A 144,179-nucleotide genomic window follows, 5' to 3' on the forward strand; every position below is an offset into this window, starting at 1 on the left:
TAAAGCCGTGAGATTATGTTCGATTATTGTTTACAAGAGTTACAGCCTATCCAACGGATTGGGTGATGCGATCCTGACACTTGACCCTCACCAGATACTCGCCAAATACTCACCGGATGCTCATCGCTCACCTGGCATCGCTCACTAATCACCACTGATCACCTACATGACACTCACAAATCACGAGACACGTGCCACTCATCACTCACCTCACACCTGAGACATTCACCTGAGTGGTATGTCGGGTGTGGTGGGCATCAATCGCATTCGGGTTGAAGACGACTTCTTCATCTACGCCTTGGCAGAGTCATCATCAACATCAACACCAATTGCCGAGGATTGTCATGCAGCAGTTTGTTCCAGAGATGATTTCTTCCAAGGGCAGCTCATCAGAGCAGTAACATTGCCGTGCTTTCAGAAAAATTGCAATTTCACGCTTCCCAAGATGAACCAAATCAACGCCGCTTTATCCCTATTAAAGTCAAATTAGCAATTGCTGTACATTCACAAATATGTGAGAGCTCGTAAGCAATAACATAAAACAATATCACGATTTTTACAACCTAATATTAGGCTAATTTGGTGCAACAATTGTGTTTTAAAGGTCCTACAATGTAGGCTATTAGGTTATGGACATTTAAGGCTTGTAATGATTCGTCATTTGAAACACAAGCAGATTCTTACAGTCGCAAGACATGCCGCAAATTGTGTCACACCTCGGTGATTTTAAATTCGTATATAAATGTTGCACATTCACCAGAATGGCAAAGGATGAATAAAAACCGCGAATTGCGACAATTCGCCGAATCGCGAGCGAGGTGAATCGATGCATGCCTCGTACAATGTGTGACATTCCCCTCTCAAATGTGCTCAGGAGAACGGTTCAGACATCGCTCGCCACCCGTGTTGGCCATAGCTTGGCACGGAACTCGATGTCACCCTGCGCCAAGCACTTGCGCCACCGTTCTGCGATGATCACTCGCACATTAACAAGCTCCTTATTATTCTCACGCTGACAAATACCTGCACGGCGTAGGCGGTGAAGATGGGACGTGTGTTTTCGTTATATATATAAAACACACACACGCGCGTATACACATTCCGTCTCGTGTATCGTAAGTCAGTCGCTCCTCTAAGGAACAGTAAAAATGTAAATTGCGTTTTTTTCCCTTTACGATGCCGGGGAATCTCAGGCGCGTCTCGCGGTAGCCTTACTGCGACACAAACGTCAAGCGAATCCCCCCCAGCCGCATCTACAGCACCGAGTAACAAAAATAGTTATTTTGTTCCTGTGTAGTAAGTGTTATTTTCTAATTGCTTATGCCTCAAAAGTACTGAAAATTGATATTATTCCCCACAAACTTTGCTTTTGTGACCAGGACACAAAAGCAACGTTTTCTTGGTTCTTTCGGTAAAGTCACGTAGAATGGAAATAATAAAATAAAACATTTTTATTCTTTTTCATTAAAAAATAATATTTTTTTATTATTTTTTATTATAAAATATTATTTTTTTATTATTGTTTTATTTCCATTCTACGTGACTTTACCGAAAGAACCAAGAAAATGAATCCCTGCAGTCACGAAAGCTTTAAATCGAAATTTAAAAGCAACGTTCATAATCCACTCCATTAATAAGAATGTGTAACAAATGTATTTATGTTTTGTTCCTGGGTAGTAAGTGTTATTTTATTAATTGCTCATGCCTCAAAAGTACAGAAAATGGCTATTACTCCCCACAAATGCGTATGCTACGTGCCCCGCACTTTCAAGGGCCCCGCGCTAAATGCTTTCAAGCTATCAATTCCGGTTCAGTGATTCTGCACTTGCTCTATTACTATAGTACTAAACCGCCTTCAACTTTTATGAACGACTGGTTGTTTAAGGTTAGCGATTTATCGTATTATCTGGGCTGTATAGCGAATGAAAAAATACAATTAATTTACTATGCAAGTAAAAAAATTGTCTTTAAATTGTTTTTATTTAGGGCCCCTTTATAACATATGCTACAGGTCCCCGTACTAACTTAATCCGGCACTGATAATAATATAAAAACATGCAAGAATCAAAACAAATTTGTTTTCATGTTATTGAGCCAATGGATTTTTCTTTAAAATTAGAAGGTAAAACCTCTAAACTAATGTAACAGAATTAACACTTTCAAACGTAGGGTCTATTTTCTCTGTGCGCTATTAATATTGATTGAAACATTCCCAGTGTCCTTGCAGAGGAATTTGTCCTATTTTAAGGTCAGTTATGCTGCTAACATTCATTGAATTGCCTAATGTTTCCAGACATCCACCGTGCACAGGGCGGTTGCTAAATGTCATAGAATCATTCAGGTAAGTGGATTTCGATGTGACCGAAGGTGATATTGACTTTTGATGGTATTTTAGCTGGCATTAACATCACAGCTTCTTACGGAACAAAGTTCCTGGATATTCATTTACCATAACCCAGAGCGGAAGGGCTCATGGATTAAACACATTCCTGCGGAGGGAGCTGGTAGGAACGTTGGGTTGCTCGGCCAATGGCCAGGGTCAACGGCGGCGTGGTCTATTCCGCAAATATGGCCGACTGTGAGGGCGGGCACAAGCCGGCGTGAGTAGGTTAAACGTTGAGTTTTATAAGGGCACCACGGGGTGACCAGCCCCTCCCCAACCAGCCCCGTCCCTCCCACCCCCCACCCAGCCCCACCCTCCCCACCCAGCCCCTCCCCACCCTCCCCTCCCCACCCAGCCCCTCCCCACCCTCCCCACCCAGCCCCTCCCCACCCTCCCCCACCCAGCCCCACCCTCCCCACCCAGCCCCTCCCCACTCTCCCCTCCCCACCCAGCCCACCCCTCCCATTTTTGGATTCACGACGGACGGACGGACACAATAATCCCCTGTGGGCTGGTGTAACCAGGAGGTTCCTACCAGTAACATCTCATAATCGTGGTGATGCCTCTCAAGGTTCGGACATCGGATACTGCTGTGGCTCAGGGACGAGAGGCTGACCTCTAAATGAGCCAACAACAGCACTTTATGATCGCCCATCCAAAAACTGACCAAGCCTGACTGATCAGCTACATAGATGAAGCTGCAGGGTTGTTACTCGAGGCCAAAACACGTCCGTTGGTTTTTCCCACGCCATTTTAAAAGGTGTCGGTTACCTTTATTTCCGGTTGAAAATCACTCTCGATAAATATTACAACTGATCCGGTCCGGTGCGCGGCTTGGAAGCGAGCGTTTGCGGATTGCGCAGATTCTATGAAATTCCCAAAGTTGTACGCTTGGCTGTGAGGTGGCCATGAGATCGGAGTAATGCAGGTGAGTTCATACACCTTTAAAAAAATAATAATTTCAGCTTTTAATGCCCACAGTATTCGCTCACTCTCACAGAGAGAGAGAGAAAATTTCAGACGCACGAAAAGCCACAGACAAGCAGGAAGGCAGCCGCGCGGTGAACTGGCACAAACAATTGGCCAAGCTCTGCGGTCCTCTCTATGTTAAGGTGTTATTGGCCAAATAATAAGCACCCAGACAAAACCAACAGGTGCAAGGGGGCGACACCAGACGGATGGAACAGGTGGTTGTCCACATTTTTGTTGTACGACCTTCTCCTGGCGAGCCACAGCTATGGCTCATCCACAGCGCCCGCGGGAAGGGAGTTTCACAACATCGGCGCGGTGATCCACCAACCCTTGCTGCTGCCTCCACAGTGCTGAGTTACAGGCCACGTGATTGGGTTTTACTGGTAGGAACCTCCTGGTTACACCAGCCCACAGGGGATTATTGTGTCCGTCGTGCAGGGAGGGGCTGGGTGGGGAGGCAGGGGCTGGGTGGGGAGGGGAGGGCAGGGTGGGGAGGGGAGGGTGGGGAGGGGCTGGGTGGGGAGGGGCTGGGTGGTGAGGGGCTGGGTGGGGTGGGAGGGGTGGGGCGGGTGGGGAGAGGCTGGTCACCCCGTGGTGCCCTTATAAGACTCAACGTTTAACCTACTCACGCCGGCTTGTGCCCGCACTCACAGTCGGCCATATTTGCGGAATACACCACGCCGCCGTTGACCCTGGCCATTGACCGAGCAACCCAACGTTCCTACCAGCTCCCTCCGCAGGACAATGTGTTCTCTGGGCACTTTGAAATTCCTCCCACACACGCGCAACACTTTTACAAAGGAACTGGCCAAGCCACATAACCCGATGCACGGTCCACATCTGAGGGGATTAAAACGCTCTCTTGTAGGGCTTTGCTGGAGAAATAAATTGCATTTCATTTTCCTCAAATAAATCACCGTACGTGTTGGTAACACACGGATGATGCGGGGTGTTTGAAATGTCTTTTGATGTGCTCGTGGGGCAGTAAAGATGCTAAATGACTTAAGTGGTTGTGGGATGCCTCTGGCACGAAAAGTCTCCCAAGAGACATCAACAAATGGTCGTTGCAGCAAGCCCCCGTCTAATATTCCAGTGTGCGTACACTAAATATAGACGAGAATTTCGCAATGCCAAAGCGTCGGCAGTGTTTTTTACGTGGTGCAGAAACGGCACAGCCAAAATTGCATAACTGGTCAAGATGAGAGGAGAGAGAAGAGGAGAGAGAACACTGGAACAGCCATTTTATGAAGAATATGTTTTTAATGTTTGTGCCTAAGTGCAAACATAAGTACTCTTAGATTTTTTTCGGTGAAGTCACGTAAGGAAAACTAAATAATGAAAATAAATAATAAAATGATAGAAATAATAATAGAACTAAAATAATTATTATTTATTTTAATTGTAATTTTTTACCTACGTGACTTTACCGAAAAAACCCAAGAGTATGAATCCTTGCAGTCACGAAAGCTTCAAATCTAGAACAAACAAAAATAGTTTAATGTACTTGCAGTATTTGTAATAAGAAATGTATTATTGCGTAAATAATGCAGAGAAAGTGGAGGGGAACTGGCTTGACATGAAACTGTTAAAGCGAACATCGGCACAGATAATCGTACAGTATATTTACTGCATTGTGAAATGTGCTACATACGTGTGTACACTTGTATAAACCGACTAAGTGTTGACGACGATTTAAAATATTTTCGCAAGGGAAACATGGATATTTTGGGCGAATATTGTTCCTGAGGAGTAGTTACGTTCACGTGTTAAGATGTTGATTCTCTCTGAAAGAGATTACCGTCAGATATGGAGGGCAGAATTGGAGAAAGTAGTATGCGCAACCTCTTCTTGGTTCTTTCGGTAAAGTCACGTAGAAGGGAAGTAATAAAATAATAAAAATAAAACATAATAAAATAATTCTCACGACGTTTCGGCCACAACGCAAGCAGCCGTCCTCAGGTGAAATCCAGGTCCGTCGAGGCGACAGCGTCTGAATGAAACAGCACACGAGCTTGGAGCATATATATATAAGCTGGGCGCCTTGACAAAGGAATTTGCATATCAAGAGGAATTTAGCATATTTATGGGAAATGTAGGAATGTGATTAGTACTACATATGCATGTGCATTATGCAGGATTAACAGCATCAAAGGGAGAGGATATGGGAAATACAGGTATGTGAATAGTACTAATTCAGCATCAAAGGGAGGGGATAGGGGTAGCATTAATAAAGGGAAGGAGTGTTAATAGTATGTATCAGCACCCCCGATTATACACGGTTGGCAACTTACGGTGCGAAAGAAGTTCAACATACATGCAATACAGCATCGTTGCGGGAGACGAATGTTGGTGGGCGTAATGGGTCTCTGTACAAGGATCCATACTCTGTATTCTTAGGTTTTTTCGGTAAAGTCACGTAGGTAAAACGTGACTTTACCGAAAAAACCTAAGAATATGAATCATTGCAGTCACGAAAGCTTCAAATCTAGGATACATACTCTGTTTTTTTTCCGGAAAAGTCACGTAGGTAAAAAATTTAAATAAATTAAATCACGACGTTTCGAGCGCAACACAAGCGTCCTTCTTCACGTGGGAACAACTAAGCTTTCGCTAAGTTAAATTAAATCGCTACGTTGTCCCCACCTGAAGAAGGACGCTTGGGTTGCGCCCGAAACGTCGTGATTTAATTTATTTACATTTTTTACCTACGTGACTTTACCGGAAAAAAACAAAGAGTATGAATCCTTGCAGTCACGAAAACTTCAAGTCTAGAATCTGTACAAGGACCTTAGTTACGGTTAACTGTGAGTGAGTGACACAGTGGTGTGCTCATTGTCACAGCCACGCCATGTGACGCAGTAGCCAATGCGAGGTCGATGAGGTGGTGACGATGAGGTGGTGACCACGATGTGGTGACTGCTGAGAGTGTCATCAGGGGCCTTGTGGTAACGCAAGAGGATTTCAAGAGTGCTTGCCCTACCAACAGGGACTTCACGATCTTCTACGGGATGCCCAAAACACCCATTACCACTTCTGTCAATGCGGCTGTGATGAAGCAGCTGCGTCCCGCGACGCCTCAAGGGAGTTGGTTCGCCATGGTGGCGAGATGTTAACTACCTCGCCAGGAATACAACAGGGTCGGGGGTTCGATCCCAACACTGGCAGCTTGCTGTATATTTGGAGTTTGCGTGTCTCTCTCCTGTTTGCGCCGGGTTCTCCGGTTTTTCCCTCCACATTTAGAAACGTGCATTCAAATGTATTAGGCTGCCATACATTTCCACGTGATAAGCCACTTCGTTGGGCTATCATTTGTGGCCTGGTCGCTTATGAATAAGATCTACACAGCTCAGTGGGCATTACCTGGCTAAATAAATAAATAAACATGGTTTGTTCATCTTTTAAATCGTGTGGACTCGCAGCCGAACAACGGAGTGCCCGAAACGAGAGTGTTGATCGTACCGTCTCGTGCAGACGGGCTTTTATCTTACATTGTTGTCTCATGGTCAATTGCTGTTGTTTATGTTTTTTTATTATATCATATCAAAGGTTATTGGTGTTGCGTCCACCCTCCTCACCCACCAGACCCTCGCACTGAGCTGAAAATTAAACATCCCTTTTTCCACAGTGCATGAATTTAGAAGCCGGGAATAGTTCAACTCAGATTAACTCTCTCTCTCATCTCTATTCACGTGCTATGAAGAATGGCCATTGCTCAACCCATTGCCTTTTCATATATTTTTCCTTTTAAGGCTACGGTGGCCATGACCAATGTGTTGAATCTTCCGTAGTTAACGAAAGAATAAATCCTGGGACATGACGCCACAGAACTACTTGTAGACACAAGACGATTCCACCTTCGCGACAAGGCTCTGTTAAGCAAATATTGTACGAAACCTTGTGCGTGCTGTTGTGGAACATCCTGGATGATACACTTAATACAGGTAGGAACAACAGGTTCCACACTGATAATTGTTTTTTTACCCTTCTATCTGGCAACAAAACTGACACCTTTTTTTTACAAGGAGTCATGTTTGCATAGACCACAATACCTGCAGTCATAATGCAAACAAAAAACATAACTCTGATAATGTATGCACTGTCCTTGAAGTTGAAGTCAGGTATTGTGGTCTATGCAAACATGACTCCTTGTAAAAAAGGTGTAAGTTTTGTTGCCAGATAGAAGGGTAAAAAACCAATTATCATATTTTTTACTGGCAAGTGAGGTTCCAATGGTGTAAAGGTTCCACACGGCCCACCAGGGATTATTTGTCTGTCTGTCGGTCGTGCATACACGGAATTGCGCCCCCCCATGCCCCTCCCCACCGAACACCGAGCTACGCCGCGATTGGTTGACGATGTCGGGGAGGGTGGGGGGGAAGGGTAGACACGCCCACTCATCCAACTGCCCCCCCCCCACCCCGAACGCCGCGCTGTCCAACCAAGTCCCTACCTGCCCACTCCGAAGGAACGTGTTACAGCTATCAATTTGTTGTTGTAATGCCACGTATAAAAGAAGAGACATTTGTTTCAGTTTTGCCACTTATTGGCCCTCTGGACGTGTCAACCAGTTTATGGAAGCAAATTCTGGATCACATTTTGACCTGAGGACGTAATTAGCACAGCCAGGCTCGTTACAAACGCCGATTCGTTTCATTTGTTCACCAAACGATTAATCGATTTTGGATCGAATTACGATGCTGGTTTCCGACAATCGATCACATTTCCGTGGTCGGGGAATGTGGTGGAGGTGGGGGGGTGGTGGTCATTCCACTTCTCCTGCGCAGACCCCACCACGTGTACATTCCCAGTGTACGTCACTGATGGCCGCATGCACGAGACGACGGGTGATGAAGACGCTTTGGCAAAGTGGGGAAGTGACCCTCCGTATATATCGCGAACACTAACACCCAGAGTTAATTGAACGCGAAGCGGACCTTTTATAAATATGTTTTTTTTTACGTTTATTCCGTTGAAATAACAACGGCCTGACGACCGGCGGGAGCTGAATGTATTGCACATTGGAAGATACGCGATTAATTAACAAAGTGCCAAGTTCAATGAATGCAATTAACTTTTATCGGCTATTACCATAGCCCCGCTCTGTTTCAAATTTCCGCAGTAGCTGCGATTTTTTTTGCTGTTGTTTGGTGATGGACGACTCCCAATGGGAAAGGGTAATTTTGCGTTGCCAGTATTCATTTTTAACTGTTACGCTCGGCAAACAAAATAAAACAAGCAGAAATGAGTTAGCATTATACAGAACGTGTGAACAAAACATGTCTTTATCTGAGGATGTGGGGATGACGGATGGGAGGGCTGACACAGGAATTGACGCGGTGCCTTTGGATGTCACCTGTCATAGTTTTCCCAGGATAGTTCTCTCCTTTGACGTAGCCGTTCCGTGAAATATGCCTTAAGTCTTCCCTCCCGGATCATTAAAAGTCCCACGTTTTTTATCAGTTTCATAATAATAATGATGATACACCACTTACGACAACGTAGTTCTCCCCTCCTATGGCATTGCGAGATATTCTGCCCAGCGCGATACGCCGCAGTTGTTATTTGTCTTCACCACACAGAGCTGGCCACCCCAGGCGAAGTTACGAACTCTCAGACTTGGGTGTTAATTCATGGCCAAGGCTAAGATGAGTGAGTGCTATCTGAATTGCATTCTTGCGTGTGGCAACCTGTTTAGGAGCTAAATGCCAATATCGAGAAGGTTTCAGGAAAGGGTTCATATAGTGTTACTATTATGCCAATGAAAGAGTGCAGACAATAGGAGCTTCCTATATCGTCCGTAGTCTATCGATATCTCAGTAGATCTTTTATCTTGTTTGAATCTACAAAGCGCTGAATGAAGAATGAACTCTTTGTGGCAGCAGAGTAGTGTGGTGAGATGAGATGATATTCTTAGGTTTTTTTCGGTAAAGTCACGTAGGTGAAAAATTTAAATTAATAAAAGTCAAAAAAAATAAAAATAAAAATCACGACGTTTCGGAGGCAACACAAGCTTCCGTCTTCAGGTGGAACCGTCACAGCACGCTTGCTTTACTTGATACAGCGAGCGTGCTGTGACGGTTCCACCTGAAGACGGAAGCTTGTGTTGCCTCCGAAACGTCGTGATTTTTATTTTTATTTTACTTTTATTAATTTAAATTTTTTTACCTACGTGACTTTACCGAAAAACCCTAAGAATATGAATCCTTGCAGTCACGAAAGCTTCAAATCTAGAAAGAGATTAGATGAGTTGATGAGGATGGTAGTCCACGATGAATGTGACGATGCGTGAAATAAACGATGATGAGAATGACAGTGAGTGGTTTATGACAATAATGAGTGTGATGCATGGGTCGGAAAGTTGGGAAGAGGGATGGAATTCATGATGAAGGGAAGGGGAAAGTGGGTTTGAGTAAACGAGGGATATTAAGTGAGTTGTAAGCGTAGAACGAAAAAAATACAGTATGTTGAACTTCGTTTGCACCCCACGTAGCCAACCACTCACCTTCACCAATCCACACTGACCAGCATTGTGAAGTACGGTCAGACAAACCCCCATGACCAACACTGCGTGGTGGAGACCTTCATACACGAGTGGAATCACAAAGGGCTGCGAGAAAATGCGTAAGGTATAGAAATTGTGTAATGATGCTGATCACGACTACATTCTATATGTCAGCTGAATGCTATAGTTTGTTTTTATACTGGTAGGAACCACCTGGTACCACCAGCCCACAGGGGATTATTGTGTCCGTCCGTCCGTCGTGGATCCAAAAATGGGAGGGGTGGGGCTAGGTGGAGAGGGGAGGGTGGGGAGGGGTTGGGTGGGGAGGGGCTGGGTGGGGAGGGTGGGGAGGGGCTGGGTGGGGAGGGGCTGGGTGGGGAGGGTGGGGCTGGGTGGGGCTGGTGGGGAGGGGCTGGTCACCCCGTGGTGCCCTTATAAAACGCAACGTTTAACCTACTCACGCCGGCTTGTTCCCGCCCTCACAGTCGGCCATATTTGCGGAATACACCACGCGGCCGTTGACCGAGCAACCCAACGTTCCTACCAGCTCTTTCCGCAGGAATGTGTTATATATACTGTCATTATATTTTAAAACAACGTAGATGGTTTTTGTTGTGTGTCTTACTACAGTAGCTAGAAATACTTTTTTTAAAATACAGTCTACCTCCTGGCTTAATTGTATAAGTTAAAAGTGTTAATTATCTTAGATCAATTAATGCATCTGACAGTTTGATTTGCTTTAAAAATATACCATCTTCGAGTCGTTACAATGGCATTAATTGGCATACAAATGCATGCTGTTTGTGTAATTGGAAAATGTACCAATATGTGACATTTAAAATGTATTTGTTTTGTTGTTTTTATTTACAGCGAATAATAATGGGGAGAATATCGCCACGCACGCTGCCTCTGATGCTCAAGTCTCCGTCATCAGGTGGGACCGTCACAGCCAGATTTGCTGCTGATGCAGCAAATCTGGCTGCTAATGCAGCAAATCTGGCTGTGACGGTCCCACCTGATGACGGAGACTTGTGTTCCCTCCGAAACGTCGTGATTTTATTGTTTTATTTTAATTAATTTTTATCTAATTTTTTACCTACGTTACTTTACCGAAAGAACTAAGAGTATGAATCCTTGCAGTCACGAAAGCTTCAAATCTAGAATCTGATGCTCAAGTCAAATGTTACTAGAGGCTCTCCGCGCAGTCGTTGAAAAATCACGTGGGTGCGAGAGAACAAACAAAACGCGTCGTCTTAATCGAATCACGTCACATCCGTTAGCCCTACAGCATCAACAAGCATGATTAATAATGCTGCAAATAACTTGATTGTGAAAGAAAAAAAAGATTTTTTTTACAGCTGAATCGGAAAGAAATGAAAGCGTCGCTGCAGGTGTTTTCTCGGGTTGTACAACCGGTTGTGAAACCTGTTGCACGACCTGAGAAAACTGAGAAGACACAGGAGAGCGATACAGAACTACAAAACCGGACGCAGTTGTAAAAACCTTTTTTTTCCCATAAATACAGACACATTTATTTTTGGCTGCGTAATGCTTAGGGATTCTACTGGGTCACGGGGTCAAAACGAGGGATGGGAGTCCATTCAACCGATCGTCATCCCTACAAGAGCTGAACGGTGAGTATTTACTTTCTCGGCAGTCGTGGGTGTCCGTCACGTGGAGAAACGTGAACATTTAATTTTTAACAATACAGTACAGTCTGATCTCTCGTAACGCTGCGCGTTTTCATAATTGTATAAAACGCGACGAATCTATTCGTGACCACGTTTTAAAAAAAATATATATAACGCGTGTGCGTATTAGATACAACGCGATTGAGTGAACAGAACTGCGTCGCGCCAGTAGGAATAAGCAGCTGCGCGTCTGCCTCGGCGTAGCATCGCACAAGGCGGCGGGGATGCTGCTGGATGCTTTCCAGATGCTTATCCACGCGCCTCGGTCTTTGTTTTGAGCCTCCGTACGCATCTCCCTCGTTATCGCGCCCCGTGCTCACTATAACTCGATTTTTTATCCCCATAACGCGGCTTTCTTCAGGAACGCAACTACCACCGCGTTATCGGAGAACGGGCCTGTGTCCGTGTATTTGTTGAGTGCGTTGGAGAGGCGGCACGGCGGATAACGAGCCGTGAGCCCGGCTATGACTCGGATGAGCGGCAAGCGATATCTGAACCCAGTCCTGGGTCTCCTCCCTCCCTGCCAACCTGCACCGACCGTCAAGGTGAAGTATGGTCAAACATCCCCCCCATGACTGACGACGTGTAAGGAGCCCTTCGTCGTCTAGTATTGAACATCCGTGAAAAAGAGCTTCATAGCCAGTCGGATTCCTCCTCCAGTATAAATACATATTCTGAGTAGCAGCTTGTTAAATGATGATAGTCATTATTATTATGCATTTCTACAATCTCTCTTGCATCACTTTTATATCTATTTGTTCTGTTTACGCCTCAATGGATGCACGGCAGTGTGTGCATTCACACATCCCACTCCCCTCCCACGCGCACGTCGATGAATCATTATCCAGAACCTCCCCACCAAAATCCTGAGACAATCTCCCCTCTGGAAACCAAAACCGTCTCCAAGCAACAATATCACGCGGTGGCAAGACGTTAACTCCACAACTTGACACGGGTCTAATTGTCGCATCAGCAGGGCAACGGGGAGAGATGCCATACAAGCATGGTGAGGTGTCTCAAGTTGAGCAAATTTTCGCCACGGTGGCGAGATGATGAGACTCCCCGAGTTGGGCAATTTCTGCAAGATGCGTACGGAAACAGATGTCAAATACCTCGCCTGATGCACAGGAGGTCGTGAGTTCGATACCGACCCTGACGCCTGTACATTTGGAGTTTGCATGTTCTCCCCGCGGTCGTGTGGATTCTTCTCTGGGTTCTTCGGTTTTTCCCTCAACACTCAGTTACGTGCGTTTAGAATATTTAGCTGCTCTACATTTTCACTTGAAAAGCCACTTCGTTGGCCAGGTCGCTTCTGAAAAAAGAGCTATATCGTTCGGTGGACCTTACCTGGTAAAATACTAATTGTTTAGTTTTATATTCTTGGTTCTTTCGGTAAAGTCACGTAGAAGGGAAATAATAAAATAATAATAATAAAATATTAATAAAACAACAAAAATTATCACGACGTTTCAACTGCAACACAAGCAATCATCATCAGGTGTGAAATCCACAGCAGTCGAAACGTCGTGAGAAATTTTATTGTTTTATATATTTTATTATTATTATTTTATTATTTCCCTTCTACGTGACTTTACCGAAAGAACCAAGAATTTGAATCCCTGCAGTCACGAAAGCTTTAAATCAAATTGTTTAGTTTTAGTTTAACAGGGAGGCTCACGGAGGCTGACGGCCGGCTCATGCTTAACCCACAGCGAGCATCTCACAGCAAATAGACTCCTCATTGACTTTGAAATATCTCTCACGGCATCGTTGCCTGAAATCCATTCTCATGGCCCGAGTATAAACTCTTAATAGTCGCACAGCTGTGGTTGCAGAGAACTGCCAGCCCTCATCATGGCCCACAGGGAGCTCAAGTTTCATTGGGTTTTGTTTTCCCTGTGGGCAGATGCCTCACGATTTGAAGCTTTCGTGACTGCAAGGATTCAGACTGTGTTCATTCAGACGCTGTCTTTCCGACAGACCTGTTCTTCACCTGAGGACGGCTGCTTGCGTTGTGGCCGAAACGTCGTGAGAATTATTTTATTATGTTTCATTTTTATTATTTTATTATTTCCCTTCTACGTGACTTTACCGAAAGAACCAAGAAGATGAATCCCCGCAGTCACGAAAGCTTTAAACCGAAATTTAGGATTCATACTCTTAGGTTTTTTCGGTAAAGTCACGTAGGTAAAAAAAAAGTAAAAATAATAGAAATAAAATTATAAATTATTATAAATCAATAATTTAATTTCTATTATTTATATTATTTAATTTATTATAATACATTTTTTACCTACGTGACTTTACCAAAAAAAAATAAGAGTATAGATGCCTCACCATCGACCATTGCCGAATGTGTATTCGAGATGAAGACGATCGGAAACGTACAATGCTGGTCACAGGCGCTTTTGAGGAATTTGACGGTGGCACGCAGCTGTGATGCTGTGCTCTGGACGCGAGGGTTGGTGGCATGCCACACTGATCTGTTAAGTTCCCCCAGACTCGATGAGCCCCAATGTGATCATGATGTAGCCAATTGGTTGGTTCGTTAACCCATCTGGGTGGCCCTGTGAATGTTGGCTCGTTGCGTGTGTGCTGTAGGAGTTTGGTTTTCTCCCACGTGCAACGCTCATTAACTAGGATGCTGGATCCTCCTGAAAGAGAGTCTTGAGGCTTGGCTAGACCTTTATGGGGTAAATGGTGGCGGCGGTAGCAATGGCGCTGTGAACCCGGCAAACCTGAGTTTGATTTCTGGCCTCAAGCAACATCACTGGCGAGAGTTTATTTATCGACACCTCATGCACAATGTGCTGCTCGCTTGCATGCTTCGAGTGGCATTGCAAACACGAGACCGTCGCTGCTCTGCCGCTGATGGGATTGGACTCACGACGGTGCACCGCAGGAAAAGCAGAACCCGTAGAACAATGCCCCGTGAACAATGTCCCGTGAACATTGTTCTGTGAACAATGCCCCATGGACAATGTCCCGTGAAAAATGTCCTGTGAACAATGCCCCATGAGCAATGCCCCATGAACAATGCCCCATGAACAATGCCACATGAACAATGCCCCATGGACAATGTCCCGTGAACAATGTCCTGTGAACAATGTCCTGTGAACAATGTCCCATGGACAATGTCCCATGAACAATGACACATGAACAATGTCCCGTGAACAATGTCCCATGGACAATGTCCCATGAACAATGACACATGAACAATGTCCTGTGAACAATGCCCCATGGACAATGCCCCGTGAACAATGACACATGAACAATGTCCTGTGAACAATGCCCCATGGACAATTTCCCGTGAACAATGTCCCATGAACAATGCCCCATGAACAATGTCCCATGGACAATGTCCCGTGAACAATGACACATGAACAATGTCCTGTGAACAATGCCCTGTGAACAATGTCCTGTGACCAATGTCCCATGAAAAATGTCCCATGGACAATGTCCCGTGAACAATGCCCCATGAACAATGTCCCGTGAACAATGTCCCGTGAACAATATCCCATGAACAATGCCCCATGAACAATGCCCCATGAACAATGCCCCATGAATAATGTCCCGTGAACAATGATCCGTGAACAATATCCCATGAACAATGCCCCGTGAACAATGTCCTGTGAACAATGCCCCGTGAACAATGTCCTGTGAACAATGCCCCATGAACAATGTCCTGTGAACAATGTCCCATGAACAATATCCCGAAGCGACGCTCTGTAAGCGTGGAAATCACATCGACTTAAACCCTTTAAGAAAACATGTTTTCCGTCGGTTATGAAAAATATGCGTGCTCCAGCCTGAGAATCGACCTGGTCAGAACCGAACCCATCTCGTTCCTGTTACATAAACACATGGCCTGTTCGGTTAGGCTGTTGTAAAATCATCTCTGCCCACCATGTCTTGTCTGTGACAAGATCGCCTGGAGTGTGACTGACCTCGTCAGATCTATGCAGGGTAGAGGCACTACAATGCTTGGATGGACGATCACCGCACGAAAAGAAGGGTTTGCAGGACTATGCGGTGGGCAGTGCACCGACATCCATTGTTGTACTGTGCTTCTATGCTTCCACGGCTACGCGCCCCGCCGTCACCAGCCCACACTGTTGAACGTGGTGAAGTATGGTCAAATAACCCTCGCGACCCCGGACACGTGTGGACAAGCCCTCAACCAGCAGTAGATTTACAAAAGGGCTTGTAATATGCATGCGCATTGTCGCTTACTACGAACATTGAAAATCGGGCGGAAAAAGCGAAAAAAAACCTCCTCACTATCATTAACACAGCCTCAAAGCAGGCCTACGGTATTGTGAAAACTGACGTGGTAAGCTGACATTTAAGGCAATGACCCTTTTGTCAGAGCAGGGAGTAGCAAGTGTGACTGACAGCGCGGTGGATTGACAACAGTGGTAAATCTGCAGAAAGCTGGCGTGCGAACAGGCGTGAACTGACATATCCGTGACGAGATAATGAGCAGTGTAAATAAAAGGCTTGAATGAGCAATGCCGCTGCACCTGTACGGTGGCAGCCCAGGCTACATCAGCGGCTCTGAAGAAACTTCCTCGAATGGACGTGTAGCTCATTACGCAACTTTGAGCGATGAGGCCAGGTGTGATCGCAGGACTGCAGCGACTCCACCTCCCCCATCCGCCTCCCGTTCCCCTTGTGATTTGATGTATCGTGGTTATTAAGGGGGTCACGATTCAATTCCAGAATCGATTTGTGTTTCTTTTACTTTACAGCGAGGTATATGCAGCGACCTCTGGCGCCCACCGGGGTCACGGTCACCGCCGTTATACAGAGCGTACATGATCGGAGAATCATCGTTTTTTTTTACGAGGATGCACACGAGCAATTCAATACATGTGACGTGAGCTTAAATAGTCAATTGATACATCAGCGCATTGTAAGGCCATAGAGATTGTGATGATACATTTTAGTTGTGCGTGTGTAGTGTAATAGCGCCGGCTGGTGGACAGAAGCAGCAACTGTGGTGGACAGACAGCGCACGCGCCGGTGAGGGTGTGCACGGGGTGTGGGCAGAGCGGAGGAACTGGGTCAAGGGTCACGGAGGACCCCATCTGGAGGCTCCTGGAACCTGCTGGCAGGTTCGAGAAGGGAGGCGCGGTCAGGGTGGAGCCAGGCCACGCTGGTAGCATAAAAGAAGCCAAGAGTGGGAGCTCGAGGCTGCCGGTTCTGGGAGTGGACTCGTCTCGTCGTTGCTGTCGTCTCGTCGCCGTCGTCGCTAAACGTCTCCGCTAGATATTGCACTGCGGAGGATAGTAGTTGGCTATCTCAGCACAGCGCCGTCAGTGTTAGACGGCCGGTGTTGTGTACAGGCGAGGCTGAGCTACTGTGGAGAGTGTGCGGACGAGACCGTGAAAGTTGATGATAAAGAAAGTGCCTCCTAGAATTTCTGTCTCTGAATCGTTGACACTGCACGTGTATGCCACTGCCAGAACAATAGAGTACAGGATAACTCCTCTGTTCCACGGTGATGTGGGGGGCCAATATCACAGATCCTATTTGTGATTTTGCAAATATAAAGAATAGGGCCACGGATAATAGGAGTTTTTTTTAGGCCCTACAGCTCCCATGCAATAAATACGAATCGTGGGCAATGAGAGCGCAGATAATATTAATTATCCTCTGTTTCAACCGTCATTGTTTTATTATTTTATTCTGATGCTGCAGTCTTTGAATGTTCATAAAATGCTTCGATTGACAAAGTGTGCAAAGCGCACACGGCTGCCCGGGCCACACGCGAGATATTGCTGCTTTCACTTGCCACGCTGGATGTGTCTCGCTCACACAACAAGACAACACTTTATGCGTGGCTCGTGCCCGGCATGCTAAAGTGGTGGCCTGATTTGATTTGACAAGTGTGGGTGACGCCGCGCGAACAAAATTGATTCGTGCCTCCTGACGCCGTGGATATGAAAAAGCGGGCGGTCATTAGTACTCCGCTCACAATCATGTGCCATCGCCGCCCACCCAAGGACAAGTAGGTGACCTTCCCGAAACGACGGATCATCGCAAGGCATCTTCAACCCCACCCTCCACCCCCCCGTGAAAAGCGGCGCCCTGCCAGAGAGCCACACTGTTCCAGTAATGATCTTGTAATTGTTTTGCCTGAAGGCCGCGGGACAGAGACTCGTCTCAAAGTGGAACGGGGTATTTATAGGCCCGTGCGTTACGTCCGTCCAAGAATGCTGTGGCTGTGCGCCACATAGTTGTGCTTACTATTTTCACAAACGTTTCCGAGTAAGCAACTCATCTGTTTCAGGGATTTGTAAAAAAAAATGTAAGATCACATGTAAAGGTCGTACCAGGATAGTGTTAAATAATTGACAGTTCAACGAGAGGATTGAAACGTGAAGTCACTGGCTTCCTGCTCAACTGGTGGGGCAGTCCTCTTCACCTGTTGAGCCAATGGTGTAAATTCCAAATTCCTATGCCAGTGCCACGAGTATCCATAGCACCACCACTGGTGACCTTCCACAAAGTGGTTATGATTTTATTAACCTTGAGCTGAGTCATTCCCTGAGCAGGATTTGATTTCAAGACCTGATTGTTAATTGACAGCTCGGTGAAACACGGCTCAGCGGTAGTGTGTTCGCCGCTTCTCTTAGAGGTTCACAGTTCGTATCACCGGCCGCCCTGGTTATTGCTTCAGGTTTATCACCAACAACGTTAAAATATGTTTCACAGTCCATAATGTAAGCCACTGTGTGCCGGCACCAGGGTCAAACTTAGACAATATAAATAATAATAATAATAAATTGTCAAATAACGAATGTCAGTTCAAATTTTCCAATGTTTATTTCTAAGCTGTTTTATGATGACCGGTGTCCATCAAAGAGGTGTTTTGGGTTAGATAAATATATCAATGTGTCATTAAAACCCGCCACCACCCGACACAGCCAACAAATGCTGTGGATTCACTCTTCAACACACCCGTGGGCTAAAGTAGTGAACTATTTGTCTTTTGTCAACGTGACACTTTCTTACTGATTGGCCGTGTCGGGTGGTGGAGGGTTACGACACATTTATAAATAACGCGATCTAACCCAAAAACGTTTATTATTAATAATATTGATCGCGAAAGCCTACGTGTTAAACAGCCAACTAGTAATTCTAGATTTGAAGCTTTCGTGACTGCAAGGATTCATACTCTTTGGTTTTTTTGGTAAAGTCACGCAGGTAAAACATAAAATAAAAGCCAACCAGTAAGGATTGTCACGTAAACAGAACATGCCAATTCGTCACTAGTACAGCACATCGGTGTGTTGGAGAGCCAAGCCACAACATTTACAACCCTTACTAATTGGCTGTGTCGGGTGGTGGCGGGTTTTAGCGACACATACATTTACGCGATCTAAGCCAAAAACCCCTATTATGAATGATATTGGTCGCGAAAGGCTGCTACGTGTTCAACTGAGGACCGGTGTGTTATGCTGCACTGGTATACCGGTGTATTGTGCCGCCAATACCTCCATCTGTACCCTTGTCACATTGTGTTCACGGAGGGCAGTTTGTTGTGGTGCCTTCACCTCCGCACATCTCTTTAAGCTCCTGTGCGTTTCATTTAAACAATTCCAGTTCGAACTGCCCTTTGTTGCAGCTGCATGCCGTGTCACGTAAGTGTGTAAAAAAAAGGTTCTCTTTTACGAACGGAATGCAGAAAATCCAGTTATGCCATTTTGATTATTACCCAAAACAAGAAAGATCACGTTTACATGTTGTTTTCCTTCTGCCTCATAAACACACTGTTTTCTTGAGGTGTCGTTGAATGCGCGCGAAATGCAATGATTGCAATTCTGTAGCAGAAGCGCATCTGATAGCGAGTGCTGTAATGTCTACAATTCTTGGACATGGACACACCCCTCTGAATGCACCCCTCTCGTCACGTCGTGGAAGCTAAGCAGAAATTGAGCCTGGTTAATACGTGGGGACGTGAGACTGCCGGGAAACGCTGGGTGTCAAAACCTTGAGCTGTGAGGTGTGGCCAGGAGTTTGCAGCACAGCAATGCATTCTCGAATATATCGGCGCAGAAGCTTTAAATGTGGATCTCCCCATACGTGTGTGTTATCTCGGGGCATTTCAGCTTTCTTACACATGAAGGCAAACACTCATTAATGGAAATGACCAACCATCCCAATGTAGCACCCCCGTAAAAAATAGTGTTCCGACTCAGGTAGACTCCTTGAATCATCAAAACGACAATTATTAAGCGGATGAGGCAGCCTCTGCTTAAAAAAGGTTGGATGGTGAATTTAAAGGCCTTTGTCTTACTTAGAACGTCAATTCTGCAACGATGTAACGCACGAACATAGGGCTCACAATTCTGTGCCACATAAACACTCATTAATTGGAAGAAAACATCTTAATATGTAGAGGACCGCAGAGCTTAGACACTTGTTGGTACATGTTCATTGTCTGGCTGCTGCCCTCCAGCTTGTCTGTGGTTCCTCACGGCTCTCAGTCGTTCTCTGTATTCGAGAGTGGGGCGAATATTGTGCGCATTACAAGGTGTAACATTATTATTATGATTAGCTATCAACCCACCAATTTTGTTCAAATCGGTTCTGCATTTCTTATAACTCGCATACCACGAAAGCTTAATATGTGGCTTGTATTGGGTGTGGTTGGGCGTTTAGATTTTCAAATCGCATCGCTAACAAACAGAAGCACTTTCGGGCGCTTTTCAAACAATTCCCCTATACGTAGAGTATGATGCCTTCTGGTGCCATTTTCATGGGCGGAGATTTCACGAATGCGTACTAAAAAAAAACCCCACTTCGCATTACAAGCACTGTCACAGCCGAATGCAACGGTCTATTGCTCAGGCCGGTTGCGAGGGCAGACCCAAGGGGGAAGCTGTTGGCTTCACAATGGCAACGGCTTGCGCCAGGAGCGATACACGTTTCGCTGTCAAATTGTAGCGTTTGGACAACGGCGGGCAGGAAGCAAACAGGTGCAGCAGTGGGCAGAATTGTTTTGGTCGCGAAAGCCTTCGTGTTAAACTGTAACAACCGACTTGTACGTGACAACCGAGACGTGCTCGAACCCTCCACGAAAGCCGTCTGAGATCCCGAAAAAAACGGGTGCGGTATCGCGCGAAACAATGTGGACGAAGCGGGGGGTGGGGGGGGACGGGGTCAACTGAAGACCGCAATGTGGACGAAGCGGGGGGTGGGGGGGACGGGGTCAACTGAAGACCGCAATGTGGACGAAGCGGGGGGTGGGGGGGGGTCAACTGAAGACCGCAATGTGGACGAAGCGGGGGGTGGGGGGGGGGACGGGGTCAACTGAAGACCGCAATGTGGACGAAGCGGGGGGTGGGGGGGACGGGGTCAACTGAAGACCGCAATGTGGACGAAGCGGGGGGTGGGGGGGTTCAACTGAAGACCGCAATGTGGACGAAGCTGGGGGTGGGGGGAACGGGGTCAACTGAAGACCGCAATGTGGACGAAGCGGGGGGTGGGGGGGACGGGGTCAACTGAAGACCGCAATGTGGACGAAGCGGGGGGTGGGGGGGACGGGGTCAACTGAAGACCGCAATGTGGACGAAGCGGGGGGTGGGGGGGGGACGGGTCAACTGAAGACCGCAATGTGGACGAAGCTGGGGGTGGGGGGGGACGGGGTCAACTGAAGACCGCAATGTGGACGAAGCGGGGGGTGGGGGGGGGGACGGGTCAACTGAAGACCGCAATGTGGACGAAGCGGGGGGTGGGGGGGGACGGGGTCAACTGAAGACCGCAATGTGGACGAAGCTGGGGGTGGGGGGGACGGGGTCAACTGAAGACCGCAATGTGGACGAAGCGGGGGGTGGGGGGGACGGGGTCAACTGAAGACCGCAATGTGGACGAAGCGGGGGGTGGGGGGGGGTCAACTGAAGACCGCAATGTGGACGAAGCGGGGGGTGGGGGGGGGACGGGTCAACTGAAGACCGCAATGTGGACGAAGCTGGGGGTGGGGGGGGACGGGGTCAACTGAAGACCGCAATGTGGACGAAGCGGGGGGTGGGGGGGGGGACGGGTCAACTGAAGACCGCAATGTGGACGAAGCGGGGGGTGGGGGGGGACGGGGTCAACTGAAGACCGCAATGTGGACGAAGCTGGGGGTGGGGGGGACGGGGTCAACTGAAGACCGCAATGTGGACGAAGCGGGGGGTGGGGGGGACGGGGTCAACTGAAGACCGCAATGTGGACGAAGCGGGGGGTGGGGGGGGTCAACTGAAGACCGCAATGTGGACGAAGCTGGGGGTGGGGGGGACGGGGTCAACTGAAGACCGCAATGTGGACGAAGCGGGGGGTGGGGGGGACGGGGTCAACTGAAGACCGCAATGTGGACGAAGCGGGGGGTGGGGGGGACGGGGTCAACTGAAGACCGCAATGTGGACGAAGCGGGGGGTGGGGGGGGGACGGGTCAACTGAAGACCGCAATGTGGACGAAGCTGGGGGTGGGGGGGACGGGGTCAACTGAAGACCGCAATGTGGACGAAGCTGGGGGTGGGGGGGACGGGGTCAACTGAAGACCGCAATGTGGACGAAGCTAGGGGTGGGGGGGGGACGGGGTCAACTGAAGACCGCAATGTGGACAAAGCGGGGGGGGGGGGTCAACTGAAGACCGCAATGTGGACGAAGCGGGGGGTGGGGGGGGAGACGGGTCAACTGAAGACCGCAATGTGGACGAAGCGGGGGGGGGGGGGTCAACTGAAGACCGCAAGGTGAAGGCTGTGGAGTTCTGCTGAGGTCCCTCGTAAAAAGCCCCATCGAGTGTCCGACCACTGCTCAGCGCGGTTTCGTTCTGCCAAGAAAACGGCGGTGGCTCCATCATCGACCGCTTCGGACAAGCGACCCCCGCCGCTGCGCTCGCCTCTCCCACAAATTGGAAATGTAAAGATGACTACCCACAGTGCTGTGACTTCGGCCACCCAGAACCAAAATCAAACAATGGGGCATACCGCAAACAATTGCACCTGATGACGATCGCTTGTGTTGCGATCAAAACGTAGTTTTTTTTAATAATAAAATGTTTTACCTATTTACGTGATCCTATGGTTCTTTCGGTAAAGTTACGTAGATAGAAAAATATAAATAAAGTGATTAAAAATATCACGATGTTTCGATCGCAACACTAGCGGTCGTCATCAGAATGTATCAGGATGACGACCGCTTGTGTTGCTATCTACGTAACTTTACCAAAAGACCCAAAGAAAGTTTTATTTTTGTTTTGTTTTATTTCACCAGGTAAGGCCCACTGAGCCGTGCAGCTCTTTTTCAGACATGTGCGAAAAATGAGAGCTCAACGGAAGTGGCTTATCACGTGGACATTTATAGCAGCCAAATATTCTAAACGCACCTTTCTAAATGTGGGAAAAACCGGAGGATTCGAATAAAAATCCACAGACCACGATGAGAGAGACATTTTGACTCCTAAAATACAGGTGTCAGTGTCGGGATCAAACCCGCGCCCTCCTGTATACCAGGTGAGGTAGTTAACATCTCCTGGCCACTGCCACACCAACGGTGGCATTCCACGCCCACTTACCGGCGGACTGAACGGTATCGTCGCGCTCCTCCCCAAGCTATATCATGCCTCACAATCTTAAAGCTGGACGCATAATGCACACATCTGTATCATACGCGGCGAGAAGAAAAATAATTGTACAGGAGTTATATCGTCATAGTTTCACATTGTTATATAACGACTGCTCTCTGTTGTTTTGTTGAAATCGATTCAATTAGAATTTGGACAATACCGAGATGCATTACTTTCAGAAGGCTTAATTCAGGAATTTAAATGTAGTTAACTCAATGTAACTTTTACTATGGAATGCATGCTTTATTATGCACGTAGAAGCTGAGCTGAGATATCCGATTATTTAAGTAATTGATTACATGACAAATTATCGGTTTGATAACTCGACTGATTTGATCAACTTAAAAGAATTGGGAGTAGAGTAAAAGACTCAACTATTACCACTTGTGCCGCTGGACTGGAGGTGACATGAGACTTGATTACATCTTCAGCAGCATCATCAGCTGCGTCACACTTGAAATGGTTTGTAGGGGGTTTCCAGCCTTCAAGAGGCAGGATGTCGGGAAGGTCGTCATTTTTAAAGGGGCTCGAGTAATCCATCACAATAAATTAGTCAGTTACAACATTTAGCAAATCAACTAATCAACCCAGCTCGATAACTGGACATGGGCCCGACTGATTGTTCAAAAGTAGTCAAATCTCTCAGGCCATCTGCAATGATGGAAATGACCATTTTTCATCAAGAATGGAACATATGAAGTACAGTCCAGATTCTGCTTCAATACTTTTCCAGACGGTCACAGAATCCGAGAGAGTCTCCTCCAAAATCTACCAAATCCTAAGAGTGGGAGCAGCCCTGACATGTGATAACACAGCGCGAGCAGCACCACAAGTGCCGACACGGTGGGATGAGTATTGAGCTCGAGGCTCCGCTCATTGACATGTGGAGCAGCGGTGCACGATGAGCAGTGCATCTTGAACATGTGGCACATTTAACCGCAGCTGTGTTGACTGACAATTTAAATTATGAACATGTTGTTGAACCACAGTTGCAAATTCAAGATGATAGCAACACACCCCGTGCTAATGCGGGTCAAAACTCGTATGCAGATGTAAACGCTGACTCGCGGTATTATATGTTTAAATTAGTAGCTATTTTAATAATTAGTTAAACTTAGAAAAAAAAGTATTTCAAGCATGCAACCCTCGCCCACAAACTAGTGTGGTGGAAAATCCCTTGAGCATATCTGGGCTTTGAGTTAAATTGGAATGTTTAATCAAATTGCCCGGACGTGTTCAAATGTGAAATCCACCTTTTGAAGTGTAATGTGGGGCTCCCTTCTGATTAGGAAAATGTTGAAGTCTCTGAACCCTGGTAGGGCGCTTATCACCAACTCTATTTCTTCAAATGGAAAACCATTGGGCAAATTTGGTGCTCCAAATAACTTGTGTTCGCAAATCCAGTATCAAAACTTAACCCGCCAGAGATCAATGAGCAAGGCTCACACACACACAGACTCATAATTTACTCATTGCGCTGGGGTATTGTTCAAGGTTGAGTCAACCGCTGCAACAGGTTACGGTGAGAGTTTGGTGACGTGACTGGCATCATCGTCACTCTGAGCATGGCTTCTAGAGGTTTTCCGGCCTTTTGGGCAGACGATATATTGTTTTCTTTCAAAAAGGGGCCTGAGTAATCACCACAAAAACAGTACATAGTCGATTTCAATTAATTGAACCGTGCTGAAGGAGCGATCAACATCAAATTGGTGTTGTTCTTTAACTGGGTGATGTCCTGTTTATGAATATGTACTTAAAGTGACACTACCACGAGGGCCCAATGGTGTATAGTGCCGTCTTCAACTTTGTGTACAATCAGTCTCCCTGGCTTCTGTCTGCTGAGAAGAAGAGCCATTGTCAAAAAATATCACCCTTTATATTTATCCTATGTAAGGCAATGTGTTGTGTTTATTTGCGGTTGTGCACCACTGCCAATGCGGTTAAGAACGTGACGAAGAACATATTTTGGGATTGGCTTTTGCGGTTTGTGCTTCATTAATTCATAAAGACGCCTTGAATCACATATGGCGTGTTTCCAATATCGGACCGTAAACATATGGAACCCGAGTCCATAGCGAAAACTTCCCTGCGGTGGACACCGCAAGGGGAAAAGACCACGGGGCAGGCCGTAGGCCACCTGGCGACGCACCGTTCAAGAACAAACGAAAGGCCACGGGGCCTGTCTTGGGGTGAAGTGGAGAAAGCTGCTAAGGACCGTATGGCACGGCCGTGGGGCTCGTTACGGCCTAAGGAAGTATAATGTGCAGTAACACTTCCTCGGACGTGTGCCTTCCCAAGAAAACATCGCCGAATCACACGTACATGTTCAGGAGGGTTGTCCAAGGTATGTTTAACTATTTCCTAACCGAGTGCTGTATTTCTAGTTCATGTAGGACGTTATAAGACTTTCCAGAGAACAACACACCAAGGACAACACGCTAAATTGAATAAAAAATATGTTTTACCAGGTAAGGTCCATTGAGCTAGAAAGCTCTTTTTTCAGAAGCGGCCTGGTCACAAATGATAGCTCAACGAAGTGGCTTATCACGTGGACATTTATAGCAGCCAAATACTCTAAACGCGTGTTTCTAAATGTGGAGGGAAAAGCCGGAGATTCCCAGAGGAAAATTCACACGACCACTGTGAGAACATGCCAACTCCACATATACAACAGGCGTCAGGGCCGGGATGAAACCCACGACCTCCTGCATACCAGGCGAGGTAGTTAACATCTCCTGCCGTAGCCTATTAGATACCTGCATGCTGTACTGACTGCAGGCAGATGGTGTTTCTAAAGGCAGCTAGGCATGGAACTAGCCACACCACGCCCTCGTGTGTAAATGCAGTTCTTAATAGCTACTCGCATCACTCGCCACCAGCAGCCTATAAGGGAAAGTGGGACACATTTGCCTACGTATGCTTGTTTTCATGTTTTTTTTTTTATGAAAAGAGAGCAACAGATTTATGTATGGTGCCATTATTTAAATGTGAGGCAAACACGCGGACGATTTGTAGAGACAGAAGGACAATGACCAGATGTCCTTAAAAAAACTCCGGAATTCATAGAGGTGTGTCTTGACATATAATGACAAGGACACATTATCAATGAGCTCTGTGATGAATCAAAGCAGACGCCACTTAGTGTGATAATTTGAAGGGAATGGCTCTGCTGGGAGAGGTGTTCTCGTGTTTTCGGGATGCCAAGAGGAGGCCTCTCCAAGGTCAAACGTGACAGCAAAGCGCAGCGATGGAATTTTTTATTTACGCATTTATTGAACACGGTGGAGCTCTATTAAGCTGCCCACCACTCAATTATGATGATGATGTACCACTTCAGCATCTCGGGGATAGCTTTCACACTGCTGAGTGTTTTCTTCATGTGGTGCACAATGACGTAATCATGGCAAGATGGCCCCAAGGGGGCCACGGAGGTTGGTTGGTAGCACCTTGGCTGGCAAATACTATGGATCTGTATCATTGGCAGCATCCATCATGGGCAGACAGTTTCGCGTACAAACTGTCTGTTTTATACTCTTAGGTTTTGTCGGTAAAGTCACGTAGGTAAAAAGAAAAATAAATAATCAAAATAATAGAAATAATAATAGAAATAAAATAATAAATCACGACGTTTCGGAGGCAACACAAGTCTCCGTCATCAGGTGGGACCGTCACAGCTAAATTTACTGTATAAAGTGAGGAAAAATCCAAGAGACAAGCCCTTAAATACAAGTTAAGGGGAGGGGGGAGGGGCTTATCTGAATGCAGTTGCCGGGGAGTGGCGGGGAGTGGCGGGATGTTTCAAGTCACAGTCGAATTTTTGTTCCCAAAACGCATTTGTATATCATTCTACAGTACGCATATTTGTTAGTTTTTATCATACAAAGCTACCGCGATGAACAAGCTATCATACATATTTATACATATCGAGATGTAATTCTTATAGAAAATTATTGTTTGCATTTGCTACCATAAGTGGTACCAATAGGCCATTCTTGGGCAAACGGCTCAAGGACTCAGAGGTTCCCAGTAATGTTAGGAATAAAAGATATTTCTCATAACCGATAATCATTAAAAAAAAACACAGTAAATAAGCAGTGACGACGTTGCCACACACATTAAAACATCTAGTATATTAATATTTTGAAGTAAGAAAGGAAGGGAGCTGCCATGGCGTAATGTTACTGCACTGGAATTGCAAGTCAAAAAACATCGCCGATTTGATTCCATCTCCCAGGTTTGCAGTTAAAACAATTGTGCAAATTTTAATTAGTGTATGAATTGCTTAAATTCCACTGGAATCGGCCACCAGTAACTGACCTTCCGAACCGGTTATCGATTCTGAAATCAATTACCAGATTCTGAAATCATTGAATGTGGCACATTGGAAATGGACCACTCTATTAATAAGTCCTTATGTGCCGTGCAGTCCATCAATGCACGTGTGTACACCAGCATGTGATGACTGAGTTGGGCCTGTGGGGGGGGGGGGGGGGCTGGCAGGGTTATTGAGTAACCTGACGTGTACACCAGTCACGTGGTTAATGGTGACTCGGTGAAGATTGCTGTGTGTGACACACGTGCTGTTGCATTCTACAGATTAACCACAATAAATGTGTTAATGGTGACTCGGTGAAGATTGCTGTGTGTGACACACGTGCTGTTGCATTCTACAGATTAACCACAATAAATGTGTTAATGGTGACTCGGTGAAGATTGCTGTGTGTGACACACGTGCTGTTGCATGCTACAGATTAACCACAATAAATGTGTTAATGGTGACTCGGTGAAGATTGCTGTGTGTGACACACGTGCTGTTGCATTCTACAGATTAACCACAATAAATGTGTTAATGGTGACTCGGTGAAGATTGCTGTGTGTGACACACGTGCTGTTGCATTCTACAGATTAACCACAATAAATGTGTTAATGGTGACTCGGTGAAGATTGCTGTGTGTGACACACGTGCTGTTGCATTCTACAGATGAACCACAATAAATGTGTTTGCCCTCGATTTGGAGCACGTGCCCACGTCCTTCATTTCGAGTGTGCAACATTAACAACACAAGTTAGGGTTGGGGGGGAAGGAGTCGGATCAGTAGAGAGAGGGAGGGAAGTGTAAACAATCATTCGTAAAACAAACAGAGGTTTGACCACTTTTTACTCATACAATTACCCAGCATGCCTGGCAAAATATAAACCCTCTCTGAGTTAAATGATGACGTCACCCTGCTGCTGCTCTATTTAAGACCGGGAGCCTCACCATTCTGGCGAATTGCCGATGATGCTGGATGCAATTACCAGCAAAACGTCATACTCAAAAATTTTAAATGTTGTGGATTCACTCTTCAATACACCGGTGGGCTACTCAAAATTGTAAATGTTGCGGATTCACTCTTCAACACACCGGTGGGCTAAAGTAGTGAACTATTTGTCTTTTTGTCAACGTGACACTTTTTTGCTGACTGGCCGTGTCGGGTGGTGGAGGGTTACGACACATTTATGAATAACGCGATCTAATCCAAAAACTTTATTATGAATAAACCCTCTCTACAAAAATAAATAACAATACCTCTTTTAATAATGGTAAGGTGCTCAACAGTAGCGTGAGTAGGTCGCAATCGGATGCTCGTGAATTCAAGTCTTCTTCTTGGTTCTTTCGGTAAAGTCACGTAGAAGGGAAATAATAAAATAATAAAAATTTAACATAATAAAATTCAATTCTCACGACGTCCTCAGGTGAAGAACAGGTCTGTCGGAAAGACAGCGTCTGAATGAACACCACCAAGCTTGGCAGCGTATATTTAAGCTGGGTTAGAGGATAATTTGCATATCAACAGATATGCAAATTCCTTTGTCAAGCCGGTCACGAAAGCTTTAAATCGAAATAAAATTCAAGTCTTGGTTTGGGGGTTGATTCAGACTATTATCCCTCTCGGGGTCAATAAAATAAGTATCACTTCGTGGGGGAAGTCAACAGTGGTTGTCATATGGATGGACGTATCCCCGTCATAGGAACGTGGAATATCCGCCGCTGCTTTCTCTGCCACTATAGACTTGTATGACTTTACATGGCAGCTACAACATCCGGCGTCGCAAGTTATTCGGATGAAACATTTTTAAATTGCGTCCCTTAAGCACAGCATAATTGGTTCTCGTTGAACTGGTTTGAGATGAAATTGAATGACGTGCGATGAGGCGCTTGCTTCTGGCAGGCTGCCACCCATTATTACGCGTTGTCTACAGGAAACCAAAGCTTCAGTGAAATGATGACAATAACACTTGAGGCAATTTGCTTAAGCCAATAATTTCAAACTCTAAATCGAATTCCATTCTGCTTTCACCTTTAAACGCAGCTTTCATCTCAGATAAAATAATAATGATAATTATTATTCAATCTTGATTTGAAGCTTTCGTGACTGCAGGAATCCATACTCTTTGGTTCTGTCGGTAAAGTCACCTGATGACGGACGCTTGTGTTTCACCCCTGAAAGGTCGTGATTTATTTTATTTTATACCTACATGACTTTACCGAAAGAACCAAAGAGTAATTAGAATTATTCTTTAATTAATAATTATAATAATTAATCATGATTAACTTTACAAAGAAACATTGCCCTCCAGACAGGAAAATAATTATTTCATTTAACAAATTACCGTTTTTTTATCTTCCATCATCACAGCCAATATGATTTCACTCCTCAGTGATTATATATCCACTGAGGCTTCTGCATTATATCTCTTCTCTTTTTAGCCTCCAATGCAAATACTAATAAAAAAAAGTGCCTTTCAAATATGCACATGAAAGCAATTATCCCATTCTAGTGTAAGGAGACTCAATGTAACATCTTGACATCAGTCACGTGTTTTAACCGATGGTGCAAGATCATATCACAGAATCTGAATAACAATTTCTGCTCTCTCAATAATATCACACAGCTGCTAACAAAAATAGCACGTGTAGGATATCAACTAATTCGCATAATCATCATCGTTGTAAAATTGTATTCGTGAACACCCAACGCATCGTGGATTTTGTTCCCAGTAAAATACACCAGGCTTATATGATCGCGTGCAAATGTGTTTGCGAGCATTGTGCAATATTTATTGACAGCACAACCTTAAAACTTCCCACCAGAACAACACCCGGCTTTACCTATACCCAACACTGCAATGTATGAACTTAAATTAATCTAGATTTGAAGTTTTCATGACTTTAAGGGTCCATAGTCTTTGGTTTTTTCGGTAAAGTCACGTAGGTAAAAAAGAGAAAATAAATTAAATCACGACGTTTCGGAACCGTCATCAGGTGTTGACTGCTCCGGCAAAATTACTGAGGCGTGTGAAGAGAGTTATTATTTTTTACCTACGTGACTTTACCGATAAAACCAAAGAGTATTAAATTTATCTATTTTTTTTCATTACGTTCAGCCAGGATCATTCTACTGCTGAATGATGGCCTCCTTCAAACTGTCACCCTGAAATGCAACACTCCACCTGGCACCAATTGCTAATGAGCTGTGCGGGTCTTGTATGTTGAACTTCTTTCACAGCGTACGTGGCCAACCGTGCTCATCGGAAGTGCGGGGGAATGGACAACGAACTAAACACACACTCACACACATGCAATTATTAAGAAATACATTGTCAATCGAAGAGTTTTCAGTCGAAGCTGATTTCATTCGCTCCATTTCCTTGTAGACGTCCTCTCGGATACCTTCCGTTTCCGTGGCTGCCACTCCCATCATCATAATTATTCAACAATGTCCACCCCCGTGGGTCGTTCCCCGACACGGGAGGTGTTGCGTTGCTCTGAAAGGGATCCCAATTCGTGACACGATGCCTCGAGTGCAATTGGGATACAATTTGGGGGTTATGCAGGAAGGAACAACAAGTTCCACACTTCCTACCAGGGATGATTTGTCTGTCGTGCATAGCCCCTCCCAAACATGTACGCTCCCGGATTGGTTGAAGTGCGTCACGTGACCGCGAGCTTTCTGTCGTGCACGAATGCGCTGTCCAACCAAGTTCCTACCTGCCCACTCCGAAGGAACGTGTTTTTTGTTTGCAACAGAAATGCGTCACGAATACGAGATGTCTGCACTACCAATTAAAATGTGAACAGTGGCCCTAATCACCGTGCAACTCTTTATGAAATCTTCGTGCATGCACAAGTAGTTTGCTTCGTAAATATCACCGTGTTCCAGTGTCAATAACAAAGATTTTCCCTATATAGTCTGTAACAGACTGTTTGGGGAAAGTACTGTTATAGCAAGCACCTATGAAGGGCGGTTTCGAAACACGAGGGGATGGGTGGCCAGCACCACACCCAGCCACCTTTGTCTCCCTATTGGCGATGTTTACACATCGCACTTGGTATTAATTTGAGGCTGAGTCGACCTAGGGAAGGCCCAGGACCGGTTCAGATAATCGTCGCTGGTGTTGGCCGTGAGCGGGAATCGAACTAGGGACAAAGGGTTCGGAGCGCAGCGCGCTAACCGCTACACTACCGCCCCCCCTCATGTCAAACACATTCCTGCGGAGGGAGCTGGTAGGAACGTTGGGTTGCTCGGTCAACGGCCAGGGTCAACGGCGGCGTGGTGTATTCCGCAAATATGCCCGACTGTGAGGGCGGGCACAAGCCGGCGTGAGTAGGTTAAACGTTGAGTTTTATAAGGGCACCACGGGGTGACCAGCCCCTCCCCACCCAGCCCCACCCCTCCCACCCCCCACCCAGTCCCACCCTCCCCACCCAGCCCCTTCCCACCCTCCCCTCTCCACCCAGCCCCACCTCTCACATTTTTGGATGCACGACGGACGGACACAATAATCCCCTGTGGGATGGTGTAACCAGGAGGTTCCTACCAGTATAACCGACACAGACCCAGGTGCCCTACAGTGTAATGCATATTGACTAACGGTTCATAATCATCCGTTCCGCTGCTTAGTTCATTATTGTCAGTGCTTGCTCTGCTCCGCAATTCAGTACGAAAAAAGTAAGCCGGCTGGAATTTAAGTAAAATTTTTTTGCGAGACATTGAAATTGATTATGCAATTATGTCTTTATTTCCTTTGGCTGCAGCCAGACACTGCATTCCCATAAACGAATAGGACATAAAAACTAATTATCTTGGGAGGAGGAGGAGGATCAAAACAACTTTGTTATCAACGTATTTTATTCTCATCGCAAGTAGCGTGCCGAGCACGACGACACCGGCCGTTAAAACCTGCACATGCCTGCACGTGTACTGATTATCGCAGTAATTTATGCCACCGTGTGATTTACGGTGGCGCCGTGCCGTGTAATTTACTATGCAAAGTGCCGCAAATCGAGCTGTCCCTGCTGTCTCTACGATGACTGGGTGTTTCACAGTTCATGTTTTCACGTTTGCCATAATCGCCAGATTTATGAGATATTCTCTGCTTAATTCATACTTTGACGACGATGAAAGTACAGATTAGCAAGAGAATGGCTCATTCGGCTCGTGTGCACGCTATAGTTTGAAAACCAACCATATATTTTCTTAAAACAATAAGAAATATTATTAAGTCATGTTATTTCATAAAAGCAAGTTCATGATCCCAGGCAGGTTAAGCCAACATACAAAACATTCGTATAAATCATAGTTTTCTTAATTAAATTGACGAAACGTTTCAATTTTGTTCACTAAGGATAGCCTTACGAGTTCCGATTTGCTCATTGTATTAGAATACTTATTTATTTTTGAATAATAATGTTTTATACTGGAGGAATCTGATGAGCTATAAAACTATTTTTCCACAGATATCCGGTAGGGGCGGGTAAGAACGTTGCAACAACAAACAATTAAAAAAAACATTGCAATAGTGCAAAGTGCAAGAAATGTAAACAAATCACCCAAACACATACAAAAAAACTAAACCATCCCCATCCTCATCCTGCCAGGCAAAGCACACTGAGGTATTGACTTATTTTTCAGAAGCGACCTGGCCACAAATGTGGCCCATGACTTGGACATTTATAGCAGCAAAATTCTCTAAATAATCTGAATTGCGTGTTTCTAAATGTGGAGGGGAAAACCGGACCCCAAGAAAAAAAATCCACGCGACCACGGGGTAAACATGCAAACTCCACATATACAGCAGGCATCAGTGTCGGGATCGAACCCATTACCTCCTGCAGCAAACGGTTATTTAGGATCACAGGAGATCATCGCCTGGTGTTGGGTGATCATCATCATCACCATAATCTCGATCCATGAGTAGATAGTCCCGTAGGTGTCCACTGCACATTTCGTCATTTGTTTCCACTTTCCTCTCTGTCTTGTGCCACTATGCTCAAGTCGTGGCCACATCTTTCTGCTACCAATCTCTTATGTCGTTGTCAAGCCGTTCTCTGTGAGTTCATCCTCGATCTCCGGTTCCTTCCATTTCATCCGAACAACAACACTTTTAATGTTCCTGTTGCTGTCCATCCTACAGATGTGTCCAAATAGTGCCAGTTTCCCAGTGCTGGATGAAGGTAGTGCGGGGCCTATAGCATGTGTTATAAAGGGGCCCTAAATAAAATAAAAAAACTTAAATATTAAAACACATACATTTTTAACTTTCATAGTAAAGTAATTGTACTCTTTAATTTGCTATACAGCCAGATAATATGACAAATCTTTAACCTTAAACATCCAGGCGTTCATAAAATTTGAAGGCAGTATAGTACTATAGGAATAGAGCAAGTGCAAAATCACTGAACCGGAATTGATAGCTTGAAACCATTTAGCGCGGGGCCCTTGAAAGTGTGGGGCCCGTAGCATTATGTGGCTACTTTTGCTGCTAGGATAATACGGCACTGCAGTTTCCTTCTCATCACTGCCTGCATCATCAGGTCTGCTTCTAAGTGCAATCTTTTTGTTTTCTATGTGCAACCGTGTCGGTTGATACAGGCTTATTGAAGTCAATTCAGATGTAGGAATTCTTGAGGGATTCTTCTTCTCCACCTCAGGGCATGCAGCTAATGAGAAAAACATAAGGACTATGTGTATTTTTTTTTAAATAAATAAAACCTTACACATGCAGTCAACACTCATAAGTGTGCATGCAATTCAAAGGTAAAGACAAATCAAATGCAATTTGCACAAGCATATGGACATATGTACAGGGTGGTCCAGATGTGTTGTGACCCGCAACCAATTTACCCTGAACATTTTTTGTTCCTTTGCGTATTTATTTCTCTGTTAAATACACCTTACTTTAAAAATATATATTTTTAGAGGATTAAATGGGGGTCACGTGACATCTGGACCACCGTGTACATTTGAAATGTTTGCTGTAAAATTCCTTTGGTCGTGACGTTCAAATTCCACGCTGCATTAGACCCTGTAAGTCGACATGGCTTAACATAAAACAAAAATCAGTGTTCATGCTAAAGCAACATAAAAATACTCGCGTGTGTGATGCCTTCGCTATCGGCGTGTGATGTCGTGTTTACTCTGCTGTGCCATGTTTTACAAGACGCGCACACTGAACATGGCAGGTGTTTGTTGCCTGTCATAGAATTTAACCTGCAGGTGTTTAAACATGCTGAAAATAAATATACCAAATTTAGAAACGTTGGAAAACGCTGATATTTTCAATATTAGTGGCGCTGGCAAACTTATAATACGCAATATTCAACATGTATTCTATTGGTCCGTATGCATGTTGAACTTCTTTCGCAACGTACATAGCCAACCGTGCTGATCGTTGGTGCAGGGGGAGAATAAAAAACTAAACTAAACTGTGATTAGAGGCTGCATCTCTTGTATTTTTGTACGGGTGATTATTATTAACCAGTGGCATGAGTTTATTTCATGGATTGATGTTTAAGTTTGCTGATTAAAAACACATGCACACATTATATATATAAAAAAAGCATGTTGCAGAAGATAAAGGGTAACATTTTGACGTTTGCGCTGCTACGAATCATGAAAATGCATTGACTCTGCAAGACTACGAATCGTTACAGCCTCTAAAATATACACAGTTGTTCAGCGCATTGAATAGATGACATTACTAAGACTTTCCGAAAGAATTGGTTGATTATTTTCAGTATACTAAACTTCACTTGAGTGGAGTATATTAATGCAAAAATATTGTATTCATAAATACTGTATTGTATGTGTTGTATGCGTGTGCCAATGAACGATATTCCTGTGAACTTAATTTACAATTTACAATCATCCTTGGTTGTCGCAGGTGAAATGGAAAATCTAAATAATGTGAAAGAATATTTGATCTGTATTATCACATTATCACTATTTTGACGAGGGCTGTGTAAATTACATTCCTGTATATCTGCCACTATGAGTCTTTTAAAAGAAATAATATACGCGGTGCACTTATTCATATTGCTATTTGAACACCATTTTTTTAATCCAGAAATAGCCATTTCAGAAAACTAGCAATTTGCAAGAAAATGAGGCACATTAGTGTAAAGTGGGACACTATTTTCATCTGTTCACTGAATTAATTCATCCTCAGCTGCACAAGTCATGAAATGTGGTAATAAAATATGGAAAATATCGATATGAAGTTATAAAGCAATATTGGTAGTCAGAAGTGGCGAAATCAATAGCATGGTGATTTCTAATAATAAAGGGTGCAGAATCATTTCGCGTAGAAGACCGCTCAAAGACAAGACAGCCATTTAATGAATATGGATCTAAATAGATTAGCATAGAGAGAGTTATGCTGGAAGGAGTTGGCTTAGATTGCTGACTGGGGCTTGAATGCTCCCGTGGGAGATTGCTAGAACTGGCTTTCGAGAAGCCTATATTCAAAAAAGACGCTGTATGAGAAATTATAAAGAAACTGACATGTAGGCAAGTCTCATTTTATGCATCTATTAGCTATTCACAAATCTGACTCTTCACCATATTTTTCACTGAACGGTGATATATCTGCGTATAAATATAAAATATGGAAATGTACGTCCGTATTTCAATCAACTGCTGGATGAAGGCCTCTCCACCATCGTGCCGGTCATGGGGGTTATTTGACCAAACTTCACCACGCTGATCAGCATGTGCCGATGAAGGTGCAGAGCAAAACCAATTCAGATATTACTCCTCTATTGCTCCTCGCTGACGTTAGCCTCGGCCGGGAATCAAACTCAGGTCACTATGTTCATATCACAAACTACCATATATATATAAAATAAAATCTCCCTCCCATTGACCCACTGCTCCTGTTCAAGCCCAAGCTTTATATTCTCTGAATATGGATCACCACCTCTGGTCTTGATAAAAAAAAAATAGCACTGTATACACCTTTTCCCCCATGAAGCACTGTCCCAATGTGTTTGCACATCTCCCTTGAGACGTGTTGCATTCAGACTCTCCCATAAATCCACATTGTTATTGTGTTGTATTGAGATGCAAGCATCATCTCATATTTTTAAATTACATCATGTTTTTCTTTTGCTGTCAAATGTAATCTACACAATTCGTTATATCAAGCTTCCATCATTTACGGCATTGACACGCATGTGTGCCCGCGTGCATGCAAATTAATTTACTAACGTTTACACGGTCGTCTTTCAACTATTTCTAAGTAGATGTCATCTTCCTCCTGTTCGCGAAGCACCCCCCCCCCCCCCCGGGATATGTGGGACTGAGGTTTCTTTTTCCTGTTGTTTTTGTCGGCCGGTAAATTCCCACTGTTGGGCAAAAGGTCTCTGTCATGTTATCTCTCATCCCCCTTCTTGTTGACACTTGTTCCATGTCCAGGAGCAGCGGGTTCCAAACTCTTGTAAATGTCACGTGGTCTTGTGGAGCCCTTTCTCTTTTTTCGAGAAAAATAACTCAGAGTGCAATTAAGAGTACGGTAAATTCATTCTGCTCAAAGGCCAATAATAATTAATTGAATGCTAACTCGTGAACTTTGCTGTAGCCGTGTAATTGATGGGGTTTTTTTGTGTCCAATTGCTTTACGTCATCGTTGTACTTTTGTCTATTTTGCTTTTGTAATTTTGGTAACCCGTGTCACTCTTGCAAATGAGACTTGTCCTGGCATCTGACGTTCTCACCTTGTTAGATAAAATAAACTTGAACTTGTTATATCATTGTAGGTTTTCCCCCAATTATCACAGTACACAAATTTGTTTCCGAACGTTTTAATTATTTTACTGCACGGTGTATGAACGTACACATGCATTGGTGCTTCTACAGTTTCAGTCCAAATTTCAGTCAGGGGTTCACTCCATCCATCATCCCTCCACGTTCAACAAAACGAAGACCACTTTGATACAAAATCAAACGAGGTTACCTTACATTATGACTTCCGTCCACAAGTAGTGACTAATCCCATATCTGCATTTCCCATAAATATGCTAAATTCCTCTTGATATGAAAATTATTTTATCAAGTCGCTCTTCCCCCTCCAACCCAGCTTAAATATACGCTGCCAAGCCTGGTGGTGTTCATTCAGACGCTGTCTTTCCGACAGACCTGTTCTTCACCTAAGGACGGCTGCTTGCGTTGTGGCCGAAACGTCGTGAGAATTATTTTATTATGTTTCATTTTTATTATTTTATTATTTCCCTTCTACGTGACTTTACCGAAAGAACCAAGAAGAAGTTTGCGTCTTCAATCCCTTCCCATTACACTTCTACTACCACCCAGGTGCCAAACACACCGTTGCCATTTACCTGTTATTTCAGTTCCAATTTCAATGAAAACGGAATTATATACTGTACGTTCATTTGCGTGCATACCCGGTTATAACACACGTGGTCAAGCTGTGGCTTTAATGACCCAACTACGGTGCCTAAAGGACCTCTGAAAGTGCTACTATGCAGTATTGTGTTTCAACTATTAAACTGTATATCTATAAGTATTTTGGCGAGGGGGGGGGTCAAAATACGAGGCCCTGTGATGTAGCTCCTAAAACCTCTGCAGTATTCAGACTCTGCCTGCCATAGTAACGTAGAACTATACCACCGCCAAAGGTCCACCAACAAAAAAATCCGCCCTAAATGCTTGAGCTTTGGGACATTTTGACTTGAATACAATAATTATTGATACATCACTTTTTCCCTCTTTGCCTGTTGCCTTCAAACAAAGGACTCAGACCATCCAAATAATGTTTTTTTCTTTCACCTTTGGCCTGCGGCTTTCGTGGAGTTCATTGGCAATGCGAGTACTGTTCAGCAAATGAAACTAGGGCGCGTACGCCAGAGACAGCGATGAGAAAGCATTGAGGAACCATATTCTTAGGTTTTTTCGGTAAAGTCACGTAGGTAAAAAACAGCTGTCGTGGCTGTGACGGTACCACCTGAAGACGGAAGCTTGTGTTGCCTCCGAAACGTCGTGATTTTTATTTTTATTTTATTTTACTTTTTAATGTTTTTTACCTACGTGACTTTACCGGAAAAACCTAAGAATATGAATCATTGCAGTCACGAAAGTTTCAAATCTAGAATCATTGAGGAACCCCCCCCCATCCACATGGATTTCGCGCTCAACTCGCACGGTGGTTCAGCTCGTCCAACGCTTAAGGGTGGGTGTGTTTCGTTGATTCCTTAAGAAGATCTCCCAACACTTTAATTTCCATTTACAGCGATAATTGACCCTCTCGTGAACAGCCTCCGCACTGTGTGTGGATGAATCCTTTTTCGCGTTATGCCACTGTAATTTCCTCCACCGGGCATCTGCAATTTATAAACAAGGCTGGGCGGTGTATAGGGAGAGAGGGGGTGATACAAGAGGTCTCGTTCGCATTACTCTTGTTGACAGGGTTCAAGGTGCATAGTTCACACGTGCCATAGTGGCAGTAAATGAAACGTGTTAATTACATGGCATTTATTCCGTCACCTTTCTACTCGTGCAGTGCACTGAGAAGGCTCTTCATTCACAAACATGTCTTAATAACGTAGAGAATATATGCTTTTCTTAAACAACACGCAATCGGGTGCACGTGGCTTCGTCATGTCAGTGCATGGGAGAAATGTAATTGATTTTTTTCTTGGTTCTTTCGGTAAAGTCACGTAGAATGGAAATAATAAAATAATTAAAATAAAACATAATAAAATAATTCTCACGACGTTTCGGCCACAACGCAAGCAGCCGTCCTCAGGTGAATCACTGCAGTCACGAAAGCTTTAAATCGAAATGTAATTGATTGTTATTACGAATGCTGCCAAGAATAATAATTTAGAGCCCTTGGTTAATCAACTGCTGGACGGTCTTTCTATTGCCATTCGATCGTTCCGTTTGACCATACTTTAACCACGCTGGTCAGTGGAGGTTAGGGGAGTTGGGGAGGCACGTCTGGTTCAGATATCATCTTCCACCGATGTCAGACGGGTTCACAGTGCAGTGCGCCAAATGCTCCGGCACCCCTGCCACTCCCGGTATTGCTTTCATTTCCAATGAAATTTGAGTGTAACTGGGCTGTTGTTGTATGTGCACTGTCAAATGTCACTTTGTTGACGTCGTTCAGGAGGAGGCTGATACCATGTCAAAGCAACTGAGACGGGCATGCCTGAAATCTTAGATTAATATCCTGGCCAGCTTCCCATTATTTACTGGGTTCTCAAGTTTCGCCTGTTGATGGTCTCAGCCCAGTCACGAAGGATTACACCGCATTTTTGTTACATTAAATGTGGTTTGTCATCTGTCATACTCCAGCTCTGAGGGCTAAACATTTGTATTAATAGATTTGCACGTGATGAACAGCAGGGCATGTGTGAGGATGAACCCAGGGCTGCCCTGTGCGGTGGCATGGTTTGGGGGAAGTGGGGGCAAAGGGGGAATATTCTCAGGGCCACACACAAGAGGGCCTCGCAACGGGCCTAGTTTTTTTTTCTGTTGTCGCTAATTAATAAGGGGGCTCCACGTGACATTCTCGAAATCTGAATATGTATTTATACTGCAGGAGGAATCCGATGAGCCATTAAGCTCTTTTTTTACAGATGTCTGGTAGGGGCAGGCCAGAACGTTGCAACAACAAACCATATATTTTAAAAAACACGATTGGAGTGCAAAGTATAAGAAAGGTACTATGAGACCTCCTTTACCAGTGGCAAAATATAGTGATAGGTTTTTACCCTTTCAACTGGTACAAAAACTGACACCTTTATACAAGGCATCATGTTGATTGGTCCACACTCGAGACATCTTTTCTAAGAAAAGCTGTCTCGGGTGTGGACCAATCAACTTCAAGGACAGTGCATATCATCATCATCATCAGAGTTGTTTCTTTTTGTTTGCATTTTGACTGCTTGTGTTGTGGTTATTGCAAACATGATGCCTTGTATAAAGGTGTCAGTTTTTGTTCCAGTTGAAAGGGTAAAAATCTATCACTATATAGGAAAGGTAAACAAATCACTGAAAAAAATACGAATACAATTTTACAATTTTAATAGAGACCTTCAGTCCTTGGCAACCAGGAAACCTCTGGTGGCCCTGAGTACACAATCTAGTGAGGCTTTCTGAATACATGACATTATATATTTAAAAAAAACATTACTCTGATATATATTCTTGTTAGGGTATAAAAATGCATCTATTCATCAATTAATATTGATTATTCAGAGTCGCAATGTGAACCAAATCACATGTTGAAGAATTTATGTTTTTCGGCCATGCAAATGAGATGCGAATGTCACATTTAGGCTAATCGGGTGAATGCAGCTGTACAAATAAGATGGACCCAGAATGGGAAACAAAACAAATGAGACAGTAAAAACAGGACCAACACTGCCTGTATTCACAACAATTAATTTTAATCAGCACGACGTCTTTCGTTTCAGTTCATATAGAAGCGCCCAGCTCATTCGAGCGAAACGTCGGACATCATGGCGAGTAACGCGCAATCACAACCCGAAAACACATCAGAGAGCAATTACAGTAATTGAATTGCTAAATTGAGGGGCGAGAACTGGGGATTTGCGAATCGTTGCCATCGAGTTTATACCCACTACCGTCACCAACACCGATAGTATAGGGCCTGCATTTTGAACGCACGCTTGACTTGTGGTAGAACAATTTTGATTTGAAGCTTTCGTAACTGCAGGAATCCATACTCTTTTGTTCTTTCGGTAAAGTCAAGTGCTATCAACATCAGTTTTCTAGTTCTCTGATTTACGGTCGTGAATGCGTCGTCGTTCGTCCGGAGTGTCCGGCATTTCTCTCCACGTGGCGGAGGGACTGGAACGAGCGGTCCACTTTCTCCCTCGATAGTATATCGCCTCGCTGGCAAGCTTTGCGTGCCTCTGGTCCTGTCCCTGAAGCGGCTCCGCCACACACGTGGAGCCACAACGTTGGGACGTGACGCCAAACAAAACACGCGACAGTTAGGCGTCGGGAAGGCTCCAGGCTCCTCGAGTTTGCACGTGAAAGCCTTGTGAGCAAATGGGTAGTCGGCATTCACAAGCGCACAACATTGGGACCTTTTTAGATTTGAAGTTTTCGTGACTGCAAGGATGCATAATCTGAATAACAATTTCTGCTCTCTCAATAATATCACACAGCTGCTAACAAAAACAGCACGTGTAGGATATCAACTAATTCGCATCATCATCGTTGTAAAATTGTATTCGTGAACACCCAACGCATCGTGGATTTTGTTCCCAGTAAAATACACCAGGCTTATATAATCGCGTGCAAATGCGTTTGCGAGCATTGTGCAATATTTATTGACAGCACAACCTTAAAACTTCCCACCAGAACAACACCCGGCTTTACCTATACCCAACACTGCAATGTAGGAACTTAAATTAATCTAGATTTGAAATTTTCGTGACTGCAATGATTCATACTCTTTGTTTTTTTTCGGTAAAGTCACGTAGGTAAAAAATTCTAATCAATTAAATCACGACGTTTCGGAGGCAACACAAGCTTCCGTCTTCTTGTGTTGCCTCCGAAACGTCGTGATTTAATGTATTTTATTTTTTACCTACGTGACTTTACCGAAAAAACCCAAGAGTATTGGGACCTTTCTTGACAGTATTAAAATAGAAGCGCGCGCGCACGCTCCTAAATTGACAGCCGTGATGAGCGTGCAGTGAGCGGCGCCCCATCCGATCATCCGTGAGTGCATCACCTGCAGCAGGGGAGTGGTTGCAAACGAGCCAGACGAGCATCGGCGGGGAGGGGTCGGGGGGGGGGCATCGCCGCAGCACGATTTGTGGACTCGTGTCGCAAATAACGCAAGCAAGCCACCGCCCCATCCCATGCGAATACTGATTTATTTATAGACGAGCTCGTAATGCTCGTGGTGGGAGGCGACTGTTATTTACAACGTGCAAGCAAGCAGGCAGCATGTTTAAGGCCCAGACTTTTGGCCTCATTAATGCAGGTTAGCCGCCAAAATTCGTTGCGTACGGTAATGTAATTGCACCGCAAGCTGGTTATGTTTTAGTGAGATATAAAAAAAAACAGCGACAATTTTAAAGGTATACTGTACTTAACTGCGGCGCGTTGCGGACAGATTGTACTCGAAAGAGATTCAGGTTGAGATGATGCAATTGAATCAGGAATTAAGAGCAATGCAGATTGCAGGGATCAGGAATTGTGTCTCCAATGCGGTACAATTCACTTCAAGAACACCAGAATTCATTACTTCTTCTTACCTCGTTAGACTTATTTTGAAAGATGTTTTGGCATCCATGTTCAAATGTAAATTCAATTTCATGTTTGAAAACAATAAAAAAAACGACATACTGTAATTGTCCCAATACATAACGGTTGTGAACATTACTTAATTTTCATTGTAAAAGCATTCAATGTCAGTGTCAATAAAAAAAATCGACGTCACATGATCTCGAGCGCCCATAATGCGGTGCAGCAAGCGAGATGTGTTCGTGAGAAAACGGACGCAGTGGTGCATTTATTTCTTTTTCAACAACACCCATGAGCCAGATTTTGCCCTGGAGGGATATTGAAGAGTTTCTGAAAGCTCAACCATGCAGTGTACAGTTCTCAAAAGCATTCAGGCAGGTGAAATATAATAAGTGTGTAATACGAAAATGGACAATTCACCAAATTGTTCACGTAACAGCCGGTGAGGTCATACTATAGTTTAGTGAAAAGTTTTGGTTTCCATGCATCCGCACGGTGCAATATCACGGGGAGAGGTTGGATTATAAACGCTGAAACTGAATTCAGCTTCAGTGTTTAAAGGAATACGAAACACAAGGTGGTTCAATTAATTACATGCGTGTTTAATAATTTTGAATGCATATCCCTGACACGTTTATATATATGCATACTCATTGCATTGTCAAATTTAATGGAGAAAATTATCATAACCAATCTGCATGACCACAGGAGCACGATATAGTTTCATATGTTGGTGATCCATTGCGAAGATGGGCACCTCAAAGAAAGATTTATAATGAAATACGTACATAAAATATAAATACAGTACACTCGACTTAGCTTTTCCACATGGGTGGAGTGGTGGTGCAGTGGTCAACACACTGTTATGAACTTGGTGAGCTAAGTCTATTTCCCAATCATCGGCCCTTGTTTCACCAAGCCACATTCACCAGCGAGGAAAAATATAGTCAAACTTAACCAAAGTAGTGGACGGACAAAGGGTCATTAAGGGAATATAATATCTTTTTTACATATGAAATACAGATGTGGAAATTGAAATGTACCCAATGATTTTGCACCAACAAACATAATACATGAAACATTGTGATAATGCACCGAACCCATTTTCATAATCATAATCTTTATTTATCCTGGATTCTTCCAGGATGAAGTCAGAGGCAATAATGATGAAGACATAGGAATAATGTTTCAGTCACCTTAACCGAAAAATAAAAAATACGCAGCGTAACATGCTTTAAAATAGTGTTGATTCATAAACTATAGAAGTGTGACCAAACTTCAACATTTTGCACAGAGTGGGAAGGGTTGGGAACATATGCATTCCGAGTTTGACGAAAAGGTAGGGGGATGTTGAACAAGTAATGAGGGATAGAATGCTGCAGGCCAGACAGGAAGTTGAAACATTGATAGAAGTACAAATGAAGACATTTTATATTCAGCTGAAGACAGAAGAAAAGTTTTGAGTCTGGACTTCAGAAATAGAAGGGTCTCAGGAGTGCAGACGGCCAGAGGAAGGGAATTCCAGACAACTGGGACAACAGCAGAGCCTCCCAATTTTTTTAAAACAGTTCTTGGTTGCTGGAGTGAAGGGAATAATGAATGGGGGCTAAGATGGTCGGGGTGAGGTGGGTGAGGCGAGTTCATGGAGGATTTTGAAGACAATGATATTGAAGTTGACAGGACTGGAGGATTCGGAGGGGGCTGGGGTGGTCATGTTTACAGGTTGAAGGTGAGTAATTCCAGGTCATAGAAAAGTTATAATATAGCAGTTGAGTATACGGTAGATGTAATGAAGGCATGAATAACGATCTCAGTAGCAGAGTAGGCAAATACGGTAAATATGCGTACACGTCGAGGATACGAGAGCAGATGGAAAATTATCGACACATGCGGTACACAGGGGGTGAAGTTTTGAAAATTTAAAAAGAATATGATTATGGCGGTGATGTTGCGGTTCATTGGCCAGGGATATTATTAAGCAGAGATTGGAGGTGGACAAAGGGCTTAACACGAGAGGGATGGTCAGACTGAGATGCTGTTGCAGATTTTTAGAAAAATAGCAGGCAAGATATTCACACCATTGATGAACTAATGGACGTTTGTTGGGTTAGGTGGTTGGAGGAAATCTTAACTCCAAGGGTTCCAAACTAAGGGACCTCAACACCTCCTGTCCGCCTTGCATTATTACCTGGTGCATGCAAGTTTCAATTAAACCAATTTTCAGTCGATTAATACTGGTAAATGTGGATAGCAGTATGGCGAGACTTTGACGATTGTATATAAAGCGGTACTCTACTTTGCATAAAACCATATGTGTAACGTGTCCATAATTAATTTATATCCTCCAGGCTTAGTACGTAGAGCTCAAGCACTCTCCACCAACACCACGAGCTAAGGCGGTCAAACATTAATCAGCTCCAAAGCAGCCAGCCACATCCTTCACGACTGAAGCAAAGCCCTTGTTAACCTTTATGTATTTTTTCAATGCATGCTATTACTATATATTCTATTACCATGCCATTAAATGGCAAACTCTTGAAATATTGTGACTATATTTTATTCTGGCCAAGATATATATGGAAGTCTACACGTATAAAAACATATTGTCCATAATGCTTAGTGCATACTGAATACAGTATTGACAGCTGGACTGTATATAGTTATTGCAACGTACTGTGCAATATAATTTCGTAACATTGAGGACAAAGTGCATTGCGAAGTACCGTCTTTATCAATGTCTGAAAATTTTGCATGCCGTTTTTGTTGTTGTTTCTATTGTAGATATACCTTGTTAAGATTTGTCTCCAAGGTCTCTCGCTTCTAGTTTATGCGTGAAAGTACTGCACCCGTGCAGTGGTCGGTAAGAGAGCATGGTTTGTTGTATGTCGTACGCAGTTCATAGCCGCTTGCAGTATTCATTGACGCATCCAATTGGATTGAAGCCAAGTTAAATCAATCGGAGCCTGCTAGTTGCATCATTCAAAATGCAATACAGGACCAAACATTTCCAACCCTATTGTGAATCTACTGCTGGACCAGACCTCGCCACCGTGGTGGCGGGTTACTTAACTATACTTCACCACACTTTACAGCCCTGAGCCAGTGGTGGAAATTATACATTTCTGTGGCGGGGACAGGAATATCCGTATGATAATCAATTTAGTTAGAGTAAACAGCACGCGCTGGCGTTATCGAAAGTGACGCTTGAATTTAATGTTGGCAGCCAATTCAGGTTTCGCTAAGCGTTGCGTGTACATTAAAAAAGAAGACACGTCACTCATTCATTGCATTAGCAATTAATTGTGTACGTTGCATGAGGATATCTGAAAGACGACTGAGAGTTTATATTCTTGGTTCTTTCGGTAAAGTCACGTAGACAGAAAAATAATAAAATAACATTGAAAGAAATTGAAAAAAGCAAAAAACCCGCAATAAAAATAGCAACATAAAACATGTATTTAAAATAAATTGAAAATAATAAAAGCCAAATAACCCACGTTTCGATCGCAACACAAGCGATGAAGACCGTTTGTGTTGCAATCGAAACGTCGTGGGTTTTTTGCGTTTATTCTTTTCAATTTATACTTATTTTAAATTTCAATTAAATTTTACTATTTTTATCGTGGGTTTTTTGCTTTTATTTTTTTCAATTTATTATTTTAATTGTAAATTTAAATGTTATTTTATAATTTTTGTTTTCTATCTACGTGACTTTACCAAAAGACCCAAAGAATATGAATTCCTGCAGTCACGAAAGCTTTAAGTCAAGATTCAACACTAAGAGTTTATTTTAAAGTTCACAGTGATAGATTTGAATCTTTCGTGACTGCAGGAATCCATACTCTTTGGTTCTTTCGGTAAAGTCAGGTGACTTTACCGAAATAACCAAAAAGTATTCAGTGATTAGAAAACTTTTTTTTATTCGGACAGATCTCTTCCAGCACAGCCCACATCATTATTGCCTCGTGGCTCGCCTGCCTGGTCTTACATCGCGTCTTATCTGGTCAGATAAGAAAAAAATAGTTTAGTTTTAGTTGTATATATAAGTGATTTGTTTAGTTTTCCTATACTTCGCACTCCTATCATGTTGTTGAGCTCATCGGATTCGTCAATCGTAAAACACATTCCTGCGGAGGGAGCTGGTAGGAACGTTGGGTTGCTCGGTCAATGGCCAGGGTCAACGGCGGCGTGGTGTATTCCGCAAATATGGCCGACTGTGAGGGCGGGCACAAGCCGGCGTGAGTAGGTTAAACGTTGAGTTTTATAAGGGCACCACGGGGTGACCAGCCCCTCCCCACCCAGCCCACCCTCCCCACCCAGCCCCTTTCCACCTAGCCCCACCCTCCCCACCCAGCCCCTTTCCACCTAGCCCCACCCTCCCCATCCAGCCCCTTTCCACCTAGCCCCTTTCCACCTAGCCCCACCCCCCCACCCAGCCCCTCCCCTCTCCACCTAGCCCCACCCCTTCCATTTTTTGATGCACGACGGACGGACACAATAATCCCCTGTGGGCTGGTGGTACCAGGTGGTTCCTACCAGTATAAACAAAATGTATCATTATGACGTTTTAACCGCGGCGCCTTCTGATTCGTCGACCTGTGCCCCCCCCCGCACGCGGCCTGTGATTGGCCAACTTGGGTAACGTTGCCCAGTGGCGACGCAGCGAATACTCATCCGCGTTATGAAATACAACGGTGAGGCGGTTTACGGGCCATCTGGAGAACTCCCCTCTCACAACTTGATGAATGAATGCCTCAACAAGTTCGTCAACAACAACAACATCATCGCCACCGTGACCGTCAAAGGAAAATATAATACTGTGAAAAAGGCGACGTTTCGGGTAGCGATACCTCTTGAATTGCACGTAAATACGCCGGAGACATGGTTGATAAGAGTTGGAGACTGCACTTTTACACTCCATTTTTTTTGTATCCAAATGAATTTTTTTTATTTTTGGGGGGGATTGACGCAAATATTATAATCCGCGCTTCCGTACGTAAATGACCGGAAAACTGATTTTTTTTTCCACTGAACATTCGTACTCTAGAAAAGAAGTGCGCTCTGAGGTCTGCGATCGCCATCTTGGGAAGGGGGTGTGGTGCATTGTGGCCAAGGTTGGCCAGTGCGGTGACATCCCCAACGGTCGACGCGCACCAACCCCTACCCACCCCACCCACCCCACCCACCCAACGGCCGCGACAATTGCCCTTACTCAAGATGGTTGCCGTGGATTCTAGTGTCCGTTGAACGATGACGCGGTAGGGTTGGAGGAGGTGTGAGGGGGTGGGCTGTGATCGTTAATAAAGTGGAGCTCGGCAGCCTTCGCCGCTCAGTCCGCGCCCGGGAGAGCGCGGAGCAAGGGAGCGGAGCTGACGTTACCTTCGCCTGTCATCGTCATCAATCAATCATCATCGTCGCGCACCGAGGTCAGTTCCCTCGAACGATCGCAACAACTTTGCTAATTTCACTTTAAGCAACTGTTAGAGCGGTTTTCGTGGCGGTGGTTCGTTTGGGCTCGTAACGCCGCCGTGTGTCTGATCGTCTCCTGTGTGTGCGTCTGTGTTTTAGTCACTGAGGGGCTGGCGTGACGCGAGATGTAGCTGTGAATGTGTTGTTGACGATTTAAAAACGTCTTTTCCTTGAATAACAACGACGACGACTTTATAAACAACAACAACACGAATATGGGATAGAGCTTAGATGCTTTAATGTTGAATGGAAACCACAAAAAAACAAAGTAGCTGTTGGTTTGATTATAATGAAAGTGTTTGGCTGAATTTACCTTGTAACTGTCACGAACATTAACACTTTGTTTTTTAAAACTTTTGCTTGATCTGTATAATGTATACAAGTGACTAGTGCCTCGTCATGCTGCTGTTGGCGATTTGTAGCGTGTTCAGTGTAAGACAGCTGGCTTTGTGCCACTCTGTGGATGTATGGCTCGGCTTGTCAACGACACGGATAACCTCACTTCAGCTTATTTTGTGATTAGTTTTCTTCTACAGACTGTTTTCATAAATTGTTACATTTACCAGGCGTTCTACATGTAATACTTAAACGTTTTCAAAGCATTGATTAACTGCAAATTCTAATCTGTTTCGATATAAGTCTTGACTTAAAGGAATTCATATTCTTTGTTATTTTCTTTGAACCCATCTACGTGACCTTTATCGAAAGACCCAAGAATACGTTTCGATATACATGTCAATGATCATTGTTGATGTCATAATTTGACTAACTTGCGTTATTGTTCGGAGAGTTATTGTAGCTCAATTCTTAAGAGCAGCCACAGCATCGCGAGCCAATGGTTTGGGGGAGGGAGCCCTTCAATCCAGCAGTGGGTTGATCATGGCTGATGACAAAGATGGTTAGAGCAGCAGGCGTTGAGACCCAAAGTGCAAATTCCTTTGCAGGCTTTACTCACCTCCATCATCCTCGTCATCATACTCAGTCTAAGGGGCAATAAAATTGGCACCATATACTATATTGGGCATCAGTCATCGTTTGTCGTGTGGGTGATAATAATAACGATGGTACTATTAAACTCGGGTTGCTATAGCGCAATTTGCAAATGAGCTTTGCATAAAGTTTAGTTTTAAGACGTGATTTCAAAAATCGGCTGGTGGACCGAGGAAGGGAATTTCACAATCACAGAGCCTGACTGCAAAAAGCTCTCTCGTTCATAGAACAAAGTCTGGTCTTAGGAAATAATGAGTAGACCAGGATCGGCAGGTGTAAGTTTTCACGGTGGAATATAAAACGTAAGCAGATCGGTGAGATATTTTAGGAGCCAGCTCATTCAAGGCCTTAAACGTGAGAAGAAGAATCTTGAAGTCTATTGTACACTACAGGGGGAAGCCAGTGCAGGGAGGAAACTAATTGGAGTAATAGATCTGGTTTAAAACCCGGGCAGCCCAATTTTTAATATATTCTAGTCTATTTAAATTTTTTTAGATATTCCAGCAAGCAAGGCATTGTAATAATTCAACCTTTATGAAATAAAGGCACACACCAGCCTCTCAGAATCAGGAGGGGACAGCATATGTTTAAGTCGAGCAGCTATGTTGCTTAAGTGGAAAAACGAGATTTTGGTAATCTCATGCATGTGGGCCTCAAAGGAATGAGACCAGGACCTGCCACAAGAATGTGCAATTTCCACGATTGTGAATGACCATTTTTGAAGATTCGCTTCGTGGAGCACGGTAACACATTTACAACACTTTGTTGTTATTGTACTACCCTTGTAATTGCTGAAAATGGAATAAACCGTGAGCAACGCATCTGCGCCACCCACCTCGCTGACCAGCGTGGTTACGGTGCGGTCAAATTAACACCACGACGTTGACGACTCGCTTATCCAGAATTTTTACTACGATTAAACTGTAAGGCTGTACAACAATGTTTATTTCTGTGTAAACCGATGTATGCGAATAAGCTCCACTGAGTTTTAATTCCACATCAGCAAGTACAGCCCCATGGAGACCTATTAGACATTAACAAGCGTGGCCTTATGAAGTCAGTCGTATTGAATATTAAAAGCCCAGCCTTTACTGTCACCGTCACGTGTATGTACATTGAATGAAGACAAATAAGGGCAGGTCACCTCGGCGTGCAATTGGCGCCTGCACATATTAGAGTGCAATCGGATTCAAATAAACCCAGCGTTTCCAAGAGGCAAGTCAATCGCTGTGGGGTATTCATTGCAGTCGTAAATTTGTGCTTCACAGCGCCACCCACAGCCTGGCTTGTTGCCTGGCTCCTATGTGTGGCCTTGTGTGTGCGGGAATTTGATGTGTTTATGGTAAATGTCCGGAGAGTCATTGTTTTCACGTCTGACCACGCGTGTCCCTACCCTCGTGTGTGTTGCTCTCAACATCGCTATGTCAGTGTAGTAATACTCCTCAAATTTGGAGGTGACTTTTGTTTTTGGAGTGGGGGCGGCGGCGCATGTATCCACGCACTACGCTGTGAACGTGTTAAGCACTGAGTTTAAAGTCGTTACCATGGCTAAATAACATCAGTGGCGAGTGATATCTGAATTGGTTCTGAGCCCCCCTTCCACTTTACAAACTGGGAAGTGACCACTGTGGTGAAGTATGGTCATACAACCCCACTCGGAATCTAGAGGGCCCCACCCACCAGTGGATTGACGTAGAACTGAAAATTGTATTTTCCTGGGATGTCTGCACGTCTGTTCTCCGTTCATTGTTTTCCAACAAAGATGTGTAGAGCAAATGTAACGTACTGTGCGTGACTGTATGCAGCCTTTTGGGTGTTCTCCACAGAGCATAGATGTATTGATTAGGTGAAATATAATGTTTCAAGAATACCTTGCATTTGTGGTTTTGGGTGGGATGATTTGTCAATACATTTGTTATGCTTACTTAAAGGTCTATTTAAAATATTTTTAGATATTCAGACAAAGGTTACCCTTTAAATCTTTCACCTAAATTGGCAGATTTTTTAAAAAGATAAAATCGTATTTAAAATGCCTTAGTATAATTACAAATAGACCCCGTCCATCCTAATGCTTTTTACGTGCGTTGACCTTTAAAGAATAAATTATTATTTTGGATCATTTATCACAGATGCTCATCTGTGATATGCCTTTCATAACCTTCAGTTGGTTATTGCATTTTTTTAAGAAAATCCTTTCACCAGGTGGCTTCACATAACACTTGTTACATTATGGCATGTTGCATTTTTGAAGTATAATTCTTCAATCAAATATGTCTAATCGTTTCCATACAGAAACAAGGATGGGGAAGTGCTCATCAATCTTATGACAGGGGCCAGACGTGTTAATTTAATTCCACATTTTTATTGAATTCATATGACCGGGACCAGATCTTTTTTAAGGGCCCAAACACTGTCAACTCCCAGTGCAGTCGTCAATGTCAAACTCTCGCCTGTAAAAGTGGGCATTTGTTTTTTTGATAAATGTATGAGGACTCGTAAACGTGATATCGTATGTGAGTCAGAGCAAATGTGTTGTGGGCTTAGATTGTTAGCCTCGATGGACATGGCCTTGAGGCTCTTGTCGACAAGGGAAGGGATTTCATCGGCACCGCCGCCCTCTGCAACCAACCCCGATGCAGAAAATAACTTTCTACCACACTGCACCAGTGCATGTTTATTGCCCGCTTGCTTAATTGGTTGATTCCCAGGGGTGAATGAGTGGAAATTGGTCCCTACTTAGTGTTTCTGCCAGTTGTATGTCTTCCCACTCATGGTGTCGTCTTGTGCTTTATGGTTTTTTGTGCCATTATATTTTTAAGTCGGCATAATGAGGGTGTGTGCCTGTTTGTGTGTGTGTGTGAGAGGAGTGGTGTAGTAGCTATTGCACTGTGCTACGAATCTGATCTCCTGTGTTCAATTCCCAGCCAAGGCTAATATTAATGAAGAGTGGTAACTACGACTGGGCCTCCTCTAGGTTTACTTGGCTTTTAATAAGTAGGGTGAGGATACATTGGCACTGGGGAAATGAAGGTGGTCATGAGTGATGCTGACCACAGTGAACGAATGATTATGCCGATTAGATGCACTCATGTCTGATATGGCTATTGTTCACAATTGCATCCAATAAAAAAAACCACTCTCCCTTGTGCGCTTTGTCTGACTTGATAGATACTTGCAAACAGGACTTGCTTTAACAGCCTGTGTGGCTCTATGGAGAGTCGTTGTCTTTCCTCGTACATGTCAAAGGGTTGGAATAGTAGGGAGCGCACTGCATTATAAACCTGACAACTTGGGTTCAATTCAAAACCACACTAATTATAATGGCTTTGAACCTGACCAGGGCCTCCCCTAAATTAGCTGCACCTACATCAGAATCTGACATGGTGCTTTTATCATCAGCACTAGAGAGACAGTCATGCGTAGCGCTGGTTCCACCAGACCGTCATATTCTGTGCCCTCCTTTGAGGTGCTTGCGCACGGCACTTATCTCCATATTTAATATGGATGAATGTGCGCTGTTTTGAGAAGACTCATTTCATGTCAGAAGTGCCACTATGTAAAAATTGGCAGTGCAATTTGGTTATTTCGCAAAATGCCTTTGGTGTGAGCTTATGTAAAAAGGATGTTCATAATTGATAATTAGTATTATTACCGAAATACTATTCGGCTAACATTGTTTTCTACCCAACAGTCAATTTCCTTCCCGTCTCATTTAGCCTCAGCTTCACACCACACTTTGGTTAGGCACAGTGCATGAGTCTTATGCCTGTGTGTTTCCACACTTATAAAATCGATTTGCCTGGGAGGGAGGAGGATGTGCTGTGTCTGTGTATATGTGCACGCATGCGTGTACGTTGCTGGCACGTGAGTGTCTTCATCACGTGCTTTACCGTGTGTCAAACTATAAACACCCATCAATCCACTGGTGTTTCAGGCTTTGGAAAACTGAGACGGGACTCACTAATACCTCAGAAAATTACATTTCATTTGTGCCAATTTCATATTGTGGATAATGCATACGAAAAAATGGTGCTGCTTTATTGTTTAAACATGAATTCGCATAGAAGTAAACTTGGGAAATATTGGATATTAAAGGCATGTCGACTTATTGCTCGTTCGTTTCTCAATCCGCTTGTCCTGGTGAGGGTCGCGGCTGATGTTTTCTATTAGGCTTTAGCGTACAGTAAAACAAATTTCATCCCGTGTAAAAAAAAAATGCCACCAACTTAAAGAGCACTCCACTAATGACTAAGGGTGCTTGAGGTTCAATGTCAGGGGCAGCAATTGAGCACTGCATTGCTGAACAAAAACACGGCACAGTACAGGAGCAGCTCTTGGCCTTGTATAACATCGCACGGTTCAGCACCACAATTATTCGCACAGCAAGGTGCAGAGTCAAGACGCCCTGGCGCAAACACCCACTCGAGGCACATGGGTCTGGTTTTGTGTATCTAATATAATCTTCGGCCTTAATCGGTCCATCTCTCGCTGTTCTACAATGTCACAATCACCCAAGTACCTGCACACGAGCCGATTTCATCGCTTCACTTTGTCAGTGGACGACCTTTGAGTCGTGTTATATTCTTTGGTAACACTCTGTCACTTGTTCTTGCCCATTGGCGGTCATCCCTTTTAGCTGCTTGTAGTGCCCTATATTAAAGTGGAGATAAGAGAAGTCCAAATGGCGAATTTAGTTACGAGATTTAAATGACGTTATTCGAGCAGACAACCCCCAGCTCGACATACATCTGTCCTAAACAAATTCAAAACAGGAAGTTCTCATTTACTATGAAGCCTCACTGAGTGTGGTGAAGGTTCTGCATTGGGATGTTTGGCAATTTACATGTATGAGTGTTTGGCCCATGTGGAAGAAACCAGAGTATACCTGGAAAAAACCCATGCATGCTATGGGAAAGAGAAAAAAACACTTTAATCGCGCTCCAGAAAATATATTTGAGAATCCGTTGCAGTCTCCTGACTACCTTGCAGCTCAAGCCTACCGCAGGTGCTATTCTTAGGCACTCTCTCATCCGAATACTAACCAGTGCCCCAATTCAGATACCAATGGTAAACCTGCTTGGCTTCCAAGATATGATTAGATTGAGCACATCACGGGTAATTTGTTTGATTTGGCCATCTCATTTTAAGGATTCTTGGGGCTAGTGCTGATACGTTCAATTAATTCCGGACATTCTATTTGGCTTGCTTTCAAACATCTTGTGAAAGCTGCTAAAGTGTCTTGTGTGATCTCTATAGCTTTGACAAACAACACAGCTGGGTTCTCATTGCTGGGCGATTCATAATGTCAACATGCATCACATGAATTATGTTGGGCTGGTCACTCCTGTAATCCAGCGGATTTTGAGGAGAGGTTGTTTAACCATGAAAAGATAATCACTTGCATGAGACTACTGCTTGTAGGGCTCTAAGGCCTGTAGGACAAGAGCAAATAGGATGCTGACCTGCCTTTGCCCATTTATGTTATGTAATTGTCCAAAACATTTCTAAACAGGATCCTCCTGAAAAAACACAATGATGTCAAGTCTAGGCATTGTTGGCTAAAAGATCCATTGCAACAAAAAGTAACCACTTTTCATTAGCTTTGCCTTACGACGGACCACGAGAGAATGATAAAGCTTTTGGCAATGGCCCTCCTTGCGAGCTAAAATATGGAGTAACGATTGACTGAGTTATTATAGTTGTTACATGAAAACACTGGGCTGTGCAGTTCCCATTGCCGTTTTTCACACCACCATCACCAGGGAAGTCATTTGTTTATTTGTTTAAGTGACTGGTATTATTCTAAATTCATCTTGTGGATTTCTTGTTTTTCAAAAGCTTGCATCGCATTATTCTCCGCCGTGTCACTCACGTCCTACACTGGGGACAAGCTGCGTAATGTCCTCGTATCATAATCACGCATCTATCGCGATGTGGAAGACGGGGGAGTCGCGGCGGTGTAATCACATTGTTATCGCACCTGACCTATACACGCTACGCTTCACGAGCGAATTTGTAGGCACATATATATAACGTCCGCTCGGTAAGCACCATAAGAGTAATTTGTTTTCCAGGAAAGCCTCAATGAGTCTCGGTACTCTCTTTTTCTGGAGAATCCTGAATTTGAGATAGTTGACCAATACTGTTGACGAATGTTTTTCTTGAGAAAATCTGAAAATCCAGAGAAAAACCAATGCATACAAAGGGGTGACATTCAAAACTGCCATCTCCTGGGTTACACTTCGCAGCCCGACCCTGGCGACGCCTTAGCAAGCCCTTTGGTCACCCGTTCAAGTATCAACCAGGCTCAGCCATACTTAGCGAGTGATGTCTGATGATAATGAGCACATTTTTGGGAATTTATCTTTTTTAATGCCTAACTCATAGCGTCGTCATATTAATAATTCGTGCATTCATAATGCTTTTTTTATCATTGGGTTGTGCATGTTGAGCAAAGATGATGGAATCGGGTAGAGCTCATGTTCCTCATTAGTTAAGCCAAGCAAGGCTGAAATTAAGTTTTGCCTGCTACTGTCTGGCTGTTTTTAGTTTGTGTATTTTAAGTTTTGCACAAAAATCTAGAATAAGGCATTTATGCAAAGCCATTGAGTAAAGCTTTAGAAAAAAATGCACGCAGCCATTTGCTATTAAATAAACGTATGAGTTATCCTCACAACCATTGCATTACTGTAGAGCCTTTCATATTTTAGTTGTGATGAATTAATGTGTTAAGCAGCTGAGTTATGGAAGCGAGCTAGAAAAAAGCACTTCATGCTTTTGTCCCAGTAGAATGAAAACATCACAAGATGTACTGTATGGATTATTAATGCTTTGTGATCATATCGTATACAATGTTTGGTATTGTCAATAATACAACTGTGCATTGTGGAAAGCTTAAACCTCAGCGTGGAAGGTGGATCCCTGCTGAATGTTGTGAAAGTTGTGGGAGTCTGAATTATACATGCTAGTGTGGCTTCCAGTTTCATCCCAGTGGTGTTCGTAAAATTTCATTTATGCAGACTTTATTCTCTGCGAGTGGCATTGCCCACGCAGCCAATCTGTTCCACATTGAGGAAACGTTTCCATGAAACTTGTCCATGTGCACGTGTTCTCCACTATAGCGCCCTAGGAAAATTCCCTTCCTGCGTGAGCTAAATGTAGCCAACAATTTTCCCATTGGCAGATGACAAAGTAAGTAAAATAGGTCACGTGTACACCATTGAATCAAGAAATGTCTGAAATATCAGGACAACATTACTTTGAAAAAAGCGATGATTGTATGCTATGAGCAACTATAATAATGGTGGACAAGCTGATTGGCAGCCCTAAACTGCATCTGCACAAACCATGGTAGATGTGTATACGAGATGCATAAATGGAAAATTAAAAACTCTACGGTGTGCGACCGTGGTGACCCAGAACACACCATGGAATGTATAACAACTCAATGCCCTATTCACAAATATGATGGAGGCATCAAAGTGATGGACTCCAGGACTCTTGATGCTATTATCTGGCTCATTTACTTTAGTGTAACATTATAGTTGTTGCTTCACATTGACGTCAGAAGAAGAAGATGATGGTAGTGATTTGTGTCTGATATAGCATCTTATGCGCCGAGGCATCTGGATGAATTCCTGCAGTAACGAAAGCTTTAAGTCAAGATCAAATCTCATCTTTATAATGTTGAAAGGGCACCTGCAATGGCAGCTGTCCCCTTTGGGCAGAAGGTACCTTAGCACCTGGCCTGCAAACATTAGTCTCCTAGTTGGGGGGCATTGATTGGTACGTATAATACCAATTGAGGACTGTTTAAAAAATATTGTTATATATCTGATGTCAACAGCTATTCTTGCTGCAGACAATTGGTCATCTTACATTTGGAAACGGTAAGCAAAAATATAATTATCTGTTAGCATGTTAATCATGATCTTCAACACCATCCTGTGTCTGGCTTGGCCCCTGAAGTCTAAAACAATGCTCACAATTCATACAGGAGTGCCCAATTGTAGCCTCAAATTTACAAGTTGTGGGGTCCTGGTAGCACATCCTGGCATGTCACTCTCATGCGGGACTCCCCATTTCTCTTAACTTTTAGGACCCGATGGGTGGCAGCATCTTCAACTACTGCCAACAATTTCAAACAAACATATATAATTCTAAGAGCAGTGTATATAATTGATTGTTCATTGATCTATTAAAATCGATCATTATGCTCGTGCTATAATTGTTTTTTTGTGAATCAAATATTTACGATTGATGCCAATTCTCTATGGAGTCGTTCTGCACATTTGCGGTGTAAACAAATGCTACGCACTGGATGAGACTGAACAAATGCGATTTAATTATTTAATTGATTTTCCTGGAGAAACGTCTCAATTTGGCTTGAGCGAGTCCCTTTATTTTGCCCCATGCCCTAGCTGCTCCCGTTTAGTCTGAATGAGAATCTGCGGTGTCGCTGTCACTACGATGCTTTCAGAAACCTATACCGCTTCTCCTTGCCTCCTATCCGGGGACACCCATGTGTAAGCAAGATCAATTGCATCTGGTTACAGCTTTCCTTGGTGGAGCTTTCACAAATACTGTACCTGGGTTGACTCTGAAGCCCTTTCGAGCTGGATTTTCCCTAATAGTTGGTGATTACAGCAATGCTGTACGGTAGCTTTCAAAATCTGTTTTTCTGTTTTGGATGGGGGCGACACTTTAATGGCAAATAAGAGGGAACAGATTTGAGTGAGTGTAGTGGAGTGTCTCTTAAGTGCTTTGTTCACAGCATCACACTTGTGCAACTTGTGAAACGAGGAGCACATTCTGTGAGCCTGCTTGCCTTTGGATGCTAAATAAAATATAGGAACGTCCCTTCCCGGTCTAAGTGCTTTCTGACAAATAATAATGATGTTAATAATTCTTTATTCACCTGGGAATGCTTCGCTATGAATTTAAAAACCTCTTTTCACGAGGGGCTTACGTCAGATGTTGGGTCCGTGAATTAAAAATAATGTGGAGGAAAGCAGTCGCCCCGAGAAAACTGCCACTTACGAGGAAATAACTCAATCTCCTATTATATTGGTTATAACAACTACTTGCCATGCTGCCTCCTACACAACCCCAATCGATGTTTAAACGTCCCGTGAGGTAGCATTAAATGCTGTTTACGTCGATTCTCATAGCATCCCTGTTCCGCATACCGTACCGTTATGCCAGCGCCATGCTGTGAGATAGAATCGACCCAGTAGGTATTGCACCGTATTGCCCTAAATGAGGTTGACCCAACATTCAGACACTGCACCGTCATGGCCATTAAGCGCCCTGCCGACCCTTTGCATGCACGCATGCGTAACCGTTCCCCTGTGCAAAATTAAGCAGTCATGCTGCTAATCAATGAACCATCACGAATCTTGAGGCCGACAGGAAAAATGGCGCAGTCAACCGCTTGCACTCCATGACGGTTATGTAACCTATCGTGCTGCTGTTAGACCCATCCCGGCAGATGGTACTAGAGCATGCTGCTCTCTCCTATCTGCCGCCACTCTGCATTTTTGGAGACATCCCTTGAGTCCCTTTTCACCTTCGTCTGTGGCAATGTCTTATCAGTGAGCAGATTCGCATTGTGATACGTTTACACGCATTGCGATGCTTGTGTTTTAAAATCTCCCCCCCCCTCCTCCCCGATTACTGATCCCAGCCCCTTCTGTATTATCTCTCTCGCTGCCTTAAAACTGTTATGCTGTATGGAACATTAAGTTTACACAGCCTCCGAGACCTAATAATCGGCCCACTCAAGTTAGCGTTTTAAAAATGAAGTGGCTACCGTCTTCGCTAAATGGCTTTTTTGTCAGCGGAAGCGCTACGCTTGGCGGTGGTGTGCGGAGGAAAAATCTCGTTCAATTGTGGACAAGATTGGCTATTTGTCTCCATGAGCCATTTATCAACAGATGGTGATATTTATCATGCATTTTAAACTTTCAGACTCGATGGGATTTCAAAATGCTGTGCATTCTAATGTGAATTTTAGGGGGAGTAGGTAAAGGAATCAAATGAGGAACAGGCAGGGAAGCAGGTGGTGGAATTCTACATAGATCAGCAATAGATTGTAAATAAAATCCCGACTCTTTTTTGCAAATACTCTGTAATAAACGCCACAGGCCCTGATTGCAAGCAATTTACATATTGTTTATATGTTATCTGGAAAAAACAGCAGTTATAAATGTTTGGCAGCATGCAGTAGATCTTAATCCAGCAGAACAAAATGTGTCCATTGCATGTTTCTTTACCCTATACTATTCCTTGCAGTGGTTTGTTAATTCAGCTCATTTGTATTTTATGAATCTTACCTGATTACGCAGATGCTTGCAAGCCTGATGAGCACTTTGTGTAAAGTATGGGTAGATTGAAGTATCGTTTCAACGGTTAATAGTGACTCTTCAACTCTTAATTCAAGCATACTATCATGCGCGTAAGAGTGAATACACTTCGGCACGTAAGAGTGAATACACCTCGACGCGTACATGTACGCAACAGATTTACGCTACCAATATGCTACCGTTCACCGCAATGTTGAAAAATGAAAAATAATATTGGAAGCCTGAATCGCGAGAATTCATTGTTCCAGCTCGGGCATCAATGTCACACCCAGACACGTGGCTCGTCGTCGTCACGGTGTGTAGTCTATGCTGGAAGTCCGCAGGGTTCAGATGCCAGTGTGGCGTAACTTGTCTTTGGTTTCCCTGTGTTACAATTTTTGACGTTTTTTTTTTGCAGAAGTCCTATAAATAAGTTTATATATAGTATGGGGGGGGACAAAACAATTGGTGACTGAATTCATTGCACAAATCTATTTCCACTTAGCTCTTATCAATGAGCATTGATCTGATAACCGATTTCTGAATTAAAAAAAAAAAATTTCAATTGGGATTGATTACTGTCTTGAGCTTTTTAACTCGAAGGCGAGACAATTGAAGCGTGACAAGGCCTGGTTCTTCGCTCGGCATTGAAACAAAGTAAATTTGTGCAATTCCTGAACAACCAATTTTCTTCCAAAGTATTTTTGAAGAGTGTCAAGCGCCATCAGTAAAACACCCAGGGCTTATAAACGTTGCCCTCTGATCTTTTGAGCGTCTTGTTTTTTTTTCAAGTTAACTGCTCCAAAAACATTTTTGTAATGCGAACGGATGATGAAGAGTGTAGAGCAATTGTTGCTGCACTCGTATAGATTTTTTCCCTCTTCCACTGCTTGACACACGTATGATGTATTATTTTGACGAATTCCAGTTGCACTACACAGCTGTGCATGTGAGGAAGAGACCCAATGCAGCAAGTTCCATTCGCTTTAAATGACCAAAACGTGTGGTGGATAAAAGCCGGCGTGAATCAACTTTGTTTCTGTGCTACATTTGCGCGCCGTGTGTATTCATCAAAAGTCGTCCTCTTCATGTCTGTCTCCGTGCGGAACAGTGTGCACATCATCGTGTCTCACATCTCCATTATGCCTGTCACATGGAGAGAGTCCATAGCAGGTGGCGGAGGTGAGGTGAGCAGGTGGCGGTGTCACTACCTATACACACCATTACATTTTTTTAAATACTAAAAATTATCGGGAAGCAGCGGGCCACGCCAGATGTGTGTGCCTGTTGTGTGGGTAGCTTTTAACTGGACGATTGCTGTAATCCGGTGCTGTCATTAACTCGTGCCACATTGTCATTAATGTTTGAGGTGGAGAATGGGACGTTTGATAATTGTTTTTTTACCCTTCTATCTGGCAACAAAACTGACACCTTTTTTACAAGGAGTCATGTTTGCATAGACCACAATACCTGCAGTCATAATGCAAACAAAAAACATAACTGATAATGTGCACTGTCCTTGAAGTTAATTGGTCCACACCCGAGACCGCTTTCCTTAGAGCCTAGTCTCACATCGGTTGGACCAGATGACGCCAAAAGGCGCCAGATAGAAGGGTAAAAAAAAACAATTATCAGATTTTTTTACTGGCAAATGAGGTTCCAATGGTGTAAGGGGACATTTGTTTAACATTTTGTATAAAGATTGTACTCAGTATTAACCCTCTGATGTTCAGGGGGTCAGGGGTTATAAACTCTGACCCATCCAACCTTGTTCTGTATTTGAGATGATTATATTTGTGATAAGGTATGCTCTTCCCCGCTTCCAAAAATTGCACTCTCCTAAAATATTCGCCATGCAAAGTATATCTGCGTTGACAGCACATTCGTGATATGTGCGTTGTTCCGTACTGCGAGTGCTTTGTGGGGCACCCATCTTGGTATTGAGCATGCTGTTTATTGATCCCAGTGACCCACCCAGGTTCGATTCCTGGTCAGTACACAACTATATGTTTCTAGATTTGAAGTTTTCGTGACTGCAAGGGTCCATACTCTTTGGTTTTTTCGGTAAAGTCACGTAGGTGAAAAAATGAAAATAAATGTTGCTGTGACGGTTCCACCTGAAGACGGAAGCTTGTGTAGCCTCCGAAACGTCGTGATTTAATTTATTTTCCTTTTTTTACCTACGTGACTTTACCGAAAAAACCAAAGAGTATACACAACTGTATGGTATGAGTTATGTGAAACTAGGTTGACTCAACCTAAAATTGGTACCTGAAGCAGTGGGTGTGGGGGGGGTGTTACTGGTCCCACTATTGAAAATGTACCATTCCAGGTTTAATAGGCAATTGCCAACAGGTTTTGCTCCAAAGCTTTGTATGGCTTGATTGTATATTTGTTATATGCTAACAGTAATATAATGATGAGGTGCATCAGCAAAATGTTTGGTTAAGAAGTGGACCTGGAAAAACATATCCACCACTTTTATCCCGTTCGTTATTATTCATTGACATCCTTGAAAAAAAAAAGATTGTCTGCTTTATCCTTTCCCAGTTGGTTAGCATCAGTGCTCACCATAGCGTCATCACAGTATTGCAAATGAGCAACGCACGTTGTGAACGAAGAGTTTTAAAAATGCTTCCATCTCTACTGTACGCGGTCACGCGGCACTGATTGAACGACCTACAGGCTGTAAGTAACCACGGCCGTGCCGTGGGGTCACGGCGCTCTTAATGGCCTTGTCATCAGAAGCGTGGCTTTTTGTTTCAAGGGTTCCATTTATCGCAGCTCGGAGGGGGGGCGGGGTGGGGGCAATCTGTTGTGGGTCCAACCGACCCCAGCCGGCGCTAAAAATTGCAGCAAGGGGGCACCCGGATCGCCGCACGTCAGGAGGTGAAATGAAATGCTGGCAGTGTGGACCGTAAAGTAGACCAACGAGCGAAGCGAAGCTTGGGTGAGCATCGCCCATTGCGTGTTGTGCAGCCATAAAATTTGGGCGCGTGGGTGTTGGTGTGCATCACGCTACCATGGAAACTGTAGTTCAAGGGGTTAACGAAAGGTGATTTAGCGATTTTTTTTTTTACGGTAAATATGGTTCTACGAAAAAACATACTTTTAAACTTGTGCCAAGTTTAGCAACGTTTGGCCACGTACGGTGCGAAAGAAGTTCAACATACAAATGCAAATTGTGATGTTAAAATGTCACAATCATGTTACCCATTTTATGTTCTGTAACTCCCCAGCATTGTGTAAAATTGCCAAAAAATATCGTGAGTTCGTGGAAAAATTCTCGCAAGTCAAACGTTATTTTATTAAGAAGCTGCATTTCTGGTTCCTTATTTTGAACCAGTGGGGAACGGTGCCTGAGCGGTTAGTGCACTGCGCTATGAAACCGATGACCTGATTTAGATTCCTTTCCATAAGAGTATGTGGAGGTGAAGACCTCCATCAGTGGATTGATAAAAAGCTGTGATCTATTAATGATGAGTATCTTAAATATATTTTATCGGCTAGTTTGACAGGTCTTCTAGCAAGGCAGCTTGCATGGCAGATTTAATGACAATTGGCTAGGTGCCAATGCCAATCAGACCATGCACATGATTGTACATGACAACTGCGTAGAGTCTGAGTGTTCTCACTTCATGTTGTGTGGGTTTTTTGCCCCCAGAGTCTCCATCTTTTTCATGCCCTACATACATAAATTAGAAAAATAGTTCAAGAATGTAATGGTCAAACATTACCAAGAAGGGTCCTCCTGAAAATGAACTGAGGGTTCAGCAAGGCTATAATGAGTCAATATTTTGAATGTTAACTATTTCATTGTTCTCTCTCTCACATTCGGCAGATGTCTTTGCCTATCCTATTCCTTCATTTGGCTGCTGGGTCCATATGAGCATTACTCAGTGGGTGCCATCCTTGAAACTACCGAGGTAAATCGAGGGAAAGAAAAGGCACATTATACATTGTTAATACTATAAATTGGGGGGGGGGGGGGGTAAGGGCTGGCGTTGCTATGGCTCGGATATCACTTGATGTTAGTGTTGCTAGGGTTAAATAAATGTGGCATTTCTTTGAGGTCATCCATAATAGATGGGGCCCAGCCAGATGTGTGGTGCGTTTTGTACCCAGCATGTGCCCATATGCAGCTTTCAGCCAATTAATGTATTGCACTGCCCGTTTCGTTCCTAACAGCGCCGTGTGTTGTGTTATGTTCAATATTGTTTTTTTTATCTTCTATTGAATGATGATTGAATGTCATCAGCAATAATCTGCCCACTGCTGGACGAATGCCTCCAAAAGCTGTTGCATTCTCATGGTTCCGTGAAACAGCAGTCCACCGATGTCCTGCACACGAGCTCATGTTCACTGCTCCATCTCCACAGTGGACATATTATCAAGCGCGTTCTCTCCTTTGGCCAAGCTTCAGATTTTGATTTAAAGCTTTCGTGACTGCAGGGATTCATCTTCTTGGTTCTTTCGGTAAAGTCACGTAGAAGGGAAATAATAAAATAATAATAAAACATAATAAAATACAATTCTCACGACGTTTCGGCCACAACGCAAGCAGCCGTCCTCAGGTGAAGAAACAGGGCTGTCGGAAAGACGCTGTCTTCTTCACCTGAGGACGGCTGCTTGTGTTGTGGCTGAAACGTCGTGATAATTATATTTAATTATGTTTTATTTTTATTATTTTATTATTTCTCTTCTACGTGACTTTACCCAAAGAACCAAGAAGATCAAGCTTCAGATGTCACTTGCCACTGATGTTGTTTGTAGCAAGAATAACACTGGTCAACAAAAAAAAAACTTTTTTTCTGGCCTGGACTTTTGCAGTTGTTTTAGACTAATTTCAGGGTGCTGATTCCAAATCTAATCTCAGATTTGCTCGATCACATCTCATTTTTATACTATCGGCATACCCCATTTTCATTGATTTTACCCGAAATTAACTCTGTCACTTATGATTGCAAGTTGTTGCGAGTCACCGACTGCTTTAGTGTTAAAATATGGTGCTGTATTTTTAGGATAGTGTGTTTATAATATCATTTTATGTAGATATCCACATTTATCTTATATTTTTCTTCTGCAGTTTTTATTGAAAATGCAATATTTTATATCTCAAAAACCTAATGTGATAGACAAAAACTGATGCCAGATTTGGAATCAGCACCCCAAAATTACATTACAACCGTTGGAATACCTTATGCCATAAAAAGTGTGTTGACCAGTGTTATACAATATACAAGTGTGCAAATCACTACACCGCCACACACACAGGCATACCTCCTACACTGCTGCACAGATATGCACTGTACTGCCATACACACACACTCTTGCATCTTAAGCCACAGACTAGTATCACTACAATGTCATCTCCGTTGAGGGGACATTGTTTAACCTGAAAATTGGATAGGCCGGGAAGTCTGTGTGCTAAGCAAAGTGACACCAGAAGCCATACATCACCGTAATAACACTCTGGCCCTGGCGAGACTTGCTTGTGTGGTGGAGATTGGCTTGGGTAATCTTCATAACGGCATTGTTTTTCAGTGGAATTCTAGATAATATAGAAGCCGCGATGGAAAATTGTTCATCGGCAATTTGTTTTACCGTGCATATGGGGAGAAACAAAATACGGTGTGTGTAATGTGTGTGTGTGCTTGCACGTGTAAGTTTATATTTCTAAAATTTACAGTCGGTATGCTTAGGAAATAAGTCCTCCAGGATATGACCCTCTCCTGCCCTGAATTACAGCGGCGAGGTGGCAGAGATTGCGGCTCTGCTTTTGAGTTAATCTTTACCATCGATTTCCGCTGCAGGCTCCTCTGTGCCTCCGTGCCAGTGTGCAGAATGCGGGATAAGCATCTGATGCAGTCGTACGCTGTGGTCAAAACGTTAGCGTAGCGGTAGCCTGCTCATACCCATACACACCCACGCACAGTACATGCACAGGTCATGTGGCCACGTGACCTTTTGGTTCATGAATGTTTTTTCCACCCATGCAGTTTTTCAAGTTTAATAGTTGAAGCCTCACTGATGCCCCATAAAGGTTTTAGGGCATTATGACTTAATGGAAAATAGGGCCTTAAGGTGACACTGCAATTGGCCAAAGTGTTAGGTTCCTTCCTTGTCTTGTTCAGTTAAGGAAGCCTTTCTGCTGAGTAAGACAGCTTTTCTCTCTCACTCGCTGCATCTTAATTGTTTGCATTAAATGTAAATGTTTGAAGTGTGGGGAGTTGTGACACAGCCCCACCGGGTTTGCGATTTTCACGTATGTGCGACCCACCAACCGGTGTCTCCAAAACGCTGTGTTACTACCACACCACCGTTGGTGATAACGGCCTCTTGAACCTCAAAATGCGTATCATCAGCAGTTCGCTCGCTGGCATCAGGAATGTGCACATGTTGTGATGATGTGCACACGGCAGTGCTTTACAGCGTGGCTATTAAGGCATTTCCGGGGGAGGTAAAGTCTGCTATGAGATTTTGGCTGTGTGGTCATGAAAACGGAGGCATTGTTGCACTCGTGACGGTAATGCTTACTGGGCAAACCTTAGCTCTTGCTCAAAGCATACTTGTGCTTACATTGCACACACTTTATCTCCCCTGCTCAGAATTGTCAGCAATATTGCAATTCCGTGTGTAGAATTGAGCTCGTCCTTCTGTGCACTGCACTTTAAAATCCAATGAAATGTTGTTAAGTTTTAGTCGGTGTCAGTGTTACAGTAAATCTGTAGTTGATGTTTCCCTGAGTTTTGTAGCTAAACAAAGGTAAGTTGTAATGTTAAGTCATTGTCATAATCCGCATTGGTCTCCTTGTCTACGCGTTTTCTGGGCGAGTTGCCAGACATCTCATCTCGCTTTCCTATCTCCCCATCTTTTCTCTGCCTATGTCACTGTCCAGTCCTCTCCTGCCAACATTTTTGCAGCTTTTGTTTGTCCCCTGCCTGTTGGTGTTCTTCCTCCCATCCCCCCATTCAATTGGCCACCTTGGGTCCTGCCTCTTTCATGGTGGCGAAATGAAAAACGACCTCGCCTGGTATGGAGGAGGTTGTGGATTCGATCCAGATCATGGACGCCTGCTGTATATTTGGAGTTTGCATGTTCTCCCCCTGGTCATGTGGATTTCCCTCCAGTTTTTTCCCTCTACATACATTTAGAAACCATGCGTTTAATGTATTTGGCTGCTATACATTTTCAGATGATAAGCAACTTCGTTGAGCTATCATTTTGGCCATGTTGCTTCTGAAAAATAGTGTTCTAGCTTAGTGGACCTTACCTGGAAAAGAATACTTTAGTTTATCGTTTTTATCTCTGAGTAGTTCTTCCAAGTCCATGTTTTTTTTCATTATTCACCCTGTTTTGTGTAAATGTTGTCCCTTCCAAGAAATGCTTAATGCAGATATGAAAAAATATCCATGTACATGGTACAGATCTTTGTCAGGCCACTGATGGATTAGGGCCTCCCCACACCATGCACGCTGTGGGAGTTATTTGACCATGCTTGGTAATGTTGGTGGTCAGTGAGGGTTGATAAATGGTTGGGCCCAGAACTGTTTCGTATATTTCTAAGTATTGATTTCAGCCATTCCTGGCAGGAAAACTCGAGTTTCTGAGTAGTTAGCATCCTACACACTGTGCGCGCTCATGCCGATACTTATGGCCATACATGTGTAGGGGTTATTACGGGAGAAACGGCGGACGAGAAACACAGGGGTGTCTGCACTCACACACACGGGTGGTCACACCGACGTCCGCATCCGTTATCCCCCACGCCCCCGGCCCTCTGAGGGGATCCCTATAAAAGGCGGGGAGCCAGAGAGCTCGAGGCCAGTTCGACACGAAGCTGACCAGTGAAGATCGAAGACTCGGAGATTAGGCCCTGGGACTCCCCTGTCTCGCTGCCCTTGTCAGGGCCGAGCTGGGTAAGCCAGCGGCGCGGACCAAGAACTCCCGGACCTCTGCCCTTGTCAGGGCGAGGCCGGCTTTGCTGGTGCCGAGATCTGTGCTTGCCAGGGCCAGATCAGTCAGCCTCCCGTAGCCCACTAGAGGAGGACTGGGGAACAGGACAGAGGGCTTAGTACTAGGGTGGGTTTCCCATAGTACGGGTGAAGGGGCCGATACCCCTTCAACGATTGTGCCTGTCACTGAGTTAATAAACAGAGTGTGCCTCAACTCCGACTTCGTCTCCTCGAACTTACTACACATGTAACCACTCATTAACTGCAGTGTCAACAGCTTGATATCCCTATGGAGAGACTCGTCCCCACCAAGGATTGCGGAATTTTCAACCCCAATGTGGATGAGCATCGAAACAACAACGCTTATTTGAGCAGGGGCAAAATGTACACTCTTGACAGTTTGAGCTGTCGTGTATAAATACGAGGTAAAGTGATAGGTTAAGGCAATATCACATATCCATTCCATTTTAAATAGCAGCTGGGTTTTGCCTGCCGAAGGCAATGCTAAACAATGTACAAAACTGTACTCGTTCCTCACGTGATGCTTTACGGCATTGTCACAAACCTGCCAAGCTCGTTGTTTGCATTTATTTAGAGAAGTGGTGTCACCGTTGAGTAAGACACGAGGTTTGTAATGTGTTAACTGGTAAACCGATAGTGATTTTCAGAGTCGATCACTGGTTTCAAAATTAATTGGCCGGTAATTGTTTCCAGTGGAATGTTCGTTATGAATGCACTGAGTGCGCATGCACGAACGTACAAATTTACCTGGCGCATGCAATTTTCACTCAACAGGTAAAGGTGCAGCGCTGTAATTGCTTGCTCAGGCCACTGTTGACAGAAGGACCTGCACTCGAGGGAGCTCTAGAGTATATTTTATCCACTCTTCCTTGTTGAACACATGTGCTGGAGACTTGAACAAACCCATGCTTGACCCTATCACATGCGAGCTCCCGATCAAATTACTTTTAAATTGTTTGGTGGACGGATGCGATGTGGGAGGTGGTGGCGATTTTAAGAAACTTTCCCAATTATTTTCCACTGCCGCACCGGGAGATATAATCAGACCGGCAACTTTTTTCTGCATTGTAGTTCATTGTGCTCACCATCGCACCACTGCAGCTCCTATCATCCCTGCGTTGAAAAGGTGAACATGTTTTGTTTATTCAATATTCATTCAATGTGTGTGGCAAACCGATAATAGTTTTTTTTTACCGATTTTGCATGTGTTTACCGGTCATGTAAAAAAATAGATTTTAACAATCTTAATAGATGGGAGGGTCCCACTCGTTACAGATGCGAACCCAGCCGCTGCTGCTTATTGGCTGTATTTTGGCGATGCTTGAGAAAGAGGGCACAGGGCAACTCAGTGGGAATTGACATTTGCAAATATCCCATTAGATTGGATTGAGTGGCTTTAATTGCCCCACACGTGCATACATTTTTCGCCAATGTGCTCTGGTCGGTGTGAGTTTCAGCACAGTATCATAGCCACTGGAACAGTAAGCAGAGCCCTGCTTAAAAATTGACCGACTCGCAAATCTTCCTCCAAGCTCGGAAAGAATTTGCTATAAAGGTATTTCCAGAATTAATGCAGAGTCTGTGGTTAATGCATTACTGTGATTAAAATTACAGCTGCGTGGTAGTAATAACAGGTCGTCTCTAATTTATGGGGGGACTGCTTATCATGGAAAGAAATATTCACTTTGCATAAGGAGTGCACTTAATACAATTTTACTGCTGCTGGCTTAATGTATGTTATTAAACAGGACTTTTTATATCCCAGTGTGTTTAAATGCATACAAAGTTACACTGATAAATCGGTGCTTCCATATTAGTGTAAAAAGGCGTAATGATTTTAACAACTCTTCAAACTCGCACAGGTCACATCCCGCATTGATGTTCATTGTTGTTTGTTGCGTGGGCTCACGTGTATTTGTTACTTGTAAAAAAAAACATTTTATTGGTTCGTTTGGTAAAGTCACGTAGAAGGGAAATAATAAAAGAATAAAATAATCTTTAATTTTTATTATTTTATTTTGTCCCTTCTACGTGACTTTTTATTCTTATTTTTATTATTTTATTAGTTCCCTTCTACGTGACTTTACCGAAAGAACCAAGAAGATGAATCCCTGCAGTCGCGAAAGCTTTAAATCGAAAAAAAAAACATTCTTTACGTACCAATCCCCCGTAGGGTATTGGAATTAAAAACTTAATTCTGTACGTTGCCTCTTTCGTGCTATTGTTGTGTTATGCTTTTGGCTTGCATGGGACAAGTCCGTTATCCCCGCTTGATGATGTGTGCGGTAGTGTAGTGGTTAGCGCGCTGCGCTACGAACCCGGGGACCCGAGCTCGATTCCTGCTCATGGCCAACACTGGTGACGATTATCTGAACCTGTCCTGGGCCTCCCCTAGGTCGACTCGGCTTCAAAAGAGTACCTGGTGCGGTGTGTAAACCTTGCCACTGGGGAGACAAAGGCGGCTGAGCGTGGTGCTGGCCATCCACCCACTCCCGCTTGTGTGCTGTGCCTGCCTTCATAGGTTCTCGCTAACAGCACTTTCTCCTACAGTCTGTGAAGGCTATACGGGGGTCTTGGTCTTTGTGTGTGTGTGTGGGCGGTGAAGATGCTGGAGGAGAATTGAATGAGTGATGGGCAAAGATGTGTCCTTGATGTACAGTACAGCAATACGTCTGGCGCATTGATTGCAGGTTTTACGCGTTCCAAAAAAGACATTTCCCGTCAAAGAAGACGTATCGAAATTTGTTTCACCTTGAACACTTAAATAAACTCGCATTTATTAAATTATGTGTTGGGGGGGGGTACAGTAATGTGCACGCTGCGAAAATGAACCTCTAGACGTTGTCCATTGCTGGCAACGGCTCGCGTCCGTGGCGAGTGATGTCTCAACCTGTGCTGGACCCCACACACTTTAACCCATTCAGACCAGCGCTGCGGTGAAGTATAGTCAAAAAAACTTGCGACTAAAATAAAGTCCTTATTATTTTCATATATGAAATGTTTGGCTATGTATGTATGTTGCACTTCTTCTTTCGCACGTACTTAGCCAATCGTGCTAATCGGAGGTATGCTGGAGCATTTAGATTGCGATTTGTTTGATTTTTTTAATCAGGTAAAAATGGAAGCGTTGGGAAATTTAGCTGTGCGTGTTTTTTATGAGACGGAAATAATTTCAACAATAGTTTTTTTTCTTGGCTCCCTTCAATAAAATTCCGTAAAACGATGCGAAGAAGGAAGACGCTTGCCAATTGCCGTTACGCACACCGCAGAGGCTGCGAAATATCAGCAAAAGCCCACGGCTTGGCTGAAAGTGTAAATAAAATGTAGTTTAGAGCCACTTTTGACCGCATGAATTCCTGTTATTGCAGACTTTCAAAGTGGCTATTGTTATTAACATGGACATTTGATTAACAGAATACAACCAAAATACCCCCCCCGCCCCTTTCTCTTGGCGGTCACGGGTGAAACCATCTGCCAAAACGGGACATGTGATTGGCGCTTTTTTCTGGCCATTAGTTTGAATCAATGCACCGACTACAAGTTGGGTATTCATATCACTTACATGTCAGAATTAATGTTAAGTGCACACTGCATATTGATTCGTGCACTTTAAATATTTATACAACCATAAATCCATGGCACTTACAGAACATTTTTTTTTTAAATATCCTAGTCCAGTTTACGTTTGATAACAGCACAAGGATACACAGTGGCGCACAGCTCACCCTCGATGTGAAATGTTTAGTGTTGCGGTTTGCTTTGTAATAGCTAAACCTCCGAGATGATATAGCATTTGTGTGACCAAAATGGCCCCATAATGCAAAGTCACATACTCATCTGTAAGACATTAAAAGATATATGTTTAGCCTTTGCATTTGCACAACAAAGATGAGTTAAATGTTAAATAAAAAATATGTTGCTCATTGACGACAAAAATCGATCATGACGACGTTCTATGGCTTTAACCCATCAAGGTTATGAGTAGCATTGATGAAAATTATAACCACGTGTGAAATCATTCATTATTCAACTACCAAGAACCCCATTTACACTAAAATTTTAATCAATAGCGACCGGGGGTTGCATAAGCAGGGTTATTAAGAGTGCAAGTTAAATTCATCTCTTGTTTTAAATCCGGTAAGCGCATAAAAACAATCAGCTAATCGCTTGCAAAAAAGTATTGACAAAGCATAACACGAGTACTAATCAAATGAGGTAGATGCAACGATTGGAAGCATTCAGATTTTCTAAGCAAAGTATCCAGTTCAGGGGGAGGTGGAGGAGACGTTTTGGTCTCTCGCCAAGTCGCACTCGGTTCATTTTTTAATTTAGATGCCACAATGGTCAGGGTTCGAACAAATGGCTCTGCGTATCGTGCCAGGCAATTCCTGCAGGAATCGTATTCCAAGTGGATGATTTCACCAGGAATCGCGTAGTCTTAAGATCGTTTGGTGTTTCGGACGTTAAAATCTTGCATTCACTTCAGTGGCATACTAACATGGGTAGCATCCCATCTAGTGGCGATCCTGGGAATCGCCACTAGAACTTTGTTGATTTGAATTAAATGGGAAATTACGTGGATGGTTTTCTTGGTGATGAAAATAGGGTGAATTCTGCATCATCATTGAAATGAATGGCATACTTTTTACAGTCAAAAAAAATTATCCAATAGAATCCTATTAATTTGAATGGAAAGTCTGACATCCATCAGTCTTACTTTAACCCCCATTGATTAGTATGGCACTTCCCTGATATACATTCACTGAAAGTTGCTTCTGGCTAAAAACAAACTTCAAGAGGGGGTGGCCAAGTAATGTTATTCGTGTGTCAAAGCTGCTCAAGAAAGTAAGCTGAAGTGATTCCATCCTGTTGTACATGCATAAGCAGTATTCCACAGTGTTACAGCAATGACATGTATAGGTTAATGACTTCAACATTTAAGCATATTTAATCAAGTCCTTTTTACAATGAAAATGAAGAGCTTACAAGTGATGTCATAACATCTACCCCTCTTACTTAAGGAACAAAACAGGAGGATTTCTCCACAAATCTGGCTGTCGCCTGATGAAGCAAAATTTTGTGGCTTTGCTCCCCAACACACCGGTGTGCTGTACTTGTAAAAACACTGGGCATGTTCTGTTTACGTGACAAACCTTGCTAATTGGCTGTGTAGGGTGGTGGCGGGTTTAACGACACATTTATATTATCACTCGATCTAACCCAAAAAAAACCTGTCTTATGGAAGGTTAATTTTGTTTGTGATGTCAGGAATCTCATGCAACAAAAAAATAGTTTACTAACCTCAACCAAGTGGCACTGTCCAGTGTGGTGAAAAAAAATTAGAAGTGGGCTTCGATAGAGAAGTCAACGGAGGAGGGTCATCCTTATGGACAAGACTCGGGACAGAATGGCCACCAAATGAAGAACACACCGCAGAGGATGACCACCAGTGGCATCGAAGGACAGTGAGGCATCCGCGGTCACATTTACGATCAAGTCTGCTTCCCGTACCAATGATCCAAGCTTGTGTCTTTCCCGACGATGCTCGTCTCTTCGAAAATGTGCCTGCTTTGAGAGGGCTCTCGCTGACGGTGTTGCCCTCGCTTACACGTGTGCCGCAGGGGCCTTTATCAGGCATGGATAGCGGGGTTGGGGCCGGCGCCAGCACGGGCGAGGAAGCCGCTTTCGACAAGAAGGCGCCCGAGATGGCAGACGGCGCAGCGCCCAGCCCGGCACACTCCAACGCCACCGGAAACGGCAAGGAGGAGAAGGTGGGTGTTTCACGCTGTCTTGCACCTTTTTTTAAAGAACGTCTTAAATATTGCCGTTTGTTGCCCACCACTTGGCATTTTGAGGCTTTGCTCAGAAAGAAGTTCAAACAACAAAGCGCTCTTTTTGTGTGTGTGTTGGCGCACCAAGGCTGTATCCCGAGCTATCTGTCTGACATGCGTTTTAAGCTTCATTAATGATTAAACCTACTTTGAAAGGGCTTCCAGGACAAACCGTGTTACCATTAGTGATAGTGACATATCTTACAGTGACATATAAACCATTACGCAAGACGTGCAACAGTGGCTTCACTAGAGCATGCCTTAAATGCACTTTCAACTATTTTTCTTATTAATGAAGCTTCAAGCTCATGTCAAGACAACCCAGGACGTAGCGAGTATAGGCACCGCTAGGTACAAGCTGTTTTTTTGGGGCTGTATCTTACGTTAAATAATGTAATGTACCTAATAAGGTAAGACAAACGTCGGTGTCTCCATTCTTGCAATCGCAGCATGGTCATCATTTCTCTTGGTTGCCCCAAGTTAATAGCGGACACTCCACAAATTTACGTGGAGGACCGAGTCTACTTCTACTTTCGTATGGCAGTTTTGGGGATTGCAACAGATTACAAATTGACGTCGAGATTTGATATCCATTCGACTGCTTCAGGAGTAGCCGCGGGGATTTGTTTCAGATCGCCGTTGAATGATCTGTTTGGGAGAGTTGTTGACGATATGTCGCACGGTCTGAGATGTCCCACCACAGTCCCACATCTTCCATGGAGTGTCCGGATCCGATTTAAAGGAGGGACCAGATCTTCCTCTGATAGATCAGATTCTGGTTGGAGGATTGTGGGGTCGCTGACTGAATTTCTGCAGCAGGTCGGTTTTCTGCAGCAGGGCTTAGTCTCTCCATCTGACAACTTTCCTTGACTTCCCACAGAGTGGTGCTCACTGAGGGATGATGGGCTAAGTGAGCCACATGGAGTTTTAACTTGACCTTTTCAGGCTGTCATTGGCAGTCTTAATCATTGCACTTCATCGATTATGTAAAGATGTCCAATTAAAGCTTCCTGTGAGCATAAATATTATGTAACGGTAAGACAAGTTGGCAGAGGTCGTCTGTGACAGAGCTGTCGATTGCTCCAGAGTGCCCAAGAGATGCCATTCACAGTGCAGCTGTCTTTAAAACAACACTTGGTACACCTATTTTTGGGTCTTAATGTCACTGGGAACCCACTGAGCTCCATGCTTGTAAATACAAGAGCATGTTATTGGAATGGTCCACTAATTTCTAAGATAATTTGAGAGATTTGAACCTTATTTGAAAATAATGTTTTTGTTTTCAGTCTCTTTAGCAAGGATAATGGACACGGGTAATGGCACTATGGTTATTATACTGTCATGTTTCCAATGAGAAATATCGAAAAGCCCTCTCGTATTTTACCGTATGTACATGACATTTAACGCGAAACAAAACCTGCCAGCTTCAAACATTACTGCAGCATTACAGCGTCTACATGTTTTGGGCAGTGGGACCCATTCAAAGCAGGGCCGTTAATCAGATTTAGCCATCCGTATTTTTTTTTTGCTCCAAGGCATTTTTTATCATTTTAATGATGATGATTCAGTTTTTTTTCACGTGCTTTTTCAACATTGATAAACACAGTTCTTAAATTTTAAGTCAACGCAGCAAATGGCTTGTATTTTCCGCCTTTGCCACTCTGCAGAGTGTTTGTCACGTTGGCGAGGCGTTCGAATTAATCCTTGCTTGGCTTCACATATTTAACGGTGTTCTGTCATCGGCACAGTGTTTCGCCGAGGGACGACGCGAGCTTGGAAATCTGCCCTCTACAAGGTTTTCAAGGCGGCTGCTGCACTAAGCACTCTTGCATCATAGCTCTTGCATCATAGGCACACACTGTTAGTGTCGTGGATTTATGCACCTGCGGGAGTTTTTGGTAGTTTTTTGGTGCGACCTGCGGGGACGCATGCCTGGAAAGCGCCGTGGAGGTGGCGTATGTTTGGAGGCGATTTGTCGTGTGGCCGTGCTCTCCTTTTAGAGCCCCCCTTGGCTTCTGTTTTGCATTGTTGTTGCGAAGAGCCAAATCGCTCGCATTCTTCTCTGTGTAAGCCTCACCCGAAGAAGGCAGGCTGCATGGCGCACAATGCTATTTCTGTTTGCAGCGACATAGTTGTGTGTTGACTGCAGGCATGGGAGCTTTTGTTTTTATGAGAATGCTTTTTCTCGTACAAATCTAAAGGCATTTCTGCAGTCACACGCAGATTAATATTTGAAGCGTGAAAGAATCGTCGAGTGAAGCGGTTCTTTTGTATTGAAGTTTATTTTTTTATTTGTGGGGCTCAACATCGTTTTTTGTCGTTGCCAAAAAAACATTACAGCTGGCTGGTTAAAGGCAAAGCTTAATTGTAACAATTCCTCATTTTGACCAAACCAGGTTTGCTGATGTTCTAAAAAAGAAATCGATTGTTCGCTCCAATTCCCATGTAATGTTGATTCATTATTGAAAACCTTGCAGCCACATGATATTTCACGTGCACTTAATAATCAATTTTACAAATCATGAAAGACGTCAATTGTTTCATCCATAGGTATCGAGACGATAATTATAATCACTTTAATTACAATAAATGTTGGGTAACTTTAAAAGAGCCAGACTGAAGCATCTGCAAGATTACAGTATTATGTTTCACCATTAATGGTTGCAATTGATTTATTTTACTTTCCATTCCCACTCTAATACATGCTTAGTTTTGTTTACAAATCATTGGAAATCAAAGCACGGTGTATTCTGCAACTGTTGGCGATGGTTGTGTGAGAGAGCGCTTAGAAGCCCGCTCATTGTTGGCTCTATGCAGGTGCTGGACGGGGAGAGGCTGTCAAAGGGAGACCAGGGATCGGCCAAGAGCACCCCGAGCAAGGGCGGCAAGTCCCCGGCACGCGGCTCGCGCAAGCAGCGCACGGTGCCCTGCTCTGTCAGCCTGCTTGACGGATCCGTGTTCCCATGCGACGTCGATGTAAGGATTTGCGACGGCGGTGTCGTCCCCTGGCCCTCCGCGTGGCTCAGCGCTGTAAATGTCAATAGTGGGTCAGCTGTTGGGTCGTAAGCGGCGTCTGGCTGCTCGAGTCGTTTTTGGGTTTTGCCGCGTAGGAGTTTAATGGCACCATTCTTGTCGTTAACCCTCCAACAGACGACAAGATCGTCATGTTTGTTTGTTGTCCTTTCCCCGCACGGTTAGCTACGTAGTTTGCTAAATAAGTTGTACATACATCTACATGTTGACAAAGATTATTATTTGTGTATGCCAATGTGTTGATCAAGTTTTGACCAATAAAGCACCTCGCCAAACTGTTCATAACTGACTTCAACATCGGCTTGCGACATTTCGCTCAAATTGCTATGAGCGTTATAAGGTAGAGTTCTTGAAAATTAATTTTTGCTTGACATGTCTTTTTAGTTAGTAGCTGGAGCTCATTGTTCTTTCCTGGCTTGGAGTCGGTGGTGAACATTTTACGGCATACATTGTGTCCTCAATACCAGGGTAAATTCAGGGGTGGGGCGTACCCCTGTATATTCCATTATAAAAGAAACCTATCGTTTCCTTGATCTTTTGGAATATTCTTTTTTTAATTAATGTCTTTAAAATTCGCAGTCTCCCTGAAAAAAAACAAAACAGGGCGGTGATCATCTCTAATGATGGCTCTGAGCCATTGGTGAAAGTTCCCCACCGCAGTTGATTGATGATCATTGTAATTATTCATGTTGGTACCACTGTATTTATCTGGTCGTGCATGTTCCTCCGTGCCATAGCTTATAGCTGGTGATTTTTCAATGTAATGAGTTCTAATATGTCAAATGTAATCTGGTCTGTAAGGCAATATGATAGTACTTTTCGATTTTCCTGTGGGTGGTGTTTGTTTTTTTAGCTTCAGCCGGTGTGCGTTCTGTTTCGCTGCCTTATTTTTGTGGAAAAAAAAAAGCAGTGGGGAAAGATAGATATAAAGTAGAGTATAGATTCGAAGGTTCGTGTTCTGATAACCATTGCATCAGCATTTCAAGTGGAACCACAAAATATATACAAGTTTGTAACCATAAACATGTCCATTTTTGCACATTATTAATAAACAAATAAAACTGGAATTTGCAGTCTGTAGCATGTTTGGCCACTTTGCTGACCACGCATGTCTTTAATGGTTTCATACATTTGTTTTTCAAGTTGCGTGGTGACGCACTTCTATGAATGAGATTAACCGAGTTTGTTTACCGACATGGCTAACGTTTGAGGTGAATTATATCTGCATCGGTCCTGACTCCGCAATGACAAGCCTGGTGAAGTATCGTCAAAACGGCAACAGTGACCAACATGGCATTGAGGAGGGGGGGGGGAGGCCTTACATTTAGCAGTGGACAGACGAAGAGCTGTAAATTGTAATTACAATTTGTAAGAATGAAGCTCAAAATAATCTTTATGCACACCACTATCTCGCAATTCAGAAATGCGTCGCCCGTAGTTTGAGGTGGACATTCGTAATATGATTTTGTGTCTTATCCTGCTGGTTAATATTTTAAGCATGGTATTTTTTGTGAAGCATGCAGACTAGCGTTTTGATTTTTGTAAGCCATGTTTCAGCAATTGGATGTAGTGTTCATTGTACGCTTTCCATTTATCTTTATCTGTGGAAAAATAAATTCGTTGTGGTTGCCGTACAATTAAATAGATTTTCGAATGTTGAAAAGCCACAAGATTAGTGTGTGGTTTAAGAAATGAATTGGGTATTGTGAAGCCACGCTCCCTTGATAAGCCATGAAATCGCTCACAATACTGACCTTTGTATTCCCCAGTCTTGAGCGAATAAATTATTAAAAAATGCGAATGAATTGTCAATTACAGTGGCTCTTCTAAAGCCTCTTTTCAGCCACTAGTGCCTACCTTCTGGATATGGAAAAACACATCTTGGTCCCTGTGTATATTGCAGATGGGATTCGATGCAGGCAAATAGAACTAATAAAATAAATCGGACAAACCATAGCTCCCTGTGAATTTGCAATTGCTGGAGAGGCCTTATTTATATTTAAAGGCCTTCCTTTTTTGATGCCCTTTATGGAAATTGGCCACGCCGACCATAACTCTCAACTCGATCACAATTCTGTGCGGAGGGAAATATTGTCAAAGGAGTGTTGAAAATGCGCGAGTTACTGCACTTGTGTTTTAAAGTGCAAACTGTTCCTTTAGAAGCTGTGGCCGGCTGTGCTGTGGCACCTGTCACTTTGCTGCTTTCCAGGTTTATTTGTAAAACTTTATAAACCGTTATTATGAATGTAAATAAGCCTTTGTTGTTTTAGTTGGTGTGAAGTATTTGGCTGCTATAAATGTCCACGTAAGCCACTTAATCAAGCTATCATTTGTGGCCAGGTCACTTCTGAAAAAGGGCTATATAGCACAAGTGGACCTTACCTGCTAAAAAAAAATAAAGTTTAGTTCAGCTACTTTGCCAGCTGCTTATGTAAGTGGCCACTTGGCTAGCATTTAACAGGTCACTTCTTATTTTAGCCAGTGACCATATGTTTCCATGATAACCATTTTTTTACATGTGTGTTTTTGGGACAGCTATGATTTAAGGAGTGATGGGAATTTTAATTTCGCCACGTGTCATTAAACGTTGTAGACGGCTTCATATGATGATGAGAATGAAATGATGTAAGTTTCATCTTCTTGGTTCTTTCGGTAAAGTCACGTAGAATGGAAATAATAACATAATAAAAATAAAACATAATAAAATAATTCTCATGACGTTTCGGCCACAACGCAAGCAGCCGTCCTCAGGTGAAGAACAGGTCTGTCGATAAGACAGAGTCTGAATGATACGTCCTGGGCTTGGAGCGTCTATTTAAGCTGGGAGGGAGGAGGAAGAGTGCCTTGACAAAATAATTTGCATATTCAAATCGAAATTTGATGTAAGTGTGTTGATGATTATGTGGATATATTTTGTTCCACAGAAACAAGCGAAAGGGCAGGTCCTATTTGACCTTGTGTGCGAGCACCTCAACCTGCTGGAAAAGGATTACTTTGGACTCAACTACCGTGACAATACAGAGCAGAAGGTACGTGACAGTGGGCATAGTAGCCTTGGAGTGTATTTTCTAACGCTCATTCGTCATCCTCCATTGTTATTCATGTTTACACTAATTGTAATAAGCATAGCAATTGCAAAGCTGTCGGTCCATCAGAGGGTGCCGTGGTGCCGAGATGTTAACTACCTTGCCTGGTGTACAGGAGGTCGTGGATTCGATCCCGACCCTGATGCCTGCTGTGTATTTGGAGTTTGCATGTCTTCCCTGTGGTCACGTGGATTTTTATCCTGGTTTTCCGGTTTTTTTTTCCACATTTAAAAACATGCGTTTTAGAGTTTGGCTGCTAGAATTTTACTTACATACGTTTGTGGCCAGATTGCGTCTGAAAAAGAGCTATACAGCTCAATGGGCTTACTTGGTAAAATAAAAATTGTTTAGTTTTTAAATAAAAATAGTTTTAGTTAGAATCAATACTCAATCAATGTTACTTATTAACCAATCTGAGTCCATTGAGACTGCTTTGAAGAATGGTCAATGCCTGAAACGGTATCTATTTGGTATATTCCTTTTTAAGGCCACAGTCTTATGAATGTGAGTTTTTTGTTTATTGTTTGTGCTTTTGCACCACTGCCAATGCAGCATAACCAAATATATATTTTTTTACATTAGACTACAGGTTATTTGTAAAGGAAACCTTTTTTTTTTTACTCCTCAACATTAAATGCCATGATCAGTCCACTGCTGGCAGAAGGCCTCCATGAGCATTAACATCCTCTCACAGTCCTGCAATGTAACAAAGTGGTAGTTGTAGTATTGCGCGTATAATATTAGCATAGTATTTGTGTCTGCTGGCATTTGGCCTTGGTCCTGGAGTACTTACTGATCAATATTTTCACTATTTAGCGTTGCATTGCAGCAATCGTTGCAGCGGTTGTAATTTCAGAGCTGATAGAGCTAACGCCGCATGTCTGTGTTAGCAGTTTAATGAGTGGTTGTTTGTGGAAGCTGTAGATTGCATAAAACTGTGACTGGCTGTATTGGCATTCAGGATGTTTGTAATTATATACATTTGGCTAAGAGTAGAATCGCTGCCGCTTAACAATTCGAAGTCGGAGCCTTCTTCTGGGAGTGAGTGTCGCTGACCAATTAATGCCCTCATCCTTGAGCCCGGTGTTTCACAGCCCTGGGTTCACCGTTAATGTTCACCATTTGTGTTTACTGTTCGTGTTCAGCACGACTTGTTATTCATATCCATCAGTGTTCTTGCACGTGACCTTGCTTGGCTCACACCCACAAGAGGAAACGGAGCCTCTCCGTTTGTGTAGGAGGGGGGAAATAACGATCTTGCAGGAGGGGGAAGCCGCCACCCGCGTGGTTGGGTTTTTGCGACAACTTTGCTGCGGTTTGCATTCGGGCCATCTGCAATCTAAAAAAAACTCCTCCTTCACTTCCTGGAAAATTTTGATTTTCTAAAGTTTTGCAGCCCATGTCGGCTTCTATATGCTAGAGTTTGGAAACAATATTTGCTGATTATGAACAAAACCCTCATTGTTTTGGAAAAAAATTGCTTACGTTATATTATTAATTTCAACGCGTATCACGCACAGTATTTGGTCCATGAGCTTGCTTTTTCAATAGCCCTTATTAGGCAATGGTGTAATGTTGAACATATCCCATCGTGGCATTTGTATTTTGTTCCTTTTAAAGATGTTTGGGCAAGTACATGCATGTTGTGATCTTTTGAAAAAGTAAGTAAAAATAAAGCATCGTCAAATCTGATTTGGCAGTTGATGTTACATTTTAATTGTGTTTGTGATCTCGCTTTTGACAGATTATTAAATAAATAGGTGATCCATGACATCCCTTTGTCAATCCACTGCTGGATGAAGGTGTCCCCATGCCATGTTGGTCAATGGGGGTTTTTGACAAGTTCACGTTAGCCAATGCTGGTTTGTGAAATCTGAGGCCCATACTTGGTACAGATATCACTTGTCACTGCTATGTATGTTGGAAAATCTAATTTGGGTTATGGGATTATGATGCAGTGCGCTAACCACTGCACCACCACTCCGCCATTATTGTGGGGGAAATGTTAACTACCTCGCCTGGTGTGTACAGGAGGTTATGGGTTCGATCCCGACTTTGACGCTTGTATATTTGGAGTTTGCATGTTGTCCCCCGTGGTCGCATGGATTTTTCTCCAGGTCCTCCGGTTTTTCCCTCCACGTTTAGAATCAACATGCGTTTAGAGTAATTGACTGCTACACATTTCCACATGATAAGCCACTTCGTTGAGCGATCATTTGTGGCCAGGTCACTTCTAAAAACGATATAGAGGTCAGTGGGCCTCATCTGGTAAAAAAACATTGTACTCGGATAATTTGTAGACCTCTGTTTAATTTGTATCGTTGGCGCGATTCTAACATGTCTGTGGTTTCATTTGTAACTCATTAGGAGGGACCCTGTCTTGTGATATTTCAGAATTGGCTGGATCCAAACAAGGAGATTAAAAGGCAGGTGCGAGGTAAGTGGATAATATGGACGCACATTTTTGCTTGCGAGAGAATGAACTCATTAACTTATTTCAGCCACACTCCCGTCTAATCGTCCAAAAATGCCAGAATTTCCAAAATACCCACATCTCGGTGTGCCGAACAAGTACAGCTTTATTGCACTGCTATGTCACCTGTAAATAAATAGGTAATTGATGTGGGAATATTAGCAGGCAGATGGGTGGAATTGTAAGCAACCAAACGCCTTTGAACTTCGATTAACTGAACATTTTAACAATGAAATGGTCTTGAGACCCTACATTAATGTAATTGCTTCAGCCTTGTGCTGCCACTTTATAAAATGTCTTCGCTGCTGCAGTTGTCTAATTACGAAATTAATTCGAGTTAATGATAGTGTTTCTTCATTGTTATTTGCCACTTTTGTTAGGAACATCATATATTAAGGCTTGTACCGTTTGAATTATCCTTCGTGGGTAAAGCATTGCGCTTATTGTAAATAAAATATATAGAATCGCTAATATGCGCGTGAGTGACAGCCGTTTTGAAACGAATATTGTAAGCAGTAGGAAAGGTTTTGTGGCTCATTCACAGTCAGGGCAACTGTGACGTCAACTCGGACATAAACAAGTTAATTTAAAATGAGAGGTGATCATTTCCAATTCAAAGCAAGTCTCCTATTTCTGGTCCAATCATTCTAAACTTCAGGTCCGCATAAAGCATCTTGGTGGTGAAGGTCATGCAGGCCTCGCCATGCCTTCACCATCCCTCATGAACCTGGATGTTGTGATCCACATGATTTTATCGCTCCACACCCAGAGTATTCAGTTGTTAAAACTAGTGTTGCAACAATGCAGATTTAATATCTGTTCCTAAGCTTGTGATACAAACGTTGAATCGCTAATGTAAGTTCATGTGACCCCTCCAGCCATTAGAGGTTGCTACATTCCCAACAATGTTTAAATTAGTTTTTTTTTTATTAAATTGCAACCTTAAATCGCGACAATTAATTTCCTAACGAGTAGGGTGTATCGTGACACTAAAGCAGTGGTGGTGTTTGAGGAGCTTGCCATTATGTTTCTAAAAGGGCATAATTTGAGTAAAATGGGGCAAATGTGGATTATTCGCGTATGTGTGAAGTGTGAATTGGAATGAGCTTCTTACAAAGGCAACAATTTCCATATCCAATGTAAATGTGTTTTCGTAACAGTGTAGACATGAAGTGTTTGCAAACCAGACGTCTTGACTCACTCACTCGCACGGTGTCGTGTTAAAATAATGTCGCTTGTACGTGTCCTGTAATGCATTATTATCTTTAATTTCCCACTGTTTCCCAAATGGGGTTTCATTTCTCCTAGCTGCAGGCTCCAGACTCTGGCATTATTTTTTTTTTCAAATTTACAATTTCTCAATAATGCAATCGCGTAAGAACACGCTCTCATGAGAGGGGAATTTGTTTTTACTGTGGCGGTTTCGTGAGCCATAGTGAGGTTTTTGGTAATTGAGTTTTGTGTTATGTGCACAGCACCTTTTGCGGCATTGCTGAAAACGGTGTTAACAAATGTCAGTCGGGGAAACGACTAACAAATAGTACGGCTGTCCATTTTGGTTAATTGCTTTAATTAAGCTTAGACATTTAGCTATATTTTATTGTGATAATCGGTGAACATTTTTTATTATAAAATTGCTCATGTGCTGTAAACACAATGTGAGAAGTGATTTCAAAAAAATTAAAAGCCTGTTTTTGGCATTAGTGAGAGAGCGGCATAGTGTTAGATGTGGAGATCACTCGCCGACCATACCCTAGCCCTACCTATGGCGAAACCAGCCAACAAGACGGTTTCCTTAATCATCTCGCAACATCACAATTCATCAATGTCACACTTATGCGAGAGAAAATGAGACAAGTCAAAAAAATCATTCAATTTGGCCTACCAGACCTTTTACACGAGCAGTGTCTCCTCACCTTGACCATGCGAGCCTTACTCCCGACGTTTACTCCCGACTCTAACTCCCGACTATAGCTGAATGAGCCAGTCAGGTCCGCTAGTGTAAGCTCTGCACCCGATTGTAGTTTAGTCATCCGAACAACAATAGCGAGACCGCTCTGAGCACAGATGCCCACCACTCGCCCTTTCCCTTGCCATAACCAAACGAGCCAATCGGTGCCTAGATGGCTCAAACTTTCAATGTGGACAGGTGCAGACAGAGGTGCATTTTGCCCTATGACTTCGCTGGATGGAGGACCGAGAGCTGTGAGCACCGCAGACGAAGATGCTGTTTGTGGTTTTGCTTGGCCAAGTATGCATACTGTAGAAGGGGCCAGGGCACTAGCACCTTGAGCACTATCCCGAACCATAATCCACCCTTGCTGCTGAGCCCAACCACCGTTAATTTGTTTGCTTTTCACTGTGTTTGTGCTTTTAGCACCATATCGGAATTGTCAATGATAGTTTGACATGCAGTCGGTTACGGTTGTGACTCTGATGCTTTGCACCACAGCAGGAGCCTGGACGTTCATCTTCAACACCAAGTTCTACCCTCCAGACCCTGCACAGCTGACTGAGGATATCACCAGGTAAGCTCACATGCTCATCAGTGCCGAGTGAAATGCCACTGCAGTGGATGAATGGGAACCGGTCACGAAAGATGAACATTTGTAAGGCTCTACTCTGAATCGTGAGCAAAATGATTGTAAGGCTCACAAATGTGTTCCTATGCCCTGCTTTGACATGGCTATCTGGTATACAGGCGGTGTAAATGCACTGGGGCCCACGGGTCAGAAGGGCTAGGGCAAGGAAGAGTGGTGGGGACGGCATACGAGGCAGGGGTTCTTCATTTATTTCCTTTCATCTGGGTCCATGCCAGCCAACGATGCTATGCCTCTGTTCCCACACGCGCGTTTGACGTGTACTTAGCCTGTGAAATGTCATCCGCCTGCCCCCTCCTCCCCCAGGTACTATATTTGCCTGCAGTTGCGCGAGGACGTGGCAAGCGGGCGGCTGCCCTGCTCGTTCGTCACGCACGCCGTGCTGGGCTCGTACGCGCTGCAGGCGGAGCTGGGCGACCACGAGCCGGACGAGCACGGCCCCGGCTACGCGTCCGAGTTCCGCTTCGCGCCCAACCAGACGCCCGAGCTGGAGGACAAGGTCGTGGAGCTGCACAAGACACACAGGTGTGTTGCCGGCGTGTCTACATGCCCGCTGTCGTAGCAGAAGCTCTGGTGGTGGTAGCATGAACGGTCGAGTTGGCAGCAGAAGCGGCATCAGCCGTTATCGGCAGTAGGGGCAGCAGCAGCAGTTGTAGTCGTTGCAGAAGTATATAGACGCAGGAGTGTGGTAGCAACGGTACCAGTGTGCCAACATCTCCGCTACGATCAATATGCACCAAATCGTCAGGGTTTTTGTGTTGGCCATTTCATCAATTTATGAACCTAGGCTTATTGCCATAAAGTGTACAACTGTCAACACGATCCCTACCTTTGCAGTCTGTTATCATCAGCCATGATCAATCCACTGGTGCATGAAGACCTCCATAAGCCATCGCCATCTCTAATGTCACCGCCATCATCTGATTTTCCCCTCTGCTGTGTGTCACAGGAACATGACTCCTGCAGAAGCTGACCAGCACTTTCTGGAGAATGCTAAGAAGCTGTCTATGTACGGGGTGGATCTGCACCATGCCCGGGTGAGTGAGCAGCTCCTGTGAAGTCTGCTTCATTGGGAATGGTGTCCCTGCTTATTGTTGTAATGATCCCTTTGTGCTGCATATACATCGGACGTTGTTGTTGTTGCCAATGAAGCCATCAGATGGCCAAGTTCACCTTGGGGGTGAGCGCATTGAAATGTTTTTTAAAGGCTCGTCAGTAAAAATCAACAGAGATTCATCACCAAATGCGGAACACTCAAGAACTCGTGATATTTTTTTTTAGTACGCTACTTTGTGTTGGCTTCCTGTTTCAAATGCCAAATTTAGAAATTGCCCACCACTAAACTAAGAAGTTAAATTCATACTTACGTAGTTCCGTAGACATTTCATAGACAATGGTTATTGTACTCCATCTGATCGGCACTTGTGTAAATAGAGAACATTTACTTGTTAAATACTGCACGGTTGTGAGTCAGAGTATGGTTCTTCAATGAGTCTCAATTTAACAATGCAATATGGTCAGCAATAGCACCGCAAACTAGCCATGCACGCCACAACTCAAATGCATCCCAGTGCCAGGAGAGTGTTGGTAACCAGTTGTTTGATTGGGTCATTTCTGTTGGAGTTTAGCAAAGGATTTTACTCAATAAAATGGATGTTTGACTCAAGAGAATGAAGGCATTGGGTGACAGGGGCATGCCCCAAGTTTCACATCACCAACAAATGAATTGCCCAACACGTTGTACGTGACAGTGTTGGTTTGTCAGCATTGACATGTGAAGGAAGCTGCTGTCTGCTGGGCTTGTGCATCATCCGCTGTGGCTCATGCATTCTGCAAGATCCATTCAGTAGACTATGGCGATGATTATCCATTTATTGCATAGGTCAAATTATCTTGTTCTGCCCAGGAATGTTGGTGGCCTGTTAAGTTATGTTCAGTATATATGCTTGCTTACTGATTATGACATCAAAAGCCCTCCCAATGAGACCAATTAAGTGTGTGTATATATATTTGAATTGACCAGACAATAACTCTACTAGATGAATCAATTGTGTAAAACAAAACAATTGTTGGAGCCACAGTCAATCCCCTGGATGCTATATTTTGGCTGGGCGAGTTTTGGAATGTCTAAAGCTACGTTTTACTCACAATATCGTTGTGACTTGGAGAAGCTGGGAATTTGTTTTTTATCCCCTTTAGCAGAATGCTTTTTTTAATGAAGTCTTTGTTGGTTGATTGATTGCCTTGGAATGCATTAGGCATTAATTGTGATAGATGTTTACATGCATTTCCATGAGAATGGAGTGGGTTGTGCATTAACCAGACAGGGTGTCGTTAATGAAAGCAAAACAAAACCCTAAGCCTGCGGGATATTTAATGATAGTTGTAAATTGCATGCGCAATGTGTTCAGTGGCTCTGCATCATTGAGCATTGTGGTAATTAAGCGGAGCCCAGAGGAGGAAGTCGGGGGCAGGGTGCTTTGTTTTCCCATGCCATCCTTATCGAGTTTTGTTTGGCTTGTACAGTAAACACAAGTACATTTGTAGGGAATTAGCGCGTATTATTATTGACATACGCCTTTCAATAGTGTAATTAGTTTGAGTCCAATTATGCGAATAGTCCCAACTCGGTGTTTGTTAAGAAAAGCAGTGATTTTTATCATGCGTTATTAACTTCATCAGCTTTTCTCATTTCCCACTGCTGAAATAAACAAATTCAAATCCGTAAACTGCGAGCGAGCCCATCGCAACAGAAACATTGGCGCAGGCCGGAAAAACGAAGAGTTTCACCAACATGACAACGTGCACTGCCACACGGCCGCAATAATTGATGCACAGCTACCAGTTCCACCAAGGGAAAGGACTACAAAGCAGTTCTTCAGTAACTGGTGGTTTTGCGTTTGTTGGAACTTTGAGCTAAATGAGTGCTCGTCGACCACAGCGCGAGTGGCTCGCGTTTCAGGCAGTGGAGAGCAATATGTACAGGTAACTGTTTTTGGACAATGGCCCTTCTGCACAACCACTTTGAACGAAGGCCTTTAATATTTTATCCTTGGAACAGCCACTTTTGAGTTCCCATCGGGTTGTGGTCATGTCATCTAACCTATAAATGATACTGCTGATGACGGTGATGCTGTTGATGATGCCGCTTATTAGCATTATAATGACATGTGATTTCATTTTCCATTTTTCTGCCCTAAATGCGGAGTCCGCAACGAATAATTAACGACCAGATGCCTACATTTACCACCGTGTGCGACAGGACTCGGAGGGTTTGGACATCATGCTGGGCGTTTGCGCCAACGGGCTGCTCATCTACCGGGACCGCCTGCGCATAAACCGCTTTGCCTGGCCCAAGATCCTCAAGATCTCATACAAACGCACCAACTTCTACATCAAGATCCGGCCGGGCGAGGTGCGACCAATATTATTCATAATAATTGGCTGTGTCGGGTAGTTGTGGTGGGTTAACGACACTGATATTTACACGATTCGACCCAAAAGGAAACGTAAGTATTGGTGTAGCCGCTGCATCTCTCTTTTTGTTGCTGCTGCTGCTGCGTAAATCCATGTTAATATTGAAACAAATTATAGGTAATGAAAGTTCTCGCCTCGAAGATTCTTTCTCCAATCATATTAATTTTATCTTTGGACATTGCGACCAGCTAATCCCCAGTCCTTTAAATGCCTGCCAGGCCACATCCCAATTCCTGAGGTTAACTCCTCAGGAGTGTTTGAGCATGCACGTCCAGAGAAAAGAAGTTTGGTTGGCACTCTGCCTTTTTATAGCAGTGAAATGACGATGTTTAACACGTAGGCTTTCGCGACCAATATTATTCATAATCAACGTACTCAAATTGTAAATGTTGTGGTTTCACGCTTCAACACACCGGTGGACTAAAGCAGTGAACTATTTGTCTTTTGTCAACGTGACACTTTTACTGATTGGCCGTGTCGGGTGGTGGAGGGTTACGACACATTTATAAATAACGCGATCTAAACCCAAAAACGTTGATTATGAAATGACGATGGTTGGAGAAGCATCTTCTTGACGAGATCTTTCCTTACCCGTAATTGTTTACATATTACGTCTAAATCCCAACGGCCATAATCGATGCAAAATTCAAATGCAGCCAGAGGGGGACTTAAATAGCTCTTTCGGATGTAACAGATTTCTCTGCGATTAAGTTTATTTTTTAATTATGTGATTTTTTTTTTTTTTCTCGAGGGCTGAGCAGTGGCATAGTGATTAGCACACTGCACGAGTAACCTGCCTGGCTAACATCAGTAGCCAGTAATATCCGAACATGTCCTGGCTTCTAGATTTGAAGCTTTCGTGACTGCAAGGATTCATATTCTTAGGTTTTTTCGGGCTTTGCCAGTCTTGGTTTGCCAGTCTTGGTTTGCCAATGGACTAAACGTCCACATTTTTTTGTACGTTCACAAACGCTTTGGCATGACATTTGTACATTGGGTTGCAAATGTTATACACGGCAAGTATACTATGGATAGTGTTTAATATTGCAATACTTAAGTATATTCGTTTTTTCACCCTATGTCACCCGACTCCCTTACATCAATGTTGACATATTTGTTGAATTTACATGATGTTCTCCTTCAATGTGTAATTGTACGTGTTTTACGCAGTGTTTAAAAAACATACACTGCACGTCAACCGTCGTTCAGATATTTAAGAATATTCTGTTAAATTTTACTTCGCCGAAATTATGCACAAGGCACTTTACTAAAGTATTTTTCAATGTAATTAAAGTCTTAATTATATTACATCTCTCATTACAGTGTAATAGGTGAAGTCAATGCGAGCAGTCCCCCGTGAGACATGTGCCAAGTGAGATGAATGATTGAAAACAAAGATTTAAATCTAGATTGAAAACGAATTTCTCTAGATTTGCTTTTTGTTTTTAGTTTGTTTGTCCTTCCCCTGCACCTCCGATTAGCACGGTTGGCTGCGTACAATGCGAAAGAAGTTAAACATAATTTACATTTTGGGAAGTGACAGATCTTTAGAGCAGAAAGGGCAGGTGTAGAGATTTACGTTGCTCATCGATGAAGTTGCTGAGTGTATCTTCTTGGTTCTTTCGGTAAAGTCACGTAGAATGGAAATAATAAAATAATAAAAATAAAACATAATAAAATTATTCTCACGACGTTTCGGCCACAACGCAAGCAGCCGTCCTCAGGTGTCCTCAGGTGAAGAACAGACCTGTTCTTCACCTAAGGACGGCTGCTTGCGTTTTGGCCGAAACGTCGTGAGAATTATTTTATTATGTTTTATTTTTATTATTTCCAGAACAGGCCTGTTATTCACCTGAGGACGGCTGCTTGCGTTGTGGCCGAAACGTCGTGAGAATTATTTTATAATGTTTTATTTTTATTATTTTATTATTTCCATTCTACGTTACTTTACCAAAAGAACCAAGAAGATGAATCCCTGCAGTCACGAAAGCTTTAAATCGAAAATTGCTGAGTTTATTTGTGCATGTACAACACTGCCGACGCATCGCCTTAACACTTGAATGGATTGGTGCCGTTTGTCATTCAGTTTGAACAGTTTGAGAGCACCATCGGATTTAAACTCCCAACGCACAGAGCTGCCAAACGGTTGTGGAAGACCTGCATTGAGCACCACGCTTTCTTCCGGTAAGAAGGGACACCAAAGTATTGCGTCAGGGAGCAGCTAATTTAGTGGTGAACAAATCGTTTCAATACATTTTGCATTGATTAACTCGGTAACTGCCCTATTGGGGTTGTAATCTTTTTTTTACAAAAAAACACATTTGTCAACACCGCTGTCTTCAAAGTAAAACTATGTGATTGGCAAAAATATAAAATATATTATTTTGCCGATTTATAAGTGTTCCTAAGAAAGGCAATGTTCTTGACAAACGTGGGTTTGTTGTTTATGCTTGTTCATTATTGCCAACGCAGTTTCGCCAACTAATTAGTGGTACTTATTTTAATGACCCCAATGAAATTAGGGAGCAAATGGGACACAATGCAAACAGGTGCAAGCAAAACGTTACAAGGAAGAAGAAAAATAATGGATAAAACATTTAATTTCAGCCCCCCGAATCATGACAATGTATTGAAGAGCAAAGGTGGAGTCCTTACGTGGTCAGTGGTCAGACACAAGCGCAGGGGGGTGGGGGGGGGGTATAGTAAGCAATCGCTGGCATAGCTTGTGTTGAGATGGATCGCCAGCGGTTATTCTCACGGGACGTGTTGGTCAGTGCCTGCCAACGTGTCTGATCAGTGCCCCTACTGCTGCTTCTGTTGCTGTGCGTCGCGCCCCCGGGCAGGTTGGTGTCGGCCGACCCCCAGCCCAAGTCGCGCATCTTCACGCTGGGCTCGCGCTTCCGCTACAGCGGCCGCACGCAGGCCGAGACGCGGCAGATGAGCGCCGCCATTGACCGCCCCGCGCCCGCGTTCCAGCGCTCGTCGAGCAAACGAAAGACGAGCACGCGCAGCCTGGACCGCGGTACGTATGTATGTTGAACTTTATAGGAACCTCATTTGCCAGTAAAAATATGATAATTGGTTCTTTACCCTTCTATCTGGCAACAAAAAAAAAAGGTGTCAGTTTTGTTGCCAGATAGAAGGGTAAAGAACCAATTATCATATGTTGAACTTCTTTCGCATCGTACGTAGCCAACCGTGCTAATCAGAGGTGCGGGAGAAGGCTCTCCTTTCCCTCGCGTCCGCCACTCGATTGGCATTCGTCGTCTTCATCGTCGCCGTTTTCTATCCGCTTCTGAATGAAAGCTGCTAATTACGTTGCCACCTCAAGTCAGCTCGCGACCTGGAAAATTTTCTATGGAAAACTGGGAAATGAAAAGAACGTGTGTTTGTTTTGATTCAGCTAGTTTAAATAGTTTGTTGTTGTTGTTTATCGCTATGTCTCGTCAACCATCCCACTGGCACCACCTAGCGTGCGAGTCGCATACGGTGACAAACGAACGGAAGAAAGAGCGCTATTATTGGAGGTGTCACTGTGTCGATGGTCGTGTTTCCACAGCGCCCATGGTGAGCGACCACGAAAAGGTGTCGCTGGACGGCGCAGCCGCTCGCGATGTGCAGCCGCCCTCCGTAGACTCCAACGGTGCCGCGAAGGTGGAGGCCGTCCCCAAGGCCTCTGCGGAACCCCACGAGGCCCCCCCCTCCGCCGTCGACAAACAGCGGCGGCAAGGTGATGACGGAGCGAGGGCCGCTAAGATTCCCAGCGGCAGCAGCAAGGGGGGCGGCTCGGTGGCTATGGCAACGCCCGAGGATGGAACCACGCCCAACGACCAGACGAGCACGGAGGGGGAGGGGGAGAAAGCCGGCAGCAGCCAGACGCCCCCCACGGGGAGAGAGGTGTGTGGAAAGCTACTGGGTTGCTCCAACCCGCATCACACACCGTTTGCCCTGCTGCATTTGTTCTTTGTGTTGTGATTTTTATTTATTGTTCGAGAGTGATTTTTACGCTCTGTTGATTGCAATATTGTAGTTGTCATGATTGTGCTCTTTTCTCTTTTGTAATAATGATGACATATCTCAATAGTAATCAAGGTCAAGAGGTCATTATGGCGAATAATGCGATCTCACCACATCTTGCCGTCACTTGTTTTTTTCTGCTTTATTTTATCCATTTTTGCCAAGTGTTATGTTCGAGGATAACCTTGTGGGGCCATAGGAATGTGTAATTTCCACCACTGCCTCAAGGCTGTACATATGACAAATATCACCCTGAAATTGTGTGAACAGGCTTAACGCATTGTCTTTTTAAATATATATAATTTATGTTATGACAAGATTCATATCGCCCTGTACAAAAAAATAATTTGAATCCTAACCTCATTAGCGGGTTCTAACCTAGTTAGAAATGTCGACTATTACTGCTTGGCTGTGATAGACTTGAAACTAAAGAAAGAATGATTTATTTTCTTTTAAATGATAATATCCATCATCATGTCTCCCGTCCAACCTAATGATAATGATGGACTGCTACAATGTTGATCGCCAGTAGTTTATTCACAACTCGTACGTCCTTCATTGGCAGTTACAATGCATATTTGGTTAGCCTGCAACCATCTTTACACGAAGAGATACACTGGATGGTCTAAAACCAACAGAGACTTAATGACTAAACTCGCCTAATGTTAATTGCCAAGTCGAGTAATATTCTATCTGACCATTCTATCTGGCCTCTTTTAATGGTCGCTAGTGAGCTGAAAATGACAGTTCTCAAACGCTTAGCAGAGTCACACTTTAAACAGTGGGAGCCACACCATTGAATAATGAATTGCTCACGTGGTGATGGTCTTGAGATGTGGTTGCTCTCTCATGTCATTTTCAATAACGTCAATGGACTGTAGCTGATGGGGATTTAAAAGCGAAGGAATTGCTAATTTACTGTGTGTTTGAGCAGAATAATAGTTTGATTGACTTCAGCTTTTAAGTTCTGACATTCTCTCCACTCTGCAGTGCATTTGGTTGGCAGGATTAGACGCCAAGCTGAAACGAGCACTACGAATGCCGCACACACTCCCAATTACTTTTAATTCTTTTGTGCGGCCCTGGGACCTTTTTATAATGCGGTTTGCACGTCTGTTTACGCTCCATATTTATTTGCAGATTGTTATCCTTCAGAAATGTTTTAAGTTGCCGGGGTGGATTTGGAGCACTGATGCATGTGTCAGGTTACTGAGCCTGTGTCTCAGATCGCAGAGTTAAAACTTAGCAGGGAGGGGGGGCAAAAACAAACCTCGTGCTTATGGGCATCGACTTTCATGACCACCTTGGTCCACACCGCAATCGGCGGAATGTCCAGCTAGCATGGCACACGGCAGTACAGTCCATCACCATTTCCCAACCACAACCACCGCCCTCCATGAAAGAACACCACCGTCATTAACACAATCAACAACGTCACCACCGGTGGCACAACTGTTGTTAATTCATGGAAAAGGCGCACGCATACAAACACTATTAACACCATCACCAGCACGGTCACAATCAACCGGCACCATTACACTGAGTTTGCAGTTGCGCAATACTGCAGAGAAATTGCACAATCACAGTTTGGTGATGCCTGAAACCGCATGGTCTGGTGAGCCATGTATATTGATGTTTAGCTATGCCCCTGATACAATGACAAGTGCCCATAATAACAACATCCTCAATTGTTTTACCCAGTTCTGAGTCGACAGCAAGTAGCATCATGCAAAAGTGGAGGTGTACAATTTTAGATGTTGATCTCCAGATCAGGCAAGAGTCGATAATGTTGATTGAGGCACTGGAAGAGCCTTGTGCTATTGGTTTTTGGAGCTGTTTCTTATTAGCTTGTGTCGATGGTTTCTCCTGAAACTTTATCTTGAGACTCGCTTGCTATGTAAGTGTGTGACTGATGACATTTGCCAAGTACGTAATTCTAAAAAACAATTGGCTGTTTTCTTGTAGACAATGTACCTAGGCTGTGTGCCATGCATGCACTTTCAGCACGAGTTTGACGTTTTGTTAAGGAGGAAAAATACTTTAAAGTCAAGGCCTGGGACCCCTCTGATGACGTAAACTGCAGCTCCACGCTTTTGCGTTTTCAGTGCAGTGTGTCCGCAGTCATGTAACTTGCGCTCCTGCCTGACCTTTAAAGTCTTTTGTTCTTATGAATGAAGATTCACGCTCCCTTTGGCCAACCCGTGACACACAGCCTAGGTTTGCATCAGATTTTTCAAAGCAGTTTGCGTTTATTTTATTTTCATGAACTGTGTCTCATCCCAGAACCATCCGAGCAGAAGAGTGGCAGGTGAAAATGTGTTTGTTAGGCATAGCAGGCTCATGCTGGAGGTCTGTACGCAGCACCTTGTGCCGACGCTTTCCTAGTGTATCTGCATGTTGCCCTAACACTCTAACCCTGTGGGTCCCAACCTGTTGCCTGACGACCCTCCAAGGCAACCCCCCCTCCGTGTCGCCTTAACAGACGATTGAAGCAAGTGCTGTTAGCGAGCACCTATGAAGGCTGACACTGCACACGAGGGGGTGGGTGGCCAGCACCACTTCTGGATGTCCTTTGTCTTCCTAGTAGCAATGTTTACACACTGCACTAGGTACTCATTTAAGGCTGAGTCGACCTACGGGAGGCCCAGAACCGGTTCAGATATTCGTCACCAATGTTGGCTGCGAGCGGGAATTGAACTTGCGTCGCAGGGTTCGGCGTGCAGCCCGCGAACCGCTTCGCCACCGTTCCCCACAGGACCAGCAGTGCTCACACACAAACACACGCACGCACTTGCAGTCCCCTTACTGTGTCCACACAAGCGGTCACTTGTTCGCACATAACTGACTTCATCCTGGACGTTTTGACATCGCCTATCATGAGTGCCTAAGAGCGCACTCGCTCGCAATTACGTTTCATTATTTCGCACTGCTCTCGGCCGTTAACATAGTGTGCACGTCTGTGTCCACGCCGCCCTGCCCTTACAGTGATCACACCGCTAATGCTTGAAATACCGCACTTGTACAAACGCACGAAATCGTACTCGTGTACACAATGACACCGATTTAAAGCTTTCGTGACTGCAGGGATTCATCTTCTTGGTTCTTTCGGTAAAGTCACGTAGAAAAATGGAAATAATAAAAATAAAACATAATAAAATAATTATCACGACGTTTCGGCCACAACACAAGCAGCCGTCCTCAGGTGAAGAACAGGTCTGTCGGACCTGTTTTTCGATTCTACGTGACTTTACCGAAAGAACCAAGAAAATGACACACCGCTTGATTGGCATAACCTCCCTCACTTAGTGGAGTCTTTGTTGGCAACGAATCCAACAGTTGTTGGTTCTGGTCAGTTTGCTATTACTCTGCTTACGTGTGTGCAAGCGTACGGTTGGGAGCCACTGCTTTTTTAACCCGTTGCCGTGTGGAGTGATTCGGTGGAGTCGTGGTTGTCTGATTGCGTGGCTCTGAATGAAAGTGAGTTATAGCCCAAGCTGGGCGAGAAATGCCTGTTAAGTGGGCCTTTTTAATAATTAAGCGGTGTTGTCAGCGAGCTTCCACATAAATGGTTCCCCAGTGTTAAAAGCTATTGCCCTGTGGCCTTCAACAAATGGGCCGTTCCACCTGTTCCGGTGTTCACCTGCAGGTGGTAACGATAGTGGTCATGGTAACCGCATTGCTGTGCATCATTGGCAATGATTGGACAAGAGCCCTTTGCCCAAAGCAGCATAATGGGCATGGGGATAAATATGCATCGAAGGAGCACGTTTGGATGCAATGCTGCTTACATACGTATTACGGTGCTGTGAATACCCTCCTACTCATATTAGCAAATGCAACAGTGAATTATGATTATTATAAGCCAGTAAACACGTATGCCAATTATCTGACGGTGATGTTAGCGATGCTAGTCAAGTGTCTCTAACATATACCATCCGGTAACGATTTACCCATTTTATGTGTAAAAAAAAGTGCAGTATTTTCAACTAAAACGGGTAAAGTCTTTGCAGAAAATATGTTTTGTTAAGCACGGCAATGCACAATTATTTAGATAACTAATTATACACAGGCCGACATCTTAATTAAACCAATTAATGTTAAGCAATATAAATGTGCTAAAAAGGCAACCACCTCTTCACTTATTGAGTTGCTTTGCTGTTGTGCTTTGCCTGTACAGCTTTTTCCCCCCATTTTTTTTATCCGAGTCCGCATTGGTATTTATTCCAATCACAGGGTCTTTCTAAATTTAGCTGATTATTGTTACGAATATAAATGCCTGAAGTGTTTAATCAAGCCTGATGTGCTTCTGTACGTCAGCCACTCGTCATTCTGGCTTGGGGTCAATTATGTCAGCGCTTCTAAGTGTCCCTCCTGTAATTGTTTATTAGCGACGAATAATAGTGACCCAGATGACTGTTATAATTCAGTGGGCTCACATGACATTGATTTATCCAAGACAGAGGTTCTTTGCAAGCCATCTGGCTACCATGAGAGGTTCGTTCATGAGGCTATTCCCATATACAAACACAGACAATTTCAACCGAGAAGATGGATTCTGGCTTAGCAATCATTGGAAGGATTTGATTAACCATTTCGGGTCTTTATTGATTGTGTTCACGCTTACGGTTACTTTCAGACCACATTCCATTTTCTGCTCCCCCCTCCTCTTTTCCGATCATAGATGTATTCGCCCATCTGGCCAACTGCCAAATTGCTGTCTATGGTGCTGACGTTAGGACAAACCGCCACTTTTTTCAAATTTTCTTGCTGTGGATTTCACACCTGATGATGATTGCTTGTGTTGCAGTCGAAACGTCGTGAGAATTTTTATTGTTTTATATTTGTATTCTTTTATTATTTCCCTTCTACGTGACTTTACCGAAATAACCAAGAATAGTGACCCAGTCGAGTGCTGGAGGGCACTGTGACATGAGGCTCTTCAATAGGACATCGTACCAAAGATCGGAATACTCTTGTGGACATTATGGATCGTATGTCAGACTTCTGTGAAGTGGACACATGTTTTATGAAGCCCAACGTCGAACAGAAATCTTTATTCCATTGCATGACAGTTAATATCAGTAATGTGAGTTGTAATCAAATTAGTATTCTTTCCTGAGTTTGCAGGATCGCAAGTTATTATTAATCTTCATTTGAAGCTTTCGTGACTGCAGGAATACATACTCTTTGGTTCTTTCGGTAAAGTCACGTAGGTAGAAATAAAACAATAAATCGTGACCTTGCGGCGCTTGTGTTGCGTTCGAAACGTCGTGATTGATTTTATTTTATTTCTACCTACGTGACTTTACCGAAAGAACCAAAGAGTAAGTTATTATTATCCAAAGGCTGTTAACAAAATTTGGCATTGACATGTGAACTTCGTGTTTAGATTATATGGGTATAATGATTGATTACTTCATGGGACCTCCTTTGCCAGTACCAAAATATGAGAATAGGTTTTCCCCTTTTTTCTGGCAACAAAACAGGTGCTGAGATGTTAAAACACCAAACTGAAAACTTTTACGAGGAATCATGTCTACATTAACCACAATACTTGTGGTTAGAATGCAAACAAAAACACACTCTGATAGTATATGCATTGTCTTTGAAACTGATTGGTCCACACCAGAGACAGCTTTCTTTCGAGCCTCGTCTCAAACGGTGTTAGACCAGAGGACGCCAAAAGGCGTACCTGATTGATTATTTTTGATACTAAACCTCACGACACGTGCACACATTTGCATGTGGATAAATCGCATTTGGAAAAATCGATGTTTTTCTATTTGCGTACATGGTGTGAAGTTTCCAGTTGTATCCCTCTCAACATTTGTTTTCAGATGCTTAAGACGTCTATATATATCTGCTTATGCCTGTCTCATATATATACTGAGGGCAGTTATTGAAGGTGGATTGCGATCAAAATTATGTAATGAAGATGTAGAACAAGAAGAGGGGGGGGGGGGTGTTGCTTGGGTGGCCTTTATCCAGCAGTGGATAGATAATGGTTGATGATGATTTATACAATGGGTTAAAATAGCTTTAAGGTTGCCACATTCACAACAACATGAATAAATAAAAAATCTTCAATAGAATTACAACAACATCGCAACCGTGCATTGAATTGCTAGGCGTGCAAGTGTACAACGTGAAGGTGTAAAACAGGTAGAGTTATTAAAAGGTTACATTTGTTATTTGATTTTTGAAAGACCCTGCAGGTACTTGCTTATACAAGGGATCGTGTTTGCAATAACCACAACACAAGCAGTTTAAATGCAAACAAAAAGAAACAACTCTGATAATGATATGCACTGTCCTTGAAGTTGATTGGTCCACACCCGAGACAGCTTTTCTTAGAGCCTAGTTTCCATTGGTGTTGGACCAGATGACGCCAAAAGGCGTATAACTCAAAAAACAGCTCACTATCAGAGTATTGAGAGCTCGGGGTAAGCATTTACACTGTGTGGACCAATCAACTTCAAGGACAGTGCATATCATTATCAGAGTTGTTTCTTTTTGTTTGCATTTTGACTGCTTGTGTTGTGGTTATTGCAAACATGATCCCTTGTATAAAGGTGTCAGTTTTGTACTAGTTGAAAGGGTAAAAACCTATTACTATATTTTGCCACTGGTAAAGGAGGTCTCATAATGTTACAAGTCATTAAAGGTACGCTATGCTGCTCTGTGTTGACGCAACAAGCTATTTAAAAAAATGTTTGCATAAAATGCTTCATCGGGGCATTCGATAATTTCCTAACAGAAACATTTCACGTGTTCAGAGCGGCTGTGCTATTAACTCTGCTACTTGTTGAACTTGCGGTGATGTGGATTTTGTTGAATATTAATGGTGTGCTTAGCGTGTGGAACAAATAGCTTTAAGGGTATAAGGTGGTGCCCCGGTGGCGACGTTAACTACTTCGCCTGGTGTACAGGAGGTCGTGGGTTCAATCCCGACCCTGACACCTGGTATATTTGGAGTTTGCGTGTTCTCCCCGTGATCGTGTGGATTTTTCCCATGGTCCTCCAGTTTTTCCTTCCACATTTAGAATCAACATGCATTTAGAGTATTTGGCTGCTATATATTACAACGTGATAAGCCACTTTGTTGAGCTATCATTTGTGGCCAGGTCGCTTCTGAAAATTAGCAATATAGCTCCGTGGGCCTTACCTGGTAAAATAAAAAATAGTTTAGTTTGTATTGCGAAAATGCATGTGTTTGTTGCTGCTAATTGTGAAATCTCTCCCACCATTCTCCCCTCGCACACACACACACTACTTCTAAATGTCTGCCTCCTTATGTGCGCACACAAACCCTGTACACACACTCATCGTGTCCACACTTTTATCCACTCAATCTTGTGTACATTACACGGAACGTCATGCTCCTCACACACACACACTATCCGACGAACATTGATTGTCCTGCATACACGTGTACGCATTCACTCCCTCCTGTATGACACACACCTGTACATGCATGGATGCTTCCTCCTGTATAACACACTCCTCATCCCACACGCACGTGAACGTGCATGCACCCTCCCTCCTGCATAACACACACCCATCATCCCGCGCACACGTGTACACGCATACGCTCTCCATCCTACATAACGCACGCACCCACAAGGGCCTCGACGAGAAGCCGGAGCACGCCGTGCGGCACCAGGCCAACCTGGCGGAGCTCAAGCGCTCGTTCCTGGGCGCCCCGCAGACTGCGGACGCCGACTGGAACAAGCGATTCTCCGGCGAGGGCGGAGTCCCCGCCACGGCTGGCCCGGCCGCCAAACAGTCCAACGCTGACACCGCACCACCGGGGGGGGGTCCGCTCGCCAACGGCACTGAGGACAAGCCGGAGCAGGTGGGCGTTGCTCTTGCGTGGCGCGTTTCACTGATGGCGCTGTCCCAGTGTCGTGTCCCCCCCCTCGCCTTTGCCCCGATTTATGTACCTCAAGCATCTTGGTCGGAGACGTGTGAGTTTGCCATTCGTTGCAGATTCCTTTCCGATACATGTACATCATCAAAAAGAAAAACTAAAGTAAACTAATTTTATCAGTACCGAGACTCCCACATGGCCACGTGGGAGTGCGTGTGGTACAGTTTGGCGCCAGCTATAGTAGTTGCGGTCCTGTCTTCTACTGCACTCACCGCAGAGAAATATGTCTTTTAAAAACATGGCGCTACGCCTCTCTAAATAAAATTTACGCTAAACAATTGTGGGTTCCGAGATTCAGAGGTGAACAGGACCCACCCTGCAACTTGCAGACGTCTCGGAACTGAAAAGGTTAACTCTGCAGGTGTATCAACCACGCACTGGACCTTAAGGATTGTGTGATGTCATGAGCAAGAGCAGGCCGTCGTGCACCGGTGTCTCGGTCCAAAGTTGCCATATTCTCAAAATTACTCAATTGGAACTTACATAGAAATCATTGCCCCCTTCTGTGAAAACTTGGTAGTACCCTACTCTTTGGTTCTTTCGGTAAAGTCACGTAGGTATAAAAATAAAATAAATCACGTTTCGGGCGCAACACAAGCGTCCGTCATCAGGTGGGAAAGCATGGCCTGCTGCTGATGCAGACTGTTTTAAAGGTTTGAAATGGGTGTAGCTCATGGGTGTAGCCCATGCCTACGTGACTTTACCCAAATAACCAAAGAGTGGATTCCTGCAGTCACGAAAGCTTCAAATCAAGATTGGTAGTACTCTCTTTAAAAAGTCTCAACACTCAGTGAGGCCTTTCTTGGTAAATGAGTGTAATAAGATAATATGCTATTCCAGAATTAATGTGCTTTCTTTTTTCAGAAATTGCCCTTAAAGTCTCTTACGCTTAATGTTTGTATCTATATGTGTCCACGCATTGTGTTTGTGGGTGTGCATGTAGCTGTGTGTGTGTTTCTAAGGTCCTATCTGTTTGAGGAGTTCACAAATCCTTTAAAGATCTGGACACATTCCCATCAGTGAGCTCCACTGGTGGGCAAGGCTGCGTTGGCTCGGTCATGTAGCCCGCATGCCCAGCCACCGCATGCCTAAGCAGCTTCTATTTGGCCAGATATAGGAAGCTAAATAGGCACGGCATGGGCTGGAGAAGAGATGGACTGATGCAATATTCGAGTATGTGGAGCTGGTGCCCAAGACAGGTACCAGTGGTGTCAAGAAAGGCCTCTATGAGAGAGGTATTGTGAAGGACGCCACTGGGCAGTTGGAGGCAGTCTCCCTCCAACAGCAGCGGGAGGGCAGAGTAGCGACGCTCACAACAAAGAGTGGAGCATCGGGCAGCTGAAATGCAGCAAGTTGGCTCAGTCGGGGGCACAGGTTGTGCATCTGCCAGTCATCTGTCAACCCATGGCCACCTGGGTTTGTCCCGTGACCTGTCAGCTAGCCTTCGACACTTCACATGGCCTCGGAGTGTACCTGGCCTGGAACAAGCGCCGTGGTGATGTCACCAGCACTGAGTGACGACTGACAGCTGTTTTTGTTGTACGTATGCGTACGTGCATGTGTTGGGTAGCGGTAGTGCAGCGGTTAGCGTGCTGCACAACAAACCTGGTGACCCGAGTTGGATTCTCGCTCACGGTCAACACCAGTGACGATTATCTTAAGCGGTCCTGGGCTTCCCCTTGGTCATTTCGGCCTCGAATGAGTACCTGGTGCGATATGAAATATCAGCACGAGGGAGACAAAGGCGGACAGGTGTGGTGCTGTCCACCCACCCCCTTCGTGTGCAATGCCGGCTTTCATATGTGCTCACTAAATGCGCTTTCCCAGACATTCTGTTTAAGCTTTACCAGGGGATGGGGGGTCTTTGTGCGTGCACTCACACCCATTCCCACGTTTGGTGCACGCAGCCGCCTGTGGTTCAGACTGAGACCATGAGCTTCAACTCGGCCTCCCCGGCCTCCGGTACGGAGATTACCACCCGCGATGTGCCGATTGTCGCCACGGAAACGAAAACTATCACCTACGAGGCTCCACAGGTACCTGCTCGCACCATCTTATCACCTACCCTCCTTGTACCCATCCTTTCACAGTTACCTGCTCACACCTTCCACCATCTGTCCTCGTACCCATCCTGCACCCCCATCACAGGCAGTGAGGATTTGTTAGAGCCGCCGCTCTTGATCAACTGCTATTTCGGTTGAAAGGTTCCACGCTGCAGCGATAAGTGCGATGCCTGCACGCGTTGTCATGTCGTGTTTATAATAGCGGCACAGACACCGATGCTCTGTCTCATGGCTACATGTGCTCGGTATATTGAGAAATGGTTTATCTTTGAAGTGCAGGAATATCCTCCACTTCTATATGTGAGGGATGCGTTCCTGGGAAATGCTACTTAACTCGAAATTGCCAAAAGAGAACTCTAATTTTACATAGACATAATGTTCCTAGCTGACATTTATGGGAAAAAATGCAAGACTAAATGTCATGAAGTGTACAAAAATGCATATTACATTACAGAGTGGTCCGTTTTCAGCACGTGCATTCCTCGTTTAAGAATATTCTTTGGGTCTTTCGGTAAAGTCACGTAGATAGGTTTAAAGAAAATAACAAAAAAACGACGACGTTTCGATCACAATTTTAGATTTGAAGCTTTCGTGACTGCAAGGAATCATCTTCTTAGGTTTTTTCGGTAAAGTCACGTAGAAAGTAAAATAAAAACAAAAATCACGACGTTTCGGAGGCAACACAAGTCTCCGTCATCAGGTGGGACCGTCACAGCCAGATTAGCTGTATCAAGTGAGGCAATGATTCAAGATGTAATCCCTTAAAAGCGAGTTGAGGGGGAGGGAGAGGGAGGGGGGAGCTCATCAGACTATGGTAGCCAATGAAAGGAACGTGTCGGGAGGGAGGGGGGGCGAGGCCAAAAGGGTGGGCGATGGACGTGGAAGCGCTTGTGCCCAAGCGGCCAATTACTGCACACGCCAACACAATGGAGCGATTGTGCGCAAGCGGCCAGCCACTGCCCATTGTGTTGGCGGGTGCAGTGGCTGGCCGCTTGCGCACAATCGCTCCATTGTGTTGGCGTGTGCAGTAATTGGCCGCTTGGGCACAAGCGCTTCCACGTCCATCGCCCACCCTTTTGGCCTCGCCCCCCCTCCCTCCCGACACGTTCCTTTCATTGGCTACCATAGTCTGATGAGCTCACCCCTCCCTCTCCCTCCCCCTCAACTCGCTTTTAAGGGATTAACATCTTGAATCATTGCCTCACTTGATACAGCTAATCTGGCTGTGACGGTCCCACCTGATGACGGAGACTTGTGTTGCCTCCGAAACGTCGTGATTTTTGTTTTTATTTTATTTTACTTTCTACGTGACTTTACCGAAAAAAAAACCTAAGAAGATGTTTCGATCACAACACAAGCGATGCCTCCTGATGACGATCCCTTCTGTTGTGATCGAAACATCGTAGTTTTATTTTAATTTTCTTTGAACCTATCTGCTTGACTTTACCGAAAGACCCAGAGAATATGAATTCCTGCAGTCACGAAAGCTTTAAGTCGAGATTTAGTTGAAGAATGCTGCATATATCCGTAAAAGAACGATTGTGTGTAATATCACACATGTAAGAAATATTTTCCTAATTAATCGGCAATGTATATAAAAAAATAACGCATAATGTGGCACCTTATAGCGGTGGATTTCTGCTTTTGATTGGCTGATGCGATACATACTCAGCCTCCAGAGGGGGTGCAAGGTCGGTCATCATCTGCTCTACTTTCACAGCACTCCTTAGTGTGCCGATGTAATATCCAAACCTATAACCAGTATTGAGGTGAATGGTTTGTTCCCATAATGCAAAATTTGCATGGGATTCGCATTAAGAAATGGGAAGATTAGTTGATTATTCAGCTCAAGTCCTCTCCGATTTTCTCAAGAGGGGGAAGAAAAGAGCAAGAAACTAATTACAGATTGTCTGCAAGGTCAATGCGATGTTTATAGTGGATGTATGCATAATAAATGTCAGAAATTCCCACGTCTGCAGTATCGCATCAGGGGTAACAATGCTGGCACGTGATTATGTGTACGTTCGTGCATCTGTGATTTGTGAGGAACGGTAGTGTCTCGGTTAGCACGCTGCGCTACGAACTCAGCGATCCGAGTTCGATTCCCGCTCACGGCCAACACCGGTGACAATTATCTGGACCGGTTCTGGGCCTCCCCTAGGTTGATTCAGCCTCAAATGATTACCTGGTGTGATTGTCGCCATGTGTAAACATCGCCACTCGGGAGACAAATATTTGTGATGTTGGTTGGCCACCCCCTCGTGTGTCATGCCGGCCTTCATAGGTGCTCGCGAACAGCACTTTCCCCAAAAGTCTGTTAAAGCTACGGGGGGGGGGGAATCTATCTGTATCTTTTGTGCGCAGGATATTGTTGAAAATGATGGGAAGCCAGGGCTGCTGATGAGTGCACAGACCATCACGTCCGAGACCTCCAGCTCCACAATGACTACACACATCACCAAGGTAGGGATGTCTGATCTCCATTCGCAAAGGCTATGGGGAACTTGATTTCAACAACAGTTTCGATTTAAAGCTTTCGTGACTGCAGGGATTCATCTTCTTGGTTCTTTCGGTAAAGTCACGTAGAAGGGAAGTAATAAAATAATAAAAATAATAAAATAATTCTCACGACGTTTCGGCCACATCGCAAGCAGCCGTCCTCTTCACCTGAGGACGGCTGCTTGTGTTGTGGTCGAAACATCGTGAGAATGATTTTATTATGTTTTATTTTTATTATTTTATTACTTCCCTTCTACGTGACTTTATCGAAAGAACCAAGCAGATTCAACAACAGTCGTTTAAAATACTCCATCGTTATTTATTTTAAGCGAAGACAACATGTTTGGTACACTCTTCAAACACTGTAAATGTTTACTACGTGCCATGTGCTGTTACCTCCGGGTAACAATAACACAAGTTGTTAGTCTTTGGCTGCCTGGAACCGCGCTACATGGGCCAATATGAAATACTGTATTCTGCTCCCCTAAAACGTAAAGTAAGATCCAGTCCGTGAAATTAATTGCTTGCGTAGGTACGACCTGCGATGTGTGGCTGACACAGTATTTGAAAACCTTGTTAATGAGCTTTTTAAAGCTTCTCTCAGGTGGGCCGTCATAGTGATGACGATGTGACAGCACTCGTACATATTAATACTTTGACCCAGTGGTGATGTCACGAGAGCCATTGCGAGAGCTTGCTGGTGACATCATTGCAGTGGTGTCACAGTTAATTTTAGTTTAATTATCACGACAATCACGTTAATTGCGCTCCTGCCCGGCTGAAAGTCTGTTTTTCCCCGTTTCACAAGGTTTTGGACTCTTGTTAGACCGCCTAGGGTACACAATGCAAGTACAAATATACAACATAAGATATATTTGATTTAAGTTTGACCCGCCCCTTCTAGACATCTGTGAAAAATAGTTTTTTCGCTCCAGGATATATAAAGATTATGATTCGAAACTCAAATTTTCTCAATCTTCCCATAGCAGAAGCCTCTGATCATTTATCCACCGGTCCCCTGCCTTATATTCTAGATTTGAAGCTTTCGTGACTGCAAGGATTCATATTCTTAGGTTTTTTCGGTAAAGTCACGCAGGTAAAAAATTAAAATTTATAAAAAATAAAATAAAAATCACTACGTTTCGGAGGCAACACAAGCTTCCGCCTTCAGGTGGAACCGTCACAGCACGATAGCTGTATCAAGTGAGATACAGCTATTTTACTTTTATTAATTTAATTTTCTTTACCTACGTGACTTTACCGAAAAAACCTAAGAATATGAATCCCTGCCTTATATTTCCCCCAGTCTACAAAACACATTCCCACCAATGGCTCTCGCACAGAACCGCTCCCCGTAACCGGGACGAGATGGTCCATGTATATTGTTGGGTGAATTCAGGGAGATAGAAACATACTCTGAACCTGCCGACAGAGCTGCCCCGCGTGGTGGTGCCTTGCAGAGTGCATTGGCTACGCGACACACAACCACCTGAGGGCGCTGTTGCACCGGCGGTGACAGCTTACTTTGATCTTCTTGGTTCTTTCGGTAAAGTCACGTAGAAGGGAAATAATAAAATAATAAAAATTAAACATAATAAAATAATTCTCACGACGTTTCGGCCACAACGCAAGCAGCCGTCCTCGGGTCATTCAGACGCTGTCTCCCCGACAGACCTGGCCTTCACCTGAGGACGGCTGCTTGCGTTGTGGCCGAAACGTCGTGAGAATTTTTTATTATGTTTTATTTTTATTATTTTATTATTTCCCTTCTACGTGACTTTACCGAAAGAACCAAGAAGATGAATCCCCGCAGTCACGAAAGCTTTAAGTCGAAACTTAATTTGACATAACAGAACTGCACCGCGATTACATTTATATGCATTGAAATATTGTATTTTGCAATGAATGGCTTTACAAACTGGTGTAACAAAACAAAACATCTACAATATTCGTTCTTAAAACACGACGCTGCGCGTTGCAATGCCATTGTACGTCTGCAAAGGTGTCTGCTCGGCAGGTAGCAATTCACCTCGCTGAAATTATTGGACGAATTGTCATGGCTCAAGGTCTCAATTCATTAAGCACATGGGTGTTTTGCCGTTGTTTGTTCCATGTGGCATTTCTAGTGGCTGCAGGGTGAACGTGGGCCAATGACACACGATGGACGCGTTGCAAATCGAACAAAATTCGCCTCCTTGTTGCGGCATGAATTAACCCGTCCTGTGGAATTAATGTGTGTCCATCCTATCGCCTATCTGTGCCTTCTCCCACTTGCTTGTCCTGTTGTTTCTTCATCCCTCTGTTATTTTGGCCACGCAAATTATGTGTCTTACTCTTTTCACTATTACGTGTTAAGTTTTATCAGACTTGCCACCCTCTTAGTGTTCCGTTGAAATCACCCGGCTGCACTTGAGTGTCAAGTGGCCACCTATGGCAGGGCACTTGACACGCAATCGGAAAAGCGGCGATTTGAATCCATGCTCGTTCCACCTGGCCGATTTAGAACTCCAGCATCGGGCATAAAATAAAGAACCAACGTGTGAGAAGCTAGTTAGTACCGTCGTGTATAAACCGACTCCCGCCATGCGAATGTGGAATTTCCCACCGCTTGCAGGAGAGGAGCACGTTACCAAGGCCTGCTCGAGCAGGGAGACTTTGACTTGGCGTACGATCAACGACTCGCACATTTCTTAAATTTCAAACCCATAGCAACATCGCCCCCCTACCTGCAGACAAATGCCCGTTTAAGAACAGTACCACGTTTTTCACCTTATGTTGCACAGCGACGTCTGTTACTGGGGTCCCATTGGTGAGACTAGCAGGGCATTGACGCGGTTGAGACGATGGTGCCTTTTTATCAATCAAAGCCTTATCCCTAAGTGCATTGTGTTTGTTCTCACAAGAACGCGTGTGTCAGTACGGACAGCTTCGGTGTCCAAAGCGTTGATGCGCCGCCGTGTGCCCATGCAGACTGTGAAAGACGGCATCTCAGAGACGCGCATCGAGAAGAGAATTGTGATCAGCGGCGACTCGGACCTTGACCACGACCAGGTAACGTGCCATTTGAACTTGAGATACCAAGGTGGCTGGGCTTAGTGCTGGTTTTGCTGCCTTTTAATAGACCTAATAACTTGTTTCTAACAGCAATTGTTTTTGTGTCTCTAGAGGTTGTTATTGCCATGTGTGTATACTCGCAGCATTTGACCCTATTGTCCGTAAGGCTAACTGGTGAATCGTTGCCTTTGTGTGTGGCCTTGGGGAATAGGCCTTAGCCCAAGCAATCAAGGAGGCCAAAGAGCAGCATCCAGACATGGCAGTGACTCGCGTCGTCGTGCACAAAGAGACGGAGGTTCTGGCCACCGCTGACCACGAGTGAACCACACCGGAAACGTACGACCCATCGTACGTTGTGCATGTGAACACCACGCGCAGTCTCACCCTGTGAACCGCGCGTGCCCTGCTACGCCGAATGCTTGCACACATCGGTGCGATGGTGCACGCAACCACGATGTGTGACGCACGCTCCGAAACGCCACGCCATTCCTCAAACTCGGCATTCATTGGATGAGATCGATTCTTGCGCTCGCAATGCATGCGTGCGATTGGTTGCGCAAGTAAAACATTTTTTTTTTTTAGCTCTGGAAATGTTTACTTATGCATCGTGGAATGAATGAAATGGAACAAAACAAAACATTGCAATGAGGGACAATATGGACAAGGTGGAGAGAAGTAACAGATAAAACCAGACTACACATGAATGAGTTGCCCCCTTATGCCTCGGATTTCAAGACGAGGAAAATGTATTTGAATCGGTCAAACATTTTTGCAGCCTTCCAAACTCTTACAAACTGATGCCTAAATAAAAAAAGATTTAGAAATCATAAAGGCCATATTCCAAAATGTTATAGCTACTCAAATTACACGAGGAAAGCAACACCTTAAATAGGCCTCTTTAACCCACCCAGAACCACATGCCCAGGAGAAACCACACACGCACACACACAATCCCTGCCCCACATGGCAAAAGCCACTCATTCCAATATTTCGCTGTATATCTCAAAGAAAAACAGCACATCCTAACATTGCCGTGAACCACAGAGGCCATCCTTGAATTACAGTCAATTCACGCGCTTAAATTGGATGGTTCATTACACCACATCCACGTTCACTGGTTATTGTACACACGTGAAAAGTTATTTCTTCTTCTTGTGTCCACAGGCAGACGTGGGAAAGTGTGGCTTGTACTGAACAAACCTCGCTCGTCTGCAGCTTGCAGAGGTGCTTGAGGAGCGTACAGAACAAACCCGGATGGGTTGTCCTTTTTTTTATTCTTTAATATATTACATCGTCATGATCCCGCCACCGATAGTGACAGCCACGGGGGAGGGGATAAGCACCTTGTGAACGCAAAGCCAAGAGAGCAACAACTCCGATGCAAGCTTGCACACGCAGTCAGCCAGGGGCATAACTTACTCGGTGATTCAGGTGAAAACACCCGCCCATGTAAAGTCGACGGAACGTTTTTTACTCTCAGATTAATGTGCACTTAACGTTGAAAAATTTGGACACGTTTGAAGTTAAACGTAAACAGTTATTGGGGGACAAATGGCACTTGCAATATCTTTGTGTAAACTTGACAGACTCCCTTGACTGGATTTTCCATTTTGGAGACGTATTTAAGTTAAATATATGGGTGTCGCACAGTGCGGGTCTCCGTGCCGAAAATGGAAAATGCTTCGAGGCAAATTTCAGTAAGTGAACGCAGATCTGTGAATTTCGAGGAAAGTTGTCCAAAAAACACCAGAGGCAGGCCATATGAGGACTCTCAATCAGTTGGTTTTCGATAATGAGCAAGGTCACAAAATCTGTCAATGGCCCAACTAAATCACTAAACTGTTAAAGTTTGTGACCTTTACAGTTTCCCACATCCTGGATAATTCGCCATCCCTACAAGTCTCAAGTATGAGCTTCAGCGGGGAGGGGGGGGTGGGGGCGTTCCAGCATTAAATGTTTTCAGTCGTTTATTCCCGGAACGTTTCGATTAATTTCGCGTAGACGCAAGTCCACCATGTTACCAAGTGCGGTGGTTTACTGCAGTTAACTTCCCCCCCCTCCAGCCTTCTTCAGTAATGGATGGAAAAACTTTCATTTTAACCCCGCGCACACATCTGTTTTATGTCGGTAGTGCCAATAGCATGGGAAGCGCACTAGAGATGTTATGATGACTATTTTTTTTTTATAACACATTCTGAAGTGCATTTCCTTCGTGAATTTGCACTCATTCTGTCTTGGGTTTTTTGTGCTACCTATTTATGTCTAAGTTGGTAAATGTTTTTTTTAAAACTGCACATTTTAAACCTGTGATGAAGACTAACTTACTTTCGTTGTACAACTTATGTATTTTTCTTTTTGTACTTTGTGTTTTCTCTTGAGACGTGAACAAAGACTGTTCCTTTCACCAGAATTGACAATTCCCACAGTAGCATCGGTGTGTCTTGCCAGACTCTGACATCTTGTGAAGTTGAATCTTATACATGTAAAATGTTACAGCTGCAAGCCAGGAATTTGCACCTGTTAAGAAGAATAAAAGCGGAATTTAAAAAAACATTCAGTTGTGTTCATGCGTGTGAACTTTCATTACATGTCTTATTGCATATCTGCATGTCATTTTCAAAATCATAGATTCATTTTCTTGGTTCTTTCGGTAAAGTCAAGTAGAAGGAAAATAATAAAATAATAAAAATAAAACATAATAAAATAATTCTCACGACGTTTCGGCCACAACGCAAGCAGCCGTCTTCAGGTGGAGAACAGGTCTGTCGAGAAGGCAGAGTCTGAATGGCATGCCCCAGGCTTGGAGCGACTATTTATGCTGGGATGGAGGGGCGAAGAGCGTCGATTCGTTGTCATCAACTAGCTTTACAATATTCCTTAAAGAAACAATGAAATGTGATGGGTGGACTAACCTCGCTTAAGTGTTGTGCTGCTGAGGGATACTACAATATCAAACAAATGTGTGAATCATGAGGTGTTAGGTAAATGCACAAAGACCACCATTAATGAAAGACGTTTGGATGACCTGTTTTAAATTTGTATTTTCACAACTGCTTTAATCGGTTACGGTATATGCTTTCTTGGGCCCTCTTTCATCATTGACGGATTATTCTGGTTAACATTGCAACATTGCTTCCGCTTTAAGCACTTTTGTGTGTGTGTGCACTTGCAGCCACACAGTGCTTTGTGCACCGCAACGCATTGCCGGTCAAATCTCGTTTCTCACTTTCTGGCCTTGCACCAACACCGCCGGCAGTCGGTGTCTGATCCTGGCCCGAGTCGCCTCGAGGTCTGCTCTGCTTAGAATGAATAGCTAGTTGGGTGGGGGGGGTGTGGGAACATTAGCACTGGAGAGACAGGTGGCCGGTCATAACCACAATACACTACATTATCGCCTCGAGTACCATGCTGGCTTCAATTGGTGCTCGCTAACAGCCCTTGTCCCAATGGTCTACAATGATGAATAGGTAGGATCTGTGTATGGGCATTGGCAATGCAGCAAGCGTACAAGATTAATTATTATGGAACACAACCATTTTATATTGGTATAACTCCTCCAAAGGCCAAAACTTCCTTCCCCACTTGTACAACTCAATACGCCTCTGCGCTCCGTATAACATTTCTGAAGCCCTGCTGCTGCTGCTGCTTAATACACCGCTCCGCAGCGATAACGTCCACACTTGCTGCTGTCGGTCAGTTACATTTAATGGGGGGGGGGGGGACTTTGGACTGCTATTGTTTTTCCACATGCGTTGATTTATTTGGAGCGGCTGGATGGGCTCGTGGCCCTTGAGCCAGTGGGGTATGGGTTTGGTTCCACTTAGTCCTGACACAATGATGTGTTGTGTGTGGGTTATTAGATATCCCAGAGCAATATCGCCGAAGTTTTAAACGTCAAAACATTTCATTTTTACATTTAGAAGATATTTTTTTTTTCAACATCCGGTTTATTTCTGCGAACCGCAGAATATGTGTCCTTAACAAGTTGTGAAATGTGGGATCCATTTCCGGCTTCACAATTATCACATGAGGGGGAAATGGTAACTCTTCGCATTTATACATGTCTGTTTACACATTGCCAAAATACGAATTTTAAGTTGTATGTAAAATGTGTTCAAGGCCAGAAATGTTTTTTTTTGCACTTAAAACCCCTCGCATGCACTCTCATTTGCGTCAGATATTTCATGAAAAGGGGCAAAAAACAACTGCGTTTCCGCCAGACTTTTCAAAAGTATGTAGAAATGTTCAGCATTCAAGTGCATATTATTCAGCAGCTGCATGTGGATGTAGGCAAACCCAAGATATTTCTCAAGTTAATGTTGTGCACATCGTTCCGAGTGTGTGTATGGGAACAGGAAAGCATCGAGTGTTCCCTGAATGATGACACATGTTTCCGAATGTTTGGGTATTCGTTATTTGCTCAGTTTTTTTGGTACTATGCTTACTACGCACTTTATTTAGTCTCATTTCTCCGCGTACGTGTATAGGAATGGGGTTGTGTGTCTGTATGGGCTGGAATACTTAATTTTCCTTCACCCTCGCACGCACACATTTGGTACATCGATTTGACGAGAATCACATTTTTCACACGCGTAATATTTTGTGGACATATATCACGTGACTCTTGAGGTGCACGGAGCCAGGAGTTGGAGATGGGCCTTGAAGAAAGAAGTGGTCAATTTAAGAGTGGTGGAGAATAAAAAAAGAGGTGGGCCCTTTAACAATGAGGTGGGGTCTTTAAGTGTCTCTTATAAGCCAGTGTGGACTGAATGCGGCTGCTGCTGCTGTGAATTTTGCTGCAGTTGCAGCGGTGGTGGTGGTGGCCGCGTTCCAGACGGCGGGCGGGAGCTGTCAACGTCGAGACGACGCCCGGCAATGGCCATGGTCTCCTGCTCCTCGGTGTAGAGAGCAGCAGCAGCAGAGGAAGAGGTTGCGAGTGTGGAGTTTGTTTTCTTTCCGTGAGCTGCTGCAGAGCGGGGTGACGAAAGCATTTGTAGAGCATTTTGCTGTCGTTTTTGAGGCAATCCGACCCCAAAATTGCGTGGTTTTTTTCGTTTCAGAATTCAGCCCGATAGATTTGCCAACTTGTTTATTTGGGTCTCGATGAAAGCGGTTTTATTTTTATAGGCGTAACCCCACGATTAGCACGGTTGGCTTCGTACGGAGCGAAATAAGTTAAACATACTGTGAACACGCTATTGGTAGTAGTTGTGTCAGCATCTGTGCTTTAGCCATTAAAAAAAAACGAGCTGTTTGAGAGGTGGGGTTTCCGCCTATAAAAATGAAACATGTTTGGCTAAGAAATCTAGACCGATGGAGGCGGTGTTGACGGTTCGATTTGAATAAACTCTGCAACAACATTTCTTCGTGTATTTAAAAATATGTTTTCCCATAAATGTTTGACGACTACAACCAGACCAGAACAGCGCTGCGCTGCAATGTGGCTTCATCTCGTGTCTTATGCAACTGCATTTCAAGACGCTGTACAGAATGGCATGTTTTGGGCATCTGGGGGACAGGAGGCTTTTTTTTAATAAAGACGGAGACGCTCGTAGGCAGAGGAGAAGATTGAGATTTCGAATGTGAAATTCAACAGTGTTGATGCTTTTGGTGTCTTTTTCAATAATAACGCGATTACATGCGAGTGCGTGTACCTAACGTTCTGTCACTTAGTGACCCCGTCTCGTGTGTATGCACGTATGTATAAAGCATCCGAGTGTTAATGTGTGTTTGGGCTGTAATGGTATCCCACTCAACACAAGCGATGTGGTGTAAACTATGAAGTGGAGGTGGCGTCAGATGTACAGTTTATTCTAAGTGTGGAAAATAATGGACTTAATGGCACGCAGTGGAATACCCGTGTCCCGCAGGGAGCGTTTCCCCTCTCCCTAATGAGTATTGGAAGTTGCTCCTGAAACGCTGATGTTTCATCGGCACATGTGGCAGCATAAATCGGCACGCTGATCCCGGGCTATAGAGTTTCCTCCCGCACGAGATGGGAGCCCGCGTTGCCACGTCCGCGCACACTTTCACCTCGTGTGGTTTTTTTCATCTTACAACTCGATCCTTCATGGGGCCAATTCCCGTGTTAGTGGAGAGACCGCTTTCGTCTTAATTTTTTTTTGGTTCGATAATGGCCAAGTTGCTGTTACTTTTTTTGTGCCAATTTTGCAGATTACAGTAAAACCTTGGATTGCGAGCATAATTCGTTCCGGAAACGTGTTTGTAATCCAAAACAATCTTATATCAAAGCACTCGTATATCAGTTGTGATCACGTGACGCTCGGCAGACAAAGCGTATACGTACTACTCGTATTGCAAAACCTCGCTCGTTTATCAAATTAATATTTATTTTTAAAAATTGCTCGTCTTGCAAAACACTTGCAGACCAAGTTACTTGCAATCCAAGGTTTTACTGTATTTCACTGAACATTGACGAAGGGGGGGGGGGGGGGTTGGGATAAAACATTGACGGCTACGTAGTTTGAAGGCAGTGAGTGGGTGGGTGTATCCTGCGATTCGGACAAAATCCATTTGAATGGCAAAATCGCTTACAGTTGAATCTCTAATAATTGCTCTTCCTAGGCCGTACAAATTAAAATAAATGTCTAAGTGTGTTTTGTTTTGCCAATTCATATATTCATCGGCTGAGGGCTCATTGAGACGCACAGTCTCCAATCGTAAGAGATATTTGGGGTCACAAAACGGTGCACTGCGCTTGTAAACTCGCGGGCAAACAACGTCACGAAGGTAACGGGGATTTCTTGACACTTTGGGGGGGATAGGGGTCGTGTTGGCAGTCGAGAGGAGTGAGGGAGGGCAAGGTGCGGAGGCGAGGTAACGGGAGGCAAGAGAGCCAGGGTGGGTGCTCGTGACTATCAAGAAGATATAATTGAGTGTTCCTGAAAGAGTTGAACAGGTGAATGCGAAGTGTGGCTCGGACTAATTCTACTTTGGCCTCGTTCAAGATGCGTGTCGCGCTTTGAACTTGAACCAAAAGTCGCACAAGGATGACCAATTAACCTGGTTTTTATACGATTTTTTTTCAATTTATAGTGGTTAGGACCCACCAAGATTTTTGCTCAAAGTGATTTCTGTTTTATTTTCACCAGGACATTGTTGGTTCCTTTATTTTTGCCCCAGACCAGTTACTTCTGACCTTCATAGAAATCAAATGGCAGGTTTTTTTTTTGCAAAATAATTCAAATCTGCTAGTCCAGTAATAACCGTTATTACGGCAACGTAAACATACATCGTTATATTTATTGTATCATAAATAACTTTAACAATTATGCTTATAATTGGGGTGAAGATTAAAGCATCATTTTTTTTGTCCCAATTTTTTTTGTTTATTCTTGATATGTTAACTTATTGTAAACACTGATGCCATCAAAGCTGTACAATACAAATTGCTTACAATTAACGTTTTTGGCTATGCCTTCAGTGGTTTTTCATAAAACAATGCAAATATCATTATCTGAGTTTTTCTTTTACTGGGTGAAATTTTAACGCTTGGGTTCACCTAAAATAAAAGCTTGGAGAGGCCATTCCAAATACGTTCTAATTGTTAGGGCTAACATCGTGAAGATGCTGCGTCCGGAGTTGGCCTGTATCTCGCTGAAGATAGAAATTGTAGAGACCAGACGAACGTTCTGCACAAGTAAAACATGCTCCTGTAGGTTGTTTTGTTGTGATTCTAGCTGCATAGCTTCTCAATATTGCTTCCTGAAAACGCGATTGTCATGATATTGTGATGGCTTGGGGGAGGCCTTCATCTGGCAGGGGATTGTCTAGGAAAATCATATCATGAAATGTTATGCTCCATGCATGTTTCGTAGAGTTAAAATTATTTGCACAAATCATTCGCACATGTGTTGGGCCTGAATTTGTGCAAAGCAGAGGTTAATGCCTTTCTTGGTAAAGCAGAGAACCACCCATTATATAAAATAAACCTTCAATTGGCTTATAATTGGTGGGTTTTAGTGGCAATTTGAGTAACTCTGTAAAATACTTTGTGAAAATGGCCTCTCGACTTTTCTATGTCCTCGTGGTGGTGGTGGTGGTGGCTACTGTGGTGAGGTGAGCGTAGGTGGCAGGTTGAACTATGGTGGAAAGGGCGCAGGGGGGAACAAAGCTGAAAATGCTGCTTCGTGTTTGCCCATTTAGTGCCAGGTGGCAACGAATTGGATGTCATTTGGCTTTGAAAGTCTCAAACATCAAAGCACATCTACTCAGCCCAGCAATGCGGTGGTGATCATCAAGGAAACTCCCCAAATCCTGCATTCAGCATAATGATAAACAAAAAGAAACCATTATGTATGGTTGGATAATTATTTTTATATGAACCCAGTGACACGAGTTCCATACCTGGTCATGCTTTCTTTGGTTGGGGCAGCCTTCATCCAGCCGGGTGGTGTGGGCAATGCACGAGGCCTGTAATCCAGCCTCCAGCGCTGGAGGGTCCAAATGTTGTGAAACTCCCTTCCCGTGGGGTGTCAAGGTGACCCATACCTTGACTTGCCATGAGAAAGCGGTGCAGTGAGTGCAGGACTCCCCCTGTTCCGCCTGTATGGGATCGAGTGTTGCCCCCTTGCACGCGTGGGGTTTTCTTCTTCTTTTGTTCTTCCCCCCAGAGTGATCCGGTTTACATTCCATTCATCTTTGCACACAGCGGTGTGCTTTGCAATTAGTTTCCGCTGTGTGCGAGGATGAGCAACGAAAAGCTGCGTTCACAGGCACAGAACCTTACTTTTCTCCGATGTTTCAAGGAGTTGGTCAAACATCACAATGTATTGCCACAGCTGAGCCAGTGGTTGGCGCCGGATCTGAATGCCTTCCTGCACGCTCATCCATCATTTACTGCGCACTCTGAATCTATGAAAAATGCACGTTACGAATCAGTTAGTGTAGTTCTGCACCGTTTAAAGGGCTGTGAATTGCCACCATTACAGTATATACAGTTAAACCTCACCAGCTCGCAGTGACAATTGCAGTGAAGTTTGGTGAAATAGTTTTTATGGCGGGCAGGGGAGGGGGGGTCTCAATCCAGCAGGGGATTAATGACGGGCTGTATTCCTACGCGAGCATGCAGTTGTGTGCACGTTATGGGAAGACATGACGGCAAAAACAAAAAGATTGCACGATTGCAGTAAAACCCATCCGTGTGCTCTGAAGCGATCCGCACACCTTCCTGTTTATTGTCAGTGCACGACGTTCTTCCTCTTCTACGAGCCATGCATTTTGGCTACGTACGGCGTGAAAGAAGTTCAGCGTAATGCGCACACATACGTGCGCGGATGAGAGGGAAGAGAGTTTGTGCATCCCGCGCGCCGCACGCGCCAGCGATGACACCCCTCTCGATGTGCCTCTGGCGGGGGGAGGTCCTTCTGCCAGCAGTGGCGAGAGCAAAGCAATGTCGGGGTTGCCCCCCTTGACTTTTTGTTTACCTGTGCGCACACAGGAAGCAGTCGAGTAAGTGGTTGGCACCACTGCAGCCACGGTTCGAGTCCCAACACACGTGACACTCCCCGGTATTCGAGGCTGTGTATAATACCAAGGTCGCACTCAATGCGCACAAAGTCAACCACAACACCTTCCCGATCTCGTAAAGGAGCATGAACCATCAAGCGATCTCCGGTCATCCTTGCAGCGGCTTTATTGGCTCGCCATCGAACAAAGGCGACCACCGCATCGCGCGCTTTCAGATGCGCTTCTGCGGCCGTCTGGAACGCTCTTCCTTCCGACATTGGGATGCCACTGGAGCTATGCACTGTTATATCTAGATTGAAAACGAATATATTTAGAACTGCTTTTTGCGATTAGTTTATCATTTCCCCGCACCTCCGATCAGCACGGTTGGCTACATACGGTGCGAAAGAAGTTCAACATACTCCCCTCTATACGTAGTGCACTTACCGTGAGTGGGGTGGGGGGGGGGGTGCGAACAAGTGCAGTGAAACGTGGAACCATAATAAGCTTTGCCGCGCGGCTGGCTGGCGTACAACTTAACCAGAGACAATCGGTGCCGTTCCTCCAGCCAAGGGTGATAATCCCACATCGGAGCACCACCCATTCCGAGCGTGGATTTTCCCCGTTCAAAATTCCCACGAAGCTTGCACAAAATAATCTCGCATTGCCCCCCCCCCGCCGTGTGCGAGAAGTCAACGTGTAACGCAGCCACACGCCGCGGCATCGAGCGAAGTGACGTGCCTGAACTCGTGCTGGTAGCGAATTTGGTAACGTTTTTTTGTTGATGGGTCTTAATTAAGCCGGTAATATATCTCGCTTTGTGATTTATGATCTCATTTTCAAGGCAGAGCCGAACAATTTAGCCACTTATGGACGGATTTCATAGTTGTGTAATAATAGTAATGGTGTTTTTATGCGGCAGCAGAATTCATGCAAGTGGTATCTCACAATCTGCAACACACCGATGTTCCAATACAGTGGGTCATTTTCAGCCAAATGAATGCGTTTTTTTAAATTATTTTTGGGGGAAATCGGAGCACCTCGAGAAAATCCACGCATGCGAGGGAACAACGCTGTATCCCACACCGATGTGACAGATGGTATCAGTCTGCGCGGGAGTGGAGGATGGCAGCCTTCACGTGGCCCACTCTGTTAAGCGAGAAAATCGCGACGAATGCTATCAACGTGACGACCGAACATCGATCATCGATTTCCCTGTCTCCAGAGCATCGACGAGGTCTCGCTGTATCCGGTTTATCCTGGCCAGTCGGGGTATGGCAACCCGAATGCCCACGGAAGGGAGTGTGTGTGATCCTCCATGCCACGCCTCCACAGTGCTGGATTACAAACCACGTGCACCGCGTATCTATTAAAGTATTGTGGTGGAGGGGTAGTGAGTCGTGGTTCGTATGTTGTCATATGAACCTCGTGACCTGTGTTGAATTCCTGGTCGCGGGAATTGAACTGTTATCAGTCTGATCCACGTTAGCTTGTCTCCGTGTCAGTATAATTCTAGTGTACTTGCAATATGAAACGACAATCGAATAAACGTTCCGATACATCGGGACATCGATCAGGTGCAATCTGTTCGCCGAAATCATCTCGCCCCTTCTGGATCGCAGCAGCCTCGCTCCACGCCGCGAATAAAATTGACGGCGAGGGATGGTGGTGAGTCTGGCCTACGCCCGACGTCAAACATAAACATCTCGTACAGGGAGGGATCCTACCGTCAAACCTCCCGGTTTCAAAACCTTCCACGCCGCCAGTGGTCGACCGTCAACCGAATCGGGACCAGTGCATTGCGGATGCGGCCACCTGACGATGCAAAAAACGGCGCATCAAAGATTGGGGGTCCTACAAGTGCGGCCACTAATCCCAAACGAATCGACCTCATTGTGAACAGGAGGAACAGACGAGATTCCACTGTGCGTCTGAACAGACAATTGAGCGGATAAAAAACATCTAAAAATACATCTTTAATCTGCTGCTATGAATCCGTACGAAAGAAGAATGATATAATAAAGTTGGCTTAAAAGTGTGGCTCAAGTAAAAAATAACGACTAAAAACTATGTTTCATTCACCAGGTAAGGTCCACTGAGCTATACAGCTTTGTTTCAGAAGCGACCTGGCCACAAATGATAGCTCACAAAAGTGTCTCATCGCGTGGAAATGTACAGCAGACAAATACTTTAAAAGCATGTTTATTATAACATATATAGGATATTCAAACTCCAAATATACAGGCAGCTTCAGGGTCGGGATAGAACCCACAAATCAAATGCAAGACGTTCACTAAACGATTGAATATCTGTTTGAGGGACAACTGGGAAAAAAAACATCGTAGTAAATCTACCTAGAGCAGTTAATGAAGGCATAATGAGACGAACATGATTTAAGAAAGAGTTAGATGAGAGGAGCTTGGAGTCCTTTTAGAAACGCAACTTTAGAAAAATTACATTGCAATATACCTCAAGAAGAAAGTTCGTAACAAGGCGTATCGCCTTCTGTTTCTGTATACGAGTCATAAACACGAACAAAGAACATCGAACAAAGTCTGAAACGTGCGCAAATAAGCATAAAGAGGTTAATCCTTTTTTTATTTTTATTTTTTTACAATTAATTTTGTGAAATTTAAGTATTTGGTTATTGACTCTGCTGGTCTTCGCTTTGAAACTGTTATCGTCCAAATTTCGATGTAAAGCTTTCGTGACTGCAGGGATTCATCTTCTTGGTTCTTTCGGTAAAGTCACATAGAAGGGAAGTAATAAAATAATAAAAATAGTGAGAATTGTTTTATTATGTTTTATTTTATTATTGTATTACTTCCCTTCTACGTGACTTTACCGAAAGAACCAAGAAGATGTTATCGTCCACTTCATAACCGACGTCACACTTGGGAAGTTAGTGCGTCAGCTATGCGAAAGGCTGGCGTGGTGGGTGTCCTCACTTGGGTGTTGTGTGCCGTGTATGCGTGTGTTTAGGTGTTTGTGTTTATGTGTGTGTGTATGTGTGCGTGTATGTGTGTGTGTGTTTAGGTGTTTGTGTTTATGTGTGTGTGTATGTGGGCGGTCCTGCACAGATGCCATATTTTCTGTCGGTTTGCTACAGCAGAGGTGTAGGGAATTCCAAAAAGACCTACATCTCTGCTTTATTGACCTGGTCAAGGCCTATGATACCATCAGTAGGACTGGGCTCTGGGTTGTTCTTCGTGCTTTCGGAGTCCCTGACCCTCTGCTCACGATCATTAAGGACCTTCATGATGGTGAGCGGGCCCGGGTAAAACTACGTGGCCGGGAGTCGGAGCCTTTCCCTGTACACCTTGGGGTGCGACAGGGATGTCCTCTGGCTCCCACATTATTTAACATCTATTTCGACTGCGTAGTTCGTGAAGCCTTCAATAGCTGTACCGGGGGAATTACCATTTGGTACAGATATAATGGGAGGCTGATCGACGCCCGGGTGCGATCAAGGGATGGCTCCCTATTGGTCAACCACGTTATGTATGCCGATGATTTGGTAATAGCTGCTCATTCAGAAGAGGAGTTGGAGACGCTGCTGCTGAGACTGGAGTGTGCCACTAAGAGGTGGGGCCTTACCATCTGCCCCACCAAAACTAAGCACCTGCCTGGGTATTTTGTACCATCGGGCACTCCACCCCCACAACTCCCAATCGGTGATGGGGCAGTAGTGGAGAGAGTGGAGAGTTTCCCATACCTGGGCAGTGTGCTCATAAACCGGCTCCAGTTTATCAGCAGAGGTCTCACTCCGAATCAGTCGAGCGGCAATATCTTTTCATCGGTTGCGTAACGCTGTGTGGAAGCTACCTGGTCTGTCGCTCCGCACGAAGCTTCAGGTCTTTTTGGCCACGGTCATTCCCTCCCTTCTCTACGCTTGCGAAACGTGGACCCCCCTAGTGGAGCATCTTCGCCGGTTGGAAACTTTTAGGCTGGCCTGCCTACGATCCATCCTGGGTTTAACCAGGCTGGATTGTGTGAGGAGCTCACAAGTCCTTGAAAGATCTGGGCAAAGTCCCATCAGTGAGCTCCTCCGGCAGGCAAGGCTGCGTTGGCTGGGTCATGTAGCCCGCATGCCCAGCCACCGCATGCCTAAACAGCTTTTGTTCGGCCGGATCCAGGGGGCTAAACGGGCGCGGCACGGGCTAGAGAAGAGATGGAGTGATGTGGTACAGGAGGACGTGGAGCTGAGTGGACTTGCCTATGACTGGTACCAGCGGTGTCAAGATCGGCCTCAGTGGAGGAGGCTCGTGAAGGACGCTACTGGGCAGTTGGAGGCAGTCGCCCTCCAACAACAACGGAGGGCGGAGGGGCGACGCTCACAACAACGAGCGGAGCGCCGGGTGGCTAAAGCACAGCAAGTCGGCACAGTAGGGGGCACAGGTGGTGCATCAGCCAGTCATCTCGGTCATCTCGGTCAGTCGACCCGTGGCACCTGGGTCTGCCCCGTGACCTCCTGCCAGCGGGCGTTCGACACTTCACGTGGCCTCAGCGTGCACATGGCCTGGCACAAGCGTCGTGGTGACGTCACCGCCACTTAGTGGCGAATGGCGGTTGTTGTTGAGTGTATGTGTGTGTATGCGTGTATGCGTGTGTTTATGTGTTTATGTGTGTGTATGTGTGCGTGTATGTGTGTGTGTATGTGTGCGTGTATGTGTGTGTTTATGTGTTTGTGTTTATGTGTGTGTTTATGTGTGCGTATGTGTTTGTGTATGTGTGTGTATGTGTGTGTATGCGTGTATGCGTGTGTTTATGTGTTTATGTGTGTGTATGTGTGCGTGTATGTGTGTGTGTGTGTGTGCGTGTATGTGTGTGTTTATGTGTTTGTGTTTATGTGTGTGTTTATGTGTGCGTATGTGTTTGTGTATGTGTGTGTATGTGCGTGTATGTGTGTGTATGCGTGCGTGTATGTGTGTGTGTATGTGTGCGTGTATGTGTGTGTTTATGTGTTTGTGTTTATGTGTGTGTTTATGTGTGCGTATGTGTTTGTGTGTGTGTGTGTGCGTGTATGTGTGTGTATGTGTGCGTGTATGTGTGTGTGTATGTGTGCGTGTATGTGTGTGTTTATGTGTTTGTGTTTATGTGTGTGTTTATGTGTGCGTATGTGTTTGTGTATGTGTGTGTATGTGTGCGTGTATGTGTGTATGTGTGCGTGTATGTGTGTGTTTATGTGTTTGTGTTTATGTGTGTGTTTATGTGTGCGTATGTGTTTGTGTATGTGTGTGTGTGTGCGTGTATGTGTGTGTATGCGTGTATGCGTGTGTTTATGTGTTTGTGTTTATGTGTGTGTTTATGTGTGCGTATGTGTTTGTGTATGTGTGTGTGTGTGTGCGTGTATGTGTGTGTATGCGTGTATGCGTGTGTTTATGTGTTTATGTGTGTGTATGTGTGCGTGTATGTGTGTGTGTATGTGTGCGTGTATGTGTGTGTTTATGTGTTTGTGTTTATGTGTGTGTTTATGTGTGCGTGTATGTGTTTGTGTGTGTGTGTGTATGTGTGTGTATGCGTGCGTTTAGGTGTTGACGGGCGTTTGTTGTGCTTCCCCCGGCACCTCCGATTAGCACGGTTATCTACGTACGGTCCGTGAAACGTGCAACATGTATGTTGAACTTCTGGATTCAACGTCTACGTTGAACTTCTTTCGCGCCGTACGTTGGCAACCGTGCTAATCGAAGGTGCCGGGGAGAATTCCCCCACATGACTCCTCTGCCGCATAATCCACATCGCTAATGAAAGGCGGCAATTGCCTTGACCCCCACCCATATGTGATCGTTCCGGACGAATGAGTAAATCGTGGAACTGCAGTGAGACGAAACTCGGGGTGCGTTGTGTTTGAAGCCGTAGGGTCAGGTCAAGGGCGACGTGCAGATTCACACCTCGTGCCTCGCCGCCGCTCTGAGTCACGCGTCTCTAATGACCATCACCCATCACGTGCTCGTCCTTAACCCCCCCCTCCCCACCATGTGCCAACCAGAATGGTCTCGCTCAGGCTTTGCCGTGCCGCTTAACAGCTGGGGCGGGGGGGCATTGGCGTTGTGCCCCTTAACTTGGGAATGAGTTTGTGCACCGCGGTCGTCGTGTCTGTTAACTACAATGATTGACGTAATATATCGCGGTTCTTTGTGAATCGCCTGCTGGATAAAGGGCTCCCACCTACTCCCCCCCCACCCCATACACACACACAGTACACACACACACTACACACACACAGTACACACACTACACAGTACACACACACACAGTATACACAGACACATTACACACACACAGTACACACACATACACTACACACACACAGTACACACACATACACTACACACACACAGTACACACACAGTACACACACACAGTACACACACACAGTACACACACACTACACACACACAGTACACACACTACACACACAGTACACACAGTACACACACACACACAGTACACACACAGTACACACACACAGTACACACAGTACACACACCGTACACACACACTACACACACACAGTACACACACTCTCACGATGGTGCCCCACGTCCGAACACACAACCGCATTCGAGTGAATTCAACCCGCATAGTAAAGCGAATTTAGCGTTTACAAAATATATATACAGTATAGGTGAGTTTAACACGTAGGCTTTTGCGACAAATAACATCCATAATAGAGTTTATTTTGAGGGTTAGATCGCGTAAATATCAATGTGTCTCGATTTAAATCTTTCGTGACTGCAGGGATTCATCTTCTTGGTTCTTTCGGTAAAGTCACGTAGAAGGGAAATAATAAAATAATAAAAATAGAACATAATAAAATACAATTCTCACGACGTTTCGGCCACAACGCAAGCAGCCGTCCTCAGGTGAAGAACAGGGCTGTCGGAAAGACAGCGTCATTCAGCGTCATTCAGACATCTGTTGATGTTCTGTTGTTGTTCTTGAACCAGGTAACACGATTTAGATTCCCGGCCACGGCTCACATCAGTGGGAAGTGAACCCGTATCTGGCCCTGGGTCCCAATGCTTCAATTGACTGCACTCCCCAACTTGGGGAAGTATGATCAAACAATCTCTGTGATCGACACGGCAACGGGAGGTCCTCCCTCCATCCAGCAGCAGATTGACAGAGCACTCTACATTATGACCGTGTTTTTTATTTTCTATTGTTGCACACATTTGAAAAAATTATACGTGAAAAGCAACTCTTAAATGATTGCCCTGTATGAAACTTACGCGAAATGTGAATCGAAATTCATAGACGTTGCATTTGTGCTTTCAATAAAATGATCATTCGTTTTGGTTTACAAACTGTCACTGTTTACACGTCTGGTTTATTTTCTGAAACATTAAACCACCGCTGAGAAGGCCGCGCTGAGTCTTCGCTTCCTAGAAATCCCCAGCAGACAGACACGTCACGGCACGAATCTGGCACAAGTTGCTCAGAGCCAGCGTTGTGTGTGTGCCTGTGCACTGCGCAGAGCAGCCAGACAGGGAATGCGAATGTTCAACGGAGCAACGAAAAATAAAATATCGAATGACAATACGACGAATGCAGAGATGTCATTCGCAGGTTAAAAAAGTTACGCGTTTGTTTATTTACCGAGTGCTTTGTCATTTCATGAAAGGTATCTCAGTTTTGTTGCTAGATAAAAGGGTAAAAAAACAATTATCATATTTTGCTACTGGCAAATGAGGTTCCAATGGTGTAAATGCTAACCCCGAGCTCTCATACTCTGATGGTGCATTGTCTTTGAGTTGTGCAACTTTTGGCGTCATCTGGTCCAACGCCATGTGAGACTAGGCTCTAAAGAAAGCTTTCTCGGGTGTGGACCAATCAATTTCAAGGACAGTGCATACATTATCAGCGTTGTGTTTTGTTTGCATTCCGACTGCAGGTATTGTGGTCAATGCAAACATGACTCCTTGTAAAAAAGGTCTCAGTTTTGTTGCCAGATAAAAGGGTAAAAAGCCAATTATCAAGGTGTCTCAGTTATGCTGTGCACAGCATGTATGCATTTTAAATGATCGTTGCTGAGCAGAGAGGCACAGAGGCGTAAAACGCTTCGGCGGCCAGCCACCGACAGCACTTATGGATGTTGTGACCGATGTGAGTTAATACGTTTCCTGAATTGCGCGAGGTTATACGCACTTTGGAGAAGAGATGATGGGAGGGAACACCGAATAAATGATCATCAACGAAATGGGTCATTCTCGTACATTAAATGGTAATGACTCTGGGGGATGGAGCAGTTGATTGTGGATGAGAGATTCCATAACTTTATAAAGTGATGAAGTAGGGTAGAGGAAACCTGATTCATTTAACCTCGATGCCAGAAAACAATAGGAAATGGTCTTCTGGATATATGTTAAACGTTGTTCATGGTCGTGATGAATGGAAATTTACGTTTTTATAGTGCCCAGTTTAAAGTTCGGAAGCCAGAAATGAAGATCTCAAAGCAATTACAATTGAACAAAATGATTTGGGTTAATACGGATGTTTATTGATGGTATAGTCTTTGTGTCTTTCGGTAAAGTCACGTAGATAGGTTCAAAGAAAATAACAAAAAAACTATGACGTTTCGATCACAACATAATCGATCGTCATCAGGAGGAAAAAAAGGGGGAAAGCTGCTGAGTCAGACTAAAAATATGGAGAAAGCTTTATTTTTATTATTTTTAAATCCTTCATATTAAGTTCGCTTGCTTGCTTGCTTGCGTGCTTGCTTGCTTACGACCGTGCAAATCTTTCGGTCGTTTTTTAACCCACTTCCCGTGATCCAATCGAGCTGACATTTTCCACACAGACTCGTTGTGCGAGACAATTAATGTTCGTAAAAAATTTTGTTTAAAAATGTTACGCTTTTTAGGCAAAAAAAAAATATTTTACATTTATTCAAATACAACTCATTCATGGCTTTGGCTGAACGTCACAGTGTAGGAGCCCATAGCGTAACCCCTCCACAGGCTGTGGCGGAGTAGCTCAGTTGGTAGCGCCCTCGCTTCCCATGCCAAAGGTCGCGGGATCGATCCCCGCGTCCTCCACAGGCGAATATATTTTTAAATCCTTTATATTAAGTTCACTTGCTTGCTTAGGACCGTGCAAATCTTTCACTCGTTTTTTAACCCACTTCCCGTGATCCAATCGAGCTGACATTTTCCACACAGACTCGTTGTGTGTGACAATTAATTTTGGTGAAATTTTTTTTCCAAAATTTTACACTGTTTAGGGAAAACAAATTAAATATTTAATTACCAATTGCTTAATACTGGCAGACAATCATCTGACCCATAGGTGGCAGCCATCTCAAGCCAGATGACGAGAAGACTCTAGCCGCCACGCATATAAAGGATTTATAGTGAAAAACTTTGTTTTTACGGGTTTACTTGTTTCTGATGACGATCGCTTGTGTTGTGATCGAAACGTCGTAGTTTTTTTGTTATTTTTATTATTATTTTCTTTGAACCTATCTACGTGATTTGACCTAAAGACCCAAAGAATATTAATTCTGCAGCCATGAAAGCTTGAAGTCAAGATCTTGTGATGGTATGTTTAATTAACATCTGTAAAGATTCTCAAACTTTTTGTCATGGAGACAATGACACATCTCGGATGTTGCATGGTGAGTAAAGTTCCTGGTGTTTTGAGAGCTGGCAACGCATACCAACATCACCCAGAGGTTTATACAATTTGGATTTCCAAGGCAGACATGCGAAAACTCACCCAGAATTGTGTTTGAGGATTGTGGGTAACAGAAACAAAGTATCAACTTGATAATTGTTTTTTTACCCTTCTATCTGGCAACAAAACTGACACCTTTTTTTTTAGTATCAACTTTTTATTTATTTATTTTTTCTATCTACGTGGCTTTACCGAAAGACCCAAATATTATGAATTCCTGCAGTCACGAAAGCTTTAAGTCAAGATTCATCAACCTACCTTCTGTATTTTCACATACAAATTTAATCATGCATAAGATAATCAGCCTATTGACTCTGCAGAACAATATTTGTATGCTTCATCAGGCCCATGAAGGTCAGACCTGATAAGGATCCTTGAAGTCAAGATGTGTATTTCAAATAGTTTGAATAATAAGATAACTGGCATTGTATTGGACAGTGCACTGGAGGTGTGAGCAAAGCAAACAGAAATTAAGTTTGCTGAAACCACAAATAAAACCACGATCATCTTCCTTTTAAAAAAATTGAGACGACTGATTTGAAGAATTACAGACTTTCTATATATCTCAATAATATATACATTTTGATTTAAAGCTTTCGTGACTGCAGGGATTCATATTCTTGGTTCTTTCGGTAAAGTCACGTAGAAGGGAAATAATAAAATAATAAAAATATAAAACAATACAATTCTCACGACGTTTCGACTGCAACACAAGCAATCATCATCAAATTCTCTTGCTGTGGATTTCAAACCTGATGATGATTGCTTGTGTCGCAGTCGAAGCGCCGTGATAATTTTATTGTTTAATATTTTTATTATTTTATTATTTCCCTTCTACGTGACTTTACCGAAAGAACCAAGAATATAATATAAACATTGTTTACGAAGATTCCAGATAATTTAATAAGTCCATTTAGAGGCCAACCATCCATGAGTGCAAGTTGGATTTTCGAGTCTACGATTGTCCCCCATATTTCCAAGAATCAGATTCTATCACGGCCAAATCACTATCATAAAAAATACATGCTGCCTGGCTCTTAGAGACGAAGAAAAAAAAGAGGGCAGTTGAATCATGGGAAACTAACGTTGTCATCTGAGCTCTCACAACAGAGGAACGTGAACAAACCAACCCTTTCGTTTGGAGACACACAGCCAGAAAACACAAGCGAGTGTGTGTGTGTGACTGTTTTATTGAAGGACGGGGATTAAGATGATTTAATTAGAGGCGAGCAAAGAGCCTGCAGGGCATAGATCCTTTTGGAAATGAGAATTTGATTCTGAAAAAAAAGAGATCTAATGTTGCCAGAGAGGAGAGAGGTCTGAGTTAGCGTTTGTTGCCTGCTGCGGCATACAGATCGGAAACACGCGACACCGATTCAACAAAAAGGAATTCAATAAAAAAAAAATACCTAAAATATATGCAGCGAATTATAGATGCAGATGCACGCTGGGGATTGCAACGCGAGGCGCAGATAGGAACGGGAGGTTTAGGAAATAAACGAGAAATAAATAAGAGAGCCATCATCATATTGGCGGTGACAGTGGAGCTGAGCAGTGCGCATTGCGAGACGGGAAGACGATCTATGGACGGGACTCGTCCATAGAGGGAGGACGGCCGTGGAGTCTGAGATCAGCTCGTGCGGAGACGCGAGACGGAGCACGGACACGTTAGGAACGGCAATGTGGCGGGCGTGGCCTTCGTCCAGCAGTGGACAGATCACGGCTGACGATTAAACAGATGTCTGTCTAGCCGGTGGGATGCTGGACTGAATGTTTATGGGGTTTTTTACTTTTATGTGAAGATTCAAACTCGAGGGGTGAATTAGGTACGCGTACTCTATTTCAATATCGACACTAAGAGGTCTCAGCACGTAACAACAACAACCGCTATTCGCCACTAAGTGGCCACGACGTCACCACGACGCTTGTGCCAGGCCATGTGCACCTTGAGGCCACGTGAAGTGTCGAACGCCCGCTGGCAGGAGGTCACGGGGCAGACCCAGGTGCCACGGGTCGACTGACCGAGATGACCGAGATGACTGGCTGATGCACCACCTGTGCCCCCTACTCTGCTAACTTGCTGTGCTTTAGCCACCCGGCGCTCCGCTCGTTGTTTTGAGCGTCGCTCCTCCGCCCTCTGTTGCTGTTGGAGAGCGACTGCCCTCACACACACACACACATCTATTCCAAACACTCAAAGGAGTATGTCTTAGCATATTGTAAACATGGATCATAACGCGATTTCAAAACGCGAGGGAGCTGCCTCTCCATGTCCACCCTTCGTTCGCCTCCTCCACTCCCACCCATGAACCAAACTCTCCGGCTGTCGGAATCCCTCTCTGAAAGTTTTTTTTTTAACAAACCCAGAGCGCGCGTTGTTTTTATCAGCTCGTGAGAGAAAGTGAGAGGAGGGGAGAAAGAGTGGAGAGAGAGAGAGTGAGGGCGGGCGGGCGAGCGGGCGGGTGCGATGTCGTGAGCGAAACGGCGCGTCTGTCAGCGGAAGCAACACCCTGGGAACTGCAGTCGAGGCATCGCGAGCCACGCACGCGATGCGAACACCGCGGCACCGCGCGCGATGACTTTGTTAGCGGGACCACCGGCATGGGGGTTCCATCCCACCCCACCCCACCACGCGCGCGTCCACAGTGGCCAATGTTTGAGATCGCTGCTTGCTGATGGAGAGCGGTGGGGTGGGGTGGGGGGCAAGCGGTGGGGTGGGGTGGGGGGCAAGCGGTGGGGTGGGGGGCAAGCGGTCGTGTAGGGGTGAGCGCAATGCGCTACGAGGCCAGTCGACCCGAGTTCGCCAACAGCAGATGAGGGTTACACTGGTCAACACACTTTTCTGGCATAAGGTATTCCAACGGTTCTAAGGTAATTTTGGGGTGCTGATTCCAAATCTGGCATTTTCAATAAAAACGGCAGAAGAAAAATATTAAATAAATGTGGATACACTGTATCTACATAAAATGATATTATAAACACACTATCCTAAAAATACAGCACTATATTTTAACACTAAAGCAGTCACTGACTCGCAACAACTTGCAATCATAAGTGACAGAGTTAATTTCTAGGTAAAATCAATGAAAATGGGGAATGTCGATAGCATAAAAATGAGATGTGATAGAGCAAATCTGAGATCAGATTTGGAATCAGTACCCTGAAATTAGTCTAAAACAGCTGCAAAAGTCCAAGGTATAATTTTTTTTTGTTGTTGACCAGTGAATTATCTGAACCGAGCCCTGGCCTCCCCAAGGTCGACTCAGCCTCAAACGAGTACGGGTGTGCGTTGTATAGTAAACGCCGTCACGAGGGAGAGACAAAGGCGGCCGGGCGTGGTTGCTGGCTACCACCCACCCCTCGCCACTTTTACTCCGTGCCGCCCTTGATCGGTGCTACTCGCTCACAGCACTTTGCCCAAAAGCGTGTAAAGGCTATACGGGGGAGCTTTGTCTTTAGTGGGGGCGACAGATTCCGCACATGCTGGAAGCAATTCATATATTTTAAGTTCCAATCCTTGCATTATAATATATAGAGCAGTTCATATTTTGATGGTACCATGTGGTAATGCTCCATCACACGTTTTAAATCTATTGCACAGTGAATGTTGAACTGAAGCTTGACTTAAAAAATTGTAATCGCAAATCAAATCGCAATATCTGTCAAAAGAAAAATCACAATTAGATATTTTCCCCAAATCGTTCAGCCCTAGCGTACACTCACGAGTGCGACTATTATGCGGAGACCCCAGTTTCAGGTCGGCAGTGAGGTTTGCTTTGGGGTTTGTAAATTGCTGTTGACACGAGCAGGTGTTTAATCAAAGAATAAGATGACAATCAGGCAGCAGGTGATGATCGACGTGCCACTGGATGGTGATGTTGGCCTGGCGCCAGACCTGTTCTCCTCAGAGGCCGTCTGGATCTTCCTGGCTTGCAAATCTGAGGTGGCACTCGCTCTCTCTGTGGACTATAATCATGGGGCGTCTCTGTTTTTTTTTTAAATAAAGACTATAGACCATTTCCTGCCTTGTCATCAGAGACATCAAGCCAAATGGAGTTCGTAAAAAGTCACAGACGCCTAATAAAAAAAAAATATAGGGAACGCAGAAGATCGCTGGCTACAATCTTCCGCAATGTTTCCGGACCAGAACCCTAAATCCACGTCTACTACACAAACCATTTCAGATGCGGAAACTTGACGCACAAATGGGGAAATTAAAAACTCCGCTGTGCGACTATGGTCAACATCCCGAACAGAACAATGGGACATATGACGACTCAACGCCCGCTTCACAAATACGAAGGAGGTATCATCACAGTGCGGCACTACACAACTGATGCAATTATCTGGCTCGTTTGCCTCAACGTAAAATTACGGTTGTAGCTCTGCACCTACGTCAGCCACACTAAGAATGCTTCAGGTAGGAACAACAGTTCCACACTGCCCACCAGGGATTATTTGTCTGTCGTGCATAGCCCCTCCCAAACATGTACGCTCCCGGATTGGTTGAAGTGCGTCATGTGACCGCGAGCTTTCTGTCGTGCACGAATGCGCTGTCCAACCAAGTTCCTACCTGCCCACTCCGAAGGAACGTGTTTCATTAAACGAGGAATAAATGTAATTTGCCTGTAAGCGATCACTTTGTGTGTATTGTTTGCACCACGTCTTTTTTTATGGACGCCGTGTGGTTTTTTTCCTCACCATAATCCCATCGTGTTGGAGGCTGTATCTTTATTATAATTACTATGGCAGATTTAAATAAGTATTTTTGTTAGAGACGCGGCATGCTATTTGATGATAATCTATATTGAACTTAATTTTTCTTTAAAAATAGATACTTTTATATTGCGATTATGATTCGCTCGCAAATTTTTATTTCTCTTATCTGTTATTATTTATTGTTGATTTATTTGAATGTGACTTGTTGTTTTTGTTGAGGAGAAAAACACCCTATTGAAGAGCTTCTTGGCTTAGGCCGTAGAGGGTACTTCAAAATAAACTGAAAAAAAGATTAAACATCGTTGTATGTTTTCTCAATAGCGAAAACTCCAATAAGAATAATTTACTTTCCAAGAGATCATCTTGAGCCAAATGATGCAATGCGTCCGGAGGATGCCGATCAGATGATATGTTGCAATGCAATCAGCTCGTGTGCATGTGCTGGGTAGATTATTTACCCTGCTAGATGGAAAGAGACGGCGGTGGTTGGGGAGAAATCCCATCCAGCAGTGGATTGACCATGGCCGACGACGATGACGACGATGATGATGATGCAATTATGTGTAACAACTGTACACCCGATCATAGGTTGAATTATGTGCCGTTAAAACAATCGAGGCACCACATCAACAAGCCACTTACAAGAATGTGCTCGCTGCGATGAATCCACAACACTCGCATGACCTCTGTGCATTGGGACTCTCCCATAAACGAGAGTTCCCCCCCCCTCCTCCTCTTCGCTTCAAACTCAAACAACATTTCACAGGACGCCGCGACTTCCCTCCCTGTTCCTCCGTGAACCCCACGCAAAGCAGCGAGCACATCGTGGACTCTGTTAGCATTCCAGCGACCCAACTCTCAGCTCTCGCTCTCTCCCTCTCTCCCTCTCTCCCTTTTACTCTGCGAGCACACAGGCACGCGACATTCTTGTCGTGATGTGTGCGAGTCGCGCTTGCGTGTCAAAGCCTGGGGTAGTGGTGGCGGTGATGATGGTGGTGGCGATGATAATAGTGGTGGTGGTGGTGGTGGCGGTGATGATAGCGGTGGTGGTGGCGGTTATGATGGTGGTGGTGGTGATGATGGTGGTGATGGCGATGATAATAGTGGTAGTGATGGCGGCGATGGTGGTGGTGGTGGCGATGGTGGCGGTGGTGGCGATGGTGGTGGCGATGATGATGATGGTGGTGGCGATGATGATGGTGGCGATGATGATGGTGGTAGTGGCGATGATGATAGTGGTGGTGGCGATGATGATAGTGGTGGTGGCGATGGTGGTGGTAGCGATGGTGGTGATGATGATAGTGGTGGTGGCGATGATGATAGTGGTGGTGGCGATGATGATAGTGGTGGTGGCGATGATGATAGTGATGGTGGCGATGAGGATAGTGGTGGTGGCGCGCCTCTGTAATGTCCCGGCCTGTATCGTTCCAACGAGCGGGTTGCCGCGTGTGGCTCTCACGCACCAAGTCACAACAAAGCGCTCTCTTTGTTTTCGTTGCCACGCGCAATCGATTTTAATGAATGACTACTTCCACCACATTATTAATATTGGTGCGTGTTCAAATGCGTCCTCGTACAATGAACCGTGACGGCATCGACGTGCAATAAGTGTTCAGCATCAACAGGTCGATGCGCGCATCTCGTTCATGGATTGAAACATTAAAGACGAGCCACTGCAGTGCGATGTTGGCCGTGCAAACACAAACTGTGGATCGTATCGTAAATCAATAGCGATACATTGAGACGCACAGAGATACATCAAGACGCATTAAATACAGGTCACGGTGCGATTGTGTCCATGCAACCCAAGCTGTAGACCGTATCGTAAAGCAGTGTCGTCTGCACTCCTTTAGTGGAGGAGGAACAGCAACACTACACGAACTCGCTCTACTGAAGCCCTCTCGTCGTACTTAATTTGGAGCTTTCGTGACTGCAGGAATTACTCTTTGGTTCTTTCGGTAAAGTCACGTAGAAAGAGACAATAATAAATTAAATACTAGCATACGACGTTTCGATTGCAACACAAGCAATCATCATCAGGTATAAATGAAATAGAAACACAAATCTAGTATACTTAGAAATGTAATGTAATACAACAGAGAGTCGGATAACATAACAGTCAACATATTCTTAGGTTTTTTCGGTAGTAAAATAAAATAAAAAATCACGACGTTTCGGAGGCAACACAAGCTTCCGTCTTCCGGTGGAACCGTCACAGCCACGACAGCTGTATCAAGTAAATGAGAGATTGCAAGAGCTACCACTCCGTATATATAATGGTTGAAGAGGGGGGGAGGGCCAAGTACGGCACACATTTTATTAATATGGTAAGGTGAGGCTAACAATCCACCTGAAGACGGAAGCTTGTGTTGCCTCCGAAACGTCGTGATTTTTATTTTATTTTACTTTTATTAATTTTAATGTTTTACCTACGTGACTTTACCGAAAAAACCTAAGAATATGAATCATTGCAGTCACGAAAGCTTCAAATCTAGAATAATAGTCAACACCCTACCTGGTTGAACTCTCTCGACGTGGCCAGCAGACCTTGACGTTGGCATTTAGCTACTGAACACATTTCCATCTCACGCAATAATAACACCGGTCAACAAAAAAAAAAAATCTGGCCTGGACTTTTGCAGCTGTTTTAGATTAATTTCAGGGTGCTTATTCCAAATCTGATCTCAGATTTGCTCTATCACATCTCATTTGTATGCTATCGGCATACCCCATTTTCATTGATTTTACCCGAAATTAACGCTGTCACTTATGATTGCAAGTTGTTGCGAGTCAGTGACTGCTTTAGTGTTAAAATATGGTGCTGTATTTTTAGGATAATGTGTTTATAATATCATTTTATGTAGATATCCACATTAATTTAATATTTTTCTTCTGCAGTTTTTATTGAAAATGCAATATTTGATATCTCAACAACCTGATGTGATAGACAAAAACTGATGTCAGATTTGGAATCAGCACCCCAAAATTACCTTAGAACCGTTGGAATACCTTATGCCAGAAAAAGTGTGTTGACCAGTGTAATAGAAGTCGTGTTCACTTTGCATTGCATTAGAGCGCCAACAAAATTACACGCATAGCTTCATTTCTCACTTTGACGTCTTCCGTAACGCTGCTGGAGACCGACTTTGAGTCGGGATTATCCGTGTAAGGCACGACGAGTAGAGTTACAAGATACGCCTGTCCATAATAATGCAGGATAATAATACGATGTTATTTTCTACACTCCTACAAATGATATGAACAGGTCGAGCGCAATATGATGTGAGATGGATGTGGTGGCGTGCCAAATGAATTCCCAGGACAACGTTCTGGACTGTTCGGGCTGAATTTAAGTGGTGTGCGTGGGGAATTGATGGAGTTTAGTGGAACCAAATCGTGATTGCCCTCCCCCCCAGCTGTGTTTAACGAGCATTGAACACTGCAAATTCACAATGGGTGATCCTGAGCTCCGAATGGAAACTACATTTTTGTGGTGAGAACCGGGATTGCCAGGTGAAGTCAATGAACCGTGTGATTGAAGCGGCTGTTATGTTGTAATTGTCATGCATTGGTCAGTTCGTGCAACATTTTACCCAGTGAAATGTGTTCAATATTAACGACGTTTTATTGTGTATATGTGGCGCGCGAATTTTTACACCGATCAAGAGGGAAAGCGAGGCCAATTTGTAGAGCGCCAGTGGGAATCCGAACTTGATCGTGAAAAACAACGCGCCGATGGACACAGAGAGGAAAGTTCTCCCACGCACTGCCGGCGATGACACGGATCAGAAACGCGGATATCGACGAAGGAAATGGAACAAATGCTAGAATTTGCGCACAGAAGCATGGGAAGACGCATCTCTGGAATTATATTTAGTGGGCAGACGGCATGGATGAGAGACCACACGTGGTTTTGACATCAGTGTGACTGTGAAGAAGAGTTCGTAGACTCGGACATCAGAACGCGTTGGAGTCGGACAGCAAAACGCGTTGGAGTCGGACATCAGAACGCGTTGGAGTCGGACATCAGAACGCGTTGGAGTCGGACATCAGAACGCGTTGGAGTCGGACATCAGAACGCGTTGGAGTCGGACATCAGAACGCGTTGGAGTCGGACAGCAAAACGCGTTGGAGTTGGACAGCAGAACGCGTTGGACTCGGACAGGAGGACGCGTTGGAGTCGGACATCAGAACGCGTTGGAGTCGGACAGCAAAACGCGTTGGAGTCGGACAGCAAAACGCGTTGGAGTCGGACATCAGAACGCGTTGGAGTCGGACAGCAAAACGCGTTGGAGTTGGACAGCAGAACGCGTTGGACTCGGACAGGAGGACGCGTTGCTGGAAGGGAAACTAAAGCCGCTGCTCGCGATTAATAACTTGGAGGTGGCCCATGTAGATAATGATCTGCAGGGAATTTCCATGGATCTAGTGACTAGGTGGAACTAGGTGGACAGTTATAGTAGAAAAAAAACATTCTTACTCAAATTGGAATTGGCAGCCTGGAGCCAGTGTTGGAAATTCCACATTTGTATGACACGACTGATCTACCGATAAAACAACAGAAACGGCACCGCGCGCGCACACGTGCATAGTAAAACATCTTGACGGCGTTGCTTGCCACGGAGTGTTATGCGCAGACATCGTTTGAAACGTTTGCTCCAAGTAGACCCATAAAGTTTGCTCTGAGACCTCCCTATGATTAGAACATCGCGAGCGCGTTACACAAGAGACTTTTGACTTTTAAACAACAGCACTGGAGGCGATTTCGATTCGAAATACAGTCACGATCAAACAAATGAAAATAAACGCTAAAAATCCACGGAGAGAGCGTGCTGGCTCTGAGCCGTCGCTCGCGACGCCAGTTGCACGTGGCGGGCAACGATCATCACCATCATCATCATCGAGAGAGAGAGCGAGAGAGAGCGATCCTTATTCTTAGGTTTTTTTCGGTAAAGTCACGTAGGTAAAAAAATGTAAATTAATAAAAGTAAAATACCTACGTGACTTTACCGAAAAAACCTAAGAATATGAATCCTTGCAGTCACGAAAGCTTCAAATCTAGAGAGCGATCCCCCTATCCTCGACCCCCTTCTCGTTGCTGGGCGCACGTGCAGCGCCTAACTCACGCTGCACCTCGGAACGTATTTGGCCGGGCCGGAGAGTGTCCGTCGAGACAAGGGGGGGGGGGGGGGGCACCCTCTGAGCGCGGGATAGAGGGGATGGGACGAGCTCTAAGCGTGGGGGGGTATCCTCTGAGCGTGGGTGGGGGGTGATCTCTGAGCGTGGGGGGCTCTCTAATCGTGGGGGGCACCCCCTGACAGCGCGGGGTGCTGCGTGCACACAATCGTCAACAGAAGGCGCCTGTGTAAGAAGCCAGCACATCCTTTGTGTGAGCCGTGCCTCGCACCCCACACCCGCTCCCCTTGCCTCTCGCACAGCATCACGCGTACAGACAGAGCAGTGGCTCTACACCTGAGCTGGGGGGGGGGGAGGTGCGAGACTTGCCACAACTTTTTTTTTTAGAGGGGCAAAAAAATCGAAAACGCTATTTAAGTACGGGCACGTCAGTACAACTACTGAGTTTCATCAAACCTATCGCACTTTTTCGGGTTTAAAAAACATTAACCAAATGACTCTGAATGTCTTCTTGGTGCTTTCGGTAAAGTCACGTAGAAGGGAAATAATAAAATAATAAAAATAAAGCAGAATATTTTATTGATTTTATGTTTTTATTTAATTCTTTCCCTTCTACGTGACTTTACCGAAAGAACCAAGAAAATGAATCCCTGCAGTCACAAAAGCTTTAAATCGAAATTTTACTCTTAACGTCACTGAATAATACCCAGAAAGACCCTACGTACATGCAACCTACTTGCTGTACTGTATCTTATCTTTTTATCCTGTGAGTGAGTGTATTTATCACATCCACTTGCATAGAGCAACCAAGACATTGTTTGGTCCATTTAGCTGCAAATTCAAACCTTATTCTTAACTGCCCATCATTAAGCAAGGGCATTTGAAAATAATTATGTTCACACGACAGTAAAAATAATAACATTCATGTCCCACGGTCGAATATCACAACAATCGAAATGCATACGTTGGAAGCTCAGGACGAATTTGCTCTGTTTGGCACAAATTCACGTGAGCCTCAAACGTAATAGAAGTATTACTTTTGCAAATAAATACTCAGCCGACCCGAAGGACAGCACACTGATGATTTTGAATCACTGGGCCCAGTCAGCAAACTGCGTTGGTTCCTTTGTTTGTGAAGCTGCAAGTAATTTCGGATGTAATTGGAGCCTACATTAATAATTTAGAATTTAGCGAGTTAAATGCCATTGCTTTTAAAAAAATAAAGTCCCTCTGCAAAAATATTATTCGGGTGGTAGGGCTGCAGTTGGAAACGCATCATCATCATCATCACCGGCAGCCATGGTCAATCCACTGCTGGATGAAGGCCTTCTCAAGGCACCACCTCTCACCATCCTGCGATGTAACATCCACCTGGCACATGCACAGGGACTCATTTGTAACCAATCGCTCCATCTCCTCCTTGGACCCGTTCCATTCCTTTGCTGCCAAAAACACACGAATTGTATGCGTGCGTTCGCACTGTAGGCTGACTCCCCTGTCATTACCTCCCGTGGTCACTAGTCCCTTCGCACTCACAGCTGACTCCCCTGTCGTTACCTCCCGTGGCCACCAGTCCCTTCGTACTCACAGCTGACTCCCCTGTCATTACCTCCCGTGGCAAACCAGTCCCTTCGTACTCACAGCTGACTCCCCTGTCATTACCTCCCGTGGCCACCAGTCCCTTCGTACTCACAGCTGACTCCCCTGTCATTACCTCCCGTGGCAAACCAGTCCCTTCGTACTCACAGATGACTCCCCTGTTATTACCTCCCGTGGCCACCAGTCCCTTCACACTCACAGCTGACTCTACTGTCATCACCTCCCGTGGCCACCAGTCCCTTCGCACTCACAGCTGACTCCCCTGTCATTACCTCCCGTGGCAAACCAGTCCCTTCGTACTCACAGCTGACTCCCCTGTCATTACCTCCCGTGGCCACCAGTCCCTTCGTACTCACAGCTGACTCCCCTGTCATTACCTCCCGTGGCAAACCAGTCCCTTCGTACTCACAGATGACTCCCCTGTTATTACCTCCCGTGGCCACCAGTCCCTTCACACTCACAGCTGACTCCACTGTCATTACCTCCCGTGGCCACCAGTCCCTTCGCACTCACAGCTGACTCCCCTGTCATTACCTCCCGTGGCCACCAGTCCCTTCGTACTCACAGCTGACTCCCCTGTTATTACCTCCCGTGGCCACCAGTCCCTTCACACTCACAGCTGACTCCACTGTCATTACCTCCCGTGGTCACTAGTCCCCTCACACCGCATGCAGGCTCTATTGTCATTACAGGTGTATATACAGGTATGTTGAACTTCTTTCGCACCGTCCGTAGCCAACCGTGCTAATCGGAGGCGCCCGGGTGGCACAGCGTGACGCCCGCTGCCTCGCAGCTAGAGGCGTCTGGGTGCGATTCCCGACTCGGGCGCCTTTCTGCGTGGAGTTTGCCTTTCTCTCCCCCTGTTCTGCATGGGTTTTCTCCGGGTTCTCCGGGTTTCCCACCCCCCCCCCCCCCCCCATAGCTAAAACAGCAACAACAAACCCACACAATATAACTGCTATTAGCCAAACATCCCGATGCTTAAAATAATTATCTGCAAATTACTCAAGTGACTTTACACACACCAGCAACATTGTCCCACGACTGCGAAAACTTGGCAGGACTCTGCTGAAATAAAAGAGTCTGAAAATTCAGGGAGGCTTTACTGGCGAAACAGCACCAATAATAATCACAATAAAAATTAAATCGTTCTGCCTCACAGTGCGCAAACTTGGTCAGATTCCCCGAGCAAATGAACGTCAAAGTGAATCGCTGGCTGCAAGCCACCGTTTCGTGGATCTAACGAACGCGCGCAGGGCGTCGAGTGACGCTTCCGCGCAATTAAAACCAAAGTGCTAAATAGGGAGGGGGGGGGGAGTGGTTCATAAAAGCGGAGAACATAGTTTTGAGTTGCCGTCCCTCGGCTTTCTCAAACGCTCCCCGCTGCGCACAAACAATCCGAGCTGATATTTCAAGATGCCGCGTTCGGGTCGAGTTCCGCTCGCCCACCCTCGTTGGCTCAATTGAGGGGGGCAAACGGTGCGCCGCCGGGTGCATTCAACTGGCTCGGAGTCGCGGTTTTAAGAGCGCCGACGTTTTTGGACGCAACGCGCTCCTGCCCCCGTGAATTATTTTTTTGCGCGGCCGATGTAAAACCGCGCCGCGCCGCGCCCGCCCGTTCGCTCGCTCGCTCGCCATCCACCCCCCGCTTTCGTTTCAAACCACGGAACGGTGATGGATTGCGAAATGCTGGGCTCGTGGTGGCTGTAAACCTTCAGCGTTAATGCTGACTAATGCCTGCCTCGTGTGGGTAAATAGGCGAGGAATAAATCCTCCACCCTCCCCCCCTCCTCTCTCTCCCATGGCTCAGTGACCTTGGATAGGTCAATATTTACCCGTGAAAATTTGTTGTGATGGTTGGACACACAGCGAACTTCTAATTGCACGTTCGGCCCTGTGGCGGGGGGCATTGCTAGAACACCTGTGCCGATTATTTATCTCTCAGATTCTTCTTTAAGCAGCAAAATTTGTTTTTCTGTTGGCAATTTTAAAACGCCTGTTTGTGTACGAGCGCAATTTCATGACGCTGCTGTTCTAAGTATGTTAACGCTTCATAATTTGCAGCGCGTTGCCAATAAAGTGTTGGATGAAAACCTTTCAGTCATGGGGGTTATTTGAACGTATTTCAACTCTGCTAATCTGTGTGAGTTGATGAAGTGTATATCTGGGGGGAGGGGTTAGGTGGGGGCGGGGGGGGTCCGGATGTGGAAGTAGATATCACAATGCTACTTCTCGTGAGATATCTTCAAATGATCTCTGAGCCACACGATGAGTGCTGCTGTACTTTGACACTTACCCCGGTATAAAGATGGAGTTGTTACCACTTTGGTTGAAAAAAAACCCCCCCTCAAATCTAATCTAATGGATGTGTTTCGTATGATCATTGATGACCCAGCTGGCAATATGTTCAGGAGATAAATGCCCAGGTCTGCTAGCCACCACACGGCTTCAGGAGAGAGTTCGTGTAGTGTCGCAAGCCCTCCGTTGAGGAAGCGCAGACTACGGTGCCTTCAATCTGTCACTTGACGAGTGTCTGTCACTCGTCAATTGACAGTAAAGCGACCGAATAATAATAATTTAAACTTATAATGAACACGCCAATTGCTCAAGCTTGAAGAGAAAGAACGACTCAGAGACACGAGGAACACGTACAAGTGGGAAAGGCTGCTAGGTGGCGAGCCAGTACCAAATAGCACCCAAGGTTTGCGGTCCTCTGTATATGAAGGTGTTATTGGCCGATTGATGAGCGTTTAAATGTGGGAGGAAACGGTAGCAACTGGAGAAAACCCACGCGTGCGAGGGGGAAACACTCTATCCCAAACTGATGAAACGGGCTGAGTCCAGATCTGCGTTCTCCTGGCGTGCCAACGTACGCCACCTCCTCAACGCCCGTGGGAAGGGCGTTTCGCAACGGTTGTGCGCGCGGTGATTCACCAACCCTCGCTGCTTCCACAGCGCTGGGTCACGGGCCACGTGCCTAGCCAGCACCGCCGCCCGTATTCCACGCTCACGTGCGGACAGTGATGGGACATCCACGCACGGACAAACGGGGCGCAGCAAGGCACCTGCTGTGAGTTACATCTCCTCCCTGCACCCTCCTCCCCCCTGCCAGCCGATTACAAGGCTCCACTTAAAATTCACCAAATGGAGCTGCCATTTAAGTAAATTGCGTGGAAGTAAATTGTGTAATGGCTACAGACAATTGCGTGGGGGAGTGGACAAAAGGGATGTGTGGACCATTAGTGCGTGTTTGTGTGTGTGTGTTGAACTTCGTTTGCACCGTACGTAGCCAACAGTGCTAATTGGTGGTGCGGGGGGAAGGACAGCAAACTAAACACACAAAGCAGTTCTAAAAAAAATTAGTTTTCGATCTAGATTGTAAAGTGCATAGCTCCAGTGGCTTCCTAATATCCGAAGGAAGAGCGTTCCAGACGGCCGCAGGAGCGCGTCTGAGAGCGCGCGATGCGGTGACCGACTTCTCTGTTCGACGATTAGCCAAAAGCCGCCGCTGCTGTGAGAATGACCGGAGTGCGCGCGATGGTTTTGCGCTCCTTGACGAAATCGTCAAGGTTCATCGTGGTTCACCTGCGGACAGCACTCCCTGTGTTGTAACGCGTGCGAGTTGGACAAAAGTAGCGAATCGTTGCCCTTCGCCAATGGCAGCAGCAGCGGTAGCAGCAGCAGCAACAGCGGGGGTGCTCATCGCTCGTGCTTGGTCTCGGGCCCATCTCCGCATGGGGCAGCGCTGCAGACACCGTGATGAAAGTGTGAGCGTCCGCAGGCAATGGCGTTTCGTGGCACGTGAGGGAGTGTGAGGAGGTAGAGAGAGAGGAAGAGACGAAGACGATAGGAGCAGGGAGAGAGTGAAAAGGCGTGAAACGGAGAGAGAGAGAGCAAACGGAACGAGGAGAGCGAGGGAACGTGACAAACAGTGGGAGAGTGGATTATGCAGAAGTGAGAGATATTCAGACGGGAAAGGGAGAGGTGGGAATGGTGAGAGCGAGGAGTGAGAGGTGAGAGTTCTAGATTTGAAGCTTTCGTGACTGCAAGGATTCATACTCTTAGGTTTAGTCACGTAGGTAAAAAATACAATTAAAATTAATAAAAGTAAAATAAAAATCACGACGTTTCGGAGGCAACACAAGCTTCCGTCTTCAGGTGGAAGCTTGTGTTGCCTCCGAAACGTCGTGATTTTAATTTTAATTTTATTAATTTTAATTTTCTTTTTTACCTACGTGACTTTACCGAAAAAACCTAAGAGTATGAGAGGTGAGAGCTTGACGCATGGAGACAGACAGGGAGAGGAAGGTGGGTGAGGTAGAGTAGGGGGAGGAAAGGGAACAAGTGGATGGAGAAACAGATAGAAACTGAAACAAAATGAGAAATTTTGAGAAATTGGGATATACAGTACAGGCTAGAGAAAGGTGGAGAGAGAGATAGAGAGACACGTGTTGCTGCCTGAGATGGCCGGATGGGTGGACGGTCAAGTCCAAAGAATGTGCGGGTTGGTAGTTTATAACAAAAAATAAATAAGAAGATATCTCCTTCACAGATATCTATCTGTCCAAATACAAAATATATAGAAGCATATTTTTTACACAACCCATGGGCCGCACGGCCTTCTGGGAGTGTTTACTTTTGAGCAGGATTGTTTCATGGCAAGCAAACTCTGGACCGTGTTTGAAACACAGTATCTCATCAGCAATCAGGTTCGCTCGAATCAATATACTGATGAACTGATCTTACAGGCAAGCACGTTTTTTATTACGCTACGGGGACCCAATTATTTGAAAAATAACACGGCTCAATAATGACGCTCATGATTATTTTAGTTGTCTCAGCTGTGCGACAGCCTATTGTCAATGCCCTACCGTGATGAGGTGCCTCCCCACATCGTGTAGGTCATGGAAGTTGTTTGACCATACTTCATCATACTTGTCACTGCACGTTGGTGAACGAGTTCAGAATTCACTCGGGCACAGACGTTAACCGTCGCTGCACGGTGATTGAACACAATGAAAATGTTCACATATATATTTATTTATAAACTGAGTAAGTAACTTCGTGCGACTTGGGAAAAACTTTCTGCTCCAGAAAAACCGAAATGAAAACAAGAAATGCCGGTGCCCGCACTGAGAGGCACGCACACAGCCATTCGTTAGCGCGGGGGAGGCAATTTGCGAGTGGCGGACTGATTTATGGAGGGGCCCTGATCATTTGGACACAAATCCATCATTCTTGGCTCAAGAATGTCCGTTAAACATGAGCTATTCTCTCTGCGCTGAGGGTGGAGGAAAGTGGAAATGGGTGGACAAGATACTGGAGTGTCGCTTGTAGATAAGCGTTTAAAGACCGTCACGGTGCCGACCGTCCGCCCGCCTGTTTTCCGTGCGACACCAAAAATTGCTTTCTGGGGGCTCACAGGGTCCATGGTGGTGATGAACGATGATGAATGAGAAACGTGCATTGTGGTACCCTGTGAACTGACAGTCCAAATTAGTGCACGCTTGACGGAGGCTGAAGAGACTGCAGACCGAACTACAACTCGGATTGTCAGAGACAAAACTGGCCAGAACAAAATGTAAAAGCTAACAACTTACTGCATCGTTTTTCCTCAAACCATCATGCATGTACAACAAATGAACATATCACATTTTCTAACTAACCATTTGTGAATCTCTGAACCGATTTTAATCTGCGATATGTATGTATGTTGAACTTTTTTTGCACCTTACGTCGCCAACCGTGCTAGTCGGAGGTGCAGGGGAGGGACAACAAACTAAACACAAAACGTCGTTCTAAAGTATCGCGTTTTGAATCGAAATTTAAAAGTGGCTTCCTAATATGGGAAGGAAGAGCGTTCCAGACGGCCACAGAAGCGCATCTGAAAGCGCGCGACGCAGTGACCATCTATATAAGCGGAGCTTGATGCCGTCTCCACGTGATAATACCCTTCCTTTGTTTGACCCAATGACCTATTTACTTTTTCCAGACCA

General features: G+C 44.5%; 1 protein-coding gene across 5 annotated transcripts; it reads left to right on the forward strand.

Moving 5' to 3' along the window:
* The first annotated feature begins 48,029 nt into the window (after positions 1 to 48,029).
* Positions 48,030 to 110,133, forward strand: LOC144931679 (protein 4.1-like). Of its 5 annotated transcripts, none has more exons than XM_078855810.1 (18): positions 48,030 to 48,165; positions 73,139 to 73,288; positions 76,166 to 76,324; positions 79,306 to 79,410; positions 81,835 to 81,904; positions 84,393 to 84,468; positions 84,847 to 85,065; positions 85,490 to 85,577; positions 87,803 to 87,955; positions 90,104 to 90,201; positions 90,861 to 91,039; positions 91,577 to 91,914; positions 99,659 to 99,889; positions 101,872 to 102,000; positions 104,392 to 104,490; positions 107,497 to 107,577; positions 107,792 to 107,928; positions 108,745 to 110,133. In XM_078855810.1, the coding sequence occupies exons 2-17, from the start codon at positions 73,154 to 73,156 to the stop codon at positions 107,900 to 107,902; spliced, it is 2,271 nt and encodes a 756-aa protein (XP_078711936.1). In that variant the 5' UTR covers positions 48,030 to 48,165; positions 73,139 to 73,153; the 3' UTR covers positions 107,903 to 107,928; positions 108,745 to 110,133. The 5 variants fall into 5 exon arrangements, with proteins under 5 accessions (XP_078711936.1, XP_078711937.1, XP_078711938.1 ...); XM_078855811.1 differs by having other exon boundaries at positions 107,792 to 107,916; XM_078855812.1 differs by having other exon boundaries at positions 84,396 to 84,468.
* The last annotated feature ends 34,046 nt before the right edge of the window (positions 110,134 to 144,179 follow it).

Source organism: Lampetra fluviatilis, chromosome 4 (genome assembly GCF_964198595.1).
Source record: "Lampetra fluviatilis chromosome 4, kcLamFluv1.1, whole genome shotgun sequence".
NCBI classification, from domain to species: Eukaryota; Metazoa; Chordata; class Hyperoartia; order Petromyzontiformes; family Petromyzontidae; genus Lampetra; species Lampetra fluviatilis.

Bases quoted from the DNA above. Each gene is read 5' to 3' on its own strand.
- LOC144931679 (XM_078855810.1), top strand. From the start codon at position 73,154: ATGGATAGCGGGGTTGGGGCCGGCGCCAGCACGGGCGAGGAAGCCGCT. The intron at 87,956-90,103 runs GTGCGACCAATA...TTTGTCATTCAG, and splicing joins TCAAGATCCGGCCGGGCGAG to TTTGAACAGTTTGAGAGCAC. The intron at 107,578-107,791 runs GTAACGTGCCAT...CTTGGGGAATAG, and splicing joins CGGACCTTGACCACGACCAG to GCCTTAGCCCAAGCAATCAA.